A 121,896-nucleotide genomic window follows, 5' to 3' on the forward strand; every position below is an offset into this window, starting at 1 on the left:
CCCCCCCCCCCCCCCCCCCCAAAATCTTTACCTTCATTCCCCTCCCAAGCTCAGTGCACTCCTGAAGTAAACGTGTAGATTGCATTAAGATTAACACATTTTTGAAATGTAAGCATTTACTGCAATATATAAAACAAAATGCATAACTCGTGTGTGACCTGAAAATCCAGTGCATGTTTTATACATTGTTTTACTTGGTAGTGTGATATTTACAGTAGTTTTTAGTTGTGGGTACTTCTAGTTGGATTGATTTTTATTTGCCTGTTAGCCCATAGATATTTGTTGCCTGGAATCTGAATGTAACTCAAAACAGGCAGCCTACAATTACTGCAAAAATTGGATAAATTACATCTCTTGAATTCTGTTCTATTGCAACTTCTCATGCTTTATAAACAGAAAAGCTGCTGATTACATGGAAGGATGTTGGATTGGAGTTGAAGTCACACTCCTCTGCTGAATGTAACTTCTGCAGAAGACCTCTACATTTTGAGATGATGAGTGAGAGGGAAAGATCCTACTTCAGTGGAATGAGCAACCTGATATCTGTGAATGCCTAATGCTTCCATGTATTAGAATTTAAAGTCGAACCATATAATGTATGTTTTTACAGAACTTGACTACATATCTAATTTAATTATACAAGATTATTTCCATAGTAGACAGAAAAAACTTAATAAAAACAGCAAAACTATATTCATGGCTCTCTATTTTGTAAATCAGCATTTTGAAATATATAATGGTTTGAAAGTTCTTTTCAAATAGAGGAGAAACTGAAAAATATCAATCTCCTAGACAAGAGAAAGCTGAGGGATGACCTAATAGAGGTCTTCAAGATTATGAAGGTGGTTTGATGGGGTAGACGTAGAAAAGATGTTTCCACTTATGGGGAGTCCAAAACTAGTGGTCATAAATATGCTAGTCACTAATAAATCCAATAAGGAATTCAGGAGAAACAACTTCTTTACCCACAAAATGGTTAGAATATGGAACTTGCTACCACATGGAGTAGTTGAGGGAAATAACATTCGATGCATTTAAGGGGAAGCTGGATAAGGACATGAGGGAGAAATGAATAGAAGGATATGCTGATATGGTTAGATGAAGCAGGGAAGGAGGAGGCTTGTTTGGATCATAAAACACCGCCATAGACCAGTTGAACTGAGTGGCCTGTTTCTATACTGTAAATTCTATCTAATCCACAAGTATAACATTGTCACATAAGTAGCAAGCTTCATCTGTGTAATATTTCCAGTATGATTGTATACTGAAGTATTTCTCAGTGATTTTCAATCTAAAACAACTTTGAGCCTGAATACAGAATGTGTCCTTGGAAATGAGTTGTATAGCCTTTAACTCCCAATGCTTGTTTTGCTGGTACCGCCCTAAATTTGTGGTATCTGGATGCAAATATTGGTTCTAATCATGCACCATAATGATTTTAATTTGATACCAAACTGACTCTGGGCTTCATTTCCGCACCCGCTATCGGGTGCGTTCCTGGCAGGGGTGTGGGGGGGCTCCGAAAATCGGGGAATCCCAGAGCGGGTCAGGAGCCCGGCTCCAACCCGCCCACTTCCGGGTTCCCCACCGACATGCCAAAGTGCGCGCGCAGCCCCCGCATGTGGGACTCCTGCAGGCAATTAAAGCCAGCAGGGTGCCACTTGACAATATTTATCTAGCTATTTCAGGTCATTAACAGACCTGATTAAGGGATTATGTGAGGAGGGGTGGGATTTTAGAGACAACTGGGACTGTTTCCCATACTGGGGGAAACACTCCCAGTTCAAATGGACGTGTGGCAGCTGCAAAGGTCCATTTGACAGGTGGCGGGGGGGAGACCCTCACTCATTGCAGGAGGCCACTCTGTCACTTGGGACAAAGTTTGGCCTCCACCACCCTCCTCCTGACAAGAAAATTCACCAACTTGCACACTTACCCCGCGGTCCAGAGACATGTACCTACCTTGCGGACCCCCTCAGATGTACATCTTTCGGATGGGGGCCGCCGTAGCTGCAGTCATGACCTCCTCGGAGGGCGAACAGCATCGCCGTCCACCTCTGACATGTGGAGCTCCACAACACAGTGCTGTGACACATCCACCTGCACAGCAGGAGGGAGGGCAACCACAGAGAGAGATGCGTCGCAGAGGGCACTACCCTCGCCACAGGGTCCACAGACTGAGGCTCAGCTTCCTGGACCTCTCTGAGAAGCAGTGCACAATGAGGCTCAGTCACTCGACATGTAGTCGTGGACATCTGCAGCCTCCATGCCGAGCTGCTCCCGGTTGGCCAGAGCACCATCTTCTTACCTGTTGCTGTCAAAGTCACCACTGCCCTCAACAACTTCTCCTCCGCATCCTTCCAGGGTGCCACTGGAGACATCGCCGACGTCTGTCATCTGCACAAAGGAGCCCTGCAAATACACCTACACCCACTCTGCAGTGACACAATGGGTGTCAACAGTTGTGGGTCTTCAATGTGATCCTCAGGAAAGGGCATTATTGCACAAACCAGACAAGATTCGCAAAGACGTGGCAGTAGTGGTGCCAATATAATATAAGTAAAAACCATGACAAACCATCAAACACCCTTGTGCATCCCCTTCATGCTCATGACACGTTTGCCTTACGCTTCCTACTGCACATATGTGATGCATGCCCTGTGGCTGCAGCACAGGTAGTGGCAGGTTGAGTGAGGCTGACTGTGAAAGAGATGCATGAGAGGGTGAGTATGAGATAGAGTCATGAGATTGTATGAGGATTGGGTTGAGTGGTAGTGGCGGGATGAGTACTGGCAAGGTGAGTAAGTGCAGGTAAGATGAGGTTTGAGTGGGTATGAGGGGTGATGTGACAGAGTAGTGTTGGCAGTGCAGAAGGAGATGTGGGGTGGGGGTGCTGATGTGGCAGACGGAGAGTAGGGGAATGAGTAAGTGTACTCACTTTGGCTGACCTACTTAGGTCATTGGAGCGCCTCCTGCACTGTATGCAGGTGCGCGATATGTTGGTGGTGCAGGTGACCTCCTCTGCTACCTCAAGCCAGGCCTTCCTGGTGGCAGAGGCAGGCCGCTTCCTCCTGCCCGCCGGGGGGAAGATCTCTGTCCTTCCCCCTCCTCCTCACCCCATCTAATGATACCTGGGGTGAGGCATCATTAAACTGGGAGCAGCCTTCCCCCTGGGCTGCTCCATGCTGTAATTTTTTCTATTTGTTGCAGTACCTGTCAGTGGAGGACTGCCCCTTTAAATAGAGCTCCTCCAGCTGACAGAGCTTACTGCGCATGCGCAGTCCGCCCGACGTGCAGATCAGCAGTGGGGAACCCAGAAGACCAGGTAAGTGGATCCAATTAGGCTGCAATCACGCGGGGGGCAGACTGATTTCGACGGGCGCGTTACTCACGCGCCCAATAGCCCCCCCACCCCCCCCCCACCGCGAACTCGCAGCCCTGGTAACATCGAGCCCATAGTGTAGTCACTTTTTTAAAAAGGGATGGGGAAAGAGGATATGGAGTTGCATAGAATTTTACAGGGACAGAAACAGGCCATTCGGCCCACCCAGGATTGGAACCAAAGCTAAATGTGCTAGACTGGTCGAAACAGTCGGTCTTAATTGCCTCTCCCGATATCCCACCATAATTTTGGCAGAAACCCTAGAGAAACAGTGTAAACGTTCATTTACACTGTTTCTGCATGGTTTTCGCCAAGGTTATGGCAGGAAAACTTGGAAGTTCTATACCCAAGTGTTTGGATCACCATTTCAGTACAAGTGCCACTAACACGAAGCATATTATTCTATTAATATATGCTTAAGATTTTAATGTCATGTAACCCAGAATATATACTTTTGGGTCCATATGTATCCTTGCTGTAATGGCCTGGAGATTGTATCTGCCACTCGCTTTCTGAAAGAAAGACCTGGACAATACCAAAATAGTTGTAGCAAATCTCCATTTCTACATCACTGCTCCAGCATTCATACTCTTGTACACTTTCCTTCAAACAGCCTTTCTGGAGTATAGTCTTTCCAGTGTAGTATTTTCATTTGAATTAATTGTATCTTCATACAGTTAGATAAACATTCAACCATGTTGTGTTAAGCCTGACCTGAGTAAATTCTGTCCCTAGGCAGCCTTTGTCATCTGAACCGCAATTCCCCCATCCACTATTTAATAATTTGCATGCGTAGCCACAAATCTAGGCCAAAAGTACAAAAGAAAATCAAACAGAATGTAGAGGGGGTTTTAAAAAAAGTTAGGAAGGAGGTATGAAGAACAATTGGCAAGTAACATAAAGGGAAATAGTAAAGGATTTATTAAACATAAAAAGTAAAAATAGTGTAGAGCCAATTAGAAATGGAAAAGGAAATCTTAGAGGATGAAGGAATGGTAATGGTATCAAATGAGTTCTTTGTTTTCATGGAAGTGTGAGATAGTGGAGATACAAGGGTACAAGAGAAGGAGGTAGAGCAATTAAATAGGATAACTATAGAAAAGGAAGTTGTACTGAAAAAATTGGTGGAATTCTTGCAAGATATCCACACTTGCACTTTCCAGAAGAAATCATCAGATAGTAATCACATGTTGGATATCCTGGCAGATTTTTCCTCTTTTTGTATCTCAGATGTTCCCAATTGTTGTCTTGGCTTAGATCAGCTAACACTGGATAGACCAGAATCAAACAGGTCTTGCTGGTCTGTGCTGTGTTAACTGATCTAAGCCAGGGCAGCAGTTGAGGACGTCTGAGACAGACAGGAAACATCTGCCAGGATTCCAACATTGTGGTGCTCCTCCCTTATTTCTAATCACTGGTAAATTTGCTGCTGTCTCTGCCTGCTTCAGCTGATGAGCCAGCAGTTTCTTGGATGTCCTCTTTGCTCAATTTTTTTTTACATAACCATAATCTCTTCCTGCTCTGACAGGAGGGAGTTAAAGGCATATTTTGCTTTGTCATGCTCACTCAGCACATCCTCTGAGTGAGAAGATTTATGGTGAGGTTCCTTATCACATTTAGGGATTTTAAAAAATCTTGAGTAAGCAATGAAGAGCATTCCAATAAAAGTGTTTTTTCAGATGGATGAAGCAATTGCTGGGAAAGGCTCTTGTGTCAGTTTCCGTAAATTGCTTCTTGGTCATGACAGGCAGATATGTTAATTTGAAATTCAAGAGGATTGTTAGCTGTTAGGCAATTTGCTAAACACATTGGTATTACTAGTTCTTAGTTTGGCAAATAAATTATTTCTTTCTTTACACATCAAAAGATCACAAGATTAAACAGACAAGGAAGGTCATTACATCACAACATCCAAGCACCTTACAGATTTTGTCTCCACTGCTTTATCTGGAAGTCCTTTCTAAGTGTTGTTCACTTGTGTGAGAAAGAACTTCCTGACATCAAACATGAATTTGCCTTTCACCAGTTTGAACTTGGACCTCCCCTAATCCTACTGTCAAGGTTTACCTTGAAGTGCTGCTCTGATTTATCTTTTCTATGGTTTTTAATATCATATACTTTTGTGAAGGCCTCTCTGTTGCCTCCTTTCAAGGGTAAAGAGTTTATGTTTGAACCAATCTTTCTGTATAACTCCTCTCTGATATTACGGATCAACTTTATTGCTCGTCTCTGCACTGTCTCTAGCCTTTGAATATTCCCCTCCTGACTCAGTGACCAAAACCGAAGACATTATTCACGATGCAATCTGAACAAAATATAATACAGTTCCAACATGGCATTCTCTAACTTATACGCCACTGGTTCAGCAATGTAGTTCAGGTTGATTGTTGCTCCACAGTGGATTGGATGTTAAAATCTTAACCCCCCCCAAAAAAAGCCTGGATCTCCTTCAACTTCAAAGAAAAATTCTCCCAATATGTAATACACTGCAAAGAAACAAAATCTACCCCATGTGTTTAAATTGCTTATGTATGTATTCAGTGATCAGCTTTCTAAACACGATTGTGTTTTACAACTGGTGTAATGTGTGCAAACAGCCAAATTTGCAAACGTGTTTACTCTTCATTACCATTTCATGGGGCCCTTTTGCATGATACGATTTAATATGATGGAAAGCTATGCTATTGCTTCTTTGTGAGCTGCAGTAGGACGATTGATTGTAATGCTGACAGATTTTTGCTGACAGAAGGTGAGGAATTTAGTTTGTTCTAAACAGAAGCTGGTGGTGGCTGTGTTGTAAGAATCATACGGCACAGAAGGAGGCCATTTGACCTATCATGCTTGTGCCAGCTCTCTGAAAGAGTTATCAATTAGTCCCACTCTCCCGCTATTTCCTTTTCAAGTATATATCCAATTCCCTGTTGAAAGTTATTATTGAATCTGCTTCCACCACCCTTTCAGGCAGTGCATTCCAGATCATAACTTGCTGCGTAAAAAAATTCTCCTCATCTCGCCTCTGCTTCTTTTGCCAGTTTGATGCTGAGACAAAGTAGGCTTGAATCTGTAAGACCAGGCTGATAGGTGACAATTAGTTCTAACTAATTAAGTCTGCATTAACATTGAAGTTAGGAGTATAGTAATAGCAGGATGAAGAGCAAAGTTATAGTGAGAGGGATAAAGCCTCAGTTTAAAGTCTGATCTGAAAATCGAGACCTCCTATAGTGCAGCACTCCCTCAGTATTGCACTGAAGTGTCAGCTTGGATTTTGTGCTCAAGTCTCTGAAGTAGGGCTTGAACCTACAACCTCCAACACAGGAGAGAGTGCTACCGTTGAGTCAACGCTGACACTTATTAAACTGTACTTTAGATTATTTTAATGTATTTTATTCAGTTTATGCACTTAGTTATGGCATATTACATTTATGTTACTTACAGTTATGCACACAGGTTCTTAGTGAGTTCAGTGCACTTTATTAGAACTAGATATTTAGGGTTGACAGAGCCAGGGTCTGTTGTTTACTGGGGAATTTATGCTAGGTGAAGAAGATGGCCCAGCGGCCTCACTGAAAATTGATGTTTGGGCAGCGTGCAACTTTAGGGGTGCTGGTGTGGACGCTGGGGCCCCCTTTGATGAGGAAACTATGTTGAGTGCAGGGAAAGTGCGAACTTGCAGAAAGAAGGCCATGCTGTTTCCCAGTTCTATGTGCAACCCATGCATCACTTGATCAGACTGGCAAATGTCTAAGGTAATTGTCAGGCGAGATGAGGAAAACATTTTTTACGCAGTGAGTTGTTATGATCTGGAATGCACTGCCTGAAAGGGAGGTGGAAGCAGATTCAATAGTAACTTTCAAAAGGGAATTGGATAAATACTTGAAAAGGAAAAAATTGCAGGGCTATGGGGGAAGAGCAGGGGAGCAGGACTAATTGGATAGCTCTTTCAAAGAGCTGGCACAGGCACAATGGGCTGAATGGCCTCCTGTGCTATAACATTCTGTGATTCATGTTTATTTTGGGGGTGTCTTGTTGAGCCGCAGCAGTGGAATGCATGTTTTTGAGTAACAATTATGAAACGATTTTATGGCCAGCAGGAGACCCATCTGATGGGAGTAGGCCCAGTAGGCATGGTAGGAGGTCCATGGGGAAGGTAAGGTCTATTGCCCTGGTAGTTTCCCCAGTCAAGATCGAGAGTGTGTTATAAGATATCTGTTTGGTTTGCATTCTTATCAGCACTTATCTCCAGGTCAGGGTGTGATTCATATCCCACTAAATAACTATTCTTAGACATGAAGGTGTGTAAAGCAAGTAATAGGAAATTCCAGAATGTGGACGAACAGAAACTTAAATCTGCACAAAAAGCTTGGTGTTTTGTTTTAGAGTCTGTGAATTTTTTTTTTGCTTCCTGGAAGATTTGTTTACAGCATTGGTAAATATGTAACCAATGGACAAGTCTTTGTCAAGAAGGAAATAAAAAATCATTAAAGCTGAGATGTAAAATTGAGACACACCTTGTAATAACACATCACAATTATTGCTAATTGCTGCTCCTGCCCCATCTTTTTTGGGCATGACAGTCTGATCTGTGTGCATCTTTACATTTGCTGTCAATGCTATCCAATTTTCTATGAGATTGATTTGGTCTTTCCATTTTCCATCTGTCTAAGATGGAGCATTCCATTTTCGTATGGTGCTTCACCTAGCTGAAAACTGCAAAACACACCCATTGAAATTCAATGTCTAGGTTTTTCAAATTGGCAGCATGAACCTACTCAGACCCTGTTGAATTTTTTGGTGTTAGCCTCATTATCCTAATGAGTGCCGACTCGGAGTGCTGTTAATGCTATCTATTGGGAGCTCGTCTCTGGCAGGCTCTGGGTGGGGTTTCTGGTGTCAAGAAGACGTCCACCAGTGTGAGTGAAGAAAATTCAGCAGTGTTGCAGTGTGGAGACCACTGTCGCACAGGAAGAGGTGGCTAGGGACCGTAAAGGTACAGGAGGTCAGAAGGCAGGCTCTCTCAGACCTTGTCTGAAACCAAAACTTTCAGCAGGTAAGTGGCCACTATAAGGCCCGCTCCCTTCAGTGGGAGAACTCTGGACCTTTATTGCTGCTTCCTGAGGCCTACTGTCACGTTCAACATGGTGAGCCTGGCAAGCAGCGGTAACTGAGGCAGAAATGGAGTCATTCTGACAGGGACCCAGGCTCAGCCTCTACCATTATTTGCACGCGATGGGTGCAGAAGGCGAGAAGGAAATCCCGGTCGGGGCCGTGAGGTGCTGGTAAGCCTCACTGCCTGAATTTCCCAACATTCTCCGCTGTGATCTTATCCAATTTTGGGTGGGAACATGGAGGGAATTCCCCCCTCCCCCCTTTGATGTCACCACACAATTTAAATATCATTTTATAGGTCTGCCCATATTAGTGTGAATGTTTCTGGCCACTGCTGTCACTTCCAGCAGAAAATCATCATTGGCATTAATATGGATGGGGATGTGGCGTTACCAGTCCCTGCCCGAGTTGGAAGGAAATCAGAAAATCCAGCCCCAAGTGTCAACCAAGGCTGGGATTGAACCATTGGTTGTTAGGGTGATGTCGTTAATAGACATACTAACTACTTTTTCTTATTTAACACCCTGTCACAGCTGTTCATTTCAATTTTCCAATTTATTCCATGGAAATGCAGACAAATAATAATTGTACTCTTCTACAAGCTTTGTAATTGTGACCATGGCACATTATTCCTTCTTATCCTCCTCGATCTTTCTGCATCCTTTGAAAGTCAAACACACCATCCTCCTCCGAAGCTCCCCTCTGTCATTCAGCTCAGTAGGATTGTTCTCGTTTGGTTCTACCCGTCCGATCGTATCCAGAGCACCTCGAGAGTCCGCCAAAGTTACATCCTTGGCACTCTCCTCTTCTTCATCTACATGCTGGCCCTTGGCAACATGTCCCAGGCTGAACGAGACCTTTTGTAACGTCAATGTTCTGTTCAACCCTGAGTTGAGCTTCCATATCCCTCCATCACAAAGCACGACTACTTCCACCACTACATCACTTGCCTCTGATCCTACCTCAACTCATCCTCCACTGACACTCTCATTCATGCCCATTTCACCTCCTGACTTGACTATTCTGATGCTCTCCTGGCCACCTCTCCTCATCCACCCTGAATAAAATTCAGCTCACCTAAAACTTTGCTGCCTGTATCCAATCCTTACTCACCCACCGCTCCTGTCCTTGCAAGTCTACATTGGCTTCCAGTCTGCAAACGCATCAAATTTTTAATTCTCTTCATGGCTTTGGCTCTCTTTATCTCTGTAACCCTCTCCACTGCCCCAAACTCTTTATTTCTCTGACTCCAGCTTCTTTTGCGCCCCTCCTTTCACCCCACCATTGGCGTCCATCCCTTCAGCTGCTTAAGCCCCACCCTCTTGAATTCTCTCCCTAAACTGCTCTGCTGCTCCACTTCCCTCTCCTCCTTTAAGAACCTCCTTAAAACCCACCTCTTTGATGAGGCTTTTGGCCACCCCTCCTAATGTTTCCTCCTTTGGATCAGCATATGTTTTTCCCTATGCCTTTATGAAGTGCCTTGGGATGTTTTTTCTGTATGAAAGGTGTTATGTAAGTGCAAGTTGTTGTTGTTTGAAATCGGTACCCCGTTACTGGACTGAATCTACATAACCTGCTCAAGTACGATTCTTAAAGGGCGTTTGCTATTATAGACCATGTTTGCAAACTTTGATTCTTTTTTCAGTTCACGTTGATGTTTGTTTGTATTTTGTTCCCTGCATTAGTTTATGTAGGAGAGTGTGCCATTTTTGTAACTTTTCTCCCCAAGTACTTTGCAACAGTATTCTTAGTTGCTGCTGCAAATCAAATAGAAACAAACAATATGTGATACATAGAGAAAACTTCAAATAGTGCAAGCCCAGCACCAAAATGGAGGGCAGACTGCTATCTTATTTTCAGCGTGTATGAACTTATCATATTCCTCCCTGCCTGATTTTGTTAGGTTGTTTAGTAGAATCTGGTCATAATCTTGACATTCTAAGAAGTTCTTTAATGTGCCATAAAACATGAATTAGCCTGTAATAGAAAGAAAGAAGTTACATTTATAATAACGCCTTTCTAGATGCTGAGAGGATGTTTCCCCTGGCTGGAGAGTCTAGAACTAGGGGATGTAGTCTCAGGATAAGGGGTTGAACATTTGGACTGAGATGAGGAAGAATTTCTTCACTCAGAAGGTCGTGAATATTTGGATTTCTCTACACCAGAAGGCTCAGTTGGTGAAATTATTTAAGACTGAGATCGATAGATTTTTGGACTCTAAGGGAATCAAGGGATATGGGGATCAAGCGGGAAAGTGGAGTTGAGGTTGAAGATCAGCCATGATTTTATTGAATGGCGGAGCAGGCAGGGCTGTATGGCCTACTCCTGCTCCTATTTCTTATGTTCCTTCATGACATCCCAAAGCGCTTTACAGCCAATCAAGTACTTTTGAATTGTAGTCACTGTTGTAATGGAGGGAAATGCAGCAGTCAAATTGCACGCAGCAAGGGCCTACAAACAGCAGTGATATCATCAATTTAGTAATAAATATTGGCCTGCTATTCTTCGAATGGTGTGTTTTATTGGAACTGTATGGCAAGATATTTTCCTGGACAGTTTGCATACAAAGAGATGATTGGATGTTGATGATATTAGTAATCCCTCATGTCAGTTGCATTTGTTTGCAGTTAATTATAATTTGCCAGGCCATCTTCAGTGTCAATGCATACATTCTAATGAAAGTAGGTTTGCATTTTGGCATAGATCTAACTCCAATGTGTATTACAAAAATCAGACCTGAAGTATTAACCAGTGATGATCACGTCAATGTGTTTACCAATGGCAGGTTTACACACTGTTTGCAAATAGATTAACTCTTAAAGTAGTAATCTCAGTACAGTATTTATTATGCTGTGGAGTTTGTTTGTCTTACAGTTAAAATTACCTCATGCCACTCCTAATCTTATTACTCCTGTGACTACACGAGTTTTTTTTTACATTTTGATTTATTCATTCCAATTGATAGCCCTGTGAGCAATTATTTATATTGGGTACTTTGCAGAAAAATACTACAATACTTTAAATGACTTGCAATGGAGGGGGAGGGGTTGGGAGGGAGGGAAGATGGGGAGTGTGGGGGAGCGAGGGAGGGTGGGGGTGTGGGGGAGGTGGGAGGGAGTGTTAGGGGGAGGGATGGAGAGAAGGTCTAAATGCCAAGCACTGTTTTAAAAGAAACATTGGCCCTGAAATGCCTGGGTGCCCAAGTGGTACTTGAATGCAGTGGAGCAGGACTTATGCCCACCGACATCCTAGGGGCTGACCGTGTCCAAAACCCCAGGGTCAGCTGATTTCCATAATGCTACCAGCAGCAGGCCAAATATCCCATGAAGGAGACGTATTCAGGATTGGGACCGAGCCAGGGCACAACTTCTTCCTACAAAGGAGTGAGCAGACTCTGATAAGAGGGAATGCAATGACAGCTGCAAGAGAAGGGAAAAGGTGAGCATCTATCTTTTCTTCAGTCAGAAGGAGGAAAGCAATTGTTGGGAATAGCTAGGAAGAAGCTATCACAAGGCAGTGGCATAGTTCATGTGGAAGGAGGTGGCTGCGGCTGGGATTGGCAATTCCATAACCCCAAGGACCCCCTCGGAGTATTGAAAGAAGTTTAACAACCGCTTCCCCCGCAACTCCAAGACTAGCAAAGATAAGTGTGTTGTCAGTTGAATAACAGGACAGCTTAGAGAAATGCAAAGAAGCAAATGGGTATTTCCTGCCCCAATATTTGCAGACAAGGGCCAGCTCAGTCCCATGACTAGAGCATGATGAGCCACCCATCTCCTATGATCCTGGCCCTCAGATGGCACTTGGAAGGAGCACTGGAATAGATGATAGAAAGGCACATGTAGGCATGCAGAGAAAGCACAGTGTTAGGAAAGAGTAGGGTAACTGTTTGATTACACTTTGCAATTATTGGATTAAAATAGACTGCACACGTATGTTGTGCTTTGTAATTCATACAGATTACAGTCATATAGGAAAGGGTGTACTCATCTGGTGCTGACTTATTCACTCTGGTGATGAATAGTGGCAAAGTCATGTTGAGTGGTTTCACAAGCTATCTGTACATTCATGGAGTGGAATTCCTTCCTGTTCTGAAAGGTGAGGGGGCGCTTTCAGTGCGACATGGGTGCCACCACCCTGAACCTTGGGGAAGCCCACAACCCCATAGATATCTGTTGCCTTGCTGTGTTGCCAAAGCTTAATGAAGTGGGCTGCTCTGCTGTAAAGGGCGTCAGTGACCTGGCGTATGCATGCCCGTGCTGCTTCCTGGCATATGTTGCACAGATCCCCTGAGGCTGGCTGAAAGGAGACTGAGCCATAAACGTTAAGGGCAATGGTCACCTTTATAACCACTGAGAGAGCAGTGTAGGTAGATGAGTGTAGCTTAAGATCTTCCTGAAGCAAGTCACAGAGATGCCCAATTGCAGCTTTTGAGAAGTGGATGGCGGATAGCTCTTCTGAGACATCCTCATAGGAGCTGTTCTGGGTGGTGGGGGGAATATCTAGTGGGCTGTATTCTTCTGGAATAGAGCCTGACTCTCCTTCCCTCCAGCTTGTGCTGCTCTTCCTCCTCCTCCATAATATTAGCATGGAGTATCATGCCCAGGGAAAAAGCCATACCTGCTCCTGAGTTGCTCGACTGCAAGGGGTTCAGGGGTCGGGAAATCTTCAAGTGATCTGACCCAATAGCAAGCAGTCAAAATAGTACAAGCCTTAGTAGCAACAAATCAAAAGAAAAAGTAGAAAAAATATTTTCAAACTGCTGAAATCACTAACCAAACTCTCCAGTTTCTTCAAAGCTCACAAACTCCTCCCTTCTGTCTCGATCAGGTGATATAGGCAGCTGTTACCCCTCTTATATATCAGTGTAACTTAGCGGACAAACAAATGAGACAATAAATATCAGCAGTCCCAGAGCAGGCAAACTAAATAGAGAAGGCACAGAACAGACACAAAGGAAAGATAATACAAATAAGCAAAGGTAAAACACATTGGTAAACTAATTCCACAAGTAATACTAGAGGGTAGCTAGCTATAGCCACAACCTCAAAAAAGAAACTGTACTCAAGCCAGAACTAGTTCACAAAAGCTGATTGTTGGGTGTTTAATGAGTGTTGACAAGGCCAAGGAATGAGAGAACTTGAATTTAAATAGCACCTCATCACTTCCCCAGGCTATCCCCAAGCACTTCACAGGCAATGAATTACTTTTGAAATGTAATCACTGTTATGTAGAAAAACATGGCAGTCAATTTGCAGACAGCAAGGTCCCACAGATATCAAATGAGATGGATGACCAGTTAATCTGTCTTTGGTGGCATTGACTGAGAGAGCAATGTTGGCCAGGAACTTGGAAAACTCTCTGTTCTTCCTTGAATCGTGCCATGAGATCCATCTGCATAGGTAGACAGTGCTTCAGTTGAACTTCTCCTCATGAAGACAACTCAGCACTCCTTCAGTACTGCACTGCAGGAAGTATTGCTGCACACGCCTGCAATGTATCCCTACCCTGACTAATACTGACACGAAAGAGCAAAATAAAATTCTCATACTACATCGAAGTGACAGAGTTGAGACACAAGAAGATGCAAGAAAGAATAAATTCAGATTGTGGAAGCACAGAACACATTTATTTGATCATATATTACAGAGTAATATTGATATAATTTATAGGTCTGTACCAAAACCCCTTTGAAGAAAAAGAAAAAGCAAAGCATAGACAGTAAAATACAAGTATAAAATTCTTCAATCCTTTTCCTCCCCAGCTTTTTCCCGCTTCTGCTGAAGATATGGATTTAAACTGGGGTACAGTTCTATTGTTGCTGGTTGTACCCTGTATTCTGTCCAGGTGACCATTTTTGAGTTGTGAACTTAGACAGTGAGAGGTAGCAGGCTATTTAACAATGGGGGCATCACAACTGATCCTGATCCTGCCTTCACCTGATGTCCTGGGTGGGACCACATCATGCAGGCTCCCAGCAACAATAAGGGCTCTGATTCCACACAGAAAGATGGCCCATACTCTGCTCCCCAGGTAAACTGTAGAAGGTGTTGACAAGGTCACGCTTGGAGGCACTGTTCCACCACCGAGCAAGTATCATACTTTTTTTTTGACATCTTTCCCACACACACACTGTCCTCCTCATCCCCAAGGACTACACTTACTAAGCAGCACCAAATATTTATGTTCTTGCCTCTTTTTGAAGGCATTGTCTGGGAGGTGCTGTAACTGGCTGTCCTCTCTTCCTGTAGGAACTTCCCAAGTTGAGGGAACAGGACACACAGTGGCACTATGGTCTTTCACATATCATGACTAGTTGCATGAAGCGTTCTCCCTGCACCCAATACCAGCTCAAGCCACCAACATTCTGGAAACAGGCAGTAGGTAGGATTGAAGAAAGGACACCTTATGAAGCAATATTTGCAAGTGAGGAGGAGCAAACGAATGGGTCAGGAGAGGAAGATGTTATGTGCTCACAGCATGAGCAAGGAATTGGTGTCCTACTGGACCTGCCTCCAGACACTAGTTGGTGCAACAGCACAAAGCATTAAGTTCAACCTTGGTGTTTGCTGTGAGCAGCATGCAGCACTTGTTCAAAGTGCTCTGCCGTACATTCTTGGACATAGTTCCATGAAGCAAGTGACATCTTCATGGCCACTTTCATGGAAGTCAGAAAGTGATGAGGAACCAAGTACAGAGTTCTCTCACAAGTTCTACAGTTGCTATTATTCAGATCCTGGACACCCACTTACGGGAGTCTATTAGTGCCGGATGGAACAGACTTGGAGATTGCTTGGAAAGAGCACTGCAGGTGATCCACATAAGGAGTTTTCCTACACACTGTTCTCACACAGCTGATGAGCTTCTGGTATTGGTGTCATGGCTGCAGAAATGGCAAATGATGTGGCTTCTTCTCAACGTGGCTACACATTCTCCCACTGCAGCCAATCCCCACAAAAGATTGAGCAAGTACCTAAAAGCGTGCAGACACATGTTTCCAGCTGTTGCAGGGATATCTGGGGCCATTGCACTCAGAGGATCACGAGCATGTTGTTCCAGCAGGTTCAAGCACCTTACCTCTTCCTTCCACCACATGTCTCCCTCCATTCAATGAGAACTTGGTTACCATTTAAAGTTAATCAGAAAATCAAGCACAGAGTATACAGATAAGATCAATTTTATGTAGGCACTTAAAATAAAATTATGAAACTTTAGCTTCCTCTTCATTTAGTGTTTCATGCTGTTTTGGAGGGGTGGGTGAAGGCTATAAGTGTGGCGAATGGTGGGCAACTTGCCAGGTCAACATGAGAACAGGGAATGTGCTATTGCTTAGGAAGATGAAAGATATGATAGTAGGTGGGAATAGATGTCACATATGCGAAGTAGTTCTGAATTACAGTGTATTGATTCATTCTCCATGCCTGATCCTCATGACCCTCCACCTCTGTGTCCTCCTTTTCCTTGCCTCCTTTGCAGGGGCTGCTGTCACAAGGGCTCCTCATCCTCCAGCTGCATGCTCATTCTTCATTGTATTGTGAAACTGTGTAGCACACAGCAGACAGTAATAAGTTTGCACACTCCTGCAGCTGATTAGTCCTAATAATGTAATCGTTGTTTGACCATCCTAACCGTGTGCTCAACAGTTACTTGGGTGGTGGGACGAGCATCATTTTATCTGCACTTCGCTGTTGTGTCGGGGTTTGTAATTGGGGTCAGGAGCCATGGTTGTAAAAGGCAGACCTGGTATCCCAAGAGCCGCCTAGACATTCTATTGCCACCTTCAAATAATGGAGACACTGGGAACTGTTGGCGAATGTAAGCATTATCCCTGGATATCAGACATGATGACATTGTTGTGGCCAGAAACCACCTGCACATTAATGGAGTGATATCCTTTCTAGTTCATGCAGCCTTGCCTCATTGCTAGCACTTTCGCCTCTGAGTCAGAAGGTTGCAGGCTCAAGTCCCACTCCGGAGACTTTAGCACAAAATCTAGGCTGACATTCCAGCACAGTACTGAGGGAGTGCTGCATGCTGCCCTTTCAGGTGGGTGCAAAAGATCCCATGGGACTATTTCAATGAAAACAGGGGAGTTCTCCCGGGTGTCCTGGCCAATATTTATCCCGCAACCAACATCACCAAAAACAGATTATCTGGTCATTATCACATTGCTGTTTGTGAGATCTTGCAGTGCACAAATTGGCTGCTGCGTTTCCTACATTACAACAGTTACTACACTTCAAAATTACTTCATTGGCTGCAAAGCACCCCAGGATATCCTGAGGTCGTGAAAGGTGCTATATAAACGCAAGTCTTTCTTTATGCTTTGGAGTTGTCATGAGGGGTTCTGATGGCCACACGGGTTCCACCTATAATGCTGATTTTTTAAATTCTCCCCTCTCAAGCCCCGGCTTTCTGAGGACAATTATTGCACTCCAACCACCATCGATGTTGATATCTGCTAATTCAGGATTGAACCAGCCAGCTTTCCACTGGTGAGTACCGCACCAGGCAGTAAATTTACCAGTCTAGCCATCAGGATAACGAATTGTGACACTTTTTCTATTCACATAACTCTCAAAGTCTTGATGTTGTAAGTTGTTAGGCACTGAAAGTTAAATATTTGACAAGTTACTGTAGAAATACCCTCACTCAATCCTTCAGGTGTAGAATGGAGAAGATTAAAATAACAGATGAGTTCAAACAATACTTTCCCACGTCTTTTGAATGCTGATGAAAAGATGATCTGGATCTCAATCCTGGTAGGTCGAAGTCTTCAATTTCTGGCCAAACACTCTGCAAGTCTGTCAGATTCATAGCAGCAAAACCTTTAATAATGTTAAGCTGGAAATTGAATGAAAAAGAACACAAAGTTTCTTGAAGGAAAATTAGTTATGAAAACCCACCTGTTTCTGTAATACCTGCTGTGTACTCTGTGGGGTGAATTTTTATTTGTACTTCCTGGGCATGAATTCATGTCTGGCCGGGAAGAGAATTGAGCAGGGAGGATTGCACACTGGTTAATGGAGCCTGCCTGCTTCTCCTTCTGTTAATTTAAATGCAGGGAAAATCGGGCGGGATCGGCTGTGGGTGTGCGATCCTCCCTGCCAGATTTTTTCCATTCTGCACGCCTCCCAGGCAATGCTTTATGCCTAAGCAGTACAGATGAAAGTTTATCCCTGTCTGCCTTCCAACTTTTATTCTTTGAGCTGAAAGAACCAAGATGCCAGAACTGTTAAAATTAATACAGTCAAGATAATCTTAGCACTGCTTTTTTTTGTCTCTTGTAAAAATAAACACACCAGCAGATTATCCTTTTTTATGTTACTCACTGATGATTAGTTATTTATAGCTGTGGTTCTGTTCCACAGAGTTGTTGGGTAACCATCATTAGATTCAAAATATTTTTGCAGCGTTATTAACAAAAAATCCAGAGTATGAGCCTGACAGACACGCACAGATGCTGGATGAGACAGCTGATTAGTATGATTGTCCTGAGCTGCACTTGTAGTGACACAATCAGGGTGCCTCTCTTTCAAACCTAACACATCACACATTGATTCCCATGCTCCCGAACCCTAATTTCACAATCGTCCACATCTACCGAACAAATAAAAATATCAACAACGCAACAAAAAAAACATTAAAACGAGACATTAAAATGGGGTTGAGGTACAGATCAGCCATGATCTAATTGAATGGCGGCACAGACTCGAGGGGCTGAATGGCCTACTCCTGTTCCTATGCGACCCTTTTATATTTAATAACAATTCAATGTATAAAGGTACCTTAGATGCAGGAAGAAAAACAGAAAATGCTGATCACAATCAGCAGGTCAGAACAGACAAGTCACTGTTTCGAGTGTGGATATTTTGTCAAAACTGGAAGGTGTTACTGATGAACAGCATATTTTGAATGTAATGAGGCCTTACTTGACTCATGTCAGGAAGGTAGCAAATTTCTTGAGTGTGTTCAGGACAGCTTTCTGCAACAATAAGTCTTGGAACCAATGAGGGGGCAGGCCATATTAGATTTAATAATGAGTAATGAGCCAACAGAGACATGGTTGCAAAGTGATCAAGGTTGGGAACTAAATATTCTAGGGTACATAACGTTTAGAAAAGACAGGCAGAATGGAAAGGGAGGGGGTGTAGCCCTAATAATAAAGGATGACATAAAGGCATTGGTGAGAAAGGATCTTGACTCGGAAGATCAGGAAGTAGAATCAGTCTGGGTGGAAATAAGAAATAACAAGAGGCAGAAAACACTGGTGGGAGTAGTTTATAGGCCCCCTAATAGTAGCAATACTGTTGGACAGGGTACTAATCATGAAATAATAGGAGCTTGTAACAAAGGTATTGCAATGATCGTGGAGGACTTTAATCTTCATATAGACTGGGCAAATCTAATTGGCAAAGGTAGTTTGGAGGACGAGTTCATGGAATGCATTTGAGACGGTTTCCTAGAACAATACATCATGGAACCAACCAGAGATCAGGCTTTCTTAGATCTTGTGTTATGTAATGAGACAGGGTTAATTAGTAATCTCACAGTAAGAGATCCTCTGGGGAAGACTGATCATAATATGATAGAATTTCACATTGAGTTTTAGAGTGACAAATTTAAGTCAGAAACTAGAGTCTTAAACTTAAATAAAGCCAATTATATAGGTATGAGGGGCGAGTTGGCTAAGGTAGATTGGGAAACCAAATTAAAGGGTATGACGGTTGAAAAGCAATGGCAAACATTTCAATATTCTCAAAAAATATACATTCTATTGAGAAATAAAAACTCCACGGGAAAAGTGATCCACCCTTGGCTAACTAAAGAAGTTAAGGATAGTATTAGATTAAAAGAAGAGGCCTATAATGTTGCCAAGAAGAGTAACCACCAAAAAAATTGATAAAAAGAGAGAAAATAGAATATGAAAGTAAACTAGAAAGAGATATAAAAATGAATTGTAAGAGCTTCTACAAGTTTGTAAAAAGGAAGAGAGTAACAAAAGTAAACATTGGTCCTTTGGAGGCTGAGACAGGAGAAATTATAATGGGGAATCAGGAAATGGCAGATGCATTAAACAAATATTTTGTATCTGTCTTCACAGTAGAAGACACAAAAACATACCAGAAATACCAGGGAACCAAAGGTCTATAGAGTGAGGAACTTAAAGTAATTAATATCAGTAGAGAAAAAGTACTTCAGAAACAAATGGGACTAAAAGCTGATAAATCCACTGGACCTGATGGCCTACATCCAAGGGTTCTAAAAGAGATGGCTGCAGAGATAGTGAATGCAGTGGTTATGATCTTCCAAAAATCCCTAGATTCTAAAACAGTTGCAGTGGATTGGAAGGTAACAAATGTGACCCCGTTAATCAAGAAAGGAGGGAGAGAGAAAACAAAGAACTACAGGCCAGTTAGCCTGACATCAGTCATCGGGAAAATGCTGGAATCCATTATTAAGGAAGTGGTAACAGAGCACTTAGAAAATCATAATATGATTATAATTAATATATTAATATATTATAATTATATATTATAATATGATATGGGAAGGATTATAGAGGAGCAAATTTGCAGGAAAATTACAGAGAGGTGCAAAAGCTATAGAGTAGTGATAATTGGGGACTTCAACTATCCTAATATAGACTGGGATTACAATAATAATACAACGGGCAAAGTGGGGTGAAATTTTGAAATGTGTTCAGGATAACTTTCTTAACGACTACATTTCCAGCCCAATGAGGAAGGAGGCATTGCTGGATTTGGTTCTGGGGAATGGGGTGGGCCAAGTGGAGCAATTGTCAGTGGGGGAGCTTTTAGGGAGCAGCATTCATAGTATCATAAGGTTTAGAATAGCTATGGAAAAGGACATGGACCACTCTAAAGTAAAAATACTCAATTGGAGGAAGGCCAATTTCAATGGGCTGAGAACAGATCTGGCCCGGGTAAATTGGAATCAGAGATTGCCAGACAAAACTGTAATTGAACAGTGGGCGGCCTTTAAAGAGGAGATGGTTCGGGTACAGTCTAGGCACATTCCCGCAAGGCAGAAAGGTAGGGCAACTAAACCCAGAGCTCCCTGGATGACAAAAGAGATAGTGAGTAAGATGAAATGGAAAAAAGACAGATGTCAGGTTGAAAACACAAGTGAGAACCAGGCAGAGTATAGAAAGTTCAGAGGGGAAGTGAAAAAGGAAATAAGAGGGGCAAAGATAAAGTGTGAGAATGTGAGAATAGACTGGCGGCCAACATAAAAGGGAATCCAAAAGTCTTCTACAGACATGTAAACAGTAAATGGGTAGTAAGAGGAGGGTGGAGCCGATTAGGGACCATAAAGGAGATCTACTCATTGAGGCAAAGGGGATGGCCGAGGTACTAAATGAATACTTTGCCTCTGTCTTTACCAAAGAAGAAGATACTGCCACAGTCTCAGTAAGGGAAGATATAGTTGAGATACTGGATGGGCTAAAAATTGCTAAAGAGGAGGTACTAGAAAGGCTAGCTGTACTTAAAGTAGATAAGTCACCTGGTCCAGATGGGATGCATCCTAGGTTGCTGAGGGAAGTAAGGGTGGAAATTGTGGATACAGGGTGGTGCCAGAGGACTGGAGAATTGCAAATGTTACACCCTTGTTCAAAAAAGGATGTAAGGATAAACCCAGCAACTATAGACTAGTCAGTTTAACCTCAGTGGTGGTGAAACTTTTAGAAACGCTAATCCGGGACAGAATTAACAGTCACTTGGACGAGAGTAGATTGATTTGGGAAAGCCAGCACGGATTTGTTAAAGGCAAATCATGTTTAACTAACCTGATAGAGTTTTTTGATGAGGTAACAGAGAAGTTGATGAGGGCAATGCAGTTCATGTGGTGTATAGACTTTCAAAAGACGTTTGATAAAATGCCGCATGGTAGGCTTATCATCAAGATTGCAGCCCATGGAATAAAGAGGGCAGTAGCAACATGGGTACAGAATTGGCTAAGTGGCAGGAAACAGAGAGTAGTGGTGAACGGTTGTTTTTCAGACTGCAGGGAGGTGTACAGTGGTGTTCCCCAGGGGTCTGTATTAGGACCACTTCTTGATATATATTAATGACTTGGACTTGGGTGTACAGGGCACAATTTCAAAATTTGCAAATGACACAAAACTTGGAAGAGTAGTAAACAGTGAGGAGGATAGTGATAGACTTCAAGAGGATATAAACAGGCTGGTGGCATGGGCAGACACATGGCAGATGAAATTTAATGCAGAAAAATGCGAAGTGATACATTTTGGTAGGGAGAACGAGGAGACGCAATCTAAACTAGAGGGCACAACTCTAAAATGGGTACAGGAACAGAGAGATCTGGGGGTATATGTGCACAAATCGTTGAAGGTGGCAGGGCAGGTTGAGAAAGTGATTAAAAAAGCATACGGGATCCTGGGCTTTATAAATAGAGGCATAGAGTACAAAAGTATGGAAGTCATGATGAACCTTTATAAAACACTGGTTCGGTCTGGAGCATTGTATCCAGGTCTGGGCACTGCACTTTAGGAAAGATGTGAAGGCCTTAGAGAGGGTGCAGAAGAGATTTATAAGAATGATTCCAGGAATGAGGGACTTTAGTTATGTGGATAGACTGGAGAAGCTGGGGTTGTTGTCCTTGGAACAGAGACGGTTGTGAGGAGATTTGATAGAGGTATTCAAAATCATGAAGGATCTATACAGAGTAGATAGAACGAAACTGTTCCCATTGGTGAAGGGTCAAGAACCAGAGGACATAGATTGAAGATGATTGGCAAAAGAACTAAAGGTGACATGAGGAAAAACCTTTTTACACAGCGAGTGGTTAGGATCTGGAATGCACTGCCCGAGGGGGTGGTGGGGGCAGATTCGATCATGGCCTTCAAAAGGGAACTGGATAAGTACTTGAAAGGAAAAAATTTGCAGGGCTACGGGGGAGGGGGAGTGGGACTAGCTGGATTGTTCTTGCATAGAGCCGGTGTGGACTCAATGGGCCAAATGGCCTCCTCCTATGCTGTAATCTTTCTGTGATTCTATGATTATGCAGAGTCAACATGGTTTTATGAAAGGGAAGTCGTGTTTGACAAACCTCTTAGAGTTTTTTGAGATGTAATTAGCAGGGTAGATAAAGGGGAACCAGTGGATGTCGTATATTTGGATTTTCATAAAACATTTGATAAGGTGCCACATAAAAGGTTGTTACACAAAATATGGGCTCATGGGGTTGGGGGTAACATATTAGCATGGATAGAGGATTGGTTAATGGACAGAAAACAGAGTAGGGATAAATGGGTCATTTTCAGGCTGGCAGGCTGTAACTAGTGGGATGCCGCAAAGATCAATGCTTGGCCCTCAGCTATTTACGATCCATATTAATGACTTAGATGAAGGGACCGAGTGTAATATATCCAAGTTTGCTGACGATACAAAACTAGGTGGGAAAGTAAGCTGTGAGGAGGACACAAAGAGTCTGCCATGGGATATGGACAGGTTAAGTGAATGGGCAAGAAGGTGACAGATGGAGTATAATATGGGGAAATGTGAGGTTATTCATTTTGGTAGGAAGAAAAAAAAAGAACATTTTTAAATGGTGAGAAACTATAAAATGTTGGTGTTCAGAGAGACTTGGGTGTCCTCGTACAAGAAACACAAAAAGTTAGCATGCAGGTACAGCAAGCAATTAGGAAAGCAAATAGAATCTTGGCCCTTATTACAAGGGGGTTGGAGCACAAAAGTAAGGAAGTCTTACTACAATTGGACAGGGCTTTGGTAAGACTTCACCTGGTGTACAGTTTTGGTGTCTTTATCTAAGGAAGGATATATTTGCCTTAGACGCGGTGCAGCGAAGGTTCACTAGATTAATTCCTGGGATGAGAGAGTTGTGCTATGAGGCGAGGTTGAGCAGAATGGGCCTATACTCTTTGGAGTTTAAAAGAATGAGAGGTGATCTAATTGAAACATAAGATTATAAGGGGGCTTGATCGAGTAGACGCTGAGAAGTTGTTTCCCATGGGTGGTGAGTCTAGAACTAGCAGCCATAGTTGCAGCATAAGGGGTCGGCCATTTAAGACTGAGATAAGGAGGAATTTCTTCACTCAGAGGGTTGTGAATCTATGGAATTCTCTACCCCAGAGGGATGTGGATGCTGAGTCGTTGAATTTATTCAAGGCTGAGATAAACAGATTTCTGGACTCTAGGGGAATCAAGAGATATAGGGATTGGGCAAGAAAGTGGAGTTAAGGTAGAAGATCAGCATTGATCTGATTGAATGGCAGAGCTGGCTTGAGGGGACATGTGGCCTACTCCTGCTCCTATTTCTTATGCTCGTATGCCAGGTTTAGTTAACAGCCTGACGGTGCGTGAACATTCATCTAATAGCGATCATAATATGATCGAGTTCAACTTTGTGTTCGAAAAGGAGAATGGAAGAATCTGTAACAGCTACTAAGATTCTAAATTTAGCTAAGGCCGACTTCAATGGGATGGGACAGAGACTGTCCACAGTAAACTGGGCAAATCTGTTAATGGATAAAACAACAGAAGATCAGTAGGAGGTGTTCAAAAAATAATTTAAAGTGATACAGAACCAGTTTATACCTCAAGGAGCAAGAACTCTACTTGCAAAAAAAATGCCATGGATGACAAAAGAGGTAAGGGACAACATAAAACTAAAAGAAAAAACATACAAAAATGCAAAAAATAGCAACTGGGAGAGATACAAAGAACAGCAAAGGGTGACAAAATAGATAGTAAGAGCTCCCAAAAGGGAGTATGAAAAGAAACTTGCAAGGGATATCAAAATCAACACAAAAAATTTTCACAATTATATAAGGAAAAAGAGGGTGGTCAAGAGCATTGTGGGCCCCTTAAAAATTGTAAACAATTTTACAACACCAAGTTATAGTCCAGCAATTGCTGGACTATAACTTGGTGTTGTAAAATTGTTTACAATTGTCAACCCCAGTCCATCACCGGCATCTCCACATCATGACTACCTTAAAAATTGATAATGGTGATATTGTAAACGAAAATAAGGAAATGGCAGACATGTTAAATAATTACTTTGCATCAGTATTTACAGTAGAGGAAGAGGATAGCATGCTGGACACCCCAAGGAAACTCATTTTGAATCAGGGACAGGGACACACCATAATTAATGTGAGCAAATTAACAGTAATGAAGAAAATAATGGCACTAAAGAGTGACAAATCCCCAGGACCAGATGGTTTCCATCCCAGGATTTTAAAGGAAGTAGGTGAGAACATTGTAGATGCCCTAACTATAGTCTTCCAAAGTTCACTCGATTCAGGAACTGTTCCTTTAGGTTGCAAATTTATACATGTCACTCCGCTATTTAAGAAAGTTGAGAGAGGGAAACCAGGGAATTATACACCAGTTAGCCTTACATCTGTTGTCGGGAAATTACTAGAGTCTATAATTAAGGATAAAGTGACTGAACACCATGAAAATGTTCAGCTGATCAGAGAGAGCCAATATGTATTTGTAAAGGGTAGGTCATGCCTGATTGAATTTTTTGAAGAGGTAACTAAAGTAGTGAACCGGGGAATGTCTATGGATGTTGTTTATATGGACTTCCAGAAGGCTTTTGATAAAGTCCCTCATAACAAACTGTTAGCTAAAGTTGAAGCTCATGGAATTGAAGGCAAATAATTGACCTGATTAGGAAATTGTCTGAGTGGCAGGAGACAGAGAGTAGGGATAATGGGCAGATACTCAAATTGGCAGGATGTGACTAGTGGTATTCCACAGGGATTTGTGTTGGGGTCTCAACTATACACTGTATTTATTAATGGCATAGATGATGGGATAGAAAACCACATATCCAAGTTTGCCAATGACACAAAGATAGGGAGCATTGTTAGCAGTGTAGATGGAAGCATAAAATTACAGAGAGATATTAATAGATTAAGTGAAAGGGCAAAATTGTGGCAAATGGATTTCAATGTAGGCAAGTGTGAGCTCATCCACTTTGGACCTAAAAAGGATAGATCAGAGTACTTTCTAAATGGTGAAAAGCTCGAAACAGTGGAGATCCAAAGAGACTTAGGGGTCCATATACATAGATCATTAAAATGTCATGGAGACGTACAGAGAATAATCAAAAAGGCTAATGGAATGCTGCCCTTTATTTCTAGAGGGCTAGAATGCAAGGGGCAGAAGTTATGCTACAGTTATACAAAGCCCTGGTTAGACCACACCTGGAGTACTGTGTTCAGTTCTGGGCACTGCACCTTAGGAAGGATATATTGGCCTTAGAGGGAGTGCAGCATAGATTTACTAAAATGATACCTGGACTCCAAGGGTTAAATTACGAGGAGAGATTTCACAAACTAGGGTTGTATTCCCTGGAATTAGAAGATTAAGGGGTGATTTGATCGAAGTTTTCAAGATATTAAGAGGAACTGATAGGTTAGATAGAGAGAAACTATTTCTGCTGGTTGGGGAGTCTAGGACTAGGGGACATAGCCTAAAAATTAGAACCCGGACTTTCAGGAGTGAAGTTAGGAAACACTTCTACACGCAAAGGGTGGTAGAAGTTTGGAACTCTCTTCCACAAACGGCAGTTGATGCTAGCTCGATTGTTAATTTTAAATCTGAGATTGATAGATTTTTGTTAACCAAAAGTTAAGGGATATGGGGCTAAGGCAGGTATACGAAGTTAGGCCACAGATCAGTCATGATCTCATTGAATGCGGAACATGGTCGAGGGGCGAAATGGCCTACTCCTGTTCCTATGTCCCAGGTGAGGAATACTCGGTAAATATAGACATGTGGGATAAAACTGATATCGATTGTCATGGTAGAATAAAGTGGAGCAGTAGAAGAAAGTTTTTGAAAACTAAATTAGAGGAGAATAGTCAGCTAAAAAAATCAGCTTTTGCTTTAGCAGGACTGTGTTTTTTGGATGGGACAGGGCTGGAAAGGAGAACTCAAAGACATTTTGAGAAACAGCATTGTCTTTTTAAAAGTTCATTCTCAGGACGTGGGCATCGTTGGCAAGGCCGTCATTTATTGCCCATCCCTAGTTGCCCTTGAGAAGATTGTGGTTTCTTCTTGAACCATTGCAGTCCGTGTTGTGAAGGTGCACCCACAATGCTGTTATGTACGGAGTTCCAGGATTTTGACCCGGTGACAATGAAGGAACGACTATTGGAGGAGCAGGATGGGAACAATTGCGGCTTCTTTTCAAACAAAGTTATGTTTGGCTGTTCTAATAGTGGAATTACAGAGGTCATAGTCAGAGATAAAGTTGACTTGGGACACTTTGGTCTGACCAAGGCGTGATAGGCAGAAATTTTACAAAAGATAGCAGAACGGGAGGCAGGATTGACACAAGATACCGTGTCAAATTTGACAGTCATAGAATGAATTACGAAACTTTCCATGCTGTTAGAATAAAACCAGTTATTTCACTGGCACAGATAGGAGGATCAGAAGAATAGCAGTAGTAGTTGGACCAGGGAAAACAGCAAAGAGTTATCGATGACTATCTCATTTGGTTAAACAAGATGGATCAGTTTACAAAATGTTGTTTTGTTGCAAGGAAGTCTGCAAGAGGCAGATATGAGACAGGTATGTATAAACCAGACCTTATCTTCCTTTGTTTCACTCTACATTGATGTGGAGATGCCGGTGATGGACTGGGGTTGACAATTGTAAACAATTTTACAACACCAAGTTATAGTCCAGCAATTTTATTTTAAATTTCACAAGCTTTCGGAGGCTTCCTCCTTCCTCAGGTGAATGTTGTGGTTTCCACAACATTCACCTGAGGAAGGAGGAAGCCTCCGAAAGCTTGTGAAATTTAAAATAAATTTAAAATAAATTTAAAATAAATTTGTTGGACTATAACTTGGTGTTGTAAAATTGTTTACAATTGTCACTCTACATTGGCTGCAGCTTTTACAAGTCACATTTGCTTTTAAGTTTAAAATGATTGGCAGGGAACGTAAAACGAAATAGTAAAGGAGTTTATTGACACATACAAAATTAAAAGAATAGTTAGTTAAAGAAAGGGTAGGACCGATTGGAGAAGAAAAAAGAAATCTTCTCACATGGAGATAAAGGAATGGTGGGGATATTATATTAATGCTTTGCCTTGGTTTTCAAAGAAGACTGACAGTGGGAATGAAAGGTTACATGAGAAGGAGGTGGTGCAATTAGATCAGATTACTAAAGGTAAGGAAGTAGCCATGAAAAATGTAGTGGAACTCAAAGTGGAAAAAGCACTGGGCGCCGATGCATGCATCCTAGAATTCAGAGAGAAAATAATACAGATTCTGACCACAATGTTTCAAACATCTTTGGATATGGAAGTTGTGCCAGGGGACTGGAGAGCTGCTAATATAACACCACCATTCAAGAACAGAGAAAAGGAGAAACCAGGTAACTATAGACTAGAAAGCCTAACATTGGTAGTGGGTGAGCTCCCAGAGGTTAGAATACAGGATAAAATTAACACTCAGAAAGACATGGGTTAATTAAAGACATGCTGACCGTAAGTTTAATTGCAGTTTTTCACTGAATAAAAGATTTATTGTTTGCTACATTATCTTGCCTGCCGATCCTTGAGTTCATAGCCCATGGGGATCAGTCCACGATATAAATGTTTCAGACTTCCTCATGCCGGTTGATTCGGAGCTTTTGATGGGGAGGAGTTTGCCTGGGTGGAGGTTATCCCCGGCTGATTACCTGTGCCACCAGCTGCGAGCCTGCATTCCTCCGAGAGGCCACCACCTCTGGGCTTGGAGACATGCAGGTTGGGATCCTCCAGTTCCATGGGCTTCCCGTCCACCAAGTCCAGAGCAAAATTGAGCAATGCGCAGCACACCACTAACAATCTTTACCCACCTTTTTGGGGGTGTACTATAGGACCCCCCCCCCCCTCCACCACCCGCACCCTGACCTGTCCAGCGAGCTTTCAGAACCCCGATGGTCGTCTACGCCACCTGCCAGGTTGCCGCAGGTATGCAGTAATACCTATCCTGCATTTCTTTGGAGGCTTTAGGGAGCAGCCCTTGTCCTGTCGGATCCAGCCACATCCTTGTCCCCCCCCCGCTGGATAATTTGTAGATAGCAGAGGTGGGAGCAAAGGTCAGTGATGTCGTAACAGCTTCCCCGATGCTCAGAGTTTACACGCAGGAAACTTTGTTGGGAATCGCAGACAATTTGCACATTTAGTGAGTGGGACCCTTTCCTGTTGATAAATTTGCCAGAGTCCTTGAGTGGAGTCTTCAGAGTTACGTGGGTATCTCCATTAACCTCTTGCATCCTGGTGAAGCCAAGAAGCCTGTGGAAGCCGATGACCCTGTCCCTTGATTTGATGAAGTTCGATGCCCTGCGGAAGAGGGCATCGGTCACCTGTTGAATGCATTCCCTCATAAGTGGCAAGTAACATTCGCGCCAGACAAGTGCCAGGCAATGACCATCTCCAACAAGAGAGAGTCTAACCACCTCCCCTTGGCATTCAACGGCATTACCATCACCGAATCCCCCACCATCAACATCCTGGGGGTCACCATTGACCAGAAACTTAACTGGACCAGCCATATAAATACTGTGGCTACGAGAGCAGGTCAGAGGCTGGGTATTCTGCAGCGGGTGACTCACCTCCTGACTCCCCTAGGCCTTTCCACCATCTACAAGGCACAAGTCAGGAGTGTGATGGAATACTCTCCACTTGCTTGGATGAATGCAGCTCCAACAACACTCAAGAAGCTCGACACCATCCGGGACAAAGCAGGCCGCTTGATTGGCACCCCATCCACCACCCTAAACATTCACTCCCTTCACCACCGGCGCACAGTGGCTGCAGTGCGTACCATCCACAGGATGCACTGCAGGAACTCGCCAAGGCTTCTTCGACAGCACCTCCCAAACCCGCGACCTCTACCAGCTAGAAGACAAGAGCAGCAGTTACATGGGAACAACACCACCTGCATGTTCCCCTCCAAGTCACACACCATCCCGACTTGGAAATATATCGCCGTTCCTTCATCGTCGCTGGGTCAAAATCCTGGAACTCCCTTCCTAACAGCACTGTGGGAGAACCTTCACCACACGGACTGCAGCAGTTCAAGAAGGCGGCTCACCACCACCTTCTCAAGGGCAATTAGGGATGGGCAATAAATGCTGGCCTCGCCAGCGACGCCCACATCCCATGAACGAATAAAAAAAAAAACAGCTCCCTGGCTGATATTACAGAGATCTCCAGTGGATGACTGGAAGGAGCCGTAGAAATTGAGGGCTGTCGTTTTGAGGAGTTGGGGAGTTTTCTTGTCCCCAGCTTGCCAGAAGAACGGTGAGTCTGTAGGCCAAGTGACAGCAGGCGTACCAGCCCACTGTCCGATGGAAGTGGGGACTATCCTGGGGGTCCTGGGTAGTGGCCTGGCCCCCCCCCGAAGATCAACAACAACAACTTGCATTTATATAGCGCCTTTAATGTAGTAAAACGTCCCAAGGCGCTTCACAGGAGCGTAAACAAACCAAATTCGACATCGAGCCACATTAGGAGAAAGTAGGACAGGTGACCAAAAGCTTGGTCAAAGAGGTAGGTTTTAAGGAGCGTCTTAAAGGAGGAGAGCGAGGTAGAGAGGCGGACAGGTTGAGGGAGGGAATACCAGAGCTTAAGGCCTTGCCAGCTGAAGGCATGGCCTCTGGTGGATATCTGCGAGTGGCACAGAGCCAGTCTTGTTTATTTCAATTAGGTAACCTCGTCCTGACCCCGTGGGCAGATCCTGATATTTACATCAGATTCAAAGGCCTGCAGATTTTTTGGGAAACTATTTTGATTCTAATAAAAAATGTGCTGTCCAGCTATTCTATCATTCAGTTTTTAATGCACTCTCCTCAGTCACTATAAATGTAAGTGGCAAACTGAGGCCAATAAGTGCTAGGCTCATGTTTGAGTTTAGAATTCATGGGCCCGATGTTACCAGGGCTGTGGGTACTCGGCGGGGGGGCTATCGGGTGCGTGGGTAACGCGCCCGGCGAAATCAGTCAGCCACCCGAGCAATCGCAGCCTAATTGGATCCACTTACCTTCTCCTCCGGGTTCCCCACTGCTGATCTGCGCGTCGGGCGGGCTGCACATGCGCAGTAAGATCTGTCAGCTGGAGGAGCTCTATTTAAAGGGGCAGTCCTCCACTGACAGATGCTGCAACAAATAGCAAAAATTACAGCATGGAGCAGCCCAGGGGGAAGGCTGCTCCCAGTTTAATGATGCCTCACTCCAGGTATCAATACACGGGGTGAGGAGGAGGGGGAGGACAGAGATCCTCCCCCCGGCGGGCGGGAGGAAGCGGCCTGCCTCTGCCACCAGGAAGGCCTGGCTCGAGGTGGCAGAGGAGGTCACCTGCACCACCAACATATCGCCCACCTGCATACAATGCAGGAGGCGCTCCAATGACCTCAGTAGGTCAGCCGAAGTGAGTACACTTACTCATTCCCCTACACTCCGTCTGCCACATCACCGCCCCCACCCCACATCTCCTTCTGCACTGCCAACACTACTCTGTCACATCACCCCTCATACCCACTCAAACCTCATCCTCATCTTACCTGCACTTACTCACCTCGCCAGTACTCATCCCGCCACTACCACTCAACCCAATCCTCATACAATCTCATGGCTCTATCTCATACTCACCCTCTCGTGCATCTCTTTCATGGCCAGCCTCACTCAACCTGCCACTACCTGTGCTGCAGCCACAGGGCATGCATCACATATGTGCAGTAGGCAGCGTAAGGCAATCGTGTCGTGAGCATGAAGTGGATGCACAAGGGTGTTTGATGGTTTGTCACGGTTGTTACTTATATTGAATTTCTGATCAACTCACATTACATATTATATTGGCACCACTACTGCCATGTCTTCACGAATCTTGTCTGGTTTGTGCAATAATGCCCTTTCCTGAGGATCACAATGAAGACCCACAACTGATGCCACCCATTGTGTCACTGCAGAGTGGGTGTAGGTGTATTTGCAGGGCTCTTTTGTGCAGACGGCTGAGAGATGTCGGCAATGTCCCTGGTGGCACCCTGGAAGGATGCGGAGGAGAAGTTGTTGAGGGCAGTGGTGACTTTGACAGCGACAGGTAAGAAGATGGTGCTCGGGCCAGCCGGGAGCAGCTTGGCATGAAGGAGGCTGCAGATGTCCACGACTACATGACGAGTGACTCTGAGCCTCCGTGTGCACTGCTGCTCAGAGAGGTCCAGGAAGCTGAGCCTCGGTCTGTGGACCCTGTGGCGAGGGTAGTGCCCTCTGCGACGCATCTCTCTCTGCAGTAGCCCTCCCTCCTGCTGTTGAGGTGGATGTGTCACAGCACTGTGTTGTGGAGCTCCACGTGTCAGAGGTGGATGGCGAGGCTGGTGATGCTGTTCGCCCTCCGAGGAGGTCATGACTGCAGCTACGGCAGCCCCTATCCAAAAGATGTACATCTGAGGGGGTCCGCAAGGTAGGTACATGTCTCTGGACCCCGGGGTAAGTGTGCAAGTTGGTGACTTTGATTGTCAGGAGGAGGGTGGTGGAGGCCAAACTTTGTCCCAAGTGACAGAGTGACCTCCTGCAATGAGTGAGGGTCTCCCCCACCCCCCACCCATCAAATTGACCTTTGCAGCTGCCACAGGCTGACAGCTGCAACAGGTCCATTTGAACTGGGAGTGTTTCCCCCAGTATGGGAAACAGTCCCAGTTTGCTCTAAAATCCCACCCCTCCTCACATAATCCCTTAATCAGGTCAGTTAATGACCTGAACAAGCAAAATAAATACGTTCAAGTGGCATCCCGCTGGCTTTAATTGCCTGCGGGATTCCCACCAGTGGGGGCTGCGCGCGCACGCCGGCGCGTCAGTGGGGAACCTGGAAGTGCACGGGTTCGAGGCGGGCTCCGGTCCCGCTCCGGGATTTCCCGATTTTCGGGGCCCCCCCGCCAGGAACGCACCCGATAGCGGGTGCTAAAATGCTGCCCCATGTTTGAGTAATATGTAGAGCTCTGACTCTCCCAGCCCTATAGTTATATTACTGGGCACTATAACTGTGGCTGTTTGCTCTCTTCACTGTGCTTTTAATGCTACACTTGTTAATGCAGTACAATCGAAACATTGAAAGCAAAAATCAGGGAATGAAACGAGGGCTTGTGGTAAGGAACTGTGGGAAGAAAGCAAAGATTGATAAAAAATGAGAGAAACCAGAGGGTAAGAGTGATTGACGTGAGAAACAAACCCAGACAAAGCTGAAAGAACTCAAATAAAATGCAGCCAGATTATTTAAAAAGCAGTAAAGCTATTTGGAGTTCTTGTGGAAAGTAACTCATAAAAAGAGCGTGGGTGTATTCAAAGACTGTTTCGTTATTGATGTTACTTCCTGTTTCAGCAGAGGTCTATCTTTTGAGAAATAAGGGTAAGTATCATTAAATAAAAACAGTAAATCCTGGAATTGCATGAGGTGAGTCAGCATTTGTAGCAGAAAGGTCAAAGCATCGAATAAGACCTGCTCGTTCAACATTTTCTACTGTTATTTCAGATTTGCAGTTTTTCCAGTTTTCTCTCCTTCCCTATTCTCCCAAAGGCATTCACTTCTCGCTGTGGCACGGTTCCTTGAGCATCAGGCACTTTCTACTACCTTCTTCAAGTAACCATCATTCATGACAATGAGAGTCAGCAGGCTATTTGGTCGTGAGTGGGGGGACAAACATGGCCGAGCCCAATCCTATCTTCACCTGATGTCTACAAATGTACTTCCAGCTGGGGTGTTGTTGGATAGTAATCAGAAGCAGGGACCCCGTACGATTTTTCTCTTCCTAATCGAGCAGTGCTGAGGCCAGTTCTACTACTTTACTATTAACCCAGCACAGACAATGGATCTTGGCTGAGTTAGTAGTGGGGTTATTGAAGTTACAGCTCTGAATTGCACAGGAACTATATTTTCCCTTTTTATTTCAGCACATTCATTATATCTTTTTTTGATGAAATAGTAAGAGAATTTAATGCACTTTGTTCAAACTAACCTGTTACGGTTTGCTATTTTATATTAGTCAGTGATAAAAGTAGCACTTAAACAGATACATAATATCATTGAGAAGGAGGAGTGGACAGATTTGTTACGTTGTTGACCTGATAACTGGGACTGCCCTCATGATGTACTTTACCTATCTATCCAAATGCAGCCAGTGAATCTCCAGCAATGACTTCTCTTCCTGTCTTACACTGCGACCTCTAGAGTCCATCAAGGATCAGTCCGAGGCCCCCTCCTCTTCCTCATCTATATACAGTCACTTGGTGATATCATCCACAGGCATGGGGTCAGCTCCCATATACATGCTGATGACACCCAGCTCTACCTCTCCATCACCTTCCCCATCCCTACAACCACTGCCATGCTGCTAGATTGCCCATCCAACATCATCTTGGATGAGTCAAAACTTCTTCCAAATGAACATCATTGAACATTGGGAAGACCAAAGCCATCCTTTTCTGTCCCCGCCTTTGCCACTGATTCAATCCTCTCGCTCAAGGTGAACCAGACCATGCAACACCTTGGTTTCCTGTTCAACTCACAGCAACAACTCCACATCATGTCTTGGCCTGGATTTTCCTCCACCATCCTGCCCCAAATTGGGTGGAATAGTGGCGTAAATAGCAGGAGAAATCGAGTGGCTAGGCCTACCGCTGTCTCCTCACCCCGACTTTAATTTCTCTCTCCTGCCCCTTCCCTGTCAGCAGCATGCAGATGCTATGGGGGGGGGGGGAGGGATGAGGGGAGGGGGTGAGCAAAGCCTGAGTTCCTGACACATTTTCCTTATGTCCGCCCCTGTTTCAGCCAAAATTTAGAATAATGTTATGGAAAGGGAATATAAACATTACATTGCTTCGAGACTATAGGAAATATTCCATCCTTTTCTAATGTGCACAGCCAAGGAGGCAGTAAATATTATGTGGGTGATAGGGGCATGCTCACTTTAGCCCAATGATGCCTTTCACATTTTATTACTTTGCAATATCTCTTGAGTAGATCAGATTTGGTTAGTCTTTGGAAGATATACCAAAGCACCATCAATTATGTTTAATCATTCTCTTAAAAGTGTCTCTTTCTTTCCGCCTCTTCTGGTGCTGCAGTATCAGTTGGGTCTTCCTGGGGGACACTGGGATCTGTTTGGTAGCCAGAATCCCACTGGAAGCCCGCCATGAATATATAATGACCCCTGACCTAATCCTGCTTGTCTCTCTCATTTCCTCTTCTTCCTACTCCTGTTCTGCCTCTGGAATAAGGACATAAACAGGAATGGACAAAGTGAACCCCATTGTAAGGGGTCCGTGCCAGAAGGAACAAAGGAACACTAGAACAGGATTGGTCATTCAGCCCCGTGAACCCCATTTAATTCGATCATGCCTGATCTGTACCTCAACTCCATTTATCCGCCTTTGCTCCATATCCCTTGTTACCCTTATCTAACAAAAAATATTGATCTCAGTCTTGAAAATTTCGATTGACCCATCCTCCACAGCCTTTTGGGGGAGAGAGTTCCAGATTTCCACTGCACTTTGTGTGAAGAAGTGCTTTCTGATTTCACTCTTGAATGGCTGAGCTCTAATTTTAATGATGTGGAGATGCCGGTGATGGACTGGGGTGGACAAATGTAAGGAGTCTTACAACACCAGGTGACGAAGGAGGAAAGCTCCGAAAGCTTGTGATTTCAAATAAAGCTGTTGGACTATAACCTGGTGTTGTAAGACTCCTTACTCTAATTTTAAGAATATGACCCCAATAAACAATAACAAACAGTTTAAAGTGACAAAAGGACAATAAAAATAAAAAGCAAAGTATATGAGGTGGGAAGAAAAAGATTTCCTTTCCTGAAACTGCTGAAGGGCAAGCTTGCAGAATCCTTTCGAAGTAGCATAGCTGAGAAAATATTTTACTAATTGCTTCAGTGGAAGCTAATTTCAGACTTGGTTTGCGATCATTCAAAGCATCTGATCTCAACTACTTCCTGGTTTGACAAGTCACGCAATTTTGGCACTTCTAAAGTGGGTGTAGGAACAGAGAGACCTGGGGGTATATGTGCACAAATCTTTGAAGGTGGCGGGACAGATTGAGAAAGCAGTTAAAAAAGCATACGGGATCCTGGGCTTTATAAATAGAGTACAAAAGCAAGGAAGTTATATTGAACCTTTATAAAACACTGGTTCGGCCACAACTGGAGTATTGTGTCCAATTCTGGGCACTGCACTTTAGGAAGGATGTGAAGGCCTTAGAAAGGGTGCATAAAAAGATTTACTGGAATGGTTCCAGGGATGAGGGATTTCAGTTACGTGGATAGACTAGAGAAGCTGGGGTTGTTCTCCTTAGAGCAGAGAAGGTTGAGAGGAGATTTGATCGAAGTATTCAATATCATGAAGGGTTTAGATAAAGTAAATAAAGAGAAACTGTCCCCATTGGAGGAAGGGTTGAGAACCAGAGGATAGAGATTGAAGGTGGCGATCAGGAGTGGGAACCCTGGCTGACTTTTCCCCTCCCTAACCCAGGGGAGCTGAGGTCAAGTGTAGCATCCCTACCGACACCCTGGCTGAGATGGGCCAACTCAGCACAGAGCACGGATCAAACTTTTGACCTTCCTGGTCTGTCTGGCTCAGTTTGTTTGCATATTTATGCTGATTGCCTCTGTTGTGAATTCACAGGGATTTAACTAAACCTTTACCTTTAACAAGGTGGTGCATGGGGTGGTCACGTGATCGAATGGCATGTGATCACATGATTACACATCATGTGATCCAACCTTCAGGACTATGTCCAACCAGAGTTAGCAACCCTAGTAAAGGCTAATTTGAATTACGTCACAGATTTTGTTTGCATATTTAAAACAAGAAATCTGAGATATTTTCTGCATAGCCTCTGGTTAGGTCACATATTTTCCTTTGTGACAGATAACATTATGTTTGGGTGTAGGCCATTCTCAGGAATTAACATTGTTGTGCAACAGGAGTTCACGGTCCTTCTCATTCCATAAAAGATTCTTGAGATTTCAGTACTTAAATTACATTTTATATGCTGATAAAGGGGAATTCTATAGTGATGCTTTTGAACTTTATACACCTTAAAACATAGGTGAGAAAATACAAAGATATAACACTAAACTACACAGTAAAAACAAAATAAACTGTAATTTAGGGATATTGTTCCTTTAATATTCAAAATGCTGCAACCATCTGTGTCATTTTAGCTACCACCGGGAACTATCAGTCTCCAGCACCAGTTACGGTCCTTGCAATGTATAAAGTACCACAGTCAAATATTAAAATGACTTCAGCCCATTTAAACTAAAAGTAGCTATCGGACACAACATTAAAAATGTGAAAAAGCCAATTAGCTCATCCAGCACAGTCCGTCGTCCAGTGCCCTCTGCCAGCCGGCACCCTCTGTTATCCAGTTTTCATTGTCATCCAGCACGCTCTGCCATCCAGAACCCCCTGTCATCTGACGATCTCTGCCATCTAGCACTCGCGATCATCCAGCATACCTGTCATCCAATGCTATCTATCACCCAGTACTTTCTGATCTCCAGATCCATTTTACAACCTGGTCTGACCATTTTTCTCATTTCCTACCCCAAAGCCGCATGCTCCCGCTCATTGCTCCATAAGAAATTAGTCTAATTCCTTTTTGAAAGTTTCAGTAGAGTCAGTGTTTACTGAACTAGAGAGTAGTCTGTTCCACAGATAGGAGGTATGGCAATGTTTCATTTCAGATTGTGAACAGCTTTCCTTTAGATATGCTGCTAGTTTCTGTGAATGTGTAATTCCAAGTTTTAAACTGTGTTTGCCCTGCAGCCTGGTATGATAATGATGTTTATGGATGATAATGCCCTATATATTATTCAAAGGAAGTAATGCCTTACATATTTTACTGATACTTTTGTTTATTTCTTTCCCGTCAACTTGTTCCTTCATTCTTATAAACTCCTTTCCAACATTCCACAGGCTATGATCCCAATACCATCTCCTTATTAATTCGATGCCCAGGGTTAAATGTGATTTCTCTGTAGATTAATGCGCAGGTGGAAGTTTCCAAGCATTCTAAGGGGTGCAGGTCTGATTCCATGGTCTCTGGTACAGAGGCAGGTGGCTAAGGTGCCTGACAGTCTAACAATGCTGTACTTTGTATAGATCTTTATGAGTAGCCATCTGCTCCCAGTTTTAATGAAATCACAGCGCAGGTCAAAGATATAACATATAAAATGCAATTTTCATTTCACACGCTAATATGTTGTTTGTGTCTGTTCCATTTAATAAATATTTTTGATACTTTATTACTTTTAGGTCGAAGGCCAGAGACAGTGGGCTGTTTCCATCGTGGAACTGCTTGAACCTATACAATTGATGGTAGTTCCTGACTGGTGAGTTTGCTTGCTGATAAACCACAAAAGGGTACGTGGGACATCATTCCTTCAAAGTACCAGGATTACATTTGGGGAATTCGGCAGCCAAGTGACGTAGAGTTACATCTTTTTTTCTAATTCCTGTTCCTCTTAAAAGATCTACTTCAGCATCCTGAATCATTTTGCATGTTTTCCTAAAATGTTTTTCACTACTGTGATCTTGGCTGATTTGGACAGGATATCATTGCCATAATTAACATGATGTGGAGATGCCGGTGATGGACTGGGGTTGACAATTGTAAACAATTTTACAACACCAAGTTATAGTCCAGCAATTTTATTTTAAATTCACAAGCTTTCGGAGGCTACCTCCTTCCTCAGGTGAGCGATGTGGAAATGAAATCCTCGAAATGAAGTCGCATTTATAATTCACAGAACAATGCTTGGTGATAACAGACAGTTTTTTCAACTGCCCGTTGCCAAGGCAATCAGTGTGCAGACAGACAGGTGTTACCTGCCAGGTCTCAGAATATACAAATCACCAAAAAAAACAACAAACAAAAAAAAAACAGAGATAGAGAGGTAGAAACATAGAAAAGACAGCAACTGACCCGTTATATTAAAAACAGATAACATTTGTTCGCTGGTGGGGTAACGTGTAGCGTGACATGAACCCAAGATCCCGGTTGAGGCCGTCCTCATGGGTGCGGAACTTGGCTATCAATTTCTGCTCGACGATTTTGCGTTGTCGTGTGTCTCGAAGGCCGCCTTGCAGTACGCTTACCCGAAGGTCGGTGGCTGAATGTCCTTGACTGCTGAAGTGTTCCCCGACTGGGAGGGAACCCTCCTGTTTGGCGATTGTTGCGCGGTGTCCGTTCATCCGTTGTCGCAGTGTCTGCATGGTCTCGCCAATGTACCATGCTCTGGGGCATCCTTTCCTGCAACGTATGAGGTAGACAACGTTGGCCGAGTCACAGGAGTATGAACCATGCACCTGGTGGGTGGTGTCCTCTCGTGTGATGGTGGTATCTGTGTCGATGATCTGGCATGTCTTGCAGAGGTTACCGCGGCAGGGTTGTGTGGTGTCGTGGACGCTGTTCTCTTGAAAGCTAGGTAATTTGCTGCGAACGATGGTCTGTTTGAGGTTGGGTGGCTGTTTAAAGGCGAGTAGTGGAGGTGTGGGGATGGCCATAGCGAGGTGTTCGTCGTCATTGATGACATGTTGAAGGCTGCGGAGAACATGGCGTAGTTTCTCCGCTCCGGGGACGTACTGGACGACAAAGGGTACTCTGTTGGTTGCGTCCCGTGTTAGTCTCCTGAGGAGGTCTATGCGATTTTTTGCTGTGGCCCGTCGGAACTGTCGATCGATGAGTCGAGCGTCATATCCTGTTCTTACTAGGGCGTCTTTCAGCGTCTGTAGGTGTCCATCGCGTTCCTCCTCGTCTGAGCAGACCCTGTGTATTCGCAGGGCCTGTCCATAGGGGATGGCCTCTTTGACGTGGTTAGGGTGGAAGCTGGAAAAGTGGAGCATCGTGAGGTTGTCCGTGGGCTTGCGGTAGAGTGAGGTGCTGAGGTGCCCGTCTTTGATGGAGATTCGTGTGTCCAAGAAAGAAACTGATTCGCAGCAAATTACCTAGCTTTCAAGAGCACCTCACTCTACCGCAAGCCCACGGACAACCTCACGATGCTCCACTTTTCCAGCTTCCACCCTAACCACGTCAAAGAGGCCATCCCCTATGGACAGGCCCTGTGAATACACAGGGTCTGCTCAGACGAGGAGGAACGCGATGGACACCTACAGACGCTGAAAGACGCCCGAGTAAGAACGGGATATGACGCTCGACTCATCGATCGACAGTTCCGACGGGCCACAGCAAAAAATCACATAGACCTCCTCAGGAGACTAACACGGGACGCAACCAACAGAGTACCCTTTGTCGTCCAGTACTTCCCCGGAGCGGAGAAACTACGCCATGTTCTCCGCAGCCTTCAACATGTCATCAATGACGACGAACACCTCGCTATGGCCATCCCCACACCTCCACTACTCGCCTTTAAACAGCCACCCAACCTCAAACAGACCATCGTTCGCAGCAAATTACCTAGCTTTCAAGAGAACAGCGTCCACGACACCACACAACCCTGCCGCGGTAACCTCTGCAAGACATGCCAGATCATCGACACAGATACCACCATCACACGAGAGGACACCACCCACCAGGTGCATGGTTCATACTCCTGTGACTCGGCCAACGTTGTCTACCTCATACGTTGCAGGAAAGGATGCCCCGGAGCATGGTACATTGGCGAGACCATGCAGACACTGCGACAACGGATGAACGGACACCGCGCAACAATCGCCAAACAGGAGGGTTCCCTCCCAGTCGGGGAACACTTCAGCAGTCAAGGACATTCAGCCACCGACCTTCGGGTAAGCGTACTCCAAGGCGGCCTTCGAGACACACGACAACGCAAAATCGTCGAGCAGAAATTGATAGCCAAGTTCCGCACCCATGAGGACGGCCTCAACCGGGATCTTGGGTTCATGTCACGCTACACGTTACCCCACCAGCGAACAAATGTTATCTGTTTTTAATATAACGGGTCAGTTGCTGTCTTTTCTATGTTTCTACCTCTCTATCTCTGTTTTTTTTTGTTTGTTGTTTTTTTTGGTGATTTGTATATTCTGAGACCTGGCAGGTAACACCTGTCTGTCTGCACACTGATTGCCTTGGCAACGGGCAGTTGAAAAAACTGTCTGTTATCACCAAGCATTGTTCTGTGAATTATAAATGCGACTTCATTTCGAGGATTTCATTTCCACATCGCTCACCTGAGGAAGGAGGTAGCCTCCGAAAGCTTGTGAATTTAAAATAAAATTGCTGGACTATAACTTGGTGTTGTAAAATTGTTTACAATAATTAACATGAGAGGAGAAAAGAAATTTAAGACTTTGTACCATGATTGACACTTGATAAAAATTACTAGGCTCTGAGATTGTGCCAAGGTTTAGAGTACTGTTATGGCAATGGAAAACTGGGGCCATAATCTAGATTATTGAAAATATTCTATCACTTGCTGATGTGCACAGCCAAGGAGGAGGCAAACATTTTGTGGGTGATGAAGTCATGCTAGTATTTGCCCAAAGATGCCTATCATGTTAATTGCTCTTCAATATCTTTTAATTAGGTCAGATTTTCAAGCCTCTGAAAAATATACCAATTGGGCCCTCAAAATTATGTTTAGTTTTTCTTGTAAAAATGTTTGAGCTCAGTTGAAAAATATGGAGAAACGCTCAATTAAACTGGCATACCTCCATGGTTGGGCTATTGGAAACTGTCAGATGTTTTGAGATAAACGCTGACACAGATTGCAAACCCATTTTGGTGAATAAAATGGGGGTTATTTTTACAGTGAGATGTACAGAAAAAAAGTTGCATTTTCTTTTCACAAAAGAATAAGAACAATAAGTGAATTTGACAGGTCTAAAAATAACGAAAGAAAGCATCAGAATCTCTCTCCCTCTCTTCCCCCTCCCTCAGTTTCATCCTCTTGGATTGTGTGGGAATGGAGTAGTTTGACCTGAATGAGCTGAAATAGATTTTGGATAGAAATATTTTTATGTGGCATAATATGTACCACAGTAAGTGATGGATCTCTGCATGTACTTAACATAAAAGATTGTATCTTAGCCTGCAAGAGTCTGTTTTGGCCTACTGTTGGTACGAGGGCAATCAACAATTCATGGGGTGAGGGACGGTGGGGGGGGGGGGGGAGGTGAGTGGGAAGAGGTGGTTGGGGTACTAGTTGTCAAGTATTGAGATTTCTGATTATTTGTCCATGGAAGCATTTCAGTGTAACTTCACCGAAGGCTGTGTTGCCTGCCCGTTGCCAAGGTTAAGGATATCACCTCATGGCTGGAGAAGAAATTGGTGCATGAGGGGGAGGATCCAGTTGTCGTGGTCCACATAGGAACCACAACATAGGTAGAACTAGGAATGAGGTTCCGCTGAGGGCGTTTGAGGAGCTAGGGCCCAAATTAGGAAGCAGAACCTCAAAGGTAATAATCTCTGGATTACTACCTGAACCACATGCAAATTGGCATAGGGACAAACAGATCAGAGAGTTAAATGCGTGGCTCAAAGAGTGGTGTGGGAGACAGGGGTTTCAATTCATGAGGCACTGGCACCAGTACTGGGGAAAGAGGGAGCTTTTCCGTTGGGGCGGGCTCCACTTAAACCGGGCTGGAACCAATGCCCTAGTGAATCGAATAACTAGGGGGGTTGATAGGGCTTTGAACTAGAAAGGAGGGGGAGGGTTCAGGTAAGGGTAAATTTATAAATCTAAAGAGAAAAGTCAAGGCCATAGAGCAGTGTAGCAATTTGGGTAAAGATAAGCAGAGTGCGTCAGGAATGGACGGAGAGTTTAACAGTAATAGTGCGTCAGTGAATAAGGTCAAATCAGGGAAAAATAGTTCAAAGTTAAAATTAAAGGTGCTTTATCTGAATGCACGGAGCATTCGTAACAAGGTAGATGAACTAATGGCACAAATAGCGATAAATGGGTTTGATCTATTAGCCATTACTGAGACATGGTTGCACTAGGGTATTTGACTTTTCGAAAAGACAGACAAAATCGAAAAGGATTCAGGGTAGCCCTGATAATAAAGGATGACATAAGGACAGTGATGAGAAATGATCTTGGCTCAGAAGATCAGGAAGTAGAATCAGTAAGGGTGGAGATAAGAAATAACAAGGGACAGAAAACACTGGTGGGAGTAGTTTATAGGCCCCCTAACAGGAGTTATACTGTTGGACAAAGTATTAATCAAGAAATGAGAGGAGCTTGTAACAAAGGTAATGCAATAATCGTGGGGGATTTCAATCTTCATATAGACTGGACAAATCAAATTGGCAGTTTGGAGGACGAGTTCATGGAATGCATTCAAGACTGTTTCCTAGAACAATATGTCATGAGAGCAACCAGGGAACAGGCTAATTTAGATCTTGTCTTGTGTAATGAGACAGGGTTAATTAGTAATCTCATAGAAAGGGATCCTCTGGGGATGAGTGATCATAATATGGTAGAATTTCACATTGAATTTGAGAGTGACGTACTTAAGTCCAAAACTAGAGCCTTAAACTTAAACATAGCCAATTACATAGGTATGAGGGGCAAGTTGACTACGGTTGATTGGGAAATTAGATTAAAAGATATAACGGTAGATAAGCAATGGCAAACATTTAAAGAAATATTTCATAATTCTCAACGAATATACATTCCATTGAGGAATAAAAACTCCACAGGTAAAGTGATCCATCCATGGCTATCTAAAGAAGTTAAGGATAGTATCAGATTAAAAGAAGAGGCTTATAATGTTGCCAAGAAGAGTAGTAAGCCTGAGGATTGGGATAGTTTTAGAAACCAGCAAAAGATGACCATAAAATTGATAAAGAGGGAGAAAATAGAATATGTGCGTAAACTAGCAAGAAATATAAAAACAGATTGTAAGAGCTTCTATAAGTATGTAAAAAGGAAGAGAGTAGCCAAAGTAAACATGGGTCCCTTAGAGGCTGAGACAGGAGAAATTATAATCGGGAATAAGGAAATGGCAGAGATGTTCAACAAATATTTTGTATCTGTCTTCACAGTGGAACATACAAAAAGTATACCAGAAATAGTGGGGAACCAAGGGGCTAATGAGAGTGAGGAACTTAAAGTAATTAATATTAGTGATGAAAAAGTACTGGAGAAATTAATGGGACTAAAAACTGACAAAACCCCTGGACCTGATGGCCTACATCCTAGGGTTCCAAAAGAGGTGGCTGCAGAGATAGTGGATGCATTGGTTATGATCTTCCAAAATTCCCCAGATTCTAGAACGGTCCCAGTGGATTGGAAGGTAGCAGATGTAACACTGCTATTCAAGAAAGAAGGGAGAGAGAAAACAGGGAACTTCAGGCCAGTTAGCCTGACATCAATAGTCGAGAAAATGCTGGAATCTATTATTAAGGACGTGGTAACAGGGGACTTAGAAAATCATAATATGATTAGGCAGAGTCAACATGGTTTTATGCAAGGAAATCATGTTTGACAAATCTATTAGAGTTTTTTGAGGATGTAATTAGCAGGGTAGACAAAGGGGGACCAGTGGGTGTAGTATATTTGAATTTTCAAAAGGCATTCGATAAGGTGCCACATAAGAGGTTGTTACAAAAGATAGGGGATCATAGGGTTGGGGGTAACATATTAGCATGGATAGAGGATTGGTTAATGGACAGAAAGCAGAGAGTAGGAATAAACGGGTCATTTTCAGGTTGGCAGGCTGTAACTAGTGGGGTGCCTCAAGGCTAAGTGCTTGGGCCTCAGCTATTTACAATCTATATTAATGACTTAGATGAAGGGACCGAGTGTAATGTATCCAAGTTTACTGACGATACAAAGCTATGTGGGAAAGTAAGCTGTGAGTAGGACACTGAAGGCTCAATTTTCAAAGAGTGCCATGATGTGGAGTTGCCGGTGATGGACTGGGATTGACAAATGTAAAGAATCTTACAACACCAGGTTATAGTCCAACAGTTTTATTTGAAAATCACAAGCTTTCGGAGATTATCTCCTTCGTCAGGTGAGTGAGTGGGATTCCTTGAACATTTCGCATTTATAGTCAGATAACAATACCTGGTGATTACAGATAATCTTTCCATCTGCCCGTTATCAAGGCAATCAAAGTGTTCAGACAGAGAGATGTTACCTACAGGACCACTGAATATACAAACGGCCAGAACAAAAGATAGAGAGAGAGAGGGAGAAACATCCGAAAGGAAGAGAAAGACAGAGAATGACCCATTGTATTAAAAACAGATAACTTTTATTCGCTGGTGGGGTTACGTGTCGCGTGACATGAACCCAAGATCCCGGTTGAGGCCGTCCTCATGGGTGCGGAACTTGGCTATCAATTTCTGCTCGACGATTTTGCGTTGTCGTGTGTCTCGAAGGCCGCCTTGGAGAACGCTTACCCGAAGATCGGTGGCTGAATGTCCTTGACTGCTGAAGTGTTCCCCGACTGGGAGTGAACCCTCCTGTCTGACGATTGTTGCACGGTGTCCGTTCATCCGTTGTCGCAGTGTCTGCATGGTCTCGCCAATGTACCATGCTCCGGGGCATCCTTTCCTGCAACGTATGAGGTAGACAACGTTGGCCGAGTCACAGGAGTATGAACCATGTACCTGGTGGGTGGTGTCCTCTCGTGTGATGGTGGTATCTGTGTCGATGATCTGGCATGTCTTGCAGAGGTTGCCGTGGCAGGGTTGTGTGGTGTCGTGGACGCTGTTCTCCGGAAAGCTGGGTAATTTGCTGCGAACGATGGTCTGTTTGAGGTTGGGTGGCTGTTTGAAGGCGAGTAGTGGAGGTGTGGGGATGGCCTTAGCGAGGTGTTCGTCGTCATCGATGACATGTTGAAGGCTGCGGAGAACATGGCGTAGTTTCTCCGCCCCGGGGAAGTACTGGACGACGAAGGGTACTCTGTTGGTTGCGTCCCGGGTTAGTCTTCTGAGGAGGTCTATGCGATTTTTCGCTGTGGCCCGTCGGAACTGTCGATCGACGAGTCGAGCGTCATATCCCGTTCTTACGAGGGCGTCTTTCACCGTCTGTAGGTGTCCATTGCGTTCCTCCTCGTCTGAGCAGATCCTGTGTATTCACAGGGCCTGTCCATAGGGGATGGCCTCTTTGACATGGTTAGGGTGGAAGCTGGAAAAGTGGAGCATCGTGAGGTTGTCCGTGGGCTTGCGGTAGAGTGAGGTGCTGAGGTGCCCGTCTTTGATGGAGATTCGTGTGTCCAAGAATGAAACCGATTCTGAGGAGTAGTCCATGGTGAGCTTGATAGTGGGATAGAACTTGTTGATGTTATCGTGTAGTCTCTTCAGTGATTCTTCGCCGTGAGTCCACAGGAAGAAAATGTCGTTGATGTCTCTGGTGTATAGCGTTGGTTGGAGGTCCTGTGCAGTGACGAAGTCCTGCTCGAACTTGTGCATGAAAATGTTGGCGTATTGGGGTGCAAATTTGGTCCCCATGGCTGTTCCGTGTGTTTGGGTAAAGAACTGGTATTCGAAGGTGACGACATTGTGATCCAGGATGAAGCGGATGAGTTGTAGGATGGCGTCTGGAGATTGGCTGTTGTTGGTGTTGAGTATTGATGCTGTTGCAGCGATGCAGTCATCGTGGGGGATACTGGTGTAGAGTGCCGAGACGTCCATCGTGGTGAGAAGTGTTCCTGGTTCAACTGGTCCGTGGGTACTGTAGGAAGTCTGTAGTGTCGCGACAGAAGCTGGGGGTTCCCTGTACGATGGGTTTCAGGATGCCCTCGACGTATCCAGAGAGGTTCTCACACAGGGTTCCGTGCCTGATACGATAGGACGTCCGGGTGTGTTGGCTTTGTGTATCTTTGGGAGGCAGTAGAAGTCTCCCACGCGGGGAGTATGTGGGATGAGAGCGCGTAGGATGCTTTGAAGGTCTGGATCGAAGATCGAAGAATGCGGGATGGCAGCAGGGGGTGGGGGGGAGGTCGTTAATGGGCACGCGGCAAACCCGGATAATAAAAACTTACCATGCCCCACGCGATCGCGAGTTAATTGGTGGCCCTTAACGTGGCTTCCGGGTTTGCCGTCCAAAAGCTGCTCTGTGGGTGGAATGCGCACCCATATGACAGGCTGTCAGCTGGAGTGTCTAGATTTAAAGGGTCAATGCTCCAATGGATTTTGCAGGAGCAAAGACCAAGAACATACAATATGGAGCAGCACAGGGGCAAGGCTGCTCCAAGATGTTATGACACCTCACTCCAGGTGCTACTGACCAGGGTGAAGAGGAGGAGGGAATTTTTTTACCCAGCTGACAGGAGGAAGTGCCCTGCCTCTGCCTCCAAGAAGGCCTGGCTCGAGGTGGCAGAGGAGGTCACCAACATCAGCAACATCTCCCAGCACCTGGGTCCAGAGCAGGAAGCGTTTCAATGACCTAACTCGGTCAGTAAAAGTGAGTACACTTACTGATTCTACTGCGTTCCGTGTTCCACATTAACCACCCCCCCCCACCAACTCATTCTGCACTGCCAAGACTACTCCATCACATCACTCTTCACACCCACTTAAGGCTCATCCTCAACTTACCTGCACTTCCTGAGCACTTCCTCACCATCCCATTTGTGACCCCACCACTACCACTCACCGCAATCCTCATCCAATGTGATGTATCCGTCTCATAGTCACCCTCTGATGCACCTCTTTCACGGTCAGCCTCACCCAAACCAATGCATTCATCGGTTGGCCACTTCACCATCACTCACTCACACGTCTGTACTTTCTCCCCTTCTAGAAGAAGAGAGCTCAGAATGCACGTGAGAGGGTGAGGACTGGAGGGTGGGGCCACAACAAATAGTGGTCCTCACAGATGCGGAGCAGGAGGCCCTGCAGATCAGCCACACCCTCGAGTGCCCGTCCGTCAGGGATGCCTAGACTGGGACCCCACAAACGTATGGTGACACAACTTTAACATTCATCACACACAACATGAATTGATATTAACAATGCTTGGCATGTTGAACACCTCAGTATGCTTATCGCAACATGACATATCTGTGATGATGCTTAATATTGCCTTCTGTTCTCTTACGGACCCTTTAGCAACCTCAGCGACGGCAGAGGGCGATTCCTCAGAGGAGCTCCAGGCCTCTGAGGGTGCACTGTCACATCTTAGTGAGCCATTCACCAGCACAGATACTCACACCTCGGTGGATCCTAGTCGTCAGTTAGTTGGGTTGGCACCTGGTGAGTCACCACACATAAGTGAGCACGAGCAGAAACTGATGGCAGGGGCAGCTGTGGCGAGTCCGCGTCGGTGGGCGCTCTCCTCTCCAGCTCTGCTCAGCTGGACGCAGATGCTGAACCCCAGGGGCCATCCTTTAAGAGGAGAATGATCGGGGGACAGCAGCACATTTGCGAGATACTGGAACAGGTGCCACGCGCACTCTCCACAATAGCACAGAGGATGGAGAAGTCCATCTCCTGCATGAGTGGAATGGTGGCACAGGTACGGGAGTCATCGCGCCCCCCCCCCCCACCATCCTGATGATGTCAATTTGAGGGGGTCCGGAAAGTTGGTCAATATGTGTAAACAGAACAGTTCTGAATGGAAACCAAGAATTCTCAGTCTAAACACAAAGATCTCCCACGAGAACTGAGTGCCTTGCTGCAATAACTCACCTTTTATCCCTATCTGTCAAACAGGGATTTAAATGTCCAAATGGCTGCTGGCTCAAACATGACTCTTTCAACATGAGTGTTTCATACAGCACGGGAAACACACTGAGGCAGAATTAAAATCCTTTCCCTGCCTCAATCACCATAAAATTAAGTACTTTAACAACTTTAACTATCTTAATGACTGCTTTAAATATCAGCCTGCCAGCTTTAATTGCCGGTGAGAATTCTGGATTCCTGAAGCATGCGCGTTCCCAGATGCGTCTGTTAGAAACGCTGAAGTCAACGGGTTGGAGCCGGCTTCCTTTCCTGTTCTGGATTTTCTCAATTTTCATTGCCCCCAACGCATCCATTTGAAAATTGAGGCCAAAGAGTCTGTAAAGGGTTATAGACAGGTTAAGACAGGCAAGGAGGTGGCAGATGGATTATAATGTGAGGAATGTGAGGTTATTCACTTTGGTAGGAAGAATAGAAAAACAGAATATTTTTTAAATGGTGAGAAACTATTAAATGATGGTGTTCAGAAGAATTAAGTTGTCTTTGTACATGAAACACAGAAGTTTAACATCCAGGTACAGCAAGCAATTAGGAAGGCAAATGGTATGTTGACCTTTATTGCAAGGTGGTTGGAATACAAGAGTAAGGAAGTCTTGCTGCAATTGCACAGGGCTTTGATGAGACCACACCTGGCGTACTGTGTGCAGTTTTGGTCTCCTTACCTAAGGAAGGATTGACTTGCCTTAGAGGGGGTCCAATGAAGGTTCACTAGATTGATTCCTGGAAAAAGAGGGTTGTCCTATGAGGAGAGATCGAGTAGAATGGACCTATACTTTCTGGAGTTTAGAAGGTGATCTCATTGAAACATGTAAGGTTCTGCGAGAGCTTGACAGGGTTGATGCTGAGAGGCTGTTTCCTCTGGCTGGAGAGTCTAGAACTGGGGGGCATAGTCTCAGGATAAGGGTTCGGCCATTTAGGACTGAGATGAGGAGGAATTTCTTCACTCAGAATTTTGTGAATCTTTGGAATTCTCTACCCCAGAGGGCTGTGGATGTTCAGTCATTGAGTATATTCAAGACTGAGATCGATAGATTTTTGGACTCTAGGGGAATTAAGGGATATGGGGATCGGGCAGGAAAGTGGAGTTGAGGTCGAAGATCAGCCATGATCTTATTGAATGGCGGAGCAGGCTCAAGGGGCCGTATGGCCTACTCCTGCTCCTATTTCTTAATTTCTTATATTCTTATGTAATATATATTAAGTTGATGATATTAAGTTAAATTCACAACACACAGCATTTGGGAAGTGTGGATTAGATTCAGATGAGAATGGATGTACAGACACACAGAGAGTGACTCTGTTAGATCTGTTGTAAACAATTTTACAACACCAAGTTATAGTCCAGCAATTTTATTTTAAATTCACAAGCTTTCGGAGGCTTCCTCCTTCGTCAGGTGAACGATGTGAAAATGAAATCCTCGAAATGAAATCGCATTTATAATTCACAGAACAATGCTTGGTGAGTACAGACAGTTTTTTCAACTGCCCGTTGCCAAGGCAATCAGTGTGCAGACAGACAGGTGTTACCTGCCAGGTCTCAGAATATACAAATCACCAAAAAAAAACAACAAACAAAAAAAAAACAGAGATAGAGAGGTAGAAACATAGAAAAGACAGCGACTGACCCGTTATATTAAAAACAGATAACATTTGTTCGCTGGTGGGGTAACGTGTAGCGTGACATGAACCCAAGATCCCGGTTGAGGCCGTCCTCATGGGTGCGGAACTTGGCTATCAATTTCTGCTCGACGATTTTGCGTTGTCGTGTGTCTCGAAGGCCGCCTTGGAGTACGCTTACCCGAAGGTCGGTGGATGAATGTCCATGACTGCTGAAGTGTTCCCCGACTGGGAGGGAACCCTTCTGTTTGGCGATTGTTGCGCGGTGTCCGTTCATCCGTTGTCACAGCGTCTGCATGGTCTCACCAATGTACCATGCTCTGGGGCATCCTTTCCTGCAACGTATGAGGTAGACAACGTTGGCCGAGTCACAGGAGTATGAACCATGCACCTGGTGGGTGGTGTCCTCTCGTGTGATGGTGGTATCTGTGTCGATGATCTGGCATGTCTTGCAGAGGTTACCGTGGCAGGGTTGTGTGGTGTCGTGGACGCTGTTCTCTTGAAAGCTAGGTAATTTGCTGCGAACGATGGTCTGTTTGAGGTTGGGTGGCTGTTTAAAGGCGAGTAGTGGAGGTGTGGGGATGGCCATAACGAGGTGTTTGTCCTCATTGATGACATGTTGAAGGCTGCGGAGAACATGGCGTAGTTTCTCCGCTCCGGGGAAGTACTGGACGACAAAGGGTACTCTGTTGGTTGCGTCCCGTGTTAGTCTCCTGAGGAGGTCTATGCGATTTTTTGCTGTGGCCCGTCGGAACTGTCGATCGATGAGTCGAGCGTCATATCCCGTTCTTACTAGGGCGTCTTTCAGCGTCTGTAGGTGTCCGTCGCGTTCGTCCTCGTCTGAGCAGACCCTGTGTATTTGCAGGGCCTGTCCATAGGGGATGGCCTCTTTGACGTGGTTAGGGTGGAAGCTGGAAAAGTGGAGCATCGTGAGAAACTCGGCATCACCACCAGCAGATTACGCTGTTAGATCTGGTAAGTGAGACAGGCAAAGAGTGAGAATGCTCTCCATAATCCTAATGCTGGTCAGAAAAGTTACGTTTAGCCCACTAGTGGGAGATATGCATCATGTTTTGTTATTTTCTATGTTACGAGGAACGCCACAAAATAAGTTGCAATTCATTACAATTGTTACTCTGTTCATTCAACTGTTACATGAAAAATAAACCAGCTTGTTGATTTACATTTGGCCTTGTCTCACACCAAAGTGTTCATCAATTGCCTTTTGGGAGATTGGAGAAGCCCACATGGCAGCACATGCAGGATTATAGTATCCAGTTCATATAATCAAGACTTTCATTGTTGCAGCCCTTGTTAATTATTGGCTATCAAAGGTGAGGTCCTGAGCATTAGGGACACGGGATCTGCTTGTGGGAGAGACCAGCGATGCTGAACCCAAGAGAATATCTAGTGTAGAGTTGACGTTTGTAACATAGACCTTAAACCAATATAGATTCTGCATCAGACATACTTACGTTATATTAATTAGTAATGGGAGCCTCTAAAGGTGTCGTTAAGTTAGTGTTAACTTTTTGACACCAGTACCTGTCTACATCGACTCATGACCAGCAGACTCAAGTTGTACTTTAGCTGCTGTTTCATGCTCTGGCCAGGGAGATTGGAGTTCTGAGTACGCATGCAAGCATACATGCACAAAGCTGCATTCAAATGCATCTAAATGATGGTCAAATTATCCCCAGGTGAACATGTTTTAAACTTTGCAATGTACTGTTGGGTAAAAAGCAAAGTGATGTGAGACTGTCTCCTGGTGATGGCCTCATTCCTTTTGCCTAAGTGCTGGTGAGGTGATTTCATACCTGAATTATATTACAGTTTGTGATGATTCTGAAACTGTTTTTCATTGGTGCAAACTGCTGCATAACTGGTCTAAAAATGACTGCCAGATTTCCCTCACTATTACCACAAATGTGATTGCCAAATCTGTCACCCTATACCTTACCAGCTTGGCTCTGCTGGAGGCACTATGATTTAGGAGATTGCGGGTTCAATCTCCACTCCAGGACTTGAACACGTAAACTCGGCTAATCCCTAAGTGCAATACAAAGGGAGTGCTGCATTGTCAGAGGTTCCATCCTTTAGGTGAGGTGTTAAACTAAGGCCCCGCCTGCTTGTTCCAGTGATTCAAGTCAATGTTAAAGATCCTATAGCACTATTCAAATTAGAGCAGCCAACAATATCAAAGATAGATTATCAGGTTATTTACTTGTGGGATGTTGCTGTACACAAAATGGTTGCAGGGCTTGTCTACATAACAGCATGATTGCACCTCAAATTACTTCATTATATGTGAAAAGCTGGGAGATGTTATAAGGTGCTGCATAAATGCAAATTTTCTATTATATAATAGGGTTAAAATAAGTATAAGATAGCGGCACTTTGCCTGAAATTGATTTTGTAGCAGACTTTATTGTGAAATGCCAGGCATCCCAGACATCTCCAACCACATCAAAATCACATCTGCATCCAAGGACAAATCAACAGCAATACATTTTCAAGTCATAATAAAGCAATCAGCACTATCACAACGATAACTATTAAACACAAGTTATATTTAACAAAAGTCAGGTGAAGTTCTTACTACTTCAGTACATTACATTATGCTTTAGTTCCAATGAGGCTGCTGCTTGTTAATCATTTGTGTCTACAGTGTTCAAATATAGCTCTGCCAATAACTATCTTACCCTAGCCAAAAGCAGATTGAAAGGGTCATAATTGCACACTGACCAATAGCCTGAAAATGGTTTCTGAAACCTCTACCAATAATAGATTTGGACATTCAGATTCACTTTCAATTGACAACTGATTCCCAGTATAACTGCTTAATGTCAATACTACTAGGCTCCCATCTGGCCTGCTTGATGGAACGCTTTGTGGTCGCACAACACTCTATTTTAGCAGTGAACTAAAAATAGAGGATCACTCCCATCATGCAGCATTGTCCTTCAATCAAATGACCACCAAATGCCATTAACATAGGACGCAGTCAGTGAACTTCAAATTGTATGAAGTGGTTTGAGATATTTGAACATGATAATATGCTATATAAATGCAAGTACTGTTATTATTCATTTTCCATTATACATGAAGTAAAAGAGACTTTGTCTGGTCATGTTTTCTGGTCTGATTTGTAGCAAAAGTCTGAAATTATAAATCTTGAAAACGATTATTACAGAAAATTAAGATTTTTACAGTAGAACCACAATTCTACAGAAGTATCATCAGATAAAAATTAGCACCGAGCCAAGGAAGGAGATATTAGGATGGGTGACTAAAAGCTTGGTTAAAGAGGGTGGATTTTAAGGAGGGTCTTAAAGGACGAGAGAGAAGTGGAGAGGGAGAGAGGTTCAAAGAGGGAATTGCAGAGCTTAGGACTTAGACAGCTGAAGACACGACTGCCAATGGTGGGGCAAAGGGAGTGGGAGAACGCACAAGAGGCCAGAGTTGGAGGAACACAGAGTTCACGGAGGATTGTAGGACTGGAGAAGGTTACAGATACAGAGAGGGGCGAGGCCATGAGATTTGAACATGAACAATTTAAAATGCAAGGACTGTTGTTACATATTTTCCATTCTATGTGAAGTAAGAGACCTTGCCTGGCCAGGTTTTCTTGTCTGATTTGTACTAAAAGTCTGAAATTATAAATCTTGAAAACAATTGTTATAGAAAATTAAGATTTTTACAGTAGAACTACAATTCTGTTAAGTAACAAGTTAGAAATATAAAATCAAGCTGGAAAAATATAATTTCTGCAAAAACTGTAGAAACCATGTATTCCCTTAAGCAAACTTTTCATAAATAATTATAATATTTAACAAAGGTAAACCTGATTTAATGACATAATTATGCCACAATTCATGGAACTGTACATTTGATTATAAATCTGGAATAATGACATGGAAAGCATTTTATCAGAAGAAGGATATATCTTTAATAAATAGGACTGTATATCCTAATTAAAACAAAAAGGTAGACAATCAGCTAAACTGTCAGCTGTCCTGTGTATTCATATTTGTATTACATTACAAGCTAAGGTGGGTTGAATAGGTTTTTACTAGAGAATTTTGGTAAATGGTGAAATGCAGTGTTTCATTGTACATTGTGTAAATGTTACATTTGCTAAAGTTTATCTTGCTGTACGAGGCTTGGTGATTAGGTGATTTTCAGTTGGTGAAAGACAAATCTTTTAGCTAATCTATTAGCTAACAAAATTCAGATGCTAACCTGATGGTTTAACTGGGGCGATCATGACTGCTCAGAAAAAGTTTCCTGGCAATCTTAAATGAGGGAGGGGGAAAAGAATTTCCTGGGTTGACCAGTCATTGCTCACCCTTGACTTTTCTTATGCTCTTAAAGAAACCATGCTTTGGAATTAATTTAACCTGGAGAACAGTGGGTTAACTAAAGTGCAAAGGAGTAATCCTGGGCATAACTGTAAGAATGCTATATCAAGTTAATTTTGCATAGGAGATTAAAATGTCTGGTTAGCAATCGCTAAATTAAACCTTAGTTCTGAATGTATCTTTTCCCCCTTTTTTTAGTTTTTGCTCCATCTCTCCTGAAGAAACGAGCACCACCCTGGCTAAGACCAGCACAGTCAGGGATTGAACCTGAAACCTTCCCATGTTGGTATAGTTCAGTTCCATACTAGGCAGCGCACTTACTAGATTAAGTAATCAGGGCAGCTTCTGTATTTTGTTTTTTCACCAACTGAAAATTGCCTACTCATCCAGCCTGGTGTAGTAAGATAAACTTTGCCAACTATTACATTTACACAACATGAAACATTGCATTACACCATGTGCCAAAATATCACAGTATAAAACCTGTTCAATTTACTTAGATCATAATGTAATACAAAGGTGAAAATTAATCCCAGTATAACAAACAGTAGGGGAACCTCAGTACAGTCATTTTATTTTTAAAGTATAAATATAACCTTTTCATTTTCCCTCGAATAGCATGTCAGAAATATCGGCTTTTTCAGCAGTGACCTCCTGGATGAAGTCGAAATAACTTTTATCTGGGCTGCCCCTTGAAGATTTCTTGTTGGTTACTAAAGCTGAATGGCTGAGCTTCGATATTATCAGCAGCCACTTTGTCTGGTGTGGATTGTTTAGGGTGGCCTTCAGCCAGCCAGGGCTGTTAGCACGCAATGATTTACAAAGCTTATCAGTGCGTGCGAATTAGGGAAAAGGTTGAGGGAATCAACCTGACATCTGCAAACACTATCAAGGGCAAGTTATTTTTTGTTTGCACAAATTTCAAAGTTAAATTGTAAAATGAAGCAAGAGTAATTGTAATGAATTGTAAGGCTGGGATTCTTGGAGATTTGCAGCCAGCTAAAAATGCAAAAAATTTGAAATTCTGTTTTATTCTTTTTGTCCTTTCTAGTTTTGTCCCTTCTGTCACCTCCACTCCTCTCACCAGGGTACTGACACTGCTGGGGCTAGGTAATACTATTCATGCACGACACCCCTTTTACCTTTCCAGGAAAATATTTAACTGACATTGGGTAGGGCCATTAAAGCTTTCCCACTACCCACTTGTACACTTCATGTTCTTGTTTTGAAAGGTTAGCACCTCCATTAAAATAGCAGGTCATAGAATTATAGAAAGGTTACAGACGGAAGGAGGCCATTCGGCCCATCAAGTCTGCAACGGCACTATGTAAGAGCAATCCAGCTAGTCCCACTCCCCTGCCCTATCCCCGTAGCCCTGCAAATTTTTTACTTTCAAGTACTTATCCAGTTCCCTTTTGAAGGCCATGATTGAATCTTCCTCCACCACCAACCTCGGACAGTGCATTCCAGATCCTAACCACTTGCTTTGTAAAAAAGTTTTTCCTCATGTCACCTTTAGTTCTTTTGCCTTAAATCTATGTCCTCTGGTTCTTGACCCATCCCCCAATGGGAACAGTTTCTCTCTATCTACTCTGTCTAGACCCTTCATGATTTTGAATACCTCTATCAGATCTCCTCGCAACCTTCTCTGTTCCAAGGAGAACAACCCCAGCTTCTCCAGTCAATCCACATAACTAAAGACGCTCATCTCTGGAATCATTCTAGTAAATCTTTTCTGCACCCTCTCTAAGGCCTTCACATCCTTTCTAAAGTGTGGTGCCCAGAACTGGACACAATACTCCAGTTGTGGCCGAACTAGTGTTTTGTAAAGATTCATCATAACTTCCTTACTTTTGTACTCTATGCCTCTATTTATAAAGTCCAGCATCCCATAAGCTTTTTTAACTGCTTTCTCAACCTGCCCTGCTACCTTCAACGATTTGTGCACATATACCCCCAGATCGCTCTGTTCCTGTACCCTTTTAGAATTGTGTCCTCTAGTTTATATTGGCTCTCCTCGTTCTTCCTACTGAAATGTATCACTTCGCATCTTTCTGCATTAAATTTCATCTGCCATGTGTCCGCCCATGCCACCAGTGTGTCTATATACTCTTGAAGTCTATCACTATCCTCCTCACTGTTCACTACCCTTTCAAGTTTTGTGTCATCTGCAAATTTTGAAATTGTGCCCTGTACACCCTAGTCCAAATCATTAATATATATCAAGAAAAGCAGTGGTCCCAGCACTGACCCTGGGGAACATCACTGTATACCTCCCTCCAGTCCGAAAAACAACCGTTCACCACTACTCTCTGTTTCCTGTCACTTAGCCAATTCTGTATCCATGTTGCTACTATCCACTTTATTCCATGGGCCATAATCTTGATGACAAGCCTACCATGTGGTACCTTATCAAACGCCTTTTCAAAGTCCATATACACCATATCAACTGCATTGCCCTCATCTACCCTCTCTGTTACCTCATCAAAAAACTCTATCAGGTTAGTTAAACGTGATTTGCCTTTAACAAATCCGTGCTGGCTTTCCCTAGTCAATCCACACTCCAGATAAAGGAACTTCATAGAAATGTGTTGAGTTTGTGCACTAATATTGCAAATAGTCACTGCATCCTTAGGACGCTGAGTTTGTCTGGATCTGAATTCAAGGACTAGAACAATTTGGAAACTATGGAGAATTGGAGCATCTGAAAAATTTCAGAACAACCTGTTCCAAATAGACATGGAGTTTGGCAGGATTAGTTACATGAATTATATTTCTATTTGCCTTTCTAAAAGGAACAGAATAACCCTAGCTACTTGCTGAAGGTTATAAATCAGATTTTATCAGCTTTATATCGGACAGTAACAAAATCTAATGCAGACCCAAGGCTGTAGCCTTCCTCTGGAGGGTGGTTTGAAGGCTTGTAAGTGCACTAAAGGAAAACTAAATGCAAAACTTTGTTACGTGTTCACAATAAGGATATCAGTCATAAAATCAGTTTGCTAAAATGTACACATGACGCCAAAGTCAAATACCAAAATTGTCGTTGGTCATGTTTGTTGTGGGGAGTCCAGCCATATTTTGCATCAGTAAAATCTAGACACATTGGCTATGGTCCTGACTTTTTTTTTATTCGTTCATGGGATGTGGGCGTCGTTGGCGAGGCCAGCATTTATTGCCCATTCCTAATTGCCCTTGAGAAGGTGGTGGTGAGCCACCTTCTTGAACCGCTGCAGTCCGTTTGGTGAAAGTTCTCCCACAGTGCTGTTAGGAAGGGAGTTCCAGGATTTTGACCCAGTGACGATGAAGTAACGGCGATATATTTCCAAGTCGGGATGGTGTGTGACTTGGAGGGGAACGTGCAGGTGGTGTTGTTCCCATGTCCCTGCTGCTCTTGTCCTTCTAGGTGGTAGAGGTCGCGGATTTGGGAGGTTCTGTCGAAGAAGCCTTGGTGAGTTGCTGCAGTGCATCCTGTGGATGGTGCACACTGCATATAAGTATTTATCCCTTTCTTTTCATGCTTCCTCCACAGGTCTTGCATTATTCTCTAGAAAAGAAGGCAGACAGGTAACTTGTTCCCTGGTCTGGACCAATGCTGCTCTATGTCAAGGCTTTGGGGGAGGGGGGGGGGAATTGAAAGAAACCTGCTTGACTTGCCTTCAGATTTTCCCTCCTCTTTGAAAGAAGTGCCTGCCTACCACTTGGGTTTTTCCTGACTGTCTCATTGGACTTTTAGTGTATGAGGTAATCTCAGGTACAAATCCGTTTCCTTCCATTCCATGCCGTGTGTGTTGGTGTATCAATGTTCGCAATCACTGAATCATGCATTTTGCGTTGATCAAAAGTGACAGAAATGATAAATAAATCAAATGAAATGTCTAAGATAATACTCCAAAAAGGTTCAGTGAATCTAGATAACAGGATAAAGCACAAGGAGAATCATGATCCACTTGAAGGTTCCTCCCTCTAATCCTAGTGATAAGTGTGTTGTCAGGGGAAGGGGAAGACAGCAGGTGTGAGAGAGGGCGAGAACTGGAGGGGGGGCCACAACAAATAGTGGTCCTCACAGACGTGGAGGAGGAGGCCCTGTAGATCGGCCGCACCCTTGAGTGCCTGTCCATCGGGGACGCCAAGATTGGCACCCCACAATTGTATGGTGACACAACTTTAACATTCATCACAAGCAACATGAATTAATGTTAACAATGATTGGCATGTTGAACACCTCAAGATACTCATCGCAACATGTTACATCTGTGGTGATGCTTAATATCGCCTTCTGTCCTCTTGCAGGCCCTACAACGACTGCAGTGATGGCAGAGGGCGATTCCTCAGAGGACCTGTCGGACTTTGAGGGCATACTGTCACATCTTAGCGAGCCATCCACCAGCGCAGATACTCACATCTCGGTGGGTCCTAGTAGTCAGTTAGTTGGGTTGGCACCTGGTGAGTCACCACACACAAGTGAGCTGAGCAGATACTGGTGGCAGGGGCAGCTGTGGAGAGCCCGTGTCGGTGGACGCATTCCTCTCCAGGCTTTGCTCAACTGGACGCGATCGAGGGACAGCAGCACATTTGCGAGGTGCTGGAACAGGTGCCACGCACACTCTCCACAATACCGCAGATGATGGAGGAGTCCAAATCCTGCATGAGTGGAATGGTGGCATAAGTACGGGAGGGAATCTCTGAGACAGTGTCGCAGGGATGTGAGCAACTGTCTGAGATAGTGTTGCAGTTAAGTGCGGGAATGCCTGCGATGGAGAGAAGGCTAGCCTCCGTTGCACTTCAAGCACAGCTCACAAATGAGTCCATTCAGGCCCTGACAATGGCCATTTAGGCTCACAGTGAACAACATTCTGCCGCCTTAAACAGGCTGACAGAAACTTTACAACTGGGCTTCCAAGGCATCACACATGTCCCCCAAACTGTTTCCAGCAGAGTGGTAGGAGTGATGTGGGCCTGGCCCAGGAGAGAGATGATGACCAAAGGGGAAATGGAAGTGGGGACGCCACTCAAAGCGCTCCCACCTCTCACCCATTGCCTCCCTCTCAACCAGTACCTGCAATGCTGCCTCCTCTCTAGATGGCCGAGTCAGGCCCTGCACAGTTGCAGGTGGAGCAGTCTTTGGAAGGGTCCTCACAGGTTCCCAAACCCAGAGGGCGTAGGGCCAAAGCATCCAAGCAGTCTGGCCATGGACATGAGCAACCTGCCACTATCTCTGCTGCAGCCACAGGGGATGCACTACGTAGAAGTGGTAGGAAGAGAAAGGCGAAGGATTTGTGATTACGAAGGGTGTGCACGAGGGTGTCTGACAGACTGTCATGTTTTTCATTTATATTTGGTTTCTGTTAAAGACACGTTAAATGTAATCATTCTCACCACTACTGCCACGTCTTGCCCATTCTTGACTGATTTTTGTGATAGGGCCCTTTCATGTGCTTCACCATGAACGGCGACACTTGATGCCACCCAAGTGGGTCACTTTACACTGGGTGTATGTGTAGTTGCAGCACTGTTTTGTTCGGGGGGGTGGGGGGCTGGTGTTGGCGCTTGACTTTCCAGGTGGTGTTAGGACTGGGCTCGTCTCACTTTCTGATCTTATGAGAAGCGTTCACATATGAGTGACACCCTGGCCTCACGAGCAGCCAGGTGAGCCGTTGCTCTGCCCATGGGTTCGTCGTCCTCCCCCTCCTCCTCTTCCTACTCATCCAATGTGGATGGCAGATATGGATGGTGTATGAGGGCATGGAGCCTCCTCAACTGGTACCCCTCTCTGTTGTGCAGGACACAACACACTATATAAAGCAACCCACCCACGCTGGTGTGTATTCAGGTGCTCCCCCAGAACGATCGAGACACCCAAATCGCATCTTGAGCAGCCCTATCGCTTGTTCAATTATAGACCTGGTGGCAATGTATTGACGCTGTTGCTCGCTGATGGGGTTTCTCAGAGGTGTCATCAGCCACGTGTGCAGGGGATATCCCGAGACCCTGAGGAGCCAGCCCTTAAGGCTGTTCAGTGCGTGGAAGAGGCCCTGGATGTTGGATTCCCTCAGAATGAATGAATCGTGGCAGCTGCCAGGGAATCTGGTGCACACATGAAGAAATCTTTTGCAGTGGTCACAAACGAGCTGAGTGTTGATGGAGTGATAGCCCTTTCTGTTGATGAACTGTCCTGGCTCGTGTGAAGGTGCTTGGATTGCTATACGCATGCAATCGATTGCACCCTGTACACGTGGGAAGCCAGCCACAGAGAGGAATCCCACCGCCCTCTCCGTCTGGCTGAAGTCGTCCATGGGGAAGTTGACATATTGCGAGGCCCTGCGAAACAAGCCGTCAATGACTTGCCTTATGCACTTGTGTGCAGATGACTGAGAGACCCTGGCGATGTCCCCGGTGGCACCCTGGAATGATCCGGAGGTGAAGAAGTTGAGGGCAGTGGTCACTTTAACTGTGACGGGTAATGAGATGCTGCCGTGCCCAGCCGGGAGCAGCTTGGCATGAAGGAGGCTGCAGATGTCTGCGACCACCTGGCGACTCACTCTGAGCCTCCGTATGTACTGCTCCTCAGAGAGGTCAGGAAGCTGAGCCTCGGTCTGTAGACCCTCTGCCGAGGGTAGTGCCTCCTGCGACGTCGCTGCCTCTGTTGTTCCCCTCTGTGCTTTTGTGCAGGTACCTGTGGCACAGCACTGTGTTGTGGAGCTCCAGGTGGTGGAAGTGCATGCCGCGTCTGACGAGGACGGTGATGTTGCTTGTCCTCGGATGTACTGGTGAATGCAGCCATGGCGCCCCCCCATCCTGTGCCGTCTGTTTGAGGGGGTTCGAAAAGTTGGTAAGTATGGGTAAACAGAACAATTATGTGTGGAAACCAAGAATTTTAAGTGCAAACACAAAGATCTCCCAGCCAAAAGTTTGTCTGAGAGAACTGAGTGCCTTGCTGCAATAACTCACCTTTTATCCCCATCTGTCAAACAGGGATTTAAATGTCCAAATGGCTGCCGACTGAAACACGACTCGTTCACACAGCACGGGAAACACGCTGAGGCAGCATTGAAATCGCTTGCCTTCACTCTTAATTAGGTTCGTGTTGATTTCAAGTACTTGAATTGCTTGTTTAAATATTGTCCCGCCGGCTTTAATTGCCTAGGTCGTGAGAGTACTTAAGTATGTTGGAGCTGGGATTTCTGCCCGCTTCTGGAAATCGCGATTTTCTTCCTCCCTCCTGCCCCCAATGCACCTGCAGTTCCGTTTCCAAATCGAGCCCAAATACCAACATCTGCAGCCGAGTGCAGGAAGGCCAATTCAGGATTATACATCGCACACGCCGCACCCCCTGAACATGTTCCACAAATTCCACCTATCCTTACTAGACGATTGCTGGAGGGGTTGCTGCTAGAAGGGCACTCTCCTCCATATATTCTGCTCAAGCCCGATAAAGGACACCATCACAGTCAAGCTCGATACCGTCCTCACCCGACATTCACACATGTACTTTCCAGCAGGAGCTAGTGGATAGCAATTGGAAGCAGGAACCCTGACTAATTCCCCCCCTCCCTAGCCCAAAGTGTTGACGTCAACTGTAGCATAGCCAACCCAGCAGAGACCAGGATTATAAGTGTCCTTTATCTCAGCTCCGCACACACATCTCTCATTGTATTACACCATTTATAAATGCTCCTTCTTCTTAAAAACAAAATCTGTTTACCACTTCCTTGAAACATATTATTACAGAACGTAAGAGCAATAAATCAGAACCACGGCAAGTTAATCATGGAAAATTAATAGTTTCAGGTGTCTTAATATTCTACTGAGAAAAATAGTGATGTGAACTACTTAATGGTATGCCTCGGATTTCAAAAGATATGTACAGACAAAGAAGGCCAGTCATCACAGAATGAAGAAGTGAAGTAGTAATGTAGGTACAGTAGCATAGTGGTTATGTTCCTGGATTAGTAATCTGGAGTCACAAGTTCAAATCCTGCTATAGCAGCTGGGGAATTTAAATTCAATTAAATAAAATCTGGAATTTAAAAAAAACTAGCTATACTGGCCATGAAGCTACTGGATTGTTGTAAAAACCCATCTGGTTCACTAATGTCCTTTAGGGAAGGAAACCTGCTGGTCTGGCCTATATGTGACTGCAGACCCACAGTGATGCCCACATCCCATGCCTGAATGCAAAACAGAATTGCTTATATCACACTCCATGTATGGTGACATGCCACAGCAGTTTTGATTCTTTGACACTTGGTATATTTTCAAGAACTTTAGAGTCGACTACTTGGGGATAATTTTCCAAATAGGTGATGGTGGCAGGGGTCCTTACTTGCTGGCAGCGCAGATTGGAAAGCTGTGGATGGTCACTTATTGTCTGTTGCTTAACTGGAGATAGATCTGCCTTGATCAATGCAAGTAGGTGTGGGGCCAGCTCCTCCCATGTGCTGCCTGATAAATATGTCCTCCCTGCCTTCCTGGTCATTATCCTTCTCTTCTTCCACAGATAGAGGGCTATTCCTAATGGAAAAACCATTGCTTTCTCTGTGGAATGTTTGAAAAAGAAAATGGGAGCCGCACAAGACTGGAAATCAAAATAGCAGCGTCCTTTTTGGTGAAAGAAATCCCCCCAAATATAACGAACAGCTGTTCAGCAGCAAAATACAGCAATTAAAAGTTCCAGTGAACTATAGCTATGACAAACATATTTTTTGCCTGCATTTGATGACACATTTGAAACTCTTATTACTAGAAACAGTACACACAGGATTAATTGTGGTTTCCTGTCAGCTGTTTACTGGAAGGAACAGAAAGTACACATTACGGTATAGCAGCTGAACTTCAGTTAACGTGTATTTTGATTTCTGTGAAACAAAAGTTTTTTCATGCATTACTGCACGTTAAGTGTAGAACTGTTGAATGATACATAGGAACATAGGAACAGGAGTAGGACATTCAGCCCCTCGAGTCTATTCCGCCATTCAATTAGATCATGGCTGATCTGTAACTTGGGCTTCATTTTAGCACCCGCTATCGGGTGCGTTCCTGGCGGGGGGGCTCCGAAAATCGAGGAATCCCGGAGCGGGTCCGGAGCCTGGCTCCAACCCGCCCACTTCCGGGTTCCCCACAGAACTGCCGATGTGCGCGTGCAGCCCCCACATGTGGGACTCCCGTAGGCAATTAAAGCCAGCGGGGTGCCACTTAACAGTATTAACTTAGCTATTTCAGGTCATTAACTGACCTGATTAAGGGAATATGTGAGGAGGGGTGGGATTTTAGAGACAACTGGGACTGTTTCCCATACTGGGGGAAACACTCCCAGTTCAAATGGACGTGTTACAGCTGTCAGCCTGTGGCAGCTGCAAAGGTCCATTTGACAGGTTGGGGGGGAGACCCTCACTCATTGCAGGAGGCCACTCTGTCACTTGGGACAAAGTTTGGCCTCCACCACCCTCCTCCTGACAAGAAAATTCACCAACTTGCACACTTACCCCAGGGTCCAGAGACATGTACCTACCTTGCGGACCCCCTCAGATGTACATCTTCGGGATGGGGGCCGCCGTAGCTGCAGTCATGACCTCCTCAGAGGGCGAACAGCATCACCAGCCTCACCAGCCTCGCCATCCACCTCTGACACGTGGAGCTCCACAACACAGTGCTGTGACATATCCACCTGCACAGCAGGAGGGAGGGCAACCGCAGAGAGAGATGCGTCGCAGAGGGCACTACCCTCGCCACAGGGTCCACAGACCAAGGCTCAGCTTCCTGGACCTCTCTGAGCAGCAGTGCACACGGAGGCTCAGAGTCACTCGACATGTAGCCGTGGACAACTGCAGCCTCCTTCATGCCGAGCTGCTCCCGGTTGGCCCGAGCACCATCTTCTTATCTGTCGCTGTCAAAGTCACCACTGCCCTCAACAACTTCTCCGCATCCTTCCAGGGTGCCACCGGGGACATCGCCGACGTCTCTCAGTCGTCTGCACAAAAGAGCCCTGCAAATACACCTACACCCACTCTGCAGTGACACAATGGGTGGCATCAGTTGTGGGTCTTCATTGTGATCCTCAGGAAAGGGCATTATTGCACAAACCAGACAAGATTCGCAAAGATGTGGCAGTAGTGGTGCCAATATAATATGTAATGTGAGTTGGTCAGAAATTCAATATAAGTAACAACCATGACAAACCCTCAAACACCCTTGTGCATCCCCTTCATGCTCACGACACGTTTGCCTTACGCTGCCTACTGCACATATGTGATGCATGCCCTGTGGCTGCAGCACAGGTAGTGGCAGGTTGAGTGAGGCTGACCGTGAAAGAGATGCATGAGAGGGTGAGTATGAGATAGAGCCATGAGATTGTATGAGGATTGGGTTGAGTGGTAGTGACGGGATGAGTACTGGCAAGGTGAGTAAGTGCAGGTAAGATGAGGATGAGCTTTGAGTGGGTATGAGGGGTGATGTGACAGAGTAGTGTTGGCAGTGCAGAAGGAGATGTGGGGTGGGGGTGGTGATGTGGCAGACGGAGTGTAGGGGAATGAGTAAGTGTACTCACTTTGGCTGACCTACTGCACTGTATGCAGGTGGGCGATATGTTGGTGGTGCAGGACCTCCTCTGCCACCTCAAGCCAGGCCTTCCTGGTGGCAGATGCAGGCCGCTTCCTCCCCCCCGCCGGGGGGAGGATCTCTGTCCTCCCCCTCCTCCTCACCCCGTGTATTGATACCTGGAGTGAGGCATCATTAAGCTGGGAGCAGCCTTCCCCCTGGGCTGCTCCATGCTGTAATTTTTTCTATTTGTTGCAGTACCTGTCAGTGGAGGACTGCCCCTTTAAATAGAGCTCCTCCAGCTGACAGAGCTTACTGTGCATGCACAGTCTGCCCGACACGCAGATCAGCAGTGGGGAACCCGGAAGACCAGGTAAGTGGATCCAATTAGGCTGCGATCGCGCGGGGGGCATACTGATTTCACCGGGCGCGTTACCCACGCGCCCAATAGCCCCCCCGCCGCGAACCTGCAGCCCTGGTAACATCGAGCCCCTTAACTCTATCTACCCACCCTGGTCCTGTAACCCTTAATAATCTTGCCTACCAAAAATCTATCAATCTCAATTTTGAAATTTTCAATTGATCCAGCCTCATCAGCTTTTTGGGGGAGAATGTTCCAGATTTCCACTACCCTTTGTGTGGAGAAGTGCTTCCTGACATCACCCCTGAATGACCTAGCTCCAATTTTAAGGGTTGGAGCACCCCATGTTCTGGATTCCCTCACCAGAAGAAATAGTTTCTCTCTATCCACCCTATCAACTCCTTTAATCATCTTATAGATATACGTATCAGGAAAGATTGAACAGGCTAGGGCTCTTTTCTCTAGAAAATAGGCGACTCAGGAATGACCTGGTGGACGTCTTTAAGATTATGAAAGGGTTTGATAGGGTAGATAAAGAGATGATGTGGAGATGCCGGTGATGGGACTGGGGTTGACAAATGTAAAGAATCTTACAACACCAGGTTATAGTCCAACAGTTTTATTTGAAAATCACAAGCTTTCGGAGATTATCTCCTTCATCAGGTGAGTGAGTGGGATTCCTTGAACGTTTCGCATTTATAGTCAGAGAACAATACCTGGTGATTACAGATAATCTTTCCAACTGCCCGTTGTCAAGGCAATCAAAGTGTTCAGACAGAGAGATGTTACCTACAGGACCACCGAATATACAAACGGCCAGAACAAAAGACAGAGAGAGAGAGGGAGAAACATCCGAAAGGAAGAGAAAGACAGAGAATGACCCGTTATATTAAAAACAGATAACTTTTATTCGCTGGTGGGGTTACGTGTCGCGTGACATGAACCCAAGATCCCGGTTGAGGCCGTCCTCATGGGTGCGGAACTTGGCTATCAATTTCTGCTCGACGATTTTGCGTTGTCATGTGTCTCGAAGGCCGCCTTGGAGTACGCTTACCCGAAGATCGGTGGCTGAATGTCCTTGACTGCTGAAGTGTTCCCCGACTGGGAGGGAACCCTCCTGTTTGGCGATTGTTGCACGGTGTCCGTTCATCCGTTGTCGCAGTGTCTGCATGGTCTCGCCAATGTACCATGCTCCGGGGCATCCTTTCCTGCAACGTATGAGGTAGACAACATTGGCCGAGTCACAGGAGTATGAACCATGTACCTGGTGGGTGGTGTCCTCTCGTGTGATGGTGGTATCTGTGTCGATGATCTAGCATGTCTTGCAAAGGTTGCCGTGGCAGGGTTGTGTGGTGTCGTGGACGCTGTTCTCCTGAAAGCTGGGTAATTTGCTGCGAACAATGGTCTGTTTGAGGTTGGGTGGCTGTTTGAAGGCGAGTAATGGAGGTGTGGGGATGGCCTTAGCGATGTGTTCATCGTCATCAATGACATGTTGAAGGCGGCGTACAGGGAACACCCAGTTTCTGTCGCGACACTACAGACTTCCTACAAAAACTCAGCACCCACGGACCAGTTGAACCAGGAACACTTCTCACCACGATGGACGTCTCGGCACTCTACACCAGTATCCCCCACGATGACGGCATCGCTGCGACAGCCTCAGTACTCAACACCAACAACAGCCAATCTCCAGACGCCATCCTACAACTCATCCACTTCATCCTGGATCACAATGTCTTCACCTTCGACAACCAGTTCTTTACCCAAACACACGGAACAGCCATGGGGACCAAATTCGCATCCCAATACGCCAACATTTTCATGCACAAGTTCGAGCAGGACTTCTTCACTGCACAGGACCTCCAACCAATGCTATACACCAGATACATCGACAACATTTTCTTCCTGTGGACACACGGCGAAGAATCACTGAAGAGACTACACGATAACATCAACAAGTTCTATCCCACCATCAAGCTCACCATGGACTACTCCTCAGAATCGGTTCCTTTCTTGGACACACGAATCTCCATCAAAGACAGGCACCTCAACACCTCACTCTACCGCAAGCCCACGGACAACCTCACGATGCTCCACTTTTCCAGCTTCCACTCTAACCACGTCAAGAGGCCATCCCGTATGGACAGGCCCTGCGAATACACAGGATCTGCTCAGACGAGGAGGAACGCGATGGACACCTACAGATGCTGAAAGACGCCCTCGTAAGAACGGGATATGATGCTCGACTCGTTGATCGACAGTTCCAACGGGCCACAGCGAAAAATCGCATAGACCTCCTCAGAAGACTAACACGGGACGCAACCAACAGAGTACCCTTCGTCGTCCAGTACTTCCCCGGAGCGGAGAAACTACGCCATGTTCTCCGCAGCCTTCAACATGTCATCGATGACGACGAACACCTCGCTAAGGCCATCCCCACACCTCCACTACTCGCCTTCAAACAGCCACCCAACCTCAAACAGACCATCGTTCACAGCAAATTACCTAGCTTTCAGGAGAACAGCGTCCACGACACCGCACAACCCTGCCACGGCAACCTCTGCAAGACATGCTAGATCATCGACACAGATACCACCATCACATGAGAGGACACCACCCACCAGGTACATGGTTCATACTCCTGTGACTCGGCCAACGTTGTCTACCTCATACGTTGCAGGAAAGGATGCCCCAGAGCATGGTACATTGGCGAGACCATGCAGACACTGCGACAACGGATGAACGGACACCGCGCAACAATCACCAGACAGGAGGGTTCCCTCCCAGTCGGGGAACACTTCAGCAGTCAAGGACATTCAGCTACCGATCTTCGGGTAAGCGTACTTCAAGGCGGCCTTCGAGACACACGACAACGCAAAATCGTCGAGCAGAAATTGATAGCCAAGTTCCGCACCCGTGAGGACGGCCTCAACCGGGATCTTGGGTTCATGTCACGCTACACGTAACCCCACCAGCGAATAAAAGTTATCTGTTTTTAATACAATTCGCTGTCTTTCTCTTCCTTTCGGATGTTTCTCCCTCTCTCTCTCTCTCTTTTGTTCTGGCCGTTTGTATTTTCGGTGGTCCTGTAGGTAACATCTCTCTGTCTGAACACTTTGATTGCCTTGACAACGGGCAGTTGGAAAGATTATCTGTAATCACCAGGTATTGTTCTCTGACTATAAATGCGAAACGTTCAAGGAATCCCACTCACTCACCTGACGAAGGAGATAATCTCCGAAAGCTTGTGATTTTCAAATAAAACTGTTGGACTATAACCTGGTGTTGTAAGATGCTTTACAGTAGATAAAGAGATGATGTTTCCACTTGTGGGGGAAACCAGAACTAGGAGCCATAAATATAAGATAGTTAGGAACTCTCTTCCGCCAACGGCAATTGATGCTTACTCAATTGCTAAATTTAAATCTGAGATCGATAGCTTTTTGGCAACCAAAGGTATTAAGGGATATGGGCCAAGGGCAGGTATATGGAGTTAGATCACAGATCAGCCATAATCTTATCAAATGGCGGAGCAGGCACGAGGGGCTGAATGTCCTACTCCTGTTCCTATATTCCTATGTTCCTAATAAATTCAATAGGGAATTCGGGAGAAACTTCTTTACCCAGAGAGTGGTTAGAATGCGGAACTCGCTACCATAAGGAGTAGTTGAGGCGACTAGCATAGATGCATTTAAGAGGGAGCTAGATAAATACATGAGGGAGAAAGGAGAAGGATATGCTGATCGGGTTCGATGAAGTAGGGAGGGAGGAGGCTTGTGTGAAGCATAAACACCGGCATGGACCTGTTGGGCCGAATGCCCTGTTTCGCGGTTCATTCTATGTAATTCTATGTAATCTTGATTTATAGGGCTGGATTTTCCTTTTCCTGCACATACAGGGTTGAGCTGGGACTTCTGCCTGCTGCCCCAACCCTGCCATTACCCAGTTTCATGGGTTGGATTGTTATTATGTATTCATGGCGGCCTCCCAGCAAATTCCCGCCAGCAAGTGAGAGCCCACAGTGGTCCTCAGGAAGATTCAGGCTGGGCAGCAGCAGGACCACTGTGGCTGTAGCACCAGAAGGGGCCAAAGAACTTTGAAGACTTGGAAGACGTATTCCACTGAAGGCCTCGGTTGAGACTGAAGCCTTCAGTAGGGAAGCCATCTAGGTGAACTGAAGGGAGAGGAGGTCTTTGCTACTTTGGTATGAGCGGGGCCAGGGAAGGGGTGGCCAGCGATGAAACTGGCTGGGGTGGGATGAGGGAAATTGAGGTAAGGCAGGAACATGGTGGTAGGCCTCACCACCCAATTTTCCCCACTATTCACACTGCTACCCTGCCCAATTTGGGGTGGGATAACTGAGGAAAATCGAGACCGTAATATTTTTCATGACAGCATGGGAAAATCATCAGTTCCAATTATCACAAATCAAATAAGGGACAAAGATCCTTGTGAAAGATTGGATACCCATTTAACATTGATAAGAGAATGCAGCCTTTTGTGAATGACTGTTGATCTAATGTAATTGTGGGCAATGCAGTTATCTGTTGCCTTTTGTTTCAGTATAACTTCAAAGGCGTTTGGATTGTACTTCTGTTGGAAGCCTGTGAGCAGCAGCCAGTCACACTCATGTGGGACAGAGCTGGTGGTGTGTAAAGGCTTGATCAAAGGGTCAATGCAAGTAATTTGATGTTTTTCAGGCCACAATGGTGGACTTTGCTGTGTAATGCATGGAACTGTGGCAAGATCAAGGTGCCAATGGTGCCAGGTGCAGGAGTGGCACATCTATCAGGTAGGTTACCACTCAGCCCTTTGAATTTTGAAAGCTGGAAGAATCGACAGTTGTGATGGGATGTCTAATGCTGTGCACACAGTCCTTACACATGAACCGTTGGATTTGCATATGAGGGACTTTTTCAAAGAGGGAGTGATCTATTAAGAATGTATTTTTTGTTTGCATTAGATGGTTGATTACTAGAACCAGTATGCACATGGTTAAAATGGTTTCCTGTCAGCTGTTTACTGGAAGGCACAACAATTACGTATTATGTTATGGCAGATGAAGTTCAGCTAATATGCTTTGGGGTTCTGATTTCTGTGAAACAAAGGTGTTTTCACATATTGATGCAAGCTGAGTGCAGACGTGTTGAATGACGCCTGATTTATTGTGTTATTAATGGCAGGATGGGCAAGGCAATCAGTTCCAGTTATCATAAACAATGGGGTGGGTGGGGAGGGGACACATTCTTGTTATTGTCAAAGGTTGGCTATCCATTTCATAAGATCACAAGATAATTACGGAGGAAAAGGCCAAACAGCCCATCTTAATTTATTTATCCAGAAAGAACAGAAAGTCTCCCACTATAGCATCTAATTGTTTCTTAAATGCTCCCAGGGTTTCAGTTTCCTTTACTGTATCTGAAAGTTTATTCCATGTGTTCACCACTCTTTGTGTGAAGAAGAACTTCCTGTTATCAGTCCTAAATTTAGCTTTTACTGCTTTGAACATGTGCCCCCTTGTCCTAGTCTCACAATTTCATTTAAAGTAATATTTAATATTAATATTTAAAATAATATTCAACATTTACCTATTCCATTGTCATTAACTATCTTATATGCATCTGGAAGACCGCCTCTCAAACCTCCATTCCAAGCTGAAAACCCCTCATTTCTCTAATGTTTCCTCATAATTCAGACCTTTTACAATAGGGATCAGCCTCATGGCTTTTCTCTGCACTGCCTCCAGTGCTTAAATGTCTCCTTTATGTTTCAGTGATCAGAACTAGACACAGTATTCAATGTGCAGTCTGACCAGAGCATTGTAAAGTTTGAGCACAACATCCTCTGCCTTATATTTAACTGTTTTGACACGTAGTTCAACATTTTATTGGCTTTATTGATTGATTTAATAATCATAAGTGAAATGAAGCCTTTTGTGAATAGCTGTTGATCCAATGATACATTCTAGTAGCTGGTGTACAGAGTAAAGGTTCTCTGTTGGATCCCTGGATCTTGCTATTTTTTACCCTAGATGTTGGGCAGGTTAAGGCACCGTCCAGGTTTTAGGGGACCACTAATGGGGGTTGCCAATGACACTGAAACTGAGAAAATATCCAGCATAACAAACTAAAAGCATGACAATACCTGTAAAGCAACTTCCTCCTGGGGGCAGCTGCCTAGCAACATTAAGTGTCTCTTGTGTACTAGCTGGGTGAGCCACACATACAAATATCAAGGATTCTGATGTTTGACGTCAAGACAACATTTAAATCTAATTTAAGTCGGGGCACCAGGTGCTGTAGAATTTCTTTTCTCTCTTCAGAATACAAAAGGTCAAGGATCAAGTAAGACACTCTAGTTATTTTCCAACTTTAAAGAATTTAATTTGACATACAACGCAACAGGTTTTACCAGAAAGAAAGTACTAGCTCTTTCATACAACTTTTTTCTAGCGAGTACAACTCAAGACAAAGATTTGATCAAAAGTTCTTTGTTCTTGGGAGAAAAAGTAGCTTCCTCTCCCAAGTCATCTTGCATGTGGTTCTCCTGAAAACCCTTTTAGAATGGGATCTTTTCATTTCAAATCTGTTGTTTGACCATCATACCATACATGGGTTGTTTTAAACACTAAAGCAGCTCTTATCAGTTTGCAGGCCTGGCTTCCTTGGGGATAATTTTAACCTGCAAGAACGGGTGGGTTGGAGTCGGGTGGGAATTAAACATAATTGTTTTTTGGGTCACTACTGTAACCTGACTCCACTTCCAGCTTTAATGTCGGCACGTAAAACTACAGGCTCCCCACTGGGAATGCAAAGTAAGAAAATGTTGCGGTCGTGACCCAAAAAACAACTATTTTTAACCTCCCACCCGTCCCCAACCCATCTGTTCTTGGGGGTTATCTCTGCAACTGTCAGTATTATTTCTTCTTATCGGTTACTCAGGTTTTATAGCCGACCAAGACTCCATCCAGTCTTGCTGACGCATACGTTTCTCTCTCCAAACATCCTTGACAATAAGCAAAGACCATCATGCATTCTGATTTTGGTCAAGCTGAAAGTTCTGTGTTCTTTTACCAAGTAATTGAGGGTTTCAAGTCGTCTTTAAAACAAGTATCAAAAATCCATATTGTAAAGTCCAAAATCCTTTAGTGCTTCACTGACCTCACTTCCAGCGGAAAATTACAGATCACGTTATTAGGGCCAGGTATGTTGCATAATGCCTCATTGTCCCATTTTCTGATCACGGCGCAAAACCTCCCAAAATCGAGTGGTAAAAAAGATCGGAAAATCTAGCCCATTGTCCCTGTTAACAGACACAGAAAGCTTGATTTTCAAATGGCAGCAGGGAGGGGGGGGGGGCAATGGGCTCGCGGGTAACCCGACTAATGAAATCTTACCGTTTCCCAAGCAATTGCAAGTTAATTGATGGCCCCTAACGTGGCTTCCGGGTTTGCCGTCCGAAAGATGCGCAGTGGGCGGACTGCGCACCCGCATGACAGGCTGTCTGCCGGAGCGGTTCTATTTACAGGGCCATTGCTCCAAAGGCTTTTGCTGCAGCAAACACCAAAAACGCACGATGGAGCAGCACAGGGGCAAGGCTGCTCCAAGGTTCAATGATGCCTCACTGCAGCAGCTACTGGCCGGGATGAGGAGGAGGAGGGAAGACTTTTACCCCGCGGAGTGCCTCTATCACCAAGAAGGCCTGGCTCGAGGTGGCAGAGGAGGTCACCAGTAGCAGAAACATCTCCTGCACCTGGGCAGTGCGGGAAGTGCTTCAATGACCTAACTAGGTCAACAAGTGCACTAGTGAGTGCACTTACTGATTCTCCTGCATTCCGTGTTCCAAATCACCGCCTCCCTCCCCAAACTCATTCTGCACTGCCAAGACAATCCTCAACTTAGAATCATAGACTCATAGAAAATTTATGGCATAGAAGGAGGCCATTCGGCCCATCGTGTCTGCGCCGGCTGAGGAACGAGCCACCCAGCCTAATCCCACCATATTTGGTCCATAGCCCTGCAGGTCACAGCTCTTCAGGTGCACATCCAGCTATTTTTTAAATGACTTAAGGGTTTCTGCCTCTACCACCCTCTCAGACAGTCAGTTCCAGACCCCCACCACCCTCTGGGTGAAAATGTTTTTCCTAATTTCCACTCTAATCCTTTTGCCAATTACTTTAAATCTATGCCCCCTGGTCATTGACCCCTCCGCTAAGGGAAATAGGTCTTCCTGAGCACTTCCTCACCTCCCCATTTGTGACCCCACCACTATCACTCATCCCAATCCTCATCCAATGTGATGTCTCTGTCTCATACTCATCCTCTGATGCACCTCTTTCAAGGTCAGCCTCACCCAAACCAATGCATCCATCGGTTGGCCACTTCACCATCACTCAGTCACATGTCTGTACCTTCTCCCCTGCTAGTAGAGAGCTCAAAATGCACGCAAGAGGGCGAGGACTGGAGGGGGGCCACAACAAATAGTGGTCCTCACAGACGTGGAGCAGGAGGCCCTGCAGATCAGCCGCACCCTCGAGTGCCTGTCCGTCGGGGCACTGAGACTGGCACCCCATAAACGTCTGGTGACACAACTTTAACATTCATCACACACAACATGAATTGATGTTAACAATGCTTGCTATGTTGAACACCTCAGTATGCTCATCGCAACATGACACATCTGTAATGATGCTTAATATTGCCTCCTGTTCTCTTACAGGCCCTTCAACGACTGCAGTGACGGTAGAGGGCGATTCCTCAGAGGAGGTCCCGGCCTCTGAGGGCGCACCATCACATCTTAGCGAGCCATCCACCAGCACAGATAATCACACCTCAGTTGTTCCTTGTAGTTAGTTAGTTGGGTTGGCACCAGGTGAGTCCACACACACAAGTGAGCACGAGCAGACACTGATGGCAGCGATAGCTGTGGAGAGACCGCGTCGGTGAGCACACTCCTCTCCAGGCTCTGCTCAGCTGGACGCTGATGCTGAACCCCGGGGGCCATCCTTTAAAAGGAGAATGATCGAGGGACAGCAGCACATTTGCGAGGTACTGGAACAGGTACCACGCACACTCTCCACAATAGCGCAGAGGATGGAGGAGTCCAACTCCTGCATGAGTGGAATGGTGGCACAGGTACGGGAGGGAATCTCTGAGATAGTGTCGCAGAGACGTGAGCAAACGTCTGAGATAGTGTCGCACGTAACTGCTGAAATGTCTGAGGTAGTGTCGCAGGTAAGTGCGGGAATGTCTGCGATGGAGAGAAGGCTAGCCTCCATGGAGCTTCAAGCACGGCTCACAAATGAGTCCATTCAGGCCCTAACAACGGTCCTTCGGACTCAGGGTGAACAACATTCTGCCACCTTAAACAGGCAGACAGATACACTAGCACTGGCCTTACAAGGCATCACACATGATCTCCAAACTGTTGTCCAGCAGAGCGGTAGGAGTGATGTGGCCCTGGCCCGGGGGTGGGATGATGGTGAAAGAGGACATGGAAGTGGGGACGCCACTCCAAGTGCTCCCACCTCTCACCCATTGCCACCCTCTCAACCAGTACCCGCAATGTTGCCTCCTCTCCAGGTGGCCGAGTCTGCCCCTACACGGGCTCCAAAACCCAGAGGGCGTAGGCTCAAAGCAAGCCAAAGTTTATCTGAAAGAACTGAGTGCCCTGCTGCAATAACTCACCTTTTATCTCCATCTGTCAAACAAGCATTTCAACGTCCAGCTGGCTGCTGGCTGAAACACGTCTCCTAAAATTTGGAGTTTCCCACAGCACGGGAAACATGCTGAGGCTGAATGAAACTCGATCCCCTTCCTCAGTGACCATGAAATTAACTAGTTCAAATACTTAAAATATTTAACTAACTGTGTTAACTGTCATAGAATCATAGAAAGGTTACAGCACGAAAGGAGGCCATTCGGCCCATCGAGTCCGTGCCGGCTCTATGCATGAGCAATCCAGCTAGTCCCACTCCTCCCGCCCTTTCCCCGTAGCCCTGCAAATTTTTTCCTTTCAAGTACTTATCCAGTTCCCTTTCGAAGGCCATGATTGAAACTGCCTCCACTACCCCCTCGGGCAGTGCATTCCAGCTCCTAACCACTTGCCGGCCGGCTTTAATTGCCGGTGGGACTTCCGCATTCGTGAGTCGCGCGCACACAGACGGGTCTGTGGGTTGAAGCCAGCTTCCAAACCTGCTTGGGATTTCCCCGATATTCGGAGCACCCCCCCCGCCCCCAAAGCACCTGCAATTTGATTCGAAAATCGACCCCAGAGTCTTTGTGAACTGGGTCAGAGGGAGTAGAGCGGATTTGTGAAGTGGAGCAGTGGTGGGTAGGATGTGTGAGGTAAGTTTGACTGTCGAGGTAACTTTTGGGGAAACAATGGCCTGTTTGGCCTATTGAAAATCCAAATATCACCTTTTTTAGATTAAAAATCTATTAATTGTGAAATATAAACATGCTTGAAATTAACCAAAATACATACGTAATTTTTAATGTAATTTTTGAGGGAAGCAAATCCCTGGATCCCTCTAGAAATGCATCACCATTTTGTTTTCATCTTTCAAACTTTCTTGCACTTATGTTTTTTCCTCCAATAGAAATGACCGAATGTTGTGTATATTTACAGCTTAAGTTACAAAGCCTGTGTAACTTTGTTTTAAAATGCGATAAGCTTATAAATCAGGGCCAATCCTTGGGGTGTCTGTTTTGGGGGTCTGTCTCAGCTTTTGATAGTTTTCTAGGTTGACATGTATGGTTATTCCCTGGATATACCTTTTCTAAACCTTTCTATACAATCAATTGCCAGTCACCTTCTTTGAAGGCTAAAGAGCTCCACTTTCCTCACTGTTCCCTCATAACTCAATCCTCTAACAGTGAGGATCAGCCTTGTTGCTCCTCTCTGCACCACCTCCGTGGCTTGAATGTTTCCCCTTGTGCCTTGGTTACCTAAATAGGACACAGTACTCAAGGTAATTTGGATAATTCTGGCTAATTATAGTTCGGCAGGCATGAAGCAAAGGTCTACCATGGAAAACACATGATCTTAGTGCCCTCTGTAAGTCAGCATGTGCAACTGCAGGCATGGAATGTCATTTAATATATATTTAAACGTTTATATATATCGATAGATATTGATGGTACAAAATCCTCTTTAATTACCAGCCTAAAGGAATAACTATGTACTAAAATAGAAAACACAAGCCTCATATTAATTTTGTCAGTCTGCGCTCACATTCTCACAATTGTTCTGTAGAAAGTTTCTTTAACTTCAGGCAAGCTGTGTGTTAGGTCATTAATTTGTGCTGCTGCCTAAAATACACATCACAAAGTATTCACTCGTTCAATACATATTTACCTTCTTCTTCGAGAAAAAAGACAAACTCAACAGAAGACACAAAAGGGTAGGAGGTCTTAATAGGCCAAACATCACAACCCTTTCGAAAACACTGCAAGGGAAACAATTGTCTGAAAAAATTGTACCCAGTATGAATGGCATGTAAGCAGGAAGTGAGGAATTCATAGAATCATAGAAGTTTACAACATGGAAACAGGCCCTTCGGCCCAACATGTCCATGTCGCCCAGTTTATACCACTAAGCTAGTCCCAATTGCCTGCACTTGGCCCATATCCCTCTATACCCATCTTACCCATGTAACTGTCCAAATGCTTTTTAAAAGACAAAATTGTATCCGCCTCTACTACTGCCTCTGGCAGCTCGTTCCAGACACTCACCACCCTTTGAGTGAAAAAATTGCCCCTCTGGACCCTTTTGAATCTCTCCCCTCTCACCTTAAATCTATGCCCCCTCGTTATAGACTCCCCTACCTTTGGGAAAAGATTTTGACTATCTACCTTATCTATGCCCCTCATTATTTTATAGACTTCTATAAGATCACCCCTAAACCTCCTACTCTCCAGGGAAAAAAGTCTCAGTCTATCCAACCTCTCCCTATAAGTCAAACCATCAAGTCCCGGTAGCATCCTAGTAAATCTTTTCTGCACTCTTTCTAGTTTAATAATATCCTTTCTATAATAGGGTGACCAGCCCAGGTCTGTGTAATTACAATTGCATACCTTCTCCGCAAAATGTGTCATGTACTGTCTGTGTGGCAACAAGATGCTTAACTGTGCCAATCAACTTATCATGCTCCCCATCCTTCTTGTTACAGATGTACCACAACCCCAGGAGCAGCTGGGCCTCACTCCAGCCCTCAGTGTCGTCACTGCTTGAAGCACCAGTGGCACCAATTCAAAGACAGGGTTTTACAGATTTAGGGGAGGAATTACAGGATGAGTTACCTCGTGTGGGCATGGAAGAGGCACAGGTCAATGCTGAAGAAAGGCTGGCTGCTGTGGAGTGCGGCATTGCATCGCAACAGTATTTGTTGAATCGCTTTGAGTCGAGCCTCGCAGGGCTAGCTATGAAATGGAGGATACTACAAATGAGTGCACCCATCACTTTCCTTCTTCCAGACCATGCTGAAAACTGGGTTTGATAACAGTTACAGCTTCGACTATGCGATTGAGCACAGTCACGAATTAAGAGTTGTGTGCTCTGGAGACTGCTATTGAGCAGCTTGCAGCATCTGTAAGGGAGATCTCAGGCATGCAGATGGTGAACACAGTTGGAGCATCTTTCACAGGTGAGGCATTCAGTTCCGCACTCCATCACACAACAAAAGCTGGCTTCAGTGACTCCAGAGAACCATGGGTGAGGGACTTGGAGGCCTCACGGCAGTGCAACACTCTGCTCGAACAGGGCAGTAACCAATTAGGAGATGCACCCTCCAGCAGAAGCATGTGATCAGAAGCACAGGAATAGGTGAGCAGTTCCCCAGTCACTTCACTTTAATGCACTGTGTTTTTATTGTGGTGTATTGTATTTATATTGGGCTGGAAACTGCTATGAGCGGTGAACGACCTGCGCTCGCCGTTCCTTACTTATTAACTTAACCTTATTGTATCTGCAGTCTTTACTGTGGGAATGTCCTCTAATGGGAACCTGAAATGAGTCCAGCATTAACTCCCGTGAACCTAGGACCTATGTGAGCAACGAGAGAATCTCTCTCTCCCGTCAACCAAGCAGACTGCAGTGTCTTTGACAAGCCGCGAAGAGTCAAAACTGTGACGTGCAAGATACAACAGTAAAAATCAATTGTAAAAAACGTTAGAGAAAGCAAAATAAAGAGAGGATAAGAAATATCGAATTAAAAGCAGAGATAAAAGAGACAGAAAGATAAAGTAAAAAAATAACTTAGTTTAGACCTAAAAAACTTAGCGTACCTGTTTTGTGGCGAGATTAGTTCGTGTCTATCTGGGCAGGAGAGCAAATTGATGCTGTTCTATTGATTGTAGCCAGCGAGGTCCCTTTAAGGTTAAGCTTTCAGATCACCGGCGAACCAGGAAGAGCAAGTTCTGGATTTCCGTGTTTGACTGCACATGTGCAGTCGCCGGAACTTGCTCTTCGATTTCGCCACTAATAACGGTGAGCGCTGTTAGGCTCACCGTTACTTTAAAAGCAATTTTCCGCCCATTATAATTTAATATGTTCTATTTGTATTATAATTATCTTGTGACTATTTGATTGACTTCCTGTTTTAAGGTGGCACAGTTCACACAGGAGTCATACTCTACAGTCACTTCTGCTGACATCCCAATTGACTGTGAACGTGACTCTGCCACTGCTTTTTTTGACATATATTAATGACTTGGAACAGGGTGTACAGGGCACAATTTCAAAATTTGCAGATGAAACAAAACTTGGAAGTATAGCAAACAGTGAGGAGGATAGTAATAGACTTCAAGAGGATATAGACAGGCTGGTGGAATGGTCGAACATGTGTCAGATGAAATTTAATGCAGAGAAGAGCGAAGTGATACATTTTGGCAGGAAGAATGAGGAGAGGCAATATAAACTAAATGGTACAATTCTAAAGGGGGTGCAGGAAGAGAGAGGGGGTATATGTGCACAAATCTTTGAAGGTGGCAGGACAGGTTGAGAGAGCGGTTAAAAAAGCATATGGGATCCTGGGCTTTATAAATAGAGGCAGAGAGTACAAAAGCAAGGAAGTTATGTTGAACCTTTATAAAACACTGGTTCAGCCACAACTGAAGTATTGTGTCCAATTCTGGGCAACACACTTTAGGAAGGATGTGAAGGCCTTAGAGAAGGTGCAGAAAAGATTTACTAGAATGGTTTCAGGGATGAGGGGCTTCAGTTACGTGGATAGACTGGAGAAGCTGGGGTTGTTCTCCTTGGAACAGAGAAAGTTAAGAGGGGATTAGATCGAAATGTTCAAAATCATGAAGGTTTTAGATAAAGTAAATAAAGAGAAACTGTTCCCATTGGCGGAAGGGTCAAGAACCAAAGGGCACAGATTTGAAGTGATTGGCAAAACAAACAAAGGCGACATGAGGGAAAACTTTTTTACGCAGCACATAGTTATCATCTGGAATGTGCTGCCTGAAAGGGTGGTGGAAGCAGATTCATTCATGGCTTTCAAAAAGGAATTGGATAAATACTTGAAGGGAAAATATTTGCAGGGCTATGGGAAAACAGCGGGGAAATGAGACTAACTGGATTGCTCCTACAAAGAGCCGGCATGGACTCGATAGGCCAAATGGCCCCCTTCTGTGCTGTAACTATTCGATGATTCTAGTATCACGCGTTCCAGGGAACAATGTCTTTTCTTTCACCCACTCTCAGATTCTTGCTTGCACCTTGGCCTACGGCTGCTAAACTTTTCTTTAGTGCACAATCTCCACACCTCTCTGGTGTGTTCTAGCACTGGGACGTGTTCCCTGGGACAAAATATCACAAAAAGGGACATCCTCCCTTTAAGACTTTCAATGACCTTCCGACTCTGTGCCCAATAAAAGGCAAGCTCCAGACCTGAGGCATTTTCCCAGTCCAAGAATCTGCTCTCCTCTCATGACTGTAAATGACATCTGTCAAGTCAATTTCAATTGAAATTTCACAAGCCCTTGTATATAGTTATCTTGGGCTGGATTTTTCTCTGAGTGGCGAATGAAAGGTGCCTGTCGATTGTTAGACTTGGGCTCGCCCATAGACTTTTCTGGGCTTTTACACTCAAATTCCCTTTATTGGGTCCTCAATGCAGTACGCCGCCCTCTCCTGGGCATCTGGGGCCTGTGTGAACGGGGCAAATAACTGCGTATCCCCTTTACGAATCATATTGATGCATGTTAATAAGCAGCGCAGGCACAGAACCAGGAAGAAAACCTGCCTTCCTTACCCGGTCTGGCCTATATGTGACTCCAGCCCTCTGAAATGACCTAGCAAGCCACTCAGTTGTAAAATCTCGCTAAAAAAAGTCATAATAAGAAAAAAAACGGACGGACCACCCGGCATCGGACCACTAGGCACCGGACACGACAAAGGCCAACCAAGCCCAGTCAACCCTGCAAAGTCCACCTCACTAACATCTGGGGACTTGTGCCAAAATTGGGAGAGCTGTCCCACAGACTCGTCAAGCAACAGCCTGACATAGCCATACTCACAGAATCATACCTTTCAGCCAACGTCCCAGACTCTTCCATCACCATCCCTGGCTATGTCCTGTCCCACCGGCAGGACAGACCCACCAGAGGTGGCGGTACAGTAATATACAGTCAGGAGGGAGTGGCCCTGGCAGTCCTTAACATTGACTCTGGACCCCATGAAATCTGATGGCATCAGGTCAAACATGGGCAAGGAAACCTCCTGCTGCATACCACCTACCGCCCTCCCTCAGCTGATGAATCAGTCCTCCTCCATGTTGAACACCACTTGGAGGAAGCACTAAGGGTAGCAAGGGCACAGAATGTACTCTGGGTGGGGGTCTTCAATGTCCATCACCAAGAGTGGCTCGGTAGCACAACTACTGACCGAGCTGGCCAAGTCCTGAAGGACATAGCTGCCAGACTGAGCCTGCGGCAGGTGGTAAGCGAACCAACATGAGGGAAAAACTTACTTGACCTCGTCCTTACCAATCTACCTGTCTGAAACATGGCTAAGGGAGGGGCAGGACTGGCAGCTCAATGTTCCAGGGTACAGATGCTATAGGAAAGATAGAGCAGGAGGTAAGAGAGGAGGGGGAGTTGCGTTCTTGATTAGGGAGAACATCACGGCAGTAGTGAGAGGGGATATATCCAAGGGTTCGCCCACTGAGTCGATATGGGTAGAACTGAAAAATAAGAAGGGAGAGATCACTTTGATAGGATTGTACTACAGACCCCCAAATAGTCAACGGGAAATTGAGGAGCAAATATGTAAGGAGATTACAGACAGCTGCAAGAAAAATAGGGTGGTAATAGTAGGGGACTTTAACTTTCTCAACATTGACTGGGACACCCATAGCATTAGGGGCTTGGATGGAGAGAAATTTGTTGAGTGTATTCAGGAGGAATTTCTCATTCAGTATGTGGATGGCCCGACTAGAGAGGGGACAAAACTTGACCTCCTCTTGGGAAATAAGGAAGGGCAGGTGACAGAAGTGTTAGTGAGGGATCACTTTGGGACCAGTGATCATAATTCCATTAGTTTCAAGATAGCTATGGAGAAGGATAGGTCTGGCCCAAAAGTTAAAATTCTAAATTGGGGAAAGGCCAATTTTGATGGTATTAGACAGGAACTTTCAGAAGTTGATTGGGAGAGTCTGTTGGCAGGCAAAGGGACGTCTGGTAAGTGGGAGGCTTTCAAAAGTGTGTTAACCAGGGTTCAGGGTAAGCACATTCCTTATAAAGTGAAGGGCAAGGCTGGTAGAAGTAGGGAACCTTGGATGACTCGGGAGATTGAGGCCCTAGTTAAAAAGAAGAAGGAGGCATATGACATGCATAGACAGCTGGGATCAAGTGGATCCCTTGAAGAGTATAGAGATTGCCGGAGTAGAGTTAAGGGAGAAATCAGGAGGGCAAAAATGGGACATGAGATTGCTTTGGCAGATAAGGCAAAGGAGAATCCAAAGAGCTTCTACAAATACATAAAGGGCAAAAGAGTAACTAGGGAGAGAGTAGGGCCTCTGAAGGATCAACAAGGTCATCTATGTGCGGAACCACAAGAGATGGGTGAGATCCTGAATGAATATTTCACATCGGTATTTACGATTGAGAAAGGCATGGATGTTAGGGAACTTGGGGAAATAAATAGTGATGTCTTGAGGAGTGTACATATTACAGAGAGGGAGGTGCTGGAAGTCTTAACGCGCATCAAGGTAGATAAATCTCCGGGACCTGATGAAATGTATCCCAGGACGTTATGGGAGGTTAGGGAGGAAATTGCGGGTCCCCTAGCAGAGATATTTGAATCATCCACCGCTACAGGTGAGGTGCCTGAAGATTGGAGGGTAGCAAATGTTGTGCCTTTGTTTAAGAAGAGCGGCAGGGAAAAGCCTGGGAACTACAGACCGGTGAGCCTGACATCTGTAGTGGGTAAGTTGTTAGAGGGTATTCTGAGAGACAGGATCTACAGGCATTTGGAGAGGCAGGGACTGATTAGGAACAGTCAGCATGGTTTTGTGAGAGGAAAATCATGTCTCACGAAATTGATTGAGTTTTTTGAAGGGGTCACCAAGAAGATAGATGAGGGCTGTGCAGTAGACGTGGTCTACATGGACTTCAGCAAAGCCTTTGACAAGGTACCGCATGGTAGGTTGTTACGTAAGGTTAAATCTCACGGGATCCAAGGTGAGGTAGCCAATTGGATACAAAATTGGCTTGACGACAGAAGACAGAGGGTGGTTGTAGAGGGTTGTTTTTCAAACTGGATGCCTGTGTCCAGCGGTGTGCCTCAGGGATCGGTGCTGGGTCCGCTGTTATTTGTTATTTATATTAATGATTTGGATGAGAATTTAGGAGGAATGGTTAGTAAGTTTGCAGATGACACCAAGATTGGTGGCATTGTGGACAGTGAAGAAGGTTATCTAGGATTGCAACGGGATCTTGATAAATTGGGCCAGTGGGCCGATGAATGGCAGATGGAGTTTAATTTAGATAAATGTGAGGTGATGCATTTTGATAGATCGAATCAGACCAGGACCTACTCCGTTAATGGTAGGGCGTTGGAGAGAGTTATAGAACAAAGAGATCTAGGAGTACAGGTTCATAGCTCCTTGAAAGTGGAGTCACAGGTGGATAGGGTGGTGAAGAAAGCATTCGGCATGCTTGGTTTCATTGGTCAGAACATTGAATACAGGAGTTGGGATGTCTTGTTGAAGTTGTACAAGACATTAGTAGGGCCACACTTGGAATACTGTGTACAGTTCTGGTGACCGTACTATAGAAAGGATATTATTAAACTAGAAAGAGTGCAGAAAAGATTTACTAGGATGCTACCGGGACTTGATGGTTTGACTTATAAGGAGAGGTTAGATAGACTGGGACTTTTTTCCCTGGAGAGTAGGAGGTTGAGGGGTGATCTTATAGAAGTCTATAAAATAATGAGGGGCATAGATAAGGTAGATAGTCAAAATCTTTTCCCAAAGGTAGGGGAGTCTATAACGAGGGGACATAGATTTAAGGTGAGAGGGGAGAGATACAAAAGGGTCCAGAGGGGCAATTTTTTCACTCAAAGGGTGGTGAGTGTCTGGAACGAGCTGCCAGAGGCAGTAGTAGAGGCGGGTACAATTTTGTCTTTTAAAAAGCATTTGGACAGTTACATGGGTAAGATGGGTATAGAGGGATATGGGCCAAGTGCAGGCAATTGGGACTAGCTTAGTGGTATAAACTGGGTGACATGGACATGTTGGGCCGAAGGGCCTGTTTCCATGTTGTAAACTTCTATGATTCTATGATTCTATGAAATGCGTCTGTCCATGACAGTATTGGTAGGAGTGACCACCGCACAGTCCTCGTGGAGACGAAGTCCCGTCTTCGCACTAAGGACACCATCCAACGTGCTAAATGGGATAGATTCAGAACAGATCTAGCAGCTCAAAACTGGTCATCCATGAGGCGCTGTGGGCCATCAGCAGCAGCAGAATTGTATTCTCGCACAATCTGTAACCTCATGGCCCGGCATATTCCTCACTCTACCATTACCAACAAGCCTGGGGATTGTTGACCGGAAGTCACCGGTTAACGGTTTTGGCTTAGTACACAGAGGAAGAGTCAATTCTCTCTTAATTCTCAATTCGCTTTATTAACGTTATTAGATCATGTACATACTGCTTATACGTCTAGTTAGATATAGGCATGTAGTTTACAGCAGGTTATACAGGTTTATACTCAAACTAGGATTTAAACGCACACCCAGTAGGTTTCTCTGCTAACACACCCTGAGTATTAGGCTTTAAACGCGAACCCACTAGGTTTTTCTGACAACACTCCCTGAGTGTCACAGAATAGAAAGGATATTATATTACCCGGAAAGGAGAGATACTGCTGGCCAGGCAATTCTCTTCCTTACTCCCGACGTCGTCTCTACGTCCCTGACATAGTCTTTATGTCCCTGACGTAAGGTTCCCACTTCCACGAGGGTTAGTCTCCGGAGTCTCCCTCACAAACAAACACACACCAACAAAAACACATTGAGCCCAAGCCAGCAATTCTTCAGTTTTATTCCCCGAATGATGCTGTCTTCTCTGGTTGGCTCAAAGTTGCTGGAGTGATCGATGTCATCCCCTGATTGGCTCTGTTCCAAAGGCCTAGGTAGCATCACCTCCTTTGTCTCTGTAAGAAGCGGAACAAATTCAAACCGGTTCTGGCCAGTTCAGACCAGTGACTGAACTCCAGGTCATCTCAGTTCAAAAGGTCAGTGTCTTTGTTAGCACTTCGAATTAAGCTCAATAGGTTTCTGCAGCCTCTGGCCAACAGGATCAACACTGGTTCAATGAGGAGTGTAGAAGAGCATGCCAGGAGCAGCACCAGGCGTACCTAAAAATGAGGTGCCAACCTGGTGAAGCTACAACTCAGGACTACATGCATGCTAAACAGCGGAAGCAAAATGTTATAGACAGAGCTAAGCGATTCCACAACCAACGGATCAGATCAAAGCTCTTCAGTCCTGGCACATCCAGTCGTGAATGGTGGTGGACAATTAAACAACTAACGGGAGGAGGAGGCTCTGCAAACATCCCCATCCTCAATGATTGCACGTGAGTGCAAAAGACAAGGCTGAAGCGTTTGCAACCATCTTCAGCCAGAATTGCCGAGTGGATGATCCATCTTGGCCTCCTCCCGAGATCCCCACCATCGCAGAAGCCAGTCTTCAGCCAATTCGATTCACTCCACGTGATATCAAGAAATGGCTGAGTGTACTGGATACAACAATGGCTATGGGCCCTGGCATCATCCCGGCTGTAGTGCTGAAGATATGTGCTCCAGAACTAGCTGCGCCTCTAGCCAAGCTGTTCCAGTACAGCTACAACACTGGCATCTACCCGACAATGTGGAAAATTGCCCAGGTATGTCCTGTCCACAACAAGCAGGACAAATCCAATCCGGCCAATTACCGCCCCATCAGTCTACTCTCAATCATCAGCAAAGTGATGGAAGGTGTCATCGACAGTGCGATCAAGCGGCAATTACTCACCAATAACCTGCTCACCGATGCTCAGTTTGGGTTCCGCCAGGACCACTCGGCTCCAGACCTCATTACAGCTTTGGTCCAAACATGGACAAAAGAGCTGAATTCCAGAGGTGAGGTGAGAGTGACTGCCCTTGACATCAAGGCAGCATTTAACCGAGTGTGGCAATAAGGAGCCCTAGTAAAATTGAAGTCAATGGGAATCAGGGAAAACTCTCCAGTGGCTGGAGTCATACCTAGCACAAAGGACGATGGTAGTGGTTGTTGGAGGCCAATCATCACAGCCCCAGGGCATTGCTGCAGGGGTTCCTCAGGGCAGTGTCCTAGGCCCAACCATCTTCAGCTGCTTCATCAATGACCTTCTCTCCATCATAAGGTCAGAAATGAGGATGTTCGCTGATGATTGCACGGTGTTCAGTTTCATTTGCAACCCCTCAAATAATGAAGCAGTCCGAGCCCGCATGCAGCAAGACCTGGACAACATCCAGGCATGCGCTCATAAGTGGCAAGTAACATTCGCGCCAGACAAGTGCCAGGCAATGACCATCTCCAACAAGAGAGAATCTAACCACCTCCCCTTGACATTCAACGGCACTACCATCGCCGAATCCCCCAACATCAACATCCTGGGAGTCACCATTGACCAGAAACTTAACTGGACAAGCCATATAAATACTGTGGCTACGAGAGCAGGTCAGAGGCTGGGTATTCTGCAGCGAGTGACTCACCTCCTGACTCCCCAAAGCCTTTCCACCATCTACAAGGCACAAGTCAGGAGTGTGATGGAATACTCTCCACTTGCCTGGATGAGTGCAGCTTCAACAACACTCAAGAAGCTCGACACCATCCAGGACAAAGCAGCCTGCTTGATTGGCACCCCATCCACCACCCTAAACATTCACTCCCTTCACAACCGGCGCACAGTGGCTGCTGTGTGTACCATTCACAGGATGCACTGCAGCAACTTGCCAAGGATTCTTCCACAGCACCTCCCAAACCCGCGACCTCTACCACCTAGAAGGACAAGAGCAGCAGTTACATGGGAACAACACCACCTGCACGTTCCCCTCCAAGTCACACACCATCCCGATTGGGAAATATATCGCCGTTCCCTCATCGTCGCTGGGTCAAAATCCTGGAACACCCTTCCTAACAGCACTGTGGGAGAACCTTCACCACACGGACTGCAGCGGTTCAAGAAGGCGGCTCACCACCACCTTCTCAAGGGCAATTAGGGATGGGCATTAAATGCCGGCGTCGCCAGCAACGCCCACATCCCATGAACGAATAAAAAAAAAAGTGTCGGTTAGAATAGTGAATTCAATGTAAAATTAGTTACAGAAAGCGAAATAAGGAGAGGGTAAGAAATATTGAATTAAGAGACAGAGATAAAAGAGACAGAATTAAAAGTAAAAAAAAAATATATCTTTAAATGTCCAACAATAATTCAAATGTGAAGGGAACGAGGCTGCACACTTGTTAAATTAAATCTTCAGTGCTGGAGAGGTTGTTTGGCAGTCATTAAAACTTACCATGCCAGTCAAATTTTGGTTACACTTAAAAAAGCTTGATGTACCTTTTTCTGCCACGTTGACTTTGTTTCCATTAGGGCAGAAGAGGAACTTCACGCTGCTACTGTCATTTCATCAGTGAGTCAGCCGGCGAGATCTCTTTCCCACAAAGCGTCTGGAGGAGCAGGGCATCTGGTAGGGGAACTTCCGGATTTCCGTGTTTAACTGCGCACGTGTGGTGGCCGGAAGTTCCTTTACCATTTGACCTGAAATAACGGTGAGCGCTGTTCGGCTCGCCATTATTTTTGGAGCAAAATCCAGGCTGTTGTTTTTTCCTGTCAAAGGCACCTCAGATATAGTTCAATTGTTTGAATTTACAGTTTTAGTTCAAAAACGAATTGACAGCTACCTTCAAAGTATTGACCCATCCTTAAAATGGCTTCCCTAGGTTTTAATCACAGTTTAAAGTGCTCCCGGCCTTTCTCATTGCCAGACCAGGAGGAACGGGGCTTGCAAACAGGAAGTTTGGGGACAAACATGCTCTGTGAATTGCCACTTTTTCTGTCAATCGTAAAAAAATGTGGCATTTTATTCCTCACCTCCAAAATGCGTGGGTAACTTAAAAAAGTTTGGATTCTTTAATACAGCTGGATTTTTTTCTGTAATTCACAATAAGACTGGCCACTCGCAAAGTGTGCTATGACTTCCTATTTGTAGGTCCTTTCCCTGTGTCATGAGATTCAGTCGAAGGTGGCAGCCCAAAGCTGCATTCTAGGAGTTCTTATCCATAGAATGCACGTGCGGTGATTCTAGTGTATGTTAGGGGTTGTAGTCTGCTACCTGGTTGAGCCTTTTCATCCAGGAAAGTTCTAGGTAGACAGAACAAGCTGCTGAAGTGGACCAGGACTCAAGCCTTGGCTCCAGTGAGGGGGGGGGGCAGGCCTATTTGGGGACAACTTCTTGGAGATCTTTCTGACATACAATAGTTAATTTCAGCGTATTTAAGTGATTTTTTTTTCAGAACTATTTAATTTCTTCATGTATTTATTACGTTACAAACATAAATTGTGCAGGTTTGTACTGGGGTGAGTGAGGAACCAACATGGTTGCTCAATTTTCTCGCTCAGGCACTTGCTCTCAGTGGTTGTGATCTGCAATTGATTTGTCCAATTCACATTCCCCAGTGCTAATTCTTCTCTGCTAGTTCGACACGTATTTCGGGTTTCTGGAGGTGCAGATATTATTAGGGTCGGTAGACATTTTTGACTCATAACTCAATCAGAAAACCCTGGTATAGCTGCAAGATAAGAAAATAGCAAAGTTACTTCACTTGTACAACTTCCATTTCCTCACAGAATCAAAATTAAACATTGATAAACCATAAGTACCAGTTGTGTCAACTTAGTTTCTATCTCCTGTATTAATTGAATTTGAACAACTAAACATTGGGCCCGATTTTACCAGGGGTGCGGGTTCTTGGCGGGTGGGCCAGCGGTCGCGTTTTCAACGCGCCCGGTGAAATTAGTGGGTTGCCCGCGCGATCGTAGCAGGCAACACACTAATTGGATCCACCTACCTGCTCCTCCGGGTTCCCCGCTGCTGATCTGCGCGTCGGGCGGGCTGCGCATGCGCAGTAAGATCTGTCAGCTGGAGGCGCTCTATTTAAAGGGGCAGTCCTCCACTGACAGATGCTGCCACAAACACAAAAATTACAGCATGGAGCAGCCCAGGGGGAAGGCTGCTCCCAGTTTAATGATGCCTCACCCCAGGTATCATTAGATGGGGTGAGGAGGAGGGGGAGGACAGAGATCTTCCACCCGGCGGGCGGGAGGAAGCGGCCTGCATCTGCCACCAAGAAGGCCTGGCTCGAGGTGGCAGAGGAGGTCACCAGCGCCACCAACTTATCGCCCACCTGCATACAGTGCAGGAGGCGCTGCAATGACCTCAGTAGGTCAGCCACAGTGAGAATACGTAGTCTTTCCCCTACACTCCGTCTGCCACAACACTGCCCCCACCCCACATCTCCTTCGGCACTGCCAACACTACTCTGTCACATGACCCCTCATACCCACTCAAACCTCATCCTCATCTTACCTGCACCAACTCACCTCGCGAGTACTCACCCCGCCACTACCACGCAACCCAATCCTCATACAATCTCATGGCTCTATCCCATACTCACCCTCTCATGCATCTCTTTCACAGTCAGCCTCACTCAACCTGCCACCACCTGTGCTGCAGCCACAGGGCATGCATCACATATGTGCAGTAGGCAGCGTAAGGCAAATGTGTCGTGAGCATGAAGGGGATGCACAAGGGTGTTTAAGGGTTTGTCATGGTTCTTACTTCTATTGAATTAAAGAACAACTCACATCACACATTATATTGGCACCACTACTGCCATGTCTTCGCGAATCCTGTCCGGTTTGTGCAATAATGCCCGCTCCTGGTTATCCCTATGAGGACCCACCACTGATGCCACCCAGTGTGTCACTGCAGAGTGGGTGTAGGTGTATTTGCAGGGCTCTTCTGCGCAGACGACTGAGAGACATCGGGGATGTCCCCGGTTGCACCCTGGAAGGCTGTGGAGCAGAAGTTCGGGAGGGCAGTGGTGACTTTGAAAGCGACAGGTAGGAAGATGGTGCACGGGCCAGCCTGGAGCAGCTCGGCATGAAGGAGGCTGCAGATGTCCACGGCTACATGTCGACTGACTCTGAGCCTCCGTGTGCACTGCTGCTCAGAGAGGTCCAGGAGGCTGAGCCTTGGTCTGTGGAATGTGTGGCGAGGGTAGTGCCCTCTGCGATGCATCTCTCTCTGCTGTAGCCCTCCCTCCTGCTGTACAGGTGGATGTGTCACAGCACTCTGTTGTGGAGCACCACGTGTCAGAGGTGGACAGCGTGGATGGCGAGGCTGGTGATGCTGTTCACCCTCCGAGGAGGTCATGACTGCAGCTACGGCGGCCCCCATCCGCAAGATGTACATCTGAGGGGGTCCGCAAGGTAGGTACATGTCTCCGGACCCCGGGGTAAGTGTGCAGGTTGGTGACTTCGACCATCAGGAGGAGGGTGGTGGAGGACAAACTTTGTCCCAAGTGACAGAGCGGCCTCCTGCAATGAGTGAGGGTCTCCCCCCCTCCCCCCCCCCCCCACCTGTCAAATGGACCTTTGCAGCTGCCACAGGCTGACAGCTGCAACACGTCCAGTTCAACTGGGAGTGTTTCCCCCAGTGTGTGAAACAGTCCCATGTTTATCCAAAATCACACACAGTCCCTTAATCAGGTCAGTTAATGACCTGAACAAGCAAAGTAAATACTCTCAAGTGGCATCCCGCTGGCTTTAATTGCCTGCGGGATTCCCACCAGCGGGGGCAGCGCGCGCACGCCAGCGCGTCATCGGGGAACCCGGAAGTGGGCGGGATCGAGGCGCGATCCGGTCCCGCACCTGGATTTTGGGATTTTCGGGCCCCCCCCCGCCGAGAACGCAGCCGGTAGCGGGTGCTAAAATCGGGCCCAATGTGTTCTGCAACATCATTATTACACATACAAAGAAATGGTGACAAATCTACCAGAATATGTGCAGTTTATTCCACTTCTAGGTCTCCAATACCAAGCAAGATTTCTGGAAGAAAGATAAAGGATTCTCTCCTATGTGTAAATAGGTTTCTTTGGATCCTTGCTTCTCCTTCAGATACACTTTGGAAGCATCAATCAAATGGCAGTTTTACAATTCCTACCATTTTAATATTTTTGAAACATTGATGGGTATGTTCTTGTCATGTTCCTTTGGCTGTGGATGTAGCATTTAAATGAAAACTAATTGCCTCTTATGCCTCCTTTCTTGCTTTTGGCATTTATTAGATAGTCTCGAGCATTCCTAATATTCTGTCCGTCACCTGTTCCAAAATATTCTTCTGTGTGAACTTTGTTTTTTCACTGATATAAATATTCTCCACTAGCTGTTTTTTAAATGTTTCTGGGTTTTTTGCCTCCACTGTCCTTTCCATAGATCCATGTAACTGTTTGTGTGAAGAAGAACTTGCTGACATCAGTTTAAATTTGCCTTTTAACTAGTCGGAACCTGTGCTTTTTTTCCTACAGTCATGGTCTCGATTGCAGTAGTGCTCCAGATGTACCTTTTCTAGACCATTTACTATTTTATACACCTTTAAAAAGATCTGCCATGAAAGCCTTTCCATCTTCTACCTGGAATTTAACCCCACTCAACTGGAAGACAGGCAAATATTCTGGGCAACAAGGTAAGAAGTACATTCATGAACCATTTAAACTCAGGGGTTTTCAAACTTGGATATAGGAAAGCTAGAGAACTATGAGAGGAAATTCAACACTTGAACGCAAAACAAGCAGAAACCCCCCCCCCAACCCCACATTTAATGGCAGCCAAAGCTATTTAAATATCAAATTATTTTTAAAACATTTTATACAGGTTTACAAAACTCACACATACAAGAGTGTACAGCATGCTAAAGAAAGCAAGCATTCTCATGTGCTCCAGAGATCTTGTGTACAAGTACAGCTGTAGTAATGCTGTAATTCCAGCGAGCGTCAGTCAAGGCCACAGAATCTCTGGATGACACATTACACATGCCACGTTGCTACTGACTTCATTAAAAAGGCACAGATTTCCCAGCACTGGCCAGTCAATTCAGGCAGAGATGCTTTAAATTTAAACTAAGCAATGTCACAGTAATGTGAATGCCTCAGAGGTCAGCTCTTCCACATGTGTTGGAAGCTCCCTGACTGTATCTACAAAGAGAGAAAAATATCTCTGCACATGCTCGATGTTTTTTTCTGGTCAATACAAGTTTTCCGTCTTCAAAGCAGTGAATATTTGTCTGAATTTAATCATTCCAACGTAATTTTCCATTATTATCTTCTTTCAAAAATCTAATGTCACTTTGTATCACAGTTACAAACTAATTTTGACCTTACTCACAATGCTAATAGACCCACAAGTCTATATTTTCTGTAGGACTGATACCACAATCGGATGCTTCAAGTGAGGAGCAGCACTCAAAGGGAATGCTGGCCGCTTCCGATCGTAGAATCAGCCCTGATGTATCCAGGTCCATCAATGTCCCTACATTACAATAATGACTGCACTTCAAAAGTGGACATAAGATAGTATATAAATGCAAATTTATTTTCTTTCTTGGTGTGGGCGAGAGAGAGGAGAGCCACAAGAGGCCTCTGCTTCATTATAAGTGCTACTAACATGGGTTATCAAAACCACAGATAAATGGTGGAATAGAAAGGTAGTGCTGGTTAAAGTATAAGCATGCCCAGGGAATTCAGGCTAAAATATTAGTGGGATGACTTGTAAGGACTTCATTATAACAAGATCGCTGGTTCATGTTTCATGGAGGTGCAGCAGTGTCGAAATGTGTCACATTGTAGCATAAAATGCCAGGAACTAAACTCTAGCTTCATAAGAGCAGTGAGAATTTTGCATTCATGCAGTACCAGTGTGTGGAAAATTCTACTTGTGTGGGAATTTCACTAGCATGGATTTGTGAAGAGTAGGTCATGTCTGACTAAATTGGTTGAATCTTTTGAGGAGGTCACGAGGATAGTGGACAGGGGAGTGTCTATGGATGTTATCTATATGGACTTCCAGAAGGCATTTGATCCACACAAGAGATTATGAGCAAAAATGAAAGCAAACGGAATTGGAGATAATTTTGGGACATCGATTGGGAGACAGAGACTAGGGATAAATGGAACGTTCTCTGATTGGAGAAATGTGACAAGTGGTGTTTCCCAATGATCTGCTCAGCTTTTAACTATGTAAAATAATAACTTGGATGTATATCTAAATTTGCAGATGATACTAAGGAGGCATAATAAGTTGTGTAGATGGGGGAAGGATGTTACAAAGGGACATAAATAGACTAAGGGAGTGGGCAAAACTAGGACATAGAGTTCAATGTGGGGAAATGTGAGGTCATCCATTTTGGATACGAAAAAGACAAATTGGAATATTTTCTTAACGATGAAAGTCGAGGAACTTTGGAGGAGCAAAGGGATTTAGGTGTCCATGTGCACAGATCACTAAAACCTAGTGCACAGGTACAAAAAGTAAGCAAAAAGGCTAATGGAATGTTGGCCTTTATCTCAAGAATAAAAAAGTGAGGAATTGATGCCTTAATTGCACAAAGCCTTGGTCAGACGTCCCCCTGGAGTACTGCGTTTAGTTTTGGGCACCAAACCTCAAGAAAGATATATTGAAGGGGGTACAGTGCAGATTTACCAGAATGATATCAGGTCTTAAAAGGTTAAATTATAAGGTCACGTTTCATAAACTTGAATTGCATTCCCTTGAATTTAGAAGGCTGAAGGGTGATCTATTTAAGGTCTTCAAAATGATAAAGGGATTTGGTAAAGTAGATACAGAAAAACAATTTCCTCTGGTGGGTGAATCCAGAACAAGGAGGCATAATCTTAAAATTAGAGCTAGGCCATTTAGGATTGAAATCAAAAATCAGAACCTTTTCACACAAATGATGGTAGAAATCTAGAACTCTCCCCCCCAAAAGGCTGTGGACGCTGGGTCAACTGAAATTTTCCATACTGAGATCGATAGATTTTTGTTAGGTAAGGGAACTGAGGGATATGGAGCAAAGGCGGGTAAATGAAGATGAGGTACAGATCAACCATGATCTAATTGAATGACAGAACAGGTTTGAGGGGCTGAATGGCTTACTCCTGTTCCTATGAACTGAAAGCTCTGTGTAGTAAGCAAAAAGTCTAAGAGCAACATATGAATTAATTTTAAATATTCAGAGTGCTAAAGGAATCTTAAGATCTCTCTTTCTGCACCAGGTAAAAGCTTTCACTGTATTATCAGGTTGACTTATTTTCACTTATTTTCACTTATTTTCAGTTGGCATGGACTGACTTAGTGTCCCTAACTTAAACAACATACAACATTTGTAAACAATTTTACAACACCAAGTTATAGTCCAGCAATTTTATTTTAAATTCACAAGCTTTCGGAGATTTTCTCCTTCCTCAGGCAAATGTTTCAAGATCTCCTTTGCCTGAGGAAGGAGAAAATCTCCGAAAGCTTGTGAATTTAAAATAAAATTGCTGGACTATAACTTGGTGTTGTAAAATTGTTTACAATTGTCAACCCCAGTCCATCACCGGCATCTCCACATCACAACATACAACATGCCATTGTTCAGGCAAAAAGAAAAACTGCAGCATTATTTAGAAATGATTATTATTGACTGACTGATGTCACACAGTCACAAGAAAACTGCGCTGTCAAAAACGTGGGTAATAATTTGGTAAGTGATTTGCATAACATTTGGACAAATCCTGTCAATTTCTGCACTTGCTGTGTGCAACTTGATTTGCTTCCCAAGTAGCCCGGTTTTGCATAGAGTCCCAGAGGCAATGAAAATACTGGTTTCTGAGCAAATCTGAGCAACAACAAATCATTTGCTGCACCAAATCACTTGCCCTTGTCATAAAACCTTTTATACAGTGATTTTCCTTATTCCAGCACCAGTATCTAAACTTGTAAGAAGCAGCTGTTTGGACTGATTTATGTAGCATCAAAACAAGGAGTCAAATAACAGGGAACAGCTTTGACAAGTATTTACTGTGGTGATGTGCTGTCAGAAAAATATAAAGGATGACAACTCAAAAGATTTAAGCAAATGGTAGAGTGGAAGATATTAGTAGCAAATCAGTATATTGTGCACTTCATAGGATCATAGAAAATCATACAATCTTACAGCACCAAAGGAGGCCATTCAGCCCATCGTGCCTGTGCCGGCTCTTTGACAGAGCTATCCAATTAGTCCCACTCCCCTTTCACTTGCTTAAAATGACAGAAAAGCAGATGATACTTCTGCACTCGTAGCTTTTAGCGATTGTTGAAAATGTAATTTCTTTCAGCTCTTTCCATGGCTCAATAGGTAAATGCACTGTTTGGTACGATACTGAGCCACACAGACCAGGTAAAACTCAAGCTTAATACCTCTTCTTTGCCAACTTAGCTGATCTCAATCAGGAGAACTACAATTGGCGTGTGTATGAAAAAGAAAGAAAGACTAGCATTTATATAATACCTTTCACGACCTCAGAACGTCCCAAAGTGCTTTATAGCCAATTAAATACTTTTGAAGTGTAGTCACTGTTGTAATGTAGGAAACACAGCAGCTAATTTGTACACAGTAAGGTCCCACAAATAGCAATGTGACCAGATAACCTGCTTTACTGATGTTAGTTGAGGGATAAATATTGGCCCTGATCTTCGAAATAGTGCCATGGGACCTTTTACGTCTACCTTAGTTTAACGTTTCATCCGAAAGACAGCGCCTCCGACAAAGCAGCACTCGCTCAGTGTTGCACTGAAGTGTCAGCCTGGATTATGTGCTCATGTCTCTGGAGTGGGACTTGAAGCCACAACCTTCGGACTCAGCGGTGAGAGTGCTACCACTGAGCCAGAGCTATGAAGCTAGGGCAGGGAAAATTAGTGCGGTTCCTATTCTCAATGACTGTCCCATGACTCCTTTTGGAAAGTTTATATCAGGTGCTCATGGACAAATGGCTTGCTGACGCTCGCTGCCTGGGCTAACACATGTCTGCTGGGTGAGATATCAGAGGGAAATTGGGCAACAGTATCCCAGCAACAGTCAGCCACCATGAGAAGGGAGAAAAGGAAAAATGTAATTTTATACAAGTTTTCTCATTTTGTTAGCAAATGGCTATTTGCAGAAAAGTTGCAATTTTAGCAAAAGTTTTGTCAATGGGCCGTTGGTGCAGGCTGGTCTTATTTCTCAGGAGTGCTGTGCAATATTCTAACAGCAGGTGGTGCTGCTGAGACATAAATAATTGAACACAGGCGAGTTTACTGTTTCTCGCCGATATTCAAGAATTGTTTTCTCTCAATATGGATGTTAATAAGACATACTGATGAGATGCACAAGATAACCTTTCATTTTATAAGTTTCATGGCCCAACAGGCTGCGGTACAAATGTGTTGCTGAATTTTGCTACAATGAATTCCTTATTTGTTATCACGCCACTGCAATTTTACATTATTCTCTTTTACTTTCTGTGTCCTTCACCTAACAATTGACCACTCAGTCTAACATGAAGCTGGAATCTGCCTCAAAGGCAGTTGCCATGTTACCAATTTCTGTAAGGAAAGACCAAAAAAAAAAGCCGCAGAGCCTCCCAGTGATCAAGTTTAATGAAAAGTGATGAAATTCTGGACTACGGTGGGGAAAAGTGCAGAACAGTGATTATCGGGGCACTGTTTTTAGCAAGCAGGCTGAATCAGGAGATAATGCCATGTAAACTACTCTGACAGTCGTGTCACTTAAGGGGGTGCTGTGACATATACAGCTGATGCTACACAAACTGATCAACTTTTTATTTTAGATAAGCAGAAGTTGTATAGTTTAGATATGAAATGTGAACACATATTACAGCTCAGGTCATAGGGAAATTAGGTGTAAGTGCTCCATGTACTTACAGCAAAGCAGATTAGGAAAGAATAATATTCTGGTAATAACCGTTTGGCAATCTTTCTTTAGTCCTTTGTTTTCATTACGCTCTTATATTTTAGCAACCAAGATTCTTTTCCTCCTGATGAGATCAAATGCTTTAAATCCAAAGACCTCCCTTCACCTCTACCAACAACAACAACAACAACAACAACAACAACAACAACAACAACAACTCACATTTATATAGAGCCTTTAATGTAGTAAAATGTCCCAAAGTGCTTCACAGGAGCATTATCAGACAAAATTTGACACCGAGCCACATAAAGAGATATTAGGACAGGTGGTTTAGAGAGGGAATTCCAGAGCTTAGGGCCTAGGCAGCTGAAGGCATGGCCGCCAATGGTCTCTACATTTACCACTACTGATGTAGTTAGCATCTCATTTTTATCTACTGAAATCATGCGATATGTTTTACCATGATGTCTAGGAGTACTTGGTGTGTAAAGTATAAAATCAAATACTTACATTCCAGGATTCTGCTAGAATAATCTGATGAGTGAGTGTGCTTTCATAGTTTTACAAGTATCTTTAATGCCATCTATCGATCCAAACAGCCATTTTTCTATTAATTTATCAGTAAGCAGCGGTGTAAAGTAATCACTTTGGTATTTTCAGATATTGCTGTGTTTGACCCGTGCAACTCTGTTTTGTGATTAGTAACTGAATTGTATACTAAATGGTGGGGTATTATTCCAAACATTTGAAAATTACAGGTGGTTTTAGTCTACTGTTTGTGTTTGGAGTCACCCGGCACTATCAACATGGGCATTAATGACCTCATCATCAAAGGGGCCTTGGAGATCAATCAAATGTTTGATGCTTTTGTGTGTTGTCTGTGTCTTACAGAATGTTGTGACTTGTTATAATAGAGAATATCACAAGCTGTGTGATGATTACTATTGACTTCAATGGAATGGAAAATCGCGCAGGGTGTATAATGGGCGGCTTATTCCCTATCGCCTGTTTTACACTCCCGCTGAAGTGGAATTTCACCCCCAATAACTGTAAAATGTCGAATAGCCAGCAGGTGAAGGATAGAATACTAGAGCCTAGTCTTCAGTTGCTTCCAAGCCTTTATTCTCAGAGCTCCCCTTACACATCGTACACCCCCTAGATAAGCTCCCTCCTATAAATGGATACCCAATTGATACCCACCACCTGAATACAATTAACACTAATTGATATAAATCACATGGATACAATTAATAATAACTGCAGCACATTGAATTCAGAAGATTCTCTGTGTGTTTCTCATCAATCAGGTCAAACATTTGGAGAATGGGCAACTTTCAGATTCACTGATATACTCCGATGGGTTTAGAAAATGCACATTTTCCTTATTGAAGTGAATGAGAGAAGTTGAGGTAAATCAGGAAGTAGTGAGTAGGTGACACCAGGCAGTAGGTATGTTTTGAACATAGGTTCTTTACATGAGGAGTAGGTTAATTTTTCTAATATACACATTCCCTACTCAAGTTCCCAGCTCCCCTCCTAGAGTGTTTCTCACAAACCTTTCAAAGCTAATCCTTCTTCAATTACAAGAGAATGGTTCATCTACATTTTGGCTCCTCAATTGACAGATTTTCAGCCATAATCCTAAAGATTTGGGATGGCTTACACTTTATGCGCTGGTGGGAGGAGTCTTATAGAATCATAAAATCATAGAAAGGTTACATCATGGAAGGAGGCCATTCGGTCCATCGAGTCCGTGCCGGCTCTATGCAAGAGCAATCCAGCTAGTCCCACTCCCCCGCCCAATCCTCGTAGCCCTGCAGTTTTCTTCCTTTCAAATTCTTATCCAGTCCCCTTTTGAAGGCCATGATTGAATCTGCCTCCACCACCCCCTCGGGCAGTGCATTCCAGATCCTAACCACTCGCTGTGTAAAATGTTTTTCCTCATGTCACCTTTGTTTTTTTGCCAATCACCTTAAATCTATCCTATCTGGTTCTTGACCCTTCCGCCAATGTGAACAGTTTCTCTCTATCTACTCTGTCTAGACCCTTCATGATTTTGAATACCTCTATCAAATCTCCTCGCCACCTTCTCTGTTCCAAGGAGAGCAACCCCAGCTTCTCCAGTCTATCACGTAACTAAAGTCCCTCAACCCTGGAATCATTCTAGTAAATCCCTTCTGCACCCTCTTTACGGCCTTCATATCTTTCCTAAAGTGTGGTGCCCAGAACTGGACGCAATACTCCAGCTGTGGCCGAACCAGTATTTTATAAAGGTTCATCATGACTTCCTTACTTTTGCACTCTATGCCTGCTACATTCCTGCTGAGTGAAGATCTTTGCTGGTTTTCTTATTTTAAAAAAAAATGTCTTGCTTTCTCTTGTTGCCCAAACGTAATCATTTTCTCGCAGCATTCTCGTAAGATGTAAGAGCCTGTTAAGACTTTTTTTTAAGTGGCCAGGTTATCTTGTTCTCAGTTAATCAAAAATTGGAACAATCATAGAGTTTGAGTTGGAAGATAGTGCAATAGAACAGAAGGAAAAACAGGATAATTGTAAAAAAAACACGACGTGGACTAGAGGAAGCTTGATACCTTGTTGATTCACAGTGTAGAAAAATGAGTTCTATTCTAATTAGATAAACTGTGAACCCTAACAGTGATGGTGCACAATACTTTGCCAGATAACACTGCCCATTTAAATGCTCATTTCTAAAAATAAGCTTTTAATGATTTTCTCAAAAACAAGATATGAGAGGAGGTTAGGTTCAATTGTAAAATAGAAAACAGAATATTAGATACTGCAAAAGATCAATGGAAAAGAAAGTTTGCTCCACAGAGCTCTTTAAGGGTCAAAAGGTCAAACTCTGACTTCCCAAAAACGTGTATAATTCTTTGACGAATACTTTTGAGAAGCGAATTACAATGTGTCACCTTTTTGAGTCTCCGTCTATTTGAATGGAACAGTGTGGAAATTAAAGTTCTGATGAAAGGCCTTTGACCTGAAACGTTAATTCTGTTTCTTTCTCCACAGATGCTGCCTCACTTGCTGAGCTTCTCCAGCATTTTCTGTTTTTATTTCAGATTTCCAGCATCCACAGTATTTTGCTTTGGAAATGAAAGTGATGACACCACCTGTTACTTCAACATTTACTCTTTACAGACGACCAAGATCAATCCAAAATAAAAACACTTCTATAATGTGAGAACATTTGAGATAAACAGCTGGACTTTCCTCTTCACGGCAGTGATGTTGAAGAGGAGGTCTCCCACCCGCCCCTCTGACACCATCGCAACGCTGACCCATTTTCCTGGGTTGGGATTCATTACTCGTGCACAGCGAGCTCCCGTCGGGATTCCTGCCAACAAGAGGAAATCTGCCAGTGTCACCGAGGAGACTCCTACAGCACCATACGAGGTGACAAGAGATGTTAAAGGGTTAGGAGAGCCCGAATATGGCAGGACCTGTAGCTTTGTAGAGTCGGCAGAGACGGAAGCCGACGCTGGTGGGGGCAAGATTGGAGGGAGAGAAGGCCCTTTCCCTCCATTGCTGCTCTTTGAGGCCGTTACCACCTCTGAACCAGACCTACTGCCTCTTTCTACCAGGCGATCCCAGGGAACAGCGCTAACGGTGGCGGGTGAAAGGGAACTAGAATAAAAGGCTGGACTCTGCTTCCCCTCAACATTTAAATGCGGCAGTCAGGGAAGTGGTGGCCAGCCGTGGTCCCAGTGGAAGTGGGGGGAGGGAAATCAAGGTGTAACCACCCATTTCCCCACCATTTCTGCCACTACCCCCTTGATCTCCGATGGGATAGTGGAGGAAAATTCAATCTAAAGTTTCATCACTCAGCCTTGATGAATGGAAAATCCCTCGAAAGTGTGTACTTTATAAAGGGTATAATATGATTGAAGTATTTCTTTTCTCCTCTTTGTCATCCTCCTCAGTGGAATGCTAGGTGCAGACTGTCTCAGTAGCCTTCTCCTAAATACGTCTTTCCTTCTGCCATCAGATGTCCAGTACAACGCTATCATCTCGACCTGCTTGATGGATTTTGTATCTACATATTTTATGGAAATGAAACTATTGTGTAATAAAGAATCAATTTTCTTCCATTTAAAACATTTCTAATTCAATAAAACTTCCCCAGAGACTTTGCTTTATTCTTCATATCACCTGAGTTCACACCATTTGTGTTTCTCTGAGGACAGCAACCTGTTTGAGTATAAAAATATTCACATTTCCATTGTTTTCCAGGCTGTCTGCCCAGAACTTATTATAGAGATTGGTCTGATGGTTTGCTGTGACCCAGCTCCTCAGATACCGCAGCTGCAGACTCTGTTGGAATAACTCTGTCATCACAAGAAACTCACAGACACAACCTGTCACTTATGTGCTCAATCTAATGCTCCACAAAGCACCAAACTCCTCAGACAATCAGCCCATAGCAGCAGACCTCAATACTCTCATTACTCAGGACACAATTCGAAAACCCACCATTTATTGGCCAGCTCTCAACCTGACGACAGAGATGGAGAGAAACTAAATGAAAGGAAAAAAAGAGAATGAAGAAAAGAACAATATTAGGCCTTGGGAGTCCCTTTGATTATAGATGTAAGTGAATATCCTCCATTTATTTGTAATTGAGGCACCTAATGATTAATTAACAAGTTTATATATTTATTTATCAGTGTAACAGAAGTGTCTTTAGTTTATACAACAATTGCAAACAGAATTACATAAAAAGGTATTTTTTTAATATCTAAAGTTGGAACAAGTTTTGGCAAAAAAAATCCCCTTTTTACTCATTGCTGCTACTGTGAATCTCATTACTTACTGAGGTGAAATTGAAAGTTGCCCTTTATACTTTTAACACATTTTCAATATCAGACACCAATTATAATGTTACATTTTTTAGTAGTAGGAATATTTCTGATGAAAAATAATTGGAAATAATTTGAAAACTAACATTTTCAGGCATAGCAATACAGTGTAATGGCAACCTGCAAATTTAGGTGATACAATAAAGGCACAAATACAAATAATAAAATACTGATTTAAAATACACATTGACAACACAATATGTTCCATATAATTAATTGATAGTTGGCTTCTTTTAGGATAAGGACTGACATGGATATGATCATGAAGAACCAGTGGAATTTTTAGACATGGTGATATGGAAGAGATTTTCTTAGGAGCTTGTTGATGATATGATTAGCAGGAAAGGATATATGTTTTTAAGTGTTTATGAGTTAGGTACAACTTTTTTCTGTGGAGAAGTGTGAGGTGATACATGTTGGTAGGAGTGGGAATATACCCTCAATGGAAAGATACTGAAGGATTTAAATGAACAGAGAGACCAAACGGCTCAAATACATAATTCCCTGAAAGTGAGTGTAGTTAGATCATAGAATCATAGAAATTTACAGCACAGAAGGAGGCCATTCAGCCCATCATGTCTGTGCTGGTCGAAAAAGAGCTATCCAGCCAAATCCCATTTTCCAGCCCTTGGTCCATGGCCTTGTAGGTTATGGCACTTCAAGTGCATATCCAAGTACTTTTTAAATGTGATGAGGGTTTCTGCCTCTACCACCTTTTTGGGCAGTGAGTTCCAGACCCCCACCACCCTCTGGGTGAATAAATTTCTCCTCAACTCCCCTCTAATCCTTCTACCAATTACTTTAAATCTATGCCCCCTGGTTATTGACCTCTCTGCTAAAGGAAATAGGTCCTTCCCATCCATTCTATCTAGGCCCCTCGTAATTTTATACGCCTCAATTAAATCTCCCCTCAGCCTCCTTTGTTCCAAAGAAAACAATCCCAGCCTATCCAAACTTTCCTCATAGCTAAAATTCTCTAGTCCTGACAACATCCTCGTAAATCTCCTCTGTACTCTCTCTAGTGCAAACACATCTTTCCTGTAATGTGGTGACCAGAATTGTACGCAGTACTCTAGCTGTGGCCTAACTAGTGTTTTATACAATTCTAGCATAAACTCCCTGCTCTTATATTCTATGCCAAAAGCAAAATACTGCAGATGCTGGAAATCTGAAATCTGAGCTTCTCCAGCATTTTCTGTTTTTATTTCTTATATTCTATGCCTCGGCTAATAAAGGAAAGTATCCTGTATGCTTTCTTAACCACCTTATTTATCTGCCCTGCTACCTTCAAGGATCTGTGTACATGCACTCCAAGGTCCCTCTGTTCCTCTACACCTCTCAGTATCCTCCCATTTATTGTGTATTCCCTTGCCTTGTTTGCCCTCCCCAAATGCATTACCTCACACTTCTCTGGATTGAATTCCATTTGACACTTTTCTGCCCACCTGACCAATCCATTGATATCTTTCTGCAGTCTACAGCTTTCTTCCTCACTAGCAACCACACGACCAATTTTTGTATCATCTGTAAACTTCTTAATCATGCTCCCTACATTAAAGTCTAAATCATTGATATGTACCTCAAAAATCAAAGGACCTGGTACTGAGCCCTGTGGAACCTCACTGGAAACAGCCTTCCAGTCACAAAAACACCTGTTGACCATTACCCATTACTTCCTGCCACTGAGCGAATTTTGGATCCAACTTGCCACTTTCCCTTGGATCCCATTGGCTTTTACTTTTTTGACCAGTCTGCCATGCGGGACCTTGTCAAAAGCCTTGCTAAAATCCATGTAGACTACATCAAACTCGCCAACCTCATCGACCCTCCTTTTTACCTCCTCAAAAAATTCAATCAAGTTAGTCAGACAAGACCTTCCCTTAACAAATCCATGCTGACTGTCCTTGATTAATCCGTGCCTTTATAAATGACGATTAATACCGTCCCTCAGAATTTTTTTCAATAATTTGCCCACCACCGAGGTTAGGCTGACTGGCCTGTAGTTACTCGGTCTATCCCTTTCTCCATTTTTAAACAATAGTACAACGTTAGACGTCTTCCAGTCCTCTGGCACCACGTTTGTAGCTATTTCCTCCCTTGCTTTTCTTAACAGCCAGGGATACATTTCATCCGGGCCTGGTGATTTATCTATTTTCAAAGATGCTAAACCACATAATATTTCCTCTCTCATTATGTTTATCCCATCCAATATTTCACACTCCTCCTCCTTAACTACAATATCTGCATCATCCCCCTCTTTTATGAAAACAGATGCAAAGCTGTTAAGATAAAGTCATAAGAAAGACTAAGAGCATTTTGGATTTTATACATCGAGGCATAGAGTATGAAAATAAATAAGTAATGATAAATTTATACTAAGCTTTGGTTAGGACACAGTTAGAGTACTGTGTACAGTTTTGAGCAGCCCGTTGTAAAAAGGACATCAAAGGCATAGAAAACATTAAGTGTAGATTCAATAGTATGATGCCAAGGATGAGAAACTATAATTATGAGGTCAGATTTGAGATACTGGAACTATTTCCACTGGAGCAGAAAGGCTAAGAGGAGGTACAAAGGAGGATTTTAAAATGATGAAGGATTTTGAAGTACTATTTCCTCTAATTGGGAAATCAGCAACGAGGGGGTCATCAATTTGAAGTTGTCACTTCACAAGTGAGGAGAGGGATTAGGAGAAACTTGCACAGCAGATTGTTGGAACTTGGGATGCTTTGCCACAGTGAATGCTTGAGGTAAAGACCACTGCATCTTTTAAGAGAGAATTGGCTAAATATTTGAATCAGAATGGCTATGGGAAGAACCTGGAGCGGGGGATTAGTTTTGAGTTGATCTAGCAAAGAGCCAGCAGAGGTGTGATGGGCTGATTGGCTTCTTTCTATGCTGTAAACTTCTATGGTTCTGTGTCAGGTGTTATATTTTGTGATGCTCCATTTTCATATCTTTCTGCAGAACTCCGCAGGGTTTGGTTCTCGTCATTGTGTATTGCGACTGTTTGAGTGCAATGAGAGCTATGGTGCACAACACTCACGGTATGTTATGTGAAAAGCACAAAATTGGATTATGTTGGATTCTCAGCGAGGAACTTGAGAGGTTGAAGTGCCACACATGGCAACAGCATTCAAATACTCGGCAGTATTCAGTGTGTGAAGTGCATTGAGCCTTTTCAATGATATGGTGAAGCATTTATTTTCTTCCTTCAATTCTTCCTTCTTTCTATACACCCAGTGTCACTGTCCAGTGTCAGGTCCAGTGGAGCACAGTTAAATGCAGAGTAAATGCTCCCACTTCTCTGCCACAATAATGTGCCTCAGCCCTGACCTCAGAAGAATACCCAAGTGACATTTTTCCTTTTCCCACACCAGCTATCCTGTAACCTCTCAGAGTGAGATTGACCATTGGTGCCAAATTAAAGGGAAGTTTATGCTGCAGGCCTATACCCACTAGGAATCGGATTGAGGCAGCTCGAATGCATTTCAACAGGATCCTTACAGCCAAGATGCAATGGAACTTTCATTCCAAATGTATGGGCTGCTTTTGAAATAAGTCTCTTCGTGCCACGTATAGTCCATTTAAAATAGCCAGCCCTACTTACTTTGGTTGACATTTGTCATGCTCAATTTCTCTTCTTTGGCTTCAGAATACCATGCATAAATATCAGAGTTCAGCGAAGGCCAGTAATTTACACAGTTCCAGGAATTCAGCCCCTATGGAGCAATCACTTGATGTCATACAATTTTATCTTAGAAGCATCACACTGATTAGATGTTTAACAGGAGGCCCCGTGTTTGATTTAGGGGAGATGCAATGCCATTTTAAAAAAATTACCACATCACCTTTTTTTTCTGATTGTCACATCAGATTATTTTGTAAGAGTTATAACAGGGAAATGTAACTGTACTCTTGTTTGTAGCACAAAGCCTAGTTTGAAAATATTATCTGAGATTGTGTTAGAGGCTACCAGTACCTTCCAATATACAGTGGCACCCTACCTGCTCAATACACAAGCATGAGAATTTAGTGCAGGGAAGACAATGTTCTGTGATGGATTTCAAGCTGATGATTTTCAGATATCCAAACATAAATGTCATGTGTCAAAGTCCTTAGGTATGTAGATGTCTGGAAAATAATCAGCCTCAGTCAAAGAAGTTGAGGGTTGCAGTGACTTTGACTGCAACAGGCAATGCTGTGTTGGCTGTGACAGTTGGGTGCAGGTCTTGTTGCAGGATGTGACACAACTCTGTGACAGCCTCCCTAGAAAAGCAAAGCCTCCTTATGTTCTGCTCCTCAGAGAATTGCAGATATGTTGTCCTGGGCCTCTTTGGGAGGGTAATGGTTGCTGCAAGGACACCTCTGTCCATTTGCTCTCCTTGCAGCTCCATTTTCTCTGTCCTCCTTCTATTGCTCCTGCTCATCCTCCTCTTGCCAGAGTGGAATCCCAAGAAGGACCCAAATGACAAAAAAAAGTGTATTGCCAGAAGCCCTTTAAGAATTCGGAATGTTCTACAGCAATTACAATCACTTTGAAATCCTTTGAGTAGCACAGAGCCGCCATGTAATACAAGTGAAAGATCTCTGAAACTTTTCTACTTGAGAGTTTTACATGAGAGCGGCTGGAGGATCCCTTTAAATATCACTGGAAATGGCCACCCTGACTTGTGCTGGCCATGGTTTGTAGGCAGGAGCAAGAACTGGTGGTAGCAATGCGAGCTGAAACAAAACTGGTGTCAGGGGTTGTAAGTACATCATTTAACCCCAATTTGCATTTATTAATGAGGCTCCTGCCTCTTTCTGGTGGGCCACCTAAATCAAGGTCCATCCGAAAATTGGAACGGTCGGAAACTATGTGGTAAGCTGTCATTTTAACCAGGTACACTTTTTTGGTCTGGTTACCACCTCATTTTGAAGCACAATCGGGGTAATACTGACACAAAAATCGGTCCCATGGTGTTTTCTCACTGTCAGCTTTTGAGGAGTATAACAAGTATGAGTGACCTTTCAAACAGAACAAACATGCAATATAATAGTGTATTTTAATGATTACATTCATGTAGACATTTCACTGTACGGTGAGAAATCTGCTTTACATAAGGTACGAGATCTTTTGAAACAGGCCCATGTGTTATTAAGGAACTGTAATTAGATTTTTTTTTTATTATTGGAGTATCAATCACATATAATATAGCCACAGGCAAAGTTCTTAAATGCTTCCACAGTACACTGTTCAACCATTTTTACTGGATAATGAGTGAAATAAATTCACACAGTGGTGGCTCCTATAAAATTCATTGCCACTAACACATTAATGGCTCACAATGCATGCAAATAATATCACAGTGGATGATAGTTTAGATTAGTGATATATTTGTGCTTTAAATCAAATTCTGTTTGGTTCAAATGAAAATGTGAAAAGCCCACTTTATATCATAGTCACCAACCAGGTTCTGGAAGATAATTGCTTTGGGTGAAAAATATCCAATTACTGTGGGGGAAGACATGCTCTGTTTTCTACATCTAGCCATGTTGCAAATGCATTTCTGAAGATTTCCTCTGCCCAGTATTTCTTATGAAATTATAGACCTGTTTTTTTAAAAATGCATTCACAATTACCAACCGGAGCAAATCTTCAAGACTAGATTAACAACCCAGAGCAATTCTTCCCCCAGTGTTAGTCAAGGGTTACCCCCCACTGTTCTGACTTGGCCAAATGTGCTTTAAATTCTGGGTGACCAGCTGTCCTTGTCTTCCAAATAGAAATTACAATTGATTTAATAATGACGTGACAAAAGCCAAGCAATGTCTATATCTCTCAGTTTAATATTCCAAAGAAAATGGCAATGAAAATCAAAAGTCCTTTGGAAGAATTTGAATAATTTGTGACTGCACTCTGTGCTAACGTTAAATTATTTGTACAGGATGTCAGGAGTGCCCTCCCTTGTGTAATAACATACTACGTTCAGTCATGCTCCATTATTATACAGCCTCCAGCAAATATTTGGAGCAGTGACCCCCACCAGTGGCTAGTGTTTCTATATTATTGACAACTGGCAACACATAGCTGCTGTACAGAATGTACCACAACATGATGTGCCAATGTTCAGATTCAGTCAATCTCTCAGGACAATGGAAGACTGAACCAATTTCTCCCTTTACTCTCCAAAGTATTGAGTGATGTGGCACTGGGTCATACAGGCCAAGAAGGTCCCAAATTCAATTTGGGATGTTTTGATGAATTAGCCTCAATGGCCCCCAGCAAGGAAAAGAAAATCAGCCAACATTTCAATTCCTGTATCCAGTAATCCTGGCTGCATGTATGGACATTGTAGGGTAGATTTTCTGCGATGTTTGTGGATTGAGCAGGAACTTGTGCCTGCACAAGTTCTGCACACCTGATCCCACCAAATTATCCAGGATCAGACCTAATTATGAATGTGGATATCAGGGGGACTTTCTTGAGATTGAGTGGCTGTTTTGACCTGCCAGATTTTTGTCGACTGATAGAAACACTTCCTGAATGGTCTGATCTCAATAACCAGGAAAATTCTTCCAAAATAACCTGAAGAATTATGTGGCAAATTTGCATCTATATGTGACTTGTCTTTGATGTTTGGTCTGAATCAGCAGAAGTAACATTGGACAGTACTTCTGCTTAAATATTTGGACATTTGTTAGGCCTACTTAAAGTTCTCATTAACCCCCTAAGCAGCATGCACTGAACCATAGAATTTTATAACACAGAAGAAACCTCAGATAATGAAGCAGTCTGTGCCCGCATGCAGCAAGACCTGGATAGCATCCAGGCTTGGGCCTTTATTGCACTGCTTGTGGGCCTGGAAGAGCAGGAGTGCTTCATCCAGGTCCAACAACCTCGCCTGGACGACAAGAACCCCCCCTGTCGATTCTGCCCCCCCCACCCCGCCGATGGTGGACCCCCAAGGCCCACTCGACGTCGTCCACATCCCCCACCTCCCCCCACACCTCCGATTTCTTCCATGGCCCACAATCACTCTCTCCTTCCCTTCCCCCCCTCCGATTCACAGCTCCTTTCCCTTCTGACAGGCAGTCAGCCTGTCAATTTGGCTGCTTGGCCTGTGGGAAACCCGGAAGCACAAATACTCACCTTGAATTGAGTTGCGATCGCAGATTGCAACGCACACATTTGGCTTCCGGGTTCCCCACACGAGTATTTATGGACGTGCTGGGTTCCCGGCTCTGAGCTAAAATCATGCCCACGTGTCAATAAACTTACCCTTGTCATGGGTGAGGGCTGAACCAGGTCTAGTCTGAGTCTCCATAGACGAACAGCTCATTCAGACACACCGTCCAAACTCAAAAATGAAGCGTTGTTACTTTGCCAAGGCACTGGTGAACTGCTGCCATTTGTAGAACCACATTGTTTCATAACTTGTCACCTTTAGAAGGGGAGAATGTCTGAGGAAAATTAAAATAAAATAAAAGAAGAATAACATCATTGAAAATTGTACATTAACTTGCCCTGATTTCAATATAAGACAATCAGTTTCGTAGAAAAAAAGGATTTATTGGTTTTATAACAATATATGATTTTCCCCTGTTCAGCTAAATAAATACTGATATAATTGCAAACCAACAATCTGGTACAGATTCATCACTTGTCAAATCACATAACTCAATTGAAAGACCCTTATTCTTGTCAGCGTTGCCCACATGCCGAGAGCAAATTAAAGAAAAAGCTTGAGGGAGTGATGTTCTTGGAGGTGCTGTCCTTCAGATGAGATGTTAAACCAAGGTCCTGTCTACATGTCATCGTGACTTAGGTGGATATTTAAGATCCCACGACGTTATTCAAAGAAAAGCAGGAAGTTCTCCAGGTGCCCTGGCTAAATATCAACCAACTATCACCAAAAGCAGATTAATTAGTTGTTCATCTCACTACTGTTTATGGGATCATGCTGTGTGCAAAATAGCCACCTTGTTTACCTAGATTACAATAGTCACGACATATCTAAACACTTAATTGATATGAAATGCTTTGAAATGTGAGTCCTTTTTTTCAAATCAGTGTTACCAGTTATTAAGCTATAACAAGCATTGATGTAGAATGAGGAAAATTGAAGCTTCACTGGTCTTAACTCATCTACAGTTGAATTTTAATTTTTATTTCTGTTGTATTTGAGATGCTTCTAATATATGAGCACAATGATATTTATCTTTCCACTAGTGAATGCCAAACACCTCAAGGGAAGAATTGTTGCAAGCGGTGGTTCCAGCTGTTCAGACAGGACTAAAACTTTGAGAAGAACACCTCACATTTGACCAGCTGTCAAGACTTATTCACAACATGCTCTGCAGAGATTTCCTAAGGATAAAACTGACAAATCACTGTAGGTTTGTGTTGTGGATTCATGCCCACTGGAATGAAACTGAGACAGCAGGTGACTGTGAGCAGATCTCAGCTTCTGACTCCAGAGATATGCCACAATGACCATGAACAAGAAACTAATCCTCAGTTATTGCCATCCGTTGTGATCTTTACAAGAGACTTTGTAAGCAGAAAGTCTATTTTAATTAACTGCCCCTTTTTTTTATGATGGCATCTTATTCATGCAAAAAAGGTTATGCTATTAGGTTCAAAGAAAGAAAAAAAATTGCATTTAAAGAAAAGAAAGAACTTCTATTTATATAGCACCTTTCACATCTTCAGACTAGGCACATATATGGTTTCTGCCTCTCAGGAAGATTCCAAATGTAACCCCTCCAGCCTCCCCTCTTCCAAATGACAGAACATCTGGCAGAAACTAAAGCTTTGGGTGGATATGATCATCTGCTGTTTGGCTCTAGCTGCCTCAAAAAGTTGTTCTGTAAGAATCCCTTCAGGCTCCTCATCTTCACCTTCATCTTGCTCATCACCTGGCTATGGATGGGTGGCTCCCTTTCACCTGCTCCATGGTTATGCTACTTGGTATGGAAATATTGTGCAGCATGCAGCGCACAATGTTAATCTTGGCAGAGTTGTGCTGTAAAGTGCCCCTAAATCTGTTCATGCATCTGAAATGTTGCTTCAAGATGCCTATCATGTGATCAATGATGATCCTGGTGGCTGCATAGGCCTCATCATATTTATGCGTTGAAGCAGTACATGGCTATCTCAGCAGTCTCATGAGCTAAGGCAAAAGAGACTCCTAAGAGTCAATTTTGCACTTTGTGGCTTTAATAAACCTGGCATATGGAATGCCTTAAAATGAAGGTGTTGTGCCCTCTGCCTGGTAATCAGGCATTCACTTACATGATCCTGTTTTGATGTCACAGAAGGCCTGTATGTTGATAATGTGGAAACCCTTGCAGTTCATGAAGGCAAATACATTTTGTGCAGGAGCCCATAGGGCCACTTGGGTACCATCAATGGCACCATGGACTTTGAGGAATTCTGATACATGAAAAAAATGCCGTGCCCTTTTATTCTGCTGCAGTTTATCTGTGGGGGAAAATGATGAAATTGCCCACCCTGGAGAACAATACATCAGTCACCTGCTTGATACATCTGTGAACTGTAGATTGTCTGATATTACATAGAAACATAGAAATTAGGAGCAGGAGTAGGCCATTCGGCCCTTCGAGCCTGCTCCGCCATTCAATATGATCATGGTTGATCCTCTATCTCAATACCATATTCCCGCTCTCCCCTCATACCTCTTGATGCCTTCTGTGTCTAGAAATCTATCGTTCTCCTTCTTAAATATATATTTTTTTATTCGTTCATGGGATGTGGTCATCGCTTGCGAGGCCAGCATTTATTGCCCATCCCTAATTGTCCTTGAGAAGGTGGTGATGAGCCGCCTTCTTGAACCACTGCAGTCCGTATGGTGAAGGTTTTCCCACAGTGCTGTTAGGTAGGAAGTTCCAGGAATTTGACCTAGCAATGATGAAGGAACGGCGATATATTTCCAAGTTGGGATGGTGTGTGACTTGGAGGGGAACGTGCAGGTGGTGTTGTTCCCATGTGCCTGCTGCTCTTGTCCTTCTAGGTGGTGGAGGTCGCGGGTTTGGGAGGTGCTGTCGAAGAAGCCTTGGCGAGTCGCTGCAGTGCATCCTGTGGATGGTACACACTGCAGCCACTGTGCGCCGGTGGTGAAGGGAGTTAATGTTTAGGCTGGTGGATGGGGTGCCGATCAAGCGGGCTGCTTTGTCCTGGATGGTGTCGAGCTTCTTGAGTGTTGTTGGAGCTGCACTCATCCAGGCAAGTAGAGAGTATTCCATCACACTCCTGACTTGTGCCTTGTAGATGATGGAAAGGCTTTGGGGAGTCAGGAGGTGAGTCACTCGCTGCAGAATACCCAGCCTCTGACCTGCTCTTGTAGCCACAGTATTTATATGGCTGGTCCAGTTAAGTTTCTGGTCAATGGTGACCCCCAGGATGTTGATGGTGGGGGATTCGGTAATGGTAATGCCGTTGAATGTCAAGGGGAGATGGTTAGACTCCCTCTTGATGGAGATGGTCATTGTCTGGCACTTGTCTGGCGTGAATGTTACTTGCCACTTAATAAGCCCAAGCCTGGATATTGTCCAGGTCTTGTTGCATGTGGCTACGGACTGCTTCTTTATCTGAGGGGTTGCTAATGGAACTGAACACTGTGCAATCATCAGCGAACATCCCCATTTCTGACCTTATGATGGAGGGAAGGTCATTGATGAAGCAGCCGAAGATGGTTGGGCCTAGGACACTGCCCTGAGGAACCCCTGCAGCAATGTCCTGGGGCTGAGATGATTGGCCTCGAACAACCACTACCATCTTCCTTTGTGCTAGGTATGACTCCAGCCACTGGAGAGTTTTCCCCCTGATTCACATTGACTTCAATTTTACTCGGGCTCCTTAGTGCCACACTCGGTCAAATGCTGCCTTGATGTCAAGGGCAGTCACTCTCACCTCCCCTCTGGAATTCAGCTCTTTTGTCCATGTTTGGACCCAGGCTGTAATGAGGTCTGGAGCTGAGTGGTCCTGGCGGAACCCAAACTGAGCATCGGTGAGCAGGTTATTGGTGAGTAAGTGCCACTTGATAGCACTGTTGACAACACCTTCCATCACTTTGCTGATGATTGAGAGTAGACTGATGGGGCGGTAATTGGCCGGATTGGATTTGTCCTGCTTGTTGTGGACAGGACATACCTGGGCAATTTTCCACATTGTTGGATAGATGCCAGTGTTGTAGCTGTACTGGAACAGCTTGGCTAGAGGCGCAGCTAGTTCTGGAGCACAAGTCTTCAGCACTACAGCCAGGATGTTGTTGGGGCCCATAGCCTTTGCTGTATCCAGTGCACTCAGCCGTTTCTTGATATCACGTGGAGTGAATCGAATTGGCTGAAGACTGGCTTCTGTGATGGTGGGGATATCGGGAGGAGGCCAAGATGGATCATCCACTCGGCACTTCTGGCTGAAAATGGTTGCAAACGCTTCAGTCTTGTCTTTTGCACTCACGTGCTGGACTCCTCCATCATTGAGGATGGGGATGTTTACAGAGCCTCTTCCTCCCGTTAGTTGTTTAATTGTCCACCACCATTCTCGACTGGATGTGGCAGGACTGCAGAGCTTTAATCTGATCTGTTGGTTGTGGAATCGCTTAGCTCTGCCTATAGCATGTTGCTTCCGCTGTTTAGCATGCATGTAGTCCTGAGTTGTAGCTTCACCAGGTTGACACCTCATTTTTAGGTACACTTGGTGCTGCTCCTGGCATGCTCTTCTACACTCCTCATTGAACCAGGGTTGATCCCCTGGCTTGTTGGTAATGGTAGAGTGAGGAATATGCCGGGCCATGAGGTTTTTACGATAATCCGGTAGTTTCATGGCCACCATTACTGATACTAGTATTTTAATTGCAGATTTTATTTAATTAACTGAATTTAAATTCCCCAGCTGCGGTGGCGGGATTTGAACTCATGACTCTCGATTACTAGTCCAGTAACATAACCACTATGTTACCAAACCCCATTCATTGACTTGGCCTCCATAGCCTTCTGTGGTAGAGAATTCCACAGTTCACCACCCGCTGAGTGAAGAAAGAGAGATTTCATCTTTGTGAAGGACTGAATGTCAGATGTGGGATTCAAACCCACACCTCCAGAGGCGGAGGAGAAGGAAGCGACCTGAACACAGCGCCTTAGACCACTCGGCCATCCTGACTCCACGTTGCTGATGTCCCATGTGGCAGCTTGGAATGACACCAGCAGCACAACAACTTGCATTTATATAGCGTCTTTAACATAGACAACATCCTCAAAAGCTTTGCAAAAGCGCAATCAGACCAAAATCAATGCTGAGCCAAGGAAGGAGATATTAGGAGGGGTGATTAATAGCTTGGCCAAAGAGAAAGGTTTTAAGGACGGTCTTAAAGGAGGAGAGGGAGTTGGAGATGGCTGAAGGCAGGGCTGCCAATAGTGAGGCAAAGGAAGTGAGGGATGCACAAGAGGCCAGAGTTGGAGAAATGCAGAGTTTTCAGACGATTTTAGGGCTTTAGGAGGTTACAGAGATGGGGAGGGGTGAGGCCACAAAGGGGTGGAAGACTGGAGATGCCATTCCTATCATGGAGGCTGATTGCAGGTCACTTTACAGGAGATGGCAGAACTTGCTTCTTGAGTGAACTGTTGCCTGTGAAGACAACACATTATGGTTGAGTTCTTCACCCAATTCCCTGACCTCCCACTCCGCAATTCATGCCACTGTCACTATTGGTACCGATCGGATAATATACCCTCTAAACTTTATTAGGTGAATGTTGTTGCTATCATATATTGGCCATGGAGAGAATCGAGCTGAGTTCTCACTATAATAAGCCAAAAACAAAATATTCTAATTCATTGTGATACTGTTCCAGGGGTCGTTATAAATACTCTGTTACATGCCTTTAATCTATGTTGTATGTCAATTAATGTATTGTTGTGTACATGCCAAACCATCACAATACTTCTTATACACATAACATTCTATTTTTTTGCAATATCTGTGTCAACTAATGTTTCATTGTTTTCCCCTTGGGGAACCAGAACAGTGAATGGACTCATTACAGTTTTGCAATGCTCCTACCTTTGTTTTAAGGACCCTTTAGACTTCCTGTTGTCAACCACAGCTGCGAGGAATGCCTAATTTGCATCATATCTGAAAGCATGGTGCTGTGGACAGGCAGTGCTGTGTAAAGTGACTGCTAAAGCCTAGATTAATGTAGAACGAAACAATTTGCACTTTGTTTCTGTGGGAAAGTTCAGCCTCCCAGCAAGAGGACTTCTTTTTAAACCTTGTTTAGGGGATTTTATCGGTTAAGAATTATTTTTTCAGCCAGCACACAAACACATCAATAATCCCATATTTAGCAGAAAGGGAAAAAAAAATCAAATAAAACTACCGTAGGATTCTTAAGATGCCAATACAGTACAGTTTGTGTGAGTTCACTTACCTTCTCAATTTAAATGGAGCCTGCTCGTAGAATTAAAATTCATGTAAAATATTCATAGTAAACCAAATATAGAGGTAAAGAAAAACAGCAAAGCTGTTCCATATTATTATCAGTTTTACTGTTACAGCTGTTTGGGGCAAGAAAGCAAATTCTCTAACTGGTAATTGTAGCCGTACCACTGGTACTTAGCATTTACATGAATGGACGTGCTTGGAATGTTTTGTATGTGCTAAGCCAGCTCCCATAGCCCGATAGAGCTTAAAGCTGAATAAATTCAGGTCCATGCACTGGCTGATTTTCCGAAAGAATAGTCCTCTCTGTTGTAGCTGACTTGAATCATGCTGGCTTTCCTTTGCAGAACTGAGGTGGAGGTAATTGACAGTCCTTTAGAAATGGCCAACACTGGGGCTTTTTTTTAAAGGATTGATTTTAAAATTGCATTGCCCTTGGGTCCTTGACGGCTGGGTTTGAAAATGCAGCCTTTAATAATCGTTGTAATGAGATCACCCTACCTTATAGTTCCAGCATGGGTATCTTGGATGTGGGAATGACATGGGAAACTATGAAAATGCGCCCCGAAAGTAATCAGTTTCATTTAATAAAAGACTTCTCTTGTTTAGCCTGATTTAGTTTTAATTGTTTAGCTCTTCCTGAGGGCTTTAGCATATGCTCACCAAAGGCACATACTGAGTGCAGTTTTATAAACCAGCAAGGAGTCAGAACGAAAACGTTGATGTTGGGCTGAATTTTCTCTTTATTCTTTTATTTATTTATCCTGCGTGTTTTTTTCTCTCTCTCTCTCTAGCCTGTCTGTTTTGACCCTTTCCAGCCTGACTGCCACTAGAACGGCCTGAAAACTAAGAAGTATTTACTCAGTTGAGGAATGGTTAAGCAGAAACCTTTGTGGTTTCAGTCACACACTGAACATAGTTCCAGAAGTGGCACCATGTCACACGACGATAATGAATGCAATAATCAAAAGAGTTACAATAAAGTAGAACCCTGTAATGGCGACTGCCATATCCAGGGGCGAAGGGCATGACTGAGCTCATTGCCATTTGAACTGAAATTGAAGAATCATTAAATCAGCCTTTGTTTAACTTCAGTCGATTGCTCATTTCTTAGGGAAAAATCTTCTAGTCTGTTACAAATAAAATGCTGGGCGTGTTCGCCACCTGTAAGTTTAGTGATGGAATCTGGTTATTTTTGCTGACTGGATCAATATAAAAGTGCCCACAGATAATTAGTTTACTCTATCTGTATTGCTTTTGCTTGAGCGAAGAGCTCAGAAATTGCATCCTGATTTCATTGCATTAGCAGGACTGCAAGTTATTCAGGTAATTGATACTGAAGCGTAGCATTTTCAGATTATTGCTCGCTGATATCCAGTAGCCTTTAATTACACGCCTTTCATCAGAGATCTAGCACAATCAAAGCACCTAGATTTGCATATGTTAACATTTGCTGACAGAGAAAAACACCTTTGAGGTTTTGAAAGGCAAAAATGGATATCAGTCTAAGATGACACCATCTTTGGAATACAAGAAATTTGCAATAGCACCCAATATACTTTCTTTACAAATGACTTTTTTGAGACAGTTTAACATGCATGTACTTATGGAAGTATTTATATTTCAATTCAGATTACTATGTTTTTACCTTGAAGACCTTAGCAAAGAACCTCTGCAACGGGCATATCTGACCAGTACATTTTTCTTCATATGGTATTACCACTGTGTAGATACATTTAATACATGGCTCATGTTATTACATCAACTTAAGAGGTGGTTTAACTCTCCCCAATCAGTGGGAATGGAGCAGGGGACCAATTAAAAAGAAGCGGCTCCATCTCCTGCTTCATTGCGACTGATTTGCAATTTTAACGCCGCTGGTTTTGGGGGCAGATGTGGTTCCTGCTGGAATCTGATGAGAGCCTCATTAGTAAAACCAGATCAGATCCCATGATGTACCTCGATCATGGGGTACATCATTTGGGCCTCTTCTGCCCCAGGCTTCCCCCCCCCCCACTAGCTGTGAGACCCTGCAAACATCCCCCCACCCCCTTCACCACCACCCAACTTACCTTGCCGCTGGCGGTCTCCTTCCAATGCTGGCAGGTCCGAGTTTTGTCCTTCCCATTGACCAACTGCCTGAAACGGTCAAGCAGTTGAGCAGCAGGATTCAAATGAAGCTCGGCAGTTAAAATGTGCCAGGCCTCTGACTCCCACTCCCACATGGGATTGCAGTCTGCTCCCACTGGCTTCCCGTTGGGAGTTAAAATCAGCCCTTTATTTTTGCCTGCTGCACTATCTCTGCAGAATTTTACACAAATTTGTCCCTATTTTTGAGCTTCAAATGAACTGTGAAGAAATTGTGCTCATAACTGGTGGGTAGAAAAGTTTAACGGCCTCATTGGCAACTGTTAAGCAATGAAGTAGAGAGAATGAAACCAAAGGCAAAATGTGATAAGATGAGAGAATGTCATTCCCCTATAGTCGCTCTCCTGAAAATGAAATTGCTCTCTTTAAATGTCATTGCAATGGATTTCACAACATGAGTGAGTCCTTTCCATTCCTTCCTTCTGTGTATTTATGCAAACTGTTATATAATACGAATGATATGAAAAGATTACTGTGACTAAAATTGAGATAATATTGAATATTTACTTATTTTACATCTTGACAAGCTTTTGTTTTTATTTACAGCAAACATGCACAGTTTGGTTCTCATGGTCCGAATGACAATATATATTTAATTCTGCAAGATGTCCATTCATTCCCCTACAGTTACCTCTACGTGATGGGAATAGTCATCTCATTCTACACAGAGTGAAAATTGAAGAGCCTTGGAAATTAACTTCAAAAGGTAACCCTAGTTGGATTACACCATAATGGCCCATAAATTGCTTAAAAAAGAACGGTGAGCTTAACAGCACTCACCATTGTTAGTGGTGAAATCGAGGAACAAGTTCCAGCATTCGCACATGCGCAGTGAAACGTGGAAATCTGGAACTTGCTCCTCCTGATTCACCGGCGATATGACAGCTTCGAATTAAAGGGATATCACCCTTGGAATCAGTGGAATCAATGGACCAGAGCCAACTTGCTCTTCTGCCCAGCTGGAAAGTAACTAATATCACCACAAAACAGGTATGCTTAAAATAACCAGGTCTAAATTAAGTATGTTTTAATGACTGCCAAACAACTAAAAATGAACTTTTAAAAATGTGAACTCTCATTACTCCTTATTTTAATAGTTTTTGGTCATTAAAAAAAATTGAAATTAAAAAAATGTAAAAAAAATTTACTCTCTTTTTTCGCTGTCTATAACTGTTTTTACAAATGATTTTTATGTTGTACCTTTCACTTCCCGGATTTTATGTTCTAAGCCTGCAGAAACTATTCGCAGCCTGTAAAAATGCTGCAATATGATTGGTCGATGGGAGAGTGCGATCCTCTCGCTTCTCCCATGGGTCCTAGCTCCGCTGGAGCTTGTCAAATCGGCGAGCACTGTTGGTTCACCGCTCCGAGCAATTCCTGGGCCACTATCTTTTAATGTATCCCTTCATTCTCTCTTTGATCATTGCCTCATGTCCCATCCTCCTCAGCAATGCCTTAACTGAAACATTGGTACTGGACATGGAATGCAACTTCTTGGGGTCTGCAGCTGTGGGGCTAAGACACTTGACGCTTATTGCCAGTGCCAATGTCATCTCCCTCTACATGACACGAGTGACTTGTTTTGCAGCTTCCTTACCTGAAGACCGAGCAGTCTTTCTCTACTCGGCTCAATCTCCTCGAGGAAGGTTTGGAAGTTGGTCTCACTAGAATTGTAAGCTCTTCTTTTTTTCCTCTATGCAAAGCCCTTGTCCCTTCTTCAATTGTCTGCCCCAGATCCTCCAGTGGAAGACACTCTTCAAAAGTGGGCCAAAATCACACATGAGCCATCCAGTGCAGTTGCAGCCAAACACTTTCCGACTTACCTGCTGCTCCCCCAGCCTGCTGTTGCAATCTTCAGCCAGACTTGGCTTTTTAAAAGCTGCTCTCTAAGTTCTAACCACAGTGCTCCTGTTTTACATGGGATTTGTGCCAGAAAACTGTCATTGCATATTGAAATGAACCGACCCGGCAAATTTTGGCAGATTCATTTCTGCAGAGGATCTGGACGCAACTCCAGACTCGTTGGTGCACGTCTGGTGCAACCTGCTCATGGGATTTTGGGGACTATTCCTCCACTTTAAAGAGTCATTAATGACATCTAGATAGAAATATCAAGTAGCGTCCAAATCGGGCGCGAAATTGGCGGAGCGGCTGGATTGGTGGAATACACCATTCATGCATGGTGAGGAGCAAAAATGATCCTGGGGAGACTTCAAAAGGGTCAGCAATGTGCTGGAGATTTTTGAGGGCCCAGGAGGAGCACGATAATGAGGCCTATAATGTGAAAGGTGCAACAAAATTCATGGAACTTGAAACTTAGTCAAATGCATAGGGCAGAAGAGACAGAGGCATTTTTCATATCAATCTAGTGTGTCTCTCATGCAAAACTTAAAAAAATATTCTTTTTCAACATTTGGTGTTGCATAGATGATGTGTTGTTCAAAGATTTTCTGCTCCTAGTTGGAAATTTATTAAATCTTTTCCAACATCACAAAAATGCCTTTCAAATGTTAAAACCTAAAATACCGCAACAATTGAATCTTTCTTTTTCTTGTTTAAGCTTCTTATTTTTTACTTAGTAAGATCTGGTTCAGCCAGTGTAACTGTTATATAACTCCTATTTTAAGATGATTACAAACCGAATTCAGGGTGGATGTGGCGGAGAAAGGAAATATTTTACTGAGTATAAAATACCAAAGTTAAATGACCCTAAACTATACAATACGATTTGTGGGAAAAAATCTCCATTGGCAATGTCCTGGTATGAACGCAGATCTGGGTCAAACCTAAATTTGTTTGGTTTAACTGGACTAGACCAACACTAACTTTAGAAGCTTGGTAGTGGTTGGTTGTCTTGAATATTTTATACCTTCCTATGGAAGGGAAATCTCATGAAATCTTTCATAATATTTTGAATTTATAAGGAGATTAAATGGGGACTAGAATGTTTGGGTTGGTGCTTGTGTGCTCTAGTGTGCGTGTAACCTAATAGCAGTCTGTATCAGTGAGGTCTAAAATGTAGACTGGGGACCCTGACTAATGGTGTCTATTCATGAAACGTGGAAATTCTGCCAAAGGGACCAAAGGCATCAACCCTAAATAAAACTATGGGGAGTCCATCCTTTTATCCTTGTGAGTATACTCTTGACTTAGAAATTGAGTGGAAATTGTAGAGTGGTCAGTGTAGAATCAGGAAATTTTGGTGGGGTATGCCTATAGCGTTTGCCAGGAAGACCCACAGTGGAGATACCTAAAGTTACTGTCTGAAAGCCTGGAGCATCATAGTGGAAAAGTCAGCAAAATCTGAAGTAGATTGAAAGTTGCTGGGTAGAGGGGAACGATCTTCTGATAGTAATAGACTGAGGGGTTTTATAGCAGCTGAAGGTTATCACCATGGACATTTATACATTTGGCTTGTCAAAAAGTTAAGGCAACAGTAGAACTCTATCCTGCCTATCTATTGGGAGAACTACGAGCCTTGAATATACTTCTCTAATACTAACTGCTTCAATCCCAACAAATACAATTAACCATGATTACAGAGCTGGTCAGCAAAGTTCACCGTGCACTTTTAAAGAAAGAAGAAAAACTCAAGTTAATTGCAAAATCAATGGGCTTTACCTTGTTATAAACAAAAAAGAATTCAAACATCAAGCAGTCCACTTCCCGCAATGGTGGTCCTCTTCATCTTCTACCCGAGGTCATAATTCTTTGTGCTTGTCAGAATGAATGTTTGAATTGGAGCAATTATTCACTTTTGCCGGCACTATGGTATCTGTTAAATGTGGTATCTTAGATGTCTTGATACGTAAGTTACATAACTATGTTTGTTCTACATGCTACATCATATCTCTTTGTCAATATATTCTTAATTTGTTAGGAGATGCAGAACTGGATAGATTAAATTATTTTAATTTATGACTGGCACCCTAATGTTCTCACTGTTTTGTTTTCCCTGCTGGAAAACATTCTCAAGAATTATTTCAGTAGGTGACCATAGTGGTGGCTCACATGACACATTCTCCGTCACGCTGATCCCGGTCTTGAGCCTGAACATTTTGCTGATCTGAAAAGACTTTGATACGAGTGAGACCTTGAAACTGTAAATGCCAGATTGTGAAGCAACTGGCTGCAGTAAGTGGTTTCTTCTCAGACTGTGGAGAAATAGATTGCAGTGGAACTGTTGACCTGCTTGTGTCCTACATTTACTCTATGACCAGGTCGTTATCATTTTTGTGTGTCATTATTATTTGATTTCATAATCTACTTAAAATTTAGACTTTGACCTAAATTGGCTTTTTACCACAACCTGCTTTTTCAGAGTGCTGCAATAAAATAAAATCACTGCAAGTGACCTCATAGTTGTTGTAGCATTTTGATGTCCCATGTGTGGATTCTACTAACAGCAAATCTGAATGAGTTTGCAACTTGTAGCCAATATGATCTCTGGGAGTTATGTGGAGCATTTGAAGTGAACAAAGATTCAATTGGCTTTATCCTCAATCCCTTGATCCTGAATTCAGTAGAAAGGGTGCTTGTTATAGGTGTCCATTTAATTTTGTGTGACGTTTACTTTTGCAACAGTCAGCCAATTTCCAAATAATATTTAAATTTTCATTCCAGAACTGTAATGTTACAGGTTTGTACCACAACATGGACAGTCCCCAACATTAGTGATTCTCAACTTTTTAATATTTTTTTCTCGAATTACAATACATGGCTAATTTCAAAGACATTTTAATCTTTACATGTAGGTGATTACATATATTTATTCATCATTCATGGGATCAGTTCTGTTCAAAAGTTGGACTTGTTAATTTCTTG

At 44.1% G+C, this 121,896-nt stretch overlaps 1 protein-coding gene and 1 long non-coding RNA gene across 7 annotated transcripts in view; both read left to right on the plus strand.

Moving 5' to 3' along the window:
- The window catches only part of alas1 (aminolevulinate, delta-, synthase 1), a 23,766-nt gene extending 23,073 nt beyond the window's left edge, over positions 1 to 693 (plus strand). For 2 of the 3 annotated variants that reach the window (XM_067998647.1, XM_067998646.1), the window contains exon 11: positions 397 to 693. In XM_067998647.1, the coding sequence (XP_067854748.1) occupies positions 397 to 557 (161 nt within the window). In that variant the 3' untranslated portion in view covers positions 558 to 693. The other variant, XM_067998648.1, reaches the window with a different exon arrangement.
- A 16,049-nt stretch (positions 694 to 16,742) lies between these two features.
- LOC137334128 (uncharacterized) lies at positions 16,743 to 100,765 on the plus strand. 4 transcript variants are annotated; one of them, XR_010966070.1, is made up of 6 exons: positions 16,743 to 16,983; positions 37,828 to 37,904; positions 69,766 to 69,857; positions 77,238 to 77,890; positions 91,199 to 91,356; positions 99,631 to 100,765. It is a non-coding gene; the product is annotated as an uncharacterized lncRNA (long non-coding RNA). The 4 variants fall into 4 exon arrangements; XR_010966069.1 differs by lacking the exons at positions 16,743 to 16,983; positions 37,828 to 37,904 and adding exons at positions 61,063 to 61,248; positions 62,669 to 62,987; XR_010966072.1 differs by lacking the exons at positions 16,743 to 16,983; positions 37,828 to 37,904 and adding exons at positions 61,063 to 61,248; positions 62,669 to 62,987 and having other exon boundaries at positions 99,681 to 100,765.
- The last annotated feature ends 21,131 nt before the right edge of the window (positions 100,766 to 121,896 follow it).

The sequence above is a fragment of the Heptranchias perlo genome, chromosome 17 (assembly GCF_035084215.1).
Source record: "Heptranchias perlo isolate sHepPer1 chromosome 17, sHepPer1.hap1, whole genome shotgun sequence".
NCBI classification, from domain to species: Eukaryota; Metazoa; Chordata; class Chondrichthyes; order Hexanchiformes; family Hexanchidae; genus Heptranchias; species Heptranchias perlo.